The 121,896-nt window shown below is 49.0% G+C and overlaps 1 protein-coding gene across 1 annotated transcript; it reads right to left on the bottom strand.

Moving 5' to 3' along the window:
- Positions 1-15,697: 15,697 nt before the first annotated feature.
- On the bottom strand, positions 15,698-67,378 carry KCNK12 (potassium two pore domain channel subfamily K member 12). Its single transcript, XM_029231550.1, has 2 exons — positions 66,966-67,378; positions 15,698-16,738 (listed from the first exon to the last, which is right to left on the bottom strand). Exons 1-2 carry the CDS (start codon positions 67,354-67,356, stop codon positions 15,837-15,839), a joined length of 1,293 nt encoding a protein of 430 aa, XP_029087383.1. The 5' UTR covers positions 67,357-67,378; the 3' UTR covers positions 15,698-15,836.
- Between the last annotated feature and the right edge of the window lie 54,518 nt (positions 67,379-121,896).

The following is a 121,896-nucleotide window of genomic DNA, read 5'->3' as shown; positions in this document are numbered from 1 at the left end:
AATGCACAGGCCTCAGAGGAGGACTGACTGAGATGAGGTCTCATTGCGGGAGCCGGGGGCTGCCCAGGAACGATGTTTGCCAGGCCTGGTATCACTCTCAGGAGGTGGGGCCGGCTGGGAGCCAGTGGGCAGAGCGGTTTGGGAGCCCAGCCTGTGGATTCGGTTCTGGAGACTGAATCCTTGGTGTGACAGCCCAGCATGATTGTGGTTTGACCCCGAAGCCTACTGCCACCCTGGCTGTGGGCCCGTCCCTCCCAGAAGCCCAGTCTAGGTGACTCGTGGGGTGAGGCTCCATCAGCAGGCCCACCCTTGATGGAACCGTCGCCATGACTGTCCTGTCTCTTTGAGGCTGGGCTTCGCTGCTTCTGACAAACCAACCACAAAGCTGCTGGACCTTTGTGCCCTCCCACCCTCTCCCCACCCCCAGCCCCTCGTGGTACCAGCGAGGCCTGCTGTTTCTGCCTTTAGCTCTGCCATAAACAGCCCCACGCAAGGGCTCTATTGTCAGTCATCTATTTGTGTGGTAGTATAAGTGGAGATCACAGTATCTCCTTTCTCCCTGGTTATTTACACTTCAAGTCATATTGTGGAGAAAAAGTTTCTGTCAGCAAAAGAATAGTAATCCTCCTCATTTCTATTCATAAGGCCTCCAACGGTAGACATAATTTTTCTCATATGTCATCTTTTGGGCATGGGGTATTATAACCCTGTTTTACTTGCATCCCTGTGGAGGGCTCATTTGCTTATGTGGCATATTGGCATATCTTTGTACAGGGATTGGGGGTCCCTGTGGCCTTTGGAGTTGGCAGGGGGGAAAACAGCCCCAAGATGGAGGAAAGAGATCGCCCCCTCCATCCACCAGGATGTTGACAAGGTAGAGAAGAAACTCCTCGTGAGGTTGCAAAGACTTAAGGCACTTGCACTGGACCTTGGAATTCTGTGGGGAGAGGTACTTTGGGGTATGACACTGTGTAGTGCCATGTGAGTACCCTTTGATATGGATTGTCCATGGTTCCTTGAGCGAGAGAGCTATAGGAAAAAGAGACAGCCGGGCCTGCTCTTGGGGACATTACTAGGGGCTGTAACACTGGTAGAGAACTTCTACCTTCCAGAAGAGCTGAAAACGGGACGTGTGTGAAAGTGATACAGCGGAGTGATGTCACCAGTGGGCGTGCGAGAGGAGCATGTCAGGGTCCTTCCCACTCACGTGGAGAGTCAGGAGGTAGAAGGGATAAGGGTCACCTCTGATGGCCGCAGCAGGACAATTTTAATGGCCACCAAAGAGAACACATCAGCCCCTCAGGTCCCTGTTTGGGGAAGAGAGGGTCTTTGGGGCTGGGATCTGGTGCTGATTCTGCTGGGAGGGGCCGTGGAGCCGAGCCCAGCTGTGCTTCCAGTGCTCTTTTTGCCCATTTTGGCCACTGGCCTCTGCTGGCATGACCCAGGGAGGCAGAGTCCACCTTCCAACGATGAAGAACTGGGCCCCGGTGCAGGTGTGTGCAGGAAAGGGTCTACTCTGCAGGTTGGGGGTGCTCACACCTGCAGGTTCTCAAGGCCTGGCCCTTAGCTGCTCTGGGGAGGTAACCTCTGAGCCCTTGGAAGATTCTGCCTGATAGCAGTGTCTTTGCACACCTGGAAACTCGAGCCACACTACATAGTTTACACTAACAGTGTGATTCATGGTGATCACCTGGGCCCTGGACAGTGCTGTGTTGGTTTGCTTTCTGGAGGGGCTGAAGGCTGAGTAGCTAAGGTCAGTCCGCGGGTGCTCCCTGCCTGCGTGACTGACCCTCATGAAAACCCTGGACCCCAAGTCTCAGGTGAGCAGCCCTTGTTGGCAAATACTTCGTACATGTTGTCACACATCGTTACTGGGAGAATTAAGTGCTGTTCATGTGGTTCTGCTGGGAGAGGATGCCTGACTACTTGCACGTGGTTTCTCCTGGATTCTTGCTGATTTTAATCTGTATCCTTTTACTGTAATAACCCACAGCTGTGAGTAGAGTAGCTTGTCTGAGTTCTGTGAGTCCTTCTAGTGAATCATTGGACCTGAGGGTGGTCTTGGGGACCACTGACCAAAGGAGCCGGGGTCTGAGCCTCATGTTTGTTTCCAAAGTCCTACAGCAGGTGGTCTTGCCAATTTTCAGCACCAAGATGCTGGTGGGGGAGCATTGTTTTTTCTTCAAATGGTACCGTTGGTGAAACTGGGGAAGAGATGCCTGAAATCTCAACCCAGAGGCAGCTGCTGGCTTGCCTGGGGGTTGCACCTTTTCTTGAATGTCTCAGTTGGTGTGCTGGTCACTTTATTTTCAGTGAGCAGCAAGTAAGCACTGGTGGGGACTGGGCCCTGACATGGGCACTGGGGCAGATGGGGTCGGGGGTTGATGATGGAGAAATGGGGAGTAAAGAGATTTTATACTTAACAGTTGTGCTGTTTCCAAGCTATGTCTCTTTTTATTTTCACAAAATCCCTAAGAGATGTGGGCTAACATTTTAAACTCTACTTTATGGTTGAGAAAAGCAATCCCCAACAAGGCTGTGACTTGTCCAAGTAAACAGTAAAAGGGGGGACAATTTGGCCTTGTTCTTGGGGGAGATCATGAGCTCCTGGAGCAGGTGGGGACATACACTCAACCATGATGAGAACAACTATAGATGAACAAGTGTGTACCGGTTAGGATAAGCAATGGGAAGCTGCAGTAACAAACAATCCCCACATTTCAGTGGCTTGACATTTCAGAGGTGTATTTCTTGTTCATACAGAGTCTTCTGTGGATCTGGATGACTCTCCGGGCAACTGTCTGGGGGACTCTCCAGGTGGGCTGGGGTCACCTGGGGTTAGACCTTGAAGGCCTTGAAGTGAGAAATGTTAGAAGAGAGGGAACCTGTAAGCAGAGGAGAGCATCTCCTTGGGGGTATGGGTCAAGGCCATGTTCTCCCATGTTCTCCCTGGCTATGGCTTGACATCATGGAAAAAGCAGAGGCTCTGTGCCAGAGGTGCCAACAGATGTGCTTCTGGTCCAGGCTTTTCCCACATACAACCAAGAGACTCTGGCCAAGTCACTTCTCTCCACCTAGGCTCCTCATCTGTAACACAGGAGGGTCAGACTAAAGCATGGTGGGCTATGCAGGCATCCGTAGTTTGGGAGGATTTCTTGGATCTCCCTTCCAGAAGAGAGGTGGCCAGCCCAGGCTGGAATCTGGCCTCGTCCACAACCTGTGTGGCTCTGAGCAGTTTCCCCAGTGTGCAGTGGGTGAGCTGGAGTGGCAATAAGATGGCAGTGATGCTTGTCTTGCTTGTTCTGTGGTCAGATGGCTGATTTCACCACTGCCTCTAAGGGGGCACTAAAATTGGTGGCAAATCTCTCTGGAGTTTCTGCAGCAGGAGTGAAGCTCCTCCATTGTATCAATGATGGAGCAGTGGGTGTAAGACCAGCCTGGAGTCCACGTGCGGTCCCCCCAGTCACGGTGCAGAGAGGATGGGGCACTCACTGCGTGAGGCTGTGGGAGGAGGGAGGGGGTCTTGCTGCCTTCAGGAAAAGGGGTTGAGGGGGACTGTAACATCCAGGAGAAGGCCGCACCCTAGGACATCTCCGGGCCAGAAAGCTTGACTCTGCCTCCAGCATTTTGCATCATTTTCATTAACTTGTTTAGGATGAATAAAATTGCAATAGTAATAATTTTTCCCCTTTCTATTATTTCAATTTTTAACCAATGAAAAAGAAAATTCCTTGTTAGGGAGAGTGGGGTGAGAATTGGAGGGCTGGGGAGAGGCAGACCTTCCAAGTTTCTGGAACAGAGATGCTCCTGACTGTCTAGCCAGAAGGAATCTCCCTCCTGCCGCCCTCTTGCCCCAAGCTCTGGATGCTCAGAAGAGAATCTGGGGAAGTTGGAACATGGAAGAGAGAGACAGATTGAGAGATTCCTGCAAATGTTGGGGTGTTTGGTTAATAGAATTAGAAGCCGGGCTGGCAGAGACCCTGTCACATAAACATTAAGTCAACACAGGAGACTGAGCATTTGTTAGAAATGTAACAGGATGGCTGGAAATTTTTTGTGTGTGTGTGGTGTGCGGGCCTCTCACTGTTGTGGCCTCTCCCGTTGCGGAGCACAGGCTCCGGACGCGCAGGCTCAGCGGCCATGGCTCACGGGCCCAGCCGGTCCACGGCATGTGGGATCTTCCCGGACCGGGGCACAAACCTGTGTCCCCTGCATCGGCAGGCAGACTCGTAACCACCGCGCCACCAGGGAAGCCCTGGCAATTTGTTTTTTAAGGGAAGGAGTGTTAGGGCTTCTATTCAGTTTCAGTTCTCTGAAGCCTGAGTCAGCAAGGTTGATCCATGATGCCTTCAAATGGCCTTTTCTGTGGCCTTTATTGGATCAGTAGAGCTCCCATCTCCATATGCCAGGAGCCAGGGCTTTTCCCTCCCTCTGCTCCATCAGAACCTGGTCTCAGGAGAGGCTCCGCTGTCAGTCATTTACACTTCAGTGTGAAGTGTTATTGTACTCACTCTCCCAGAGCGAGTCTGCATTCCAAGACTAAACTTTCCTATGAAAGTGGCTATCTCTGTAAAAGGCATTTCAGCCCTCAGAACACAGGGAAGGAGTTAATCCGGGGTAAAGAGACAGTGTTAGCCCAAATTTTTTTGGTTGCAGGGTAACCTAACTCAGCCCACAGGCAAAGGGGGAAGTTACAGGTTTACACTGGTAAAGAAAGTTTGAGGAGGCTCCCAGATTTGAAGGAAGAACTGCAGGCACTAGGCCTCAGGGAGTACAGCTGGGCTCAGGCAGGCGGCTAGGCCAGCCTCTGCTTCCTCTGCACGGTGGCTTCCCTCTCCTCCTGTAGGCAGACCCTCCATGGGGCAGAGGAGGGGGTTGAGCGCTGGCTGACAGCTCCTGCAGGCAGGATGTGGCAGACAGGCATTCAGAATCTATTCCACCCTCCTCGAAGCAGGCTGCCCTGTACTGCAGAGGCTAGAAGGCTGAACACTACACTTCCCAGACTCTCTTGCAGCTACCATTCTGGATGAGATTCCAAATGTTAGATGGACTTGCACAAGATTGGAGGTAGAGCCCATGCTTCTGCTGTTTTCTGTTGGCAAGCGGGTGTATCTGGTTTTTGGGGAGTGGCTTCTTGTTCATGGTGGGCTTCATGAAAAGGGCTGCTTCCTGGTCATAAGAGAGATAGCACCACCCTGTGGGTGTGTCTCTCCTGAGAGTTGGTCCTGAGAGCTAGAGTCTTTTCAGCTTTCCCAGTGATGGGCCATTTAACAACCCAGGTTAAATTGAAAAATGAAGCCCATCAGAGACCAAAAGTAGAGTGCTGAGTGAAAAAGTTGTCTGCCAAGCAGGAAACCTGACCCAGGACAGGGTCTAGGAAGGCCGTTAAGGCCGTTTCGATGAGGATCTTTTTTTTTTTTTTTCCTGGCCGCACCCTGCGGCTTGTGGGATCTTAGTTCCCCAACCAGGGATTGAACCTGGTCCCACAGCAGTGAAAGCACCGAGTCTTAACCACTGGACCACCGGGGAATTCCCTGGATGAGGTTCTTGAGGAGGAGAATTGGTGTAGGTCTTTTAAAACCAGAAGACTGCTGTAATGCACAGCATGGTGACTACAGTTAATAATACTATATTTCATAGTGGAAAGTTGCTAAGAGAGTAGATCTTAAAAGTTCTCATCACAAGAAAAAAAATCTTGTAACTTTGTATGGTGACAGCTGGTAACGAGAATTGTGATCATTTTGCAGTGTATACACATATCAAATTATTATGTTATACATCTGAAATTAATATAATGTTATATGTCAATTATACCTCAGTTTAAAAACAAAGGCTGCAAATTCCCTCACTGTCCCATAGTAGGAAAGCAACATCTCTGAGTGATATTGGCTAGATTTGTTGGCTCTGTAAGCATTTGGGGAATGGTGGTGGCCTGTTGTGTACGAGTGGTGCCTGTCTCATGATTATGGTGTCCAGATGTCTCTCCTAAGCACATAAGAACCTGCTCTGTGACGTGCCTGAGTCGTAGTATGTAACCCTGTCAGGCTGTCAGTGTCAGGGGGCTGAGTGGCCAGGTCAGAGTTTATCACCTACAATAACTTTTTTCTGTTTAAACCAGCTGAACGGAATTCTGTTGTATTAACTTTACCCTGACAGGTGTACTAGGCCTAACTTGTATTCCAAGAGAAGAAAGGGCAACTCTATCACCTCCAGTCCTTGTAAGGCCAGGGAGCTGCTTGCCTGGCCGGGGGCATGTGCCCTTCCTTAGACCAATGATTGTGTCTTTAAGGCTGTGGGACCATGATTGATCCAGCCTAGAGGGGAGGGTGGCAGGGACCGTAGGTGGTCTTACTCCACACCATCCCAGTCCCCTTGCCCTTGCTGTCCTCCTGTATAGAGGATTGAAAGCAAAATGCACCATCTCCTGGCCTCCCCTGTAGGTAGTGGTGACCATGGGACATTCTTCTGATTAATAAGATGCCAGCAGAAAGTCCCTAGGGAAGCCTGGGAAAAGGCTCGCTAGGAATTCTCCCTTCCTACTTCTTGCTGCTGGTAACATGGATGTGAGACTTGGAGGTGTAGCTACTGAAGTCACAAGCATGAGGACCAAAGCCAGCATGCTAAGGCCCCCAGGGCAGAAGAGAGGAGGAGCTAGCTGTACGGCGGGCATCACCGAGACACACATCACCCCACACCACCCGCCTCCAGACTTCTGGTTATCGTCATCAAATAAACCGCTGTTGGGCTTCCCTGGTGGCACAGTGGTTAAGAATCTGCCTGCCAATGCAGGGGACACGGGTTCGAGCCCTGGTCCGGGAAGATCCCACATGCCGTGGAGCAACTAAGCCCGTGGGCCACGACCACTGAGCCTGTGCTCTAGAGCCCTCGTGCCACAACTACTGCAGCCCATGTGCCTAGAGCCCGTGCTCCACAACAAGAGAAGCCACTGCAATGAGAAGCCCGCGCACCGCAACAAAGAGTAGCCCCCGCTCGCCGCAACTAGAGAAAGCCCGCACACAGCAATGAAGACCCAACACAGCCAAAAAAAAAAAAAGCCCTGTTTCTGCTTCTTTTATCTACTCTCCGTTGGGCTGTCTGTTAATTGCAGCTGAATACATTGGTAACTAACACAGGAGGGCACCCTGTGATCCACAGGCCCGCTAGACCACAGGGAGATGGGCTGGAGTTTTTCGCAAATGATAGAGCAACAGGGATACTGTTCCCATAAGAAGGAAACAGGAGAGCATCCTGGGCAGACAAAGACAAAGGCTGTAGGATCTACTTTGACAGGCCTTCTCAACACACCTGAAGTCTTACCTGCAGACAGCTATGATTCCAACTACGAACATGCCCCACAATCATGGTTTGTGCCTACTGAGTGCAACTCAGTAGTACTGCGACCTGGGTGTGAGAGGGTCTTTAAGAACCTGGAGCAATTTTAGGTGGAGGAGCAAAAAGGATGGGGTGTGGGTAGAAGAGGTCTCTAAACTCTGGTGTTAACTGGCTGCTGAAATTTTGATAAATAAAGAATGTATCTTATTCTTTGCCAGGTGGAAAGTAGATGAGGAATGGGGAGCCACAGGACTAGAGCTGGGGTGAAGTACAGAGCCACCCAGTGCTGGGCGTGGGGCTCAACCCCAAGCCCTGGCTGTACCTCCTTCTGTGGTCACCCACCACCATGTCATAGCTCCTCGACCACAGTGGGCGGGATTCATGTCTTATTGACTATAACTGCTCTAGGGCTTAGCACAAAGCATACACGCAATAGGTGCTCATGTGTGTTTGTTGAATGAATGAACACAAGACCAGGCAAATGGGCTGGACAGAGCTGTGGGCCAAGCAGAAAGGCCGTCTGGCTTCTGCTGGAGATTGGCTAGTGAATTGCTATGTGAGCTTCTCCTTGCTGGGCCTCGTTTTCCTCCATCTGCAGAATCAAGCAAGTACTCCTTTTTTGTTCCCTCTCTGCCAGAACATTCCTCAGTGAATGTTCAGATCAAAGGGAACAGCTCTATGAAGTTTTGCTTCATGTCTTGCAGCAATTCCTGGAACTAGGCTTTTAATAGAAATGTTTGTGTGCCCGTGCATACACATATGTATTTGGACCAAGGGCTCTCATGTGTGAGGACATGCATCCCGAAGAAATCTACCCATAGCCCCAACATCTGTGGGGGCTGTGATGGGAGAGGCTCCCATTTTACCAATGTGGATGTCACCCACAGTGGTATAAAGTCCTAAAGGAGGCCTCAAGGGGTAACCAAGGGGTGGGGGAGGGGTGGGCGCCCCACGGTGAACAGCAGCAGGAGGGCTTTCCCTAGGGACAACGGAGAAGAGGCCACTTGGAGGTGGAGGAGACCACAGTGGGGCCTGGTGGTTGGGGAAGAGCTTCCACTTCAACTTCCGCCAGCCCCGGCCGCAGAGCCCCCATGGGGTTCAAGCTTTCTGATTGCAGAGCTCCTCTAGAGCAGCACTGCAGCACAGACCTCGCTGCGGTGAAAGCACTATTCTGCGTCTGTGCTGTGGCCAGTATGGTAGCCATGAGCCACATGTGGTTCCTGAGCACTTGAAGTGTGGTTGATGCAGCTGCAGAGCTGAATTTTTAATTCCACTTAATTTAAATTCATTTAAAATTAAAGAACTGTGCGTGGCTGGCAGCCACTGCATCGGACAGCACAGCTGTAGAGAATGGTACAAATGAGAACCAGGACCCGGCGCTGGCGGAGGTTCTTGCAGGGTTGTGGGTGTGCTGGAGCCGCAGCTTTCAGCGGGAAGCTGGCCAGCCCTCAGGGGGCACAGTTCCTTCCCTCCTGCATCCAGAGGGCCGGTCCTGCTCAGCCCAGTCCATGGGCAAAGAAGAACAGGGACAAATTGTTGAAGCTGGGTTGGGCACATGGCTGAGGTTAGCTAACGGTGGTTCTTGATGAGAATCCCTGTGGCACTGTCACATGTCTCCTCCCAGACCTCAGAGTTACAGAGCTGAGAGGCCAGCCCCTCAGGTTGCTGACATGGAAAAGGAACCCTAGGGAGGGGAGGAGATCTGCTCACAATTGGCCAGATAGGCAGAAGCCAGAGAGGCAGAGGTGAGCTCTCATCACCGGGCGTTCGTTGCCTTATGGTTAAACCTTTCTTCAGCGATTCCACCAACATCCCTTCTGTGAACATTTCTCTCAGAATGGAGTAGGAAGGGGCCTTGAAAGTAGTTTTCTTTGCCGGGACTCCACTTCTTCCAGTCAAGGAAGCACTGGGCAGGCTCCAGGCCCACAGGAGTGCACACAGTTCCCCTCTCTGTCTTCTCACATAGGGCTCCTTCTGCCTGGGACACCTGTGCCCCGCTGCAGCTGGCTCACCGTGGCCCGTCTCGGGCTCAGCTTGGACAGCCTGCCTCTGAGAGCCTCCCCTGACTGCCGGGCGGGCTGGCTGCCTCTCTGTGGGTGCCCCTGGCGGCCCAGACTGCCCACGGATGTGGAGTACTCATCCTGCAGAACTGAGGGGCCCTGTCCGCTGTCAGCTTCCCACAAGCCTGGAGTAAGGGCCGTACTGTCCTTCTCACTTTGTCTCTCCAGCCCCTAACATGGCAGGGGCGTCCTGGCCCCAAACTAAACAAATTACTTATCCCCTCTGACCCAGGACAAAATGAAGGGGAAGTACCAAATTCCCAAGGTTGGTAGGAGATTAAGTGAGAAAAAATATGCAAATCTCTTGTCCAAGTAAATGTAAGGTTTTTTTTTCTTATCTTCTCATCAGGAGAACAGAAAGGTAACTGAGCAACTGACCATAAAAGGGAGAGGGTTGGCAATCCATCCAGGATGGCTGGCTGGGGATCTAAAATGTCATAGGAATCATAGGCCTTAGAGCTTGAAAGGAAGGTAAGGACCACTTCATGCAGCTAAAACACCCACCTGAATTGATTACACAGCTGGGGCATGAGACCCAAAGAGAGAGGAAGACTGATGGGTGAGCAGAGCCCAGGCCTGTCCACTGGCACGGCTAGCTTGTGGGTCTCAGCTGGAAGCAGGGTAAGAGAAAGGCCTCTTTCCAGAAACACCACAGCTAGAGTTTTTCAAACTGCTGGGTATAATTCCTAGGCAGATCAGGAAATCAATTTGATAGCTTTGACCAGCACTGAAACAAAACCAAACCAAAAGACCAGAATGGAAAATAGTACACTGTGTATCACTGCAGCTGTATGAAATCTTTGGGGCTGGGGGGAGCCAGAGGGTGATTTTGCAGATTGAGGCGGGCAGGGCCTGCACTTGAGTGACCTGTCAATTACTTCTCATCTCTAGGGCAAACTGAAGGAAAAAGATGACCTGGGGAGGGGGCTGTGGAGGAGAGAGGAAGTCTCAGGGGAGTTTGGCGATAGTGATTAAAGAGGTGCCGAAAAGGAGAGGGTTGCAAAGGCATCGTGGGCAGAAGCGATCATCTGGCTGCAGCCTTCTCCCGCAGCTGGCACCACAGAAAGGACCCCCTGCAGAAGCAATAGGGGCTGCCTGGTCTCTTATCATGAAACGCCTCTATAACAGTGATACTGTATTTGTGGAGCATTTACGCTTTTTGGAGTTCCCAGCCTCCTGCGAGGTGATGGTGAGGTAGGGGGGGCGTGCGGGGGGTGGGGATGAGATCATTCTCCCATTTTAGAGGTGGGGAAACTGAGGATCTGATGAAGCCGACTGCCAGATGCGGAGCTAGAATCCAGACCTCCTAGCTTCTGGATGCGTGCCCTTTCCATACCACAGTGTGAGTGCTCTGTGTTTAGAGTGCACGTTTCAGAACCTGGTTGCCCTTTAATTAATTAATTTATTATTATTTTGGCTGTGCCGCAAGGCATGCGGGATCTTAGTTCCCCCACCAGGGATCAAACCCATGTCCCCTGCAGTGGAAATGCAGAGTCTTAGCCACTGGACCGCCAGGGAAGTCCCCCTGGTTGCCCTTTAGAATCACCTGGGCAGCTGCCAAAAAATTCCATTGCCTGCCTGCTCCCCTCATTGAAATTGAAATCAGAACTGGGGAGTGGGAGCGGGGCCAGGCCATCAATATCTTTCAAAGCTCCCTTCGGAGAACCTAGTTCACAGCCAGGCTTGGAAACCACGGCCACAGTTGGGGTCATTTCCCCCAGTGCCCCTACCTTCTTTCCAGCCCTGGCCATCAGAATCTGCTTTGGTCCAGTCTGGCCAGGCTGCCTGCAAGGTCCATTGGTGCCCTTAGCTCAGATGGATTTCACTGTTGTTTTGTAAAGTAACTCCCCTGGGACGCTGCCACCCTGGCCCCATCCTCATCTTCTGAGCTGGCGTCTCTTGGGCCCGCCCCCCACCCCCAGAGGAGGTGTGATTAGGGAGATGGAGAGGCAGGCGGCTTTGACAGACGAAAAGCAAACAGCTCAAAGGGGTGGCAGGCTGCATTTTATTCATCGTTAATTTAAACACCCCTCAAGCCCTCTCTCGGAGTGCTGCTCGGAAAAATAAATGTATTGTCTAAGAAACCTTGCAGGCTTGCCCCCGCATGCTCTAACCCCCTCCTGAGAGAATGGGTAGCATAGAAAATGATTTATAAAGCAAGGGGGGAAGTTTCCCTAGGGAGGAGGTGGGGGGAGGCTGACAGAAAGGGGAAGGGGGTCTTGGGCCAGGTTGGTGCAGAAACCTCACCGCTTCAGCGATGAGACTGGCTGGGTTTGGTACCTGCAGGTGTCAGAGCTGCTCCAGGGACGAGAGTCCGGGCCCTGAGTCCATGCCGATGAGCCCGTCCTGGGGGTCAGGGGTGGTGTCAGCAGCCATCCCCCGCCCCAGAGTGGAGCCTTCGGTGGCACCAACCAGCACATTTTATAACAACTGTTCCAACAAAAAAATGGGCCCCAGCCAGCGCGTCTTCTGGACTCAGAAGTGCCTCAAGCCGTCTGTCTGAATGTGCTTTCCAGACAGTGTGCGTGTGGAATTGTGCTTTTTGTTTGTGAAGAATGTAAAAAGTTACAGTAAGGTGGAGCCACCTGGCCCACGGCTCCTGTGGTCTCCACCTCTGTGGGCTGCCGTGGCCAGGAGGGCTCAGGCGCCCCTCACCCAGGGTGCAGGAAGAGGGGTCTGCTAGGAGGCCTGTCCGAGAGGCGGAGGAGCCTGTGTACATTCAGCAGCTGTTTTCCAGGGTTTGGCTTGGGTTTGGTCGCTGGCGTCTGTGTAAAACACAGATACATGCAAAGTGTCCATGAAACTCCCCCAAGACAGGGAGGAATTTTCCAGGCCCCTGCAGATCTCCAGGGAGTTAAAAATGCAAAATCCTTCTCCTTAAAGTGGCCCAGACCAGGACTTCTTTTCCGTGGGGAAAGGGGCTAGTAGCTCTTTGTAAGGCTGACGTGTGTGTGTGTACACGCATGTGTGTGCATGATGCTGTGATGTGTGACACTCCTGGCAAAGCCCAGGACTTCGTGGCATTTTCCACAAGCTGAAGGCCTGCGGCTGCCTGAGCCTTCCGACTCCTTCGCCAGGCCCGGAGGTGCTGGCTTCAGTCAGAGGACACAGGGCCCTGACCACCTGGCCTTCTTAGAGAGCAAGGGCACCAAGGGCGGCTCCTTCCCTGCCTGCTCAGCTCTGAGAAGGCCTGGCTGCAGTCTAAGATCCTGGCCTCTGTGTGGCCACAGCCGAGTGACAAGAGCCCATGCTGCCTTTACGGGAGCCCCAGAGCCCCAGCACAAGAGGGGTGAGTGTGGGCCTCAGGTTAGGAAGCAACTCGTGGAGCCTGGGGACGTTGTGATTACAGCGAGCTACCAGCTGTGAGTCAGACTGGAGACCCCTGCGCGGTGGGAGAGGCCACAGCATCTAAGAGGAAGGAGCCCTTTCTTAGCCTGAGGTTCAGAAGAATCTGCACCAGAGAAAGGGGTCCGTATCATTGTCTATAATCCTGAAACGATGGGAGGACCCCATCCCAGCTTGTCAAGCAGGTCTGGTTCTCTATGCTCGCCCACAAGCAGGATGTCAAACAAGCCCTTTAGGCATGGGTCTAGGCTCCAACAAACCCCCTGACCTTGGGAGCCCGGCTTTTCCCAGCAGCCCCTGGCATCTGGGGGACTGAGCCCTTTGGCCTGAGGTAAAGGACAATGATGATTGAAAAGGGCGGCAGTAGTGGGTAACCAGGGGAACGTGGACAAAAATACGTGCATACCACTGAGTCCTGGGCCACCATTGTACACTAGAGGACTGGCGTTTCTCTGGGAGGTTGCTGAGCAGGAAGGGTCCCTTTCCTAGCTCCCCTGAACCACGCTTTCGATTCCTTCAGCAGCGTGCTCAAGCTGCCTGCGGTTGCCTCCTTCCAAAGCCAAAGCATAGGAAAAGAAGTGAAAACAGCTAAGGCTGCAGCATGAGCAGCTCAGAATAGACTTTAGGAAGCAGTGGTGACAGAGAAGACTGCCAGAGAAGGTTATGAGCTTGCCTTCTCCGGAGGCAGGTCCTGTTCCCGCCTGTGGGGATGGGATTCTTTGCAGTCCTGCGTGCTGGTCAGCAGATTGCCCGGATGCCTTTTTGGCCTGTCTAGCTCAAGGAGCCATGGTGACTGTGTCTTAAGCCTCCCGTTCTCTTCCTGGGGCTCACTTTCTCTGAGTTGCCTGCTGTTTTGCCTGCTATTAAGTCCTCATGGTCTAGACGTCTCTGTCATGGGGATGTCTCCTTTCCCCTCTGGATAGCTCAGATCCCCAAATTATTTCCTGTTGCCTAGGTGACACCTCTAACTGGATGCCTTTTCATCTTTCCTTCTTTTAAAGGGATAAACCTGATACTTTATTTCTAGGTCCTGTTAGAGGACTCTGCCCTAAACAATGCGTGCCTTCTCTGAGCACAGCGTGACCGCAGCCATTGCTCAGATGGGGGAAGGGTGGCAGTGTTGGGGAGGCTCATGGAGCTGGCCTGGCTGACGTCACAGTGCATCCTGGAAGCGTGGCTCTCTGGAAGCCTATCCTTCAGGAACTGGCAAGACTGACTTCTGTCCTGGCCAGCTCCTCTTCACTGGCTTCACCCCCAGCTTACAGTCTGTGTTTAAAAACCAATCCCAATCCAAATGAGAAATTATCCCTCACCCCCCCAAAAAAGAAATTACCCAAAGTAGCTGGAGAGTTACTCAGATCTTAACTTGTTTTTTCCTTCCTGCCATGAACTGGAAGGGGCGAGGGGAGGCTGACATTCAAGTGTGACTCTTAATGCTGTGTGTGTGCGTGTGTGTGTGTGTGTGTGTGTGTTTGAGTGTTCTAGGCACATATGCTTCCTTCACTGCCAGGGAGGGAGATTTTATGGCTTTTTGATGCCTCTCAGGCAGACAGTGTGAGATGTCCTGGTGCTTTCCTAAGACTTCCTGTCAGAAGCTGTATATATATTGGTGGGTCACACTGTGTCTGACTAGACTCTGGTATTTGTCCTTGGGATCGTCGTCTTTTTGGATGAGAAAAAATGGGCCAAAAGAGTACTGTTCCTTTACGGTCCAAGACCCCCATCTCTTCAATGAAGGCTGGGTATCTGGCCTTCCTCCAGGTCAGTGACCTCCTAGGAGGTAGAGGGTGAGTCTGGGAGAAACTGTCCTTCGCCTTGAGGATCATCCAGGGCAAAACTTTAATCCTAAAATTGCTTCCATCCACCAGCTCTCTCCCTCCTGCCTTCCTCCACCGCCAGTACAGACTGTGTGTGTGAAAAAACACATTCACTTGAATATTAGTGGGGGCCAACCAGGGTGTAGAATGGGATGTGTCCCAAACACATGGCTCTGGAGTCAAATTCTCTGACACTTGCAGGATGACTGCTTTGGTTCCTGGTGCTGCAGGCCCTGATGCCCACCAGTGTGGCTGGCAGAGCCCTGATACAGAGGAGGGGCAGCTGGAGGGGGTGCTGCGCTCTGCACCCTCGGGCTCTCTAAAAGGGAAAAAAAGATAAGAAGAAATCCACACCAACAAAGAAAAATCTTGTCTGAGAAGACTCAGACATTCCCGGTTAATAACGAAAAGCATTCCCGTGGATGATGCTGGTGAAAGGAAGGAGCGTTGAGGGGATTCAGAGATGTGCCCTGAGCCTCAGAGATCAGCCAGCTGAAGCAGAGCTAGGCTCCTGCAGCCTGAGTGCTCCCGGCCCTGCAGGCCACTCCAGGCTTTCCCTCTTTAAAAGGAGTTGCCCTGTGCGCTGTGCTAAGTGGACTAACTCCAGGCTGAGAAAGGCCTGCCAAGCCCCTTACCACTGCAATTCCCACATCTCTGGGAAATGCCACAGTCCGCAAGTTGGTGCTATGTTTCATCGCATTGCATAATGCTACGCCATTCTCTGTGTGTAGCGGCTGTACTATATATATACATCAGGAGGCAACATATGGCTCTCCCCATCCCCACCTGTCATAACTGTGACTATATCACTTCTGACGACCAGAAGGAAGCTGCTGGGCTGGGCCAGGATTCTAAATGCTGCGGAGGTAATTCAGAGCCATGAAAAGTTGCACCATATGCTTTGGGGTTGCCAGCTGCTTACGTGCATCGAGACGGGGTTTAGTGCCAGTCTGCAAAACCCAGGGGTGGCACTCTTCTCACTGCCGTGTGCACCGGGCGAGGGTCTGGGGTGCCACTTTTTCTCTCCCTGGAGGAGAATCTGCTGGGGACCACAGTTCTCCAAGAGGGAGCCCATAAGGAAAACAGGCTCCCCCAAAACCTGCCCTTGATAACATCAGGCCTGGCCAAATAGTATTCCTTTAAAAAAAAATTTTTTTTTTTTTTTTGGTTTCATTTTATTGGATAAAGGTTAAGAAAGCGCCAGCGTCTGAGAGAAGGAAAGCAAACGCCGCTCGGCTGCACCCCGGCCTGCTGAGGGTCCGTGGCGCGGCGAGGCACGCGTCTACCTGGAGGCGCTGGTCTCGGCCAGGCGGTTGTTCATGATGCCCAGCGCGCCCACGCCGCCCGAGAAGCCGTTCTGGCGCGTGTTGACGCACACGCTGCGCGGGTAGCCGTTGGCCGTCTCGGACAGCTGCTTCTGCAGCAGCGCCAGCGACACCTTGTTGGAGGCCGTGAGGTCGCGCATGGAGATGAGCTCGCCCGACAGGCGGCGGCCCTCTGCGTCGCTGTCGCGGGCCGCGGGGTCGGCGCCGAGCGCGGCCAGGCGGCGGCGCAGCCGGGAGCCCGGGGTGATGGCGTTGCGCCGGGCCAGGGGCGCACCGGGCGCCGGGCAGCAGCGCGTGCAGCAGCGGCAGCTCAGCTTGCGCAGCATCCAGTTGAGCACCTGCTTGATGAGGATGGAGATGACGTTGAAGAGCGAGTAGATGCAGCACACGCCGAGCAGGATGAAGAGGAAGTTGCCCAGGCGGTAGAGCCCCTGGTTCCGGTAGGCGGCGTGCTGGCTGCTCACCAGGTCCCCGAAGCCGATGGTGCTGAAGGTGACGAAGCAGAAGTAGAGCGAGTCCACGTAGTCCCAGCCCTCCACACTGGTGTACATGGCCGAGGCGCAGCAAGACAGCAGCACGGCGAACAGACCCAGGATCAGCAGCACGTGGTACACCGAGGGCTTCCAGCCCGCCAGGCAGTCGGCTTCCGAGAGCGCCGAGCCGCGGCGGAAGGTGGCGGGCAGCAGGCCGCTGCGGCGCAGCTGGCGCTCCCGGCAGGCGCGCATGATGAAGGCCAGCAGCGAGATGATGCGCTCCAGGAAGAGGTTGAAGAACAGGATGGTGCCGGCACAGCCGAACAGCCCGTAGGCGATGAGGAAGGCCTTCCCGCCCACCGTTGCGGGGGTGGTCATGCCGAAACCTGTGGAGACCAGAGCGGGGATCAGCGAGGTCCTGGCTGAGCGGCTGGTCCCCACCCTGTGCGGGGCAGGCACGTGCAGGTGCTGACACGGCTCCTATGCTGAGTGGCATCGCTCAAGTGGTATTTAGACATTTCTCTGCCTTGGTGGCACTAGATATGGTTCCTAATCTGGGCAACCCCTAAACTGATGGAGGAGACATGGCCCCTCGTCTGGGGTGGGGGATCTATAAATCAATACGGGTGAGGCAAGATGGTCACTAGGAGGGACCCATCAGGAAACACAAAACAGAAACCACTGCACAGATGCAAACTACTGTGATGCCCACAAACTGAACAAGTGTCACCTGGTCTCCCATCCCTCAAATTGTTTTTTGAATGTACCAGTGGCACACCTGGGCCTTGTTAGGACAGACTTCCATAAAGGCTTCATTTTATGGGATTGCTGGGGACCGGGTAGGGTGTGTTCAGTCCAGGTAGCTATATTTGATGGCCTCTGAAAAGGGGTTTATGAAACTGACAAATGGATTGTTTGAGAATGAGTCCACAACCTTCAGAGAGTAAGCGTGGCTCTGCCATTGGACGTCAGCTCCTTCTCACCCAAGGACCACCATCACCCTTGCTCACCCTTGTAGCCAAGGGAAAGGTTTTGGCCCCGCTGGGTCCTGTGCTGCTGGGTGTCTGGAGTGGCTTTTATCCTGAGAGGTCTGCTCTGTGCCAGGGCAGCTGCTCAGTGCTCTGACTCTTGTAATTAAGTCTTAATTTACCCATTCGTTCAAAGCACAGTCTTTAAGGGAGCTTCTTTATCAACTGATCTCTGTAGAAGGCTTGGCTTCCCGCCAGGATGCTCGGGCCCCTGTCATCCAGGGCAGTGCAGAGTGGCAGCTCTGCTCCTCCAGCCTGAGCTCTCAGCCAGCTGCCGGTTGTGATGTCCTTGTGGGACCCATGCTGCCTGCCTCTGGTTATGGGAAGGGATGTAATCCCTTAGCATGAAGATCCACTGCTGCCTGGAGCCTGAGCAGAAAATGCATCGTCTGTCTGAGTGGCACAATAGCTCCTGTCAACACCTCTGTAGCAGAAGTTCAGGGGCATCCCTGTTTAATGCATGCCCGACGTCAGGAGGTCTACCTGTGCACTGTTAAGTGGGGTGGCGCCAGCTCTGGGAAAGGTGTGGCTTACCATTTCCCTAAAAAGGCCAGAGAAAGTTTTTTTCAGAATGATCCCTTAAACTTGTATGCTAATCATTTTCTAGATTCCTTGGAGGAAATGCCCAATTGCCTGACATTGTCTTCATCTTATGCTTAATGACTCAAGTGAGGAGAAAACCTTATCATGATACCTCTGTTGAGGAAGATGGATTATGTCCTTAGATTCAGAATTTGGCCGTAAGAGTGTGAAAAAAGCCAAACTAGCAGTGTAACCAGGGACTCAATAGAGGCATTTTGCTGCACTTTAAAGCCAAACTCAAGTTCTTGAATTCATGAAGAAATCAGCTCTGAATCGATATGACTATACGTGGAGTGGGAGTGTTTGTGTGTGTGTATTTACAAAAAGTCCTAGGTTGATGACCCAAGTGTCCAACAGCCTAATTCATGGTCTGTTCATACAAGGAAATACTATACAGCAAGGAAAAAGCACAAACCACTGCTACTTGCAACAACATGAATGAATCTCACAAAAAGAATGTTAAACAAAAGAAACTGGACACAAAAGAAGTATTCCATTTGCATAAAATTCAAAACCAGGCAAAACCAAGCTACAGTGTCTTTTTAGGGATGCATACTTGGCTGGCAAAATTATAAGGGAAATCGAGGAAGTAATTTTGATAAAAGTCAGAATTGGGGTTTCCTCTGGGGATGGCAGGGTGTGGTGACTGGAAGGGGACCCAGGGGGACTCTGGGGTGCTGGAAATCTTCTGTTGATCTGGGTGGTGGTTACATGGGTGTTTGTTGTATAATAACTTTCAAATTGTATGTTTTATGATTTTTTTGTACTGTCATGATAAAACCTTCAAGATGCCTAGACTGTTAGAACTGTGAACTTAATTCTGGTCTGCCCCTTGCTGCATAGGTGAGGGAGAAGGGGCAGAGGGGACATGACCTACAGCTTGTGGGGGACAGATGCCATACATGTGTCCTGGCTTCTAGCTTGGTGCTTAGACCATCATACACAGCACTGCTGCTACTCATGAAGGGAAAACAACACCTCTCGTAGGGGGATCACTTGGCTAAATTCCTAAAGAAATGAAAAATCCTGAGCCTGGAATATTAATACTATGCCTAAGAGGATACTGAATGGGATTTTCCTATTTTTGAGAATTTTCAGCTAAAGTCTTAAAGCTAAGAGTGATGTGTAATATGTTAGCCCTCATTCTAAAGAGAAGTTTTAGATACATCTATGTCATATCGATTAAAATAGCAAAATGGGTCTGGTGACTACGAACCCCTACTACCCAATTCCAGGCTGTACAGAAAGGTTAGAAATTATCCAGGGATAATGGGAGACGGTCCTGAAGTAGGAGGGGTGCTGTGGCACCCGCAGGTCTAGAGATGGTGGTGGTGGTGATGGTGAAGAGAACGTCAGGCTGCAGCAAGGGCAGCCTGGCAGCTCATTTCCCAGTGGATGTTGGCTGAGCTGCAGACACTTGAAAGCTTACCCAGGAGCACTGGAGTGGAGCATGGTGAGGGTTTCGGGAGAGCCAGAGGTGTCTCCTGGAGTCTGACGCTGTGCTGGATAGTTCTCTGGGTCAGAGGCTGACCGGAGCAGCCCACACAGGCAGGGACAGGAAGAGGGCATCAGTGGGAGCAGTCTGTACTCCCAGGGCACCTTGCACCAAGGATGGGGGAGAGTGACATGGGTCAAGCAGACCCTGCAGACGGCAGCCACATCTGAAGAGACGCTGCCTGGGAGGGCTGCCTGCTGGATCAAGGGTGCCTGAGGGGCGGAGGGCAGGGGACAGCATGTGATGTAGTCACAGGAAGCACCACCCACTCAGGGAAAGGTGCAGGGCAGTGGTCCCTGTACTGGGGGGGAGTCTCCAAAGACCCATATGGGCCCCACGGAAGGGTATGTCTGTCCTAGCCGTGGGCACTGTGATGCCCCCAGCAACAGCTAAGAAAGGATGATAGTGGTACCAGTGATGTAAGACCAAGAGGACACAAACAGATGACCCCTCCCACACTGCAGGTCCCTGAGCCGGGGGCCAGGCCAGAGCTGGAGGGAGAGGCTGAGCTTTGATTAGAAGTGAATTTGAAGATGGGATTTAGATGGGGTTGGACATCTGAGAATGGGTCTCAATTTTAAAACTGGTAATACTTAAAAAAATATTATTTGGAAAACTCTAACATCTATCCAAGACATTGTTAAGGACTCCAAAGGAGAATTCTTCAGAACCATAGATGAAGACAAAGCCATTTCCCGTGCCAGCCCATTTAATAAACTGGTTCCAAAGGCCCACCACTCACAGTGCCAGCCCCGCAGGTCTCGTTTCGCTCCCTCTCTACAACCTGTGAGGGAGGCACACCCCCGTTTAACAGATGAGGAGACCTCGGGTCAAGGGGCGAAGTAGCTGCCATGGCCGCACAGCCCAGAAATGGTGGGGCTGAGCCTGAAACCCAGGTTGGCTGGTGTCTAACATCCACCTTCTCTCTGCCACCCTAGACTGTCTTCTGAGGGCACCGCAGGGCCTCCATGCCTCTTAGAAAAACAAGAGGGCTGGCAGCTGGGAGAGCACTTTCATGTGGGCAGGGTGGCTGACCCTCAGTCACAACTCCTGTCCCCAAGAGTCCACCCTCCTCTTGTGGCTCTCCCTCCACTGACTGTTGCTGGGGAGGGGGGCCACTGCTCCCCCCTTAATGTCTTCACCAAGGTGGACTCATCCCCCTTCCCGTGGCACAGTTAAGACAGCGGGGCAATTCAAACCAGACTCAACCCAGGGCTTGGGGACAGCAGGAGGACTGAGGCACAGAAGGGACCGCTGCTTCTGGCCCACAGTCCAGCCGGTTGCCCCCAGGCAGGGCACTCATCTGCCCGCTGGGCTCCTGACAGGACTGCCCCTGCCTGACCTACCCCCGAGTCAAAAGCCATCTCCACTCTCGAGGAGCATCTTCAGATTCCTCCAAACTCCTCCATGATTAGACTCCTGGCTTCTGCCCCAGCACCCCCTTTAGAGTCTGGGTTTCTTGCTGAGGATCTGCCTCTCCCCTGGATGACAGAACCCAGAATGAGACTTATTTTTCCACCCACGCTTCTCCTTCCCCACAGGGCTGTGGCCTTTGCCAGGGCCTCTACACAACAGCACCACCAGATATGCACCTGGCGCACTGTCATCCACCCGCTCATTCCTTTTTCCAGCAAACACTTACTGAAGACCTGGTTTGGCAGGCCTCGGGCTGCGCTCAGGGCTGTGGTGGAAAACCAGGCAGACACCCGCACAGAGGATCCGGGCTGCCTTCTTAGAGGTTTTGCACAGCTCCCCACCCCTCTGCTGCCAGTGGCTCAGCCCTGGGCCAGGGCACAGCTTTACCCTGCTGCCCCCATGCAGGGGCTGGGCCAGACCTGTCCTGAGGTGTCCTCATGGCTGTGACTCCAGGCCCAAAATGATGCCAAGTGCTTGGCTGGCTGTGGCACTCTCTGCCCAGAATGAAGGGGAGAGGCAGGTCAGGAGGTTCTCTGTCCAGCACAGAGGGCACCCAACACAAGTGTCCCTCTCACTGCCCAGATTCCTGAGGTCTGGCTCCTGTGCCCACTTCACTTCCCTTTGCTTTCCTACAGACCCATGTCGGCTCAGCTCCAGAGGCAGGGCGGAGGGGGCACAGTCTACCCTCCTGCCCCATCAACGCTGAGAGGCTCAGAGCTCTGGGCTGCTGAGACCCCTGGGCCGGACCTCTTGCTGGGGACAGTAGGGTCCGTGCCCGGTGCTGCTGCCTAGCCAGATGCTTCCCAGGGCGGAAGAACGGTCCCCTAAGCTCTGGGGAGCCAGGCTGGCTCTGGAGAGGGGCCTTGAAGCTTCAGCCAGAGAAAAGGCAAACCCTGCCACCCCGAAAATCCCCCTTTCCCCCACTCACACCCTGCGGAGGCGGGCGTAATCTGTCCCCGGGTTCGCACCAAGCCTCAATTTTGTTTATGCCACAATTGATCTGCCATCCCAGTTTGCAAAGAGCAGACACTTGGGGGCTTTATTATGCCGCTTTGACAAAAGCTGTGAAGCTCATTCCCACAGCCTGTCTGGTGCCGCCTTCGCAAATGGGGCCCTGGTGACAGGGCCTCCGGAGTTCAGCTCCGAGAGCCTGGAAGTGAGATGGAGAGACCAGCACTGGTCTGAATCGGGCCCTGGGTGGCAGCCTCTGTGCTGGACACTGGACGCATGTCCCCTCATCCAGTCCCTCCAACCACCCTGAGAGGGACGCATCATCAACCCCAACAATGCAGGCAAGGACGTGGGCCAAAGGAACTGAAGATACTCGGCTGAGTTACCGTTTGTGAGTGGCTGAGCTGACCCTGAAGCCCTTTCCACTGCGCCAGATGGGAAGCCTGAGCTCATCACCTTGGGGACTTTTTCCCACTGGCTCTGCAGTATCAACTTGGTGGAGGGGAAATATAATTTATAATCCAATCTGGGATACTTTTGAGAGCAAATAATTACCCCAGGACAGCAGGTGTAAACCAGAGTTGATCCAAGCAACTGGGATGCATGATTAAAATGCAGATTCCAAGGCAGGTCCCACTACAGAGGCTTATTTAGAGGGACCCAGGAATCTACACTTTAACAAATGTCCCCTGATGATTCTAATGTGAATGGGCTAAAGCCCTTCCTTTAGGAAACAATATTATGCTGTATCCCTGATGACACTACTGGTTGGAATCTGCCCAATTTCAAATATTTTGATTTAAATTTCTTTAAAAAAATTTTTTCAGCTTTATTGAGTTACAGTTGACATATAAAACTGTAAGATATTTAAAATATACACCACGATGATTTGTTGGTTTAAATTTCAAGTGACCTAACACCCTTGTTGTGGACATTGCAGCTGTCTCCTTAACAACCATCACCCCACCCCACAACCTAAAGTGTAGCGGCCAGGCCCCTTGGAGAACTGACCCAACTGCCAGGGGTGGGCTCCATTAGTCTAGGCCAATCAGGAAAATCCAGTCCCTTACCACGACTGGCTCAAGGATGGATAGGCCTAAGCCAATCAGTGCAGGCCATTTTCACGGCTACAGAGACTTGCTCAGGAATGGCCATGTGACCCCATTCAGGCCAATCAGATGAGAGGAGAGTTTCTCTGATAGTTTCTGGGTAAAATGCATCTCACTTAAAAAAAAAAAAACTTATTTATTTTATTTATTCATTTTATTTATTTTTGGCTGCATTGGGTCTTAGTTGCAGCGCGTGGGATGTTGATTGAGGCACGAGGGATCTTTCGTTGCAGCGCGTGGGCTTCTCTCTCTCTAGTTGTGGCATGCAGGGTTTTTTCTCTCTGTCTCTCTAGTTCAGGCCCACGGGCTTAGTTGCCCTGTGGTGTGTGGGATCTTAGTTCCCCGACCAGGGATCGAACCCATGTCCCCTGCATTGGAAGGCAGATTCTTTACCACTGGACCACCAGGGAAGTCCCTAAATGCTTCTCACCTTTAAGAGCTGCCCTGGGTGTGGAGGGAGCAGGAGGTGGCCCCAGGAGTGGTTGGCGGCCACCTGTGGCCATGAGGAGCGAGCCTTAGACGAAGCTGACACTGCAGAAGGCTGTCCGAGTATCCTGAAAACCCTAATGAGCTGTCCAAACTGCAGGCTGCCTGACCTACCCTTGGACTTCCAGTTACATGAGCCCATAAATTTCTTTTCCTGCCTAAGCCTTCTGTGACAGGCGACCAAACACACTCCAGCTGGTGCCGATGGTTAAGGGCCTGGTTAAACATCCCAGGGTCAAGGAAATGGTATCAAACTTGAACTCAAAGCTTTGCCTGCTGTTGTAGCCTCTATGAGCCAAGTGATCGAAGCAAGTCACTCTGACTCCTCTGAGCCTCTATTTCTTCATCTGTAGAACGTCGACCTCCTGATGCGAGCCCTCTCTGTGAACTGTAATACAACCTGCCAGTGGGTGTTCCTCAAGATGAGACAGTAGACTTAATGCGAGGTGGAGAGAATGCCCATGATTAAGAAAAAGAAATTTTAAGTAAAGTGAAACACGTTTATTTACTGCGGGACTTCTTAGAGCACTCACCGTGTTAATGTGATTTATGAAACCACCAGGGCTATGCTAACACTATCCAGTGTTCCCCAAACTAATTTGACCATCGAATGTATTTAGTCACCTCAGGTGACTCGAGTATTTCAAAGAGTAATATTTGGGAAATGCCATACTCTATCCTCATGAAGAATTAAGGATGAGGCATTTAAAAATATTCTCGAGGATTTCCCACATTTGAAAAAGTCACTGCAACACTGCAATGCCTTTTCAGTGCCTGGCATGTAGAAGGTGTTTGGCCACGTCAGCTGAGTGAATGAACAGACTGTCACTCTACTTGTTTGGAGCAGTGATTCTCAAACTCGATTATCTGGGACCCAGCTGGGGATCTTGTTAGCTTCTGGGGTGGGGCTCACAATTCAAAATTTCTAACCTGGTCCCACGTGAGGCCCCGGCAGCTGGTCAGTGCACCTTATTTTGAGTACCAAGCACAGATGACTTATAGTATTAATTACCTTCAGGGGCCTGTCTCCTGAAGAGAGACTGGGAACCCCTTGGGAGTAGGGACCAAATTATATTGGCTGTTTGGAACTATAGGTTATATGGGCTGCTCAGGTTTGAATCTTAGCTCCACTACTCCCTAGCTGCGTGTCTTTGAGCAAATTACTTGACCTTTCTGTGCCTCATTTTTCTTATCTGTAAAGTGGAGATGATAATATTTGTATTTTTGTACTCAACTGGGTCAATATGTGCAAAACACTTAGAATAGTGCCTAGCACATTAATAAGCCCTTAATAAAGTCTTCTTTCTGTTCTCCACAGTGAGCAAGGGAATCATGTATAAATTAGGCACTGATAGTTATTTGTTGACTGAAAATAAAAGTTTCAAGAACATCTCAAGGGTGAGAGTTAAATGTCAGGGAGAGTGAGAAAGCTGAGGTGTGGGGTTGGTGGGCAGAGGAGGGGAAAGGACCCATTAGGACTCATCAAATAAAATACAGGACTCCCAAATAAATACGAATTTCAGATAAATCACTTTTTAATGTAAGTACATCCCAAACATTGCACGGGCCATATTTACACTAAAAAATGCTTCGTTGTTTTTCTGGAATTCATATTTGACTGGGAGTCCTGTATTTTTATCTGCTAAATCTGGCAGCCCTACCCATGGCCCTACTTGTCTGCTGGGCACACTACTTTGGGGAGCGTCTCCTAACATCCCCCTCTCCCGGCATCCTTCCTGACTGGCTGGAGGAGGGATAACAGGCTCACTTTAACAGTCGAGGAGCCTAAAGGTCACACAGAACTGGGCCTTGCCCACCCGAGGCCAGGCCAGCAGCCTGGTCTTCCAGCGCCTCTCCCTCTCCAAACAGGGAACAGTGGGAGATGTGGAGTGGGCTGTGGTCAGAGGGTGGGGCTGCCATCAGGCTGCTCTGTTGTTGGAGCTGAGACACGGACTCTTGGGGAGAAGGAGGGAAGCTCCTGGCCACGTTCCGTGGAGGAGGGCTGGACGCTTGAGAGGAGACACTTCCCTGGGACTGGAGCCCCAGGCCTGGAACCTCAAGGCTGCCCGTGTCATCCTTCTCCAAGTCCCTCCCCTGAGGAGGACAACTGAGTAGCCTGGCCAAACCTTTTGGGAGGGCTGGGAATGAAAGGAAGACTGGAAGAACTTTAGTGACGAATGGAAACGCGGAGGGGATAATAATAGCTGAAACGTGTTGAGCCCTCACTATTTCCGGGCACTGTGCCAAAGCTTCATGTGTATCGATGCGTATTCCGTCCTCACAGCTCTGTGAGGCACTGGGTAGCATTCATTCTAAGTCATGGCCTTTTCCCTGAAATTTTAACAGCCCTGAAATCAGGATGCATCTTACGGTCAATGACTTGACATAGTTTATCTGGCAGCATCCTAAATTCTCAATGGTACACGTTATCGGTACATTTATAATTGATGGTGTCTTAGATTTGATGAACTACAATGGGAACGATTATCATTCCCATTTGTGAGATTAGTAAACTGAGTCACACTTAATAAAGACACTTAGGTTAAATAACTTGCCCAGATCACAGAGCAAGCAAGTGGCAGAGCCCAGGTGTGAAACTAGAGGAGGGAGCTTGCGACGTGATAAGGGAGAAAGTTAAATGCACAAGAGTTCGGAGGAAAGAGACATAGGTTGCTTTTGGTTGGAGCAGCAGTTCTTAACTCTGGCTCCATAATGGAATCGCCTGGGAAATTTAAATTAGTCCCCAGACCAGCTTAGGTCAGAAGCAGGGCTGATGCTCTCCTGGTGCAGTGGCTGGGAGAGTCTTATGGAGGAAGAGGTATCTGTGTTCAGTCTTGTAGGGTGGATGGGATTTCGAGAGGGAGGAAGTAGAGGCCTGGGCTTGAGAAAGGTGTGCCCTGCTGGGAGAGCGCCGTGCACAGGGCCAGGGTAAGGGGCTGGGTTCAGCCTGGCTGATTCCCACGTGCAGCTTGGCGTCTAGCCCACAGACGTTTAGTAACTCTTGCCGATGGAGTGGACGAACCTGTGGCAGGAGAAGGACAAGGCTGGGAGACCCTCCTATCCACGTTGTACTCAGGCTGAACTTGCAGGAGCACTGTGGCTGTGAGAGTGTCACCTGACACCGCAAGAAGCTTCTCCATCATCTGGGCCTGGCATCCAGCAACATGTCTGGCCTTGCAGAGACTTACAAACCCTGGAAACATCAAGCTGCAGAAGATAAACTCAGGGAGTCTCCCCTCCTGCAGGCTTGGGAAGGGCCAGCATCAGCTTTCTTGGAGAGTTGAGAGCAGAGGCTGTGGCGTCAGGCTCTGGCGCCTCCACTTGCTGATGGGCCAATGGGGACACGTTATTTCTCCCCCTAAAAGTGGCCTGATGACCGCCTACTTCGTAAGGTTGCTGTGAGGAGTAAACGAGGAGGTGGCTCCCTGGTGCGCTCAAGCAGCAAGTGTAGCTGGGAAACGCCCCAGCGAGGCCCCAGCCCTCACAGTGCAGCTGAAGAGCCGAAGGTGGAGCAAGGAACGGGCGAACCACGGACTAGGAGTTTCGGCGGAAAGGACAACCCCCCTGTACACACACCTAAGACGACTCTACCGCTAACTTGCTGTCCCTGCGTCTCGCCGGGCCTCTGTATCCTCGGCGGTCCCCGGTGAGTGGCAGCGTCCCCTCTGGGATTGGCTTCAGGCTCTGGTCCCTGCACCGAGGGGGTGGGGAGGGGAGGCCCCACCTTTTCCAATCCTGAAATCAAGGGTGGCAATGGGGGAGGGGGACGCCGGAGAGGGGGCCTGTGGTGGGAAAGCTGAGACTGTGGACAGCGACGTTTGCTGCCGCTGGAGGGTTTGTCTAAATTGTAACCGAGATGGGCAGCTCCCTGAGGGCGCAGCGCTGGGTTCCTTCCCACCACAGCCAGGTGGGGGCTGGGCTCGTGCTGGATGCTCCCTGACTCAGGACAAAGAGGCAACAGGAAAACACACGTCACGTGGAGGAAGCGGACCCTTCCATTCTCCTGTTCAATTTTGCTTGTTCTCTGGGGGCCTTTGGGATGATCTTTGTTTGCTGAGAGCAGGGTGTGTGTGGGGATGGCTGAGAGGGCAGAGGGGCTAGGAAAAGAAGGCCGAACCCCGCAGGCTGCAGGTCGGGGATTTTTAACATTAGGAAAGTTTTGGTAATTTAGGAGTGATGGGCAAGTGACCCCAAGAATCATCTTCGAACCTCGGCACTGTTTTCCTCGCCAGTGGGGCTGATTGAACCTGCCCCGCCGTGTGCTTCATCTGTGGGATTAAGGTTTTCTCTCCTCACCAGAAATCATTCAGCAAAATGAGTTATTAAAAGCCAGCTAACTACTCCTGCCTCCAGGAAGCTCCCGCTTACCAATCTCTCCCGGGGCCCGAGCTGGAGCAGCTGTCAAGCTCGGGCCCTCGGAGCTGGAGGGAAGATGACTCATTTACATAGAGCCCGTCCTCCGTCCTGCCCCCCAGATCTGTCCCTGTCTCTCTGATGACTAATCCTTTCCAGGGATGAGCTCACCGCCCCTCCTGCCCACCACGAAAGGAGCAGAGCCTTAACCTCAGCCCAGAATTTGGGGAGAAGACTGGCTCCAAGGCCAGGGGTTGCAGGGACGGTCCCTGATGGGACAAAAGTCTGGCCATCGAGAGCCCGCACTGGGGCAGTGAGATGAGGAAAGCCCTGAAGCCCGCCCAGCCCTGGCCTTTGCTCCCTCCACCTTAGGGTCCCACACGCACACAGGGCTGTGGTGAGGCACAGGCCACCTCTCAGAAGGGCAGACACACCTGCTGTGGGGAGAAAGCAGGTCCACCAACCCGGAAGTGTCAATACGATGTCAACTGAATCACATTTCATCTCAAATCCTAGATCAGAGAGGAGCAGATTTTGAAGAGGGAATCTGCGGTGGTTCCCGTCAAGCAAAGGCCCCTGCTCTCACGTGCTCAGTTCCAATTCCTCTCAGTTAATTCAGTTTTTATCCACCTGGCGAAGCACGGGCGCATCGCTGCCCACGCAGCTGTGAACCACATTTGAAGGAGGGCCTCTGCGCCCAGGCTGAGGGGAGACGCGACGAAAGGGGCCAGTGCCCTGGAGGCTCGTGCCTCGGGGCCGCTCCTCAGGGCTCCGAGTCCCTCCCGCTGACTCGGCCTTGGCGCCCGGCCGCCTCGCCATATCTCTTCTCACAGAGGCGGTCTGGCTGGCTGCTCAGAGGGGCAAGCAAGCCGAGAAGGCACGATGGAAACAAACCGCGCTTTAAGCTGCAGCCAGGGGAGTGCTGTGGGGGGTCCCGGGGAACCCTGGGCGTGGCCTGCTGACGGGGTCCCTAGCCCGAGAGGCTGGTAAGCCAGCACGAAGGGCTCCGTTAGGGCCTGGCTGGGTCAGGACGGCCTAGACTTGTGCCCCTGGACTGAGGCTAAGGGCTGAGGGCGCCTCCTTCTGCAAAGGGGGCGGCGGCTCTTCCTACCACACGGTCTGCTCCCAGCCCCCCTGTGGGGAAGGGAGGTTGGTCACTGGCTTACAGGGAGGGAGGGGCGGAGGGGCTGGACGGCTAGAGCCTTAGGCTATGCGCCGCACTCTGCTGGTGTGTTCACAGAGGGATCCCCAGAGCTGCTCCCGGAGGCTGCGGCAGTGTGTGGCTTCTGGTCACTATTGAGGAATGGAAACCGAGGCTCAGAGAAGTAAAATGACCAGTGAGAGAACACCACCAGCATTCAGGTCCCAAGCCCCACATTCACGGCTCTTTCCATTCCACGTCTTAAGGCCTGACTCAGCCTGTGGTTCAGAGATCGTGGCTGTGATTTTCTGGGTTTTGTTGTTTTTCTAAATTAATTAATTAATTTATTTATGGCGGCGTTGGGTCTTTGTTGCTGCGCGCGGGCTTTCTCTAGTTGTGGCCAGCGGGGGCTACGCTTTTTTGCGGTGTGCGGGCTTCTCATTGCAGTGGCTTCTCTTGTTGCGGAGCACAGGCTCTAGGCACGTGGGCTTCAGTAGTTGTGGCACACAGGCTCAGTAGTTGTGGCTCGCGGGCTCTAGAGCACAGGCTCAGTAGTTGTGGTGCACGGGCTTAGTTGCTCCACAGCATGTGGGATCTTCCCAGACTAGGGCTTGAAGCCGTGTCCCCTGCATTGGCAGGTGGATTCTCAACCACTGCACCACCAGGGAAGACCCTGTGATTTTGTTTTGAAACATGCAAACAACTGTACCCTGCAGGAGGACTTGCTGTGGCCAAAATGCCTGCCCTGGGCCTATGGCATGAGTCCGTACCAGATCCCAAGCAACAGGAGATGGAGGCTAGGGCTCAGAGGTGTTAAGGACCTTGTCCAAGGTCCCAGAAATTCCAACTCAGGTCTGCCGACTCCAAATCCCACATTCCTTCCACCTCATTGTGATGACTTTGCCTTTAATCCCCTCCCCACATTTGCACAGAGGCCCTGATGACTTGGGACCCAGATGCCTGGTTTTCTGAAAACATTTTCTCCTGCTGGTCCATTCTGCACATTGTCCCAGATCGATTGCACTGAAGCACGGCTCTGCCCAGATCTCTCTCCTGCTCCCTCCACAATGAGCTCCCAAGTGACAGGAAGATCCAGAATTTCTTAGACTGGGATTCAAGGCCCCAACTTTTCTAGCATCATCTCCTCTCTTTGAACCTTCTTCAGGGCCACGAGTCCCCTCACTGATCCATACACACACATATTCATCCACCGGGTAGTTACTGAAAGCCTGCTCTGTGTCAGGCACTGTGGGGATATGAGGTGAGCAGGACGGGCAGAATCCCAGCCTGAATGAACCTAGTGCCCTGCGAGCACACCATGAATATTCCCTCCTCCGTGCCTTTGCACCCGCCATTCCCCATCTCTCAAAGTCTGCGACAACTTCTTTCCTTTTCTGTTCACCTACCTGAATTGCATTTGTCACCTGACAGCACTTAGAGTTCATCAGGCGTTTAATTATGTGCTGCTCACAGTGGCCCCTGTACTACTGACTGTGGTCCCACAGGATTATTTAACCTTGTGTGTTTCTGTGTGCCTTGCCAATGAGGACATGACTCGTGTCTTAGGTTTCCTGTCACACTTTATAATGCAGGAGTTCAAGGAACAGCTGCTAACTTCCTGGCAGAACCAGCGGTTTGTCTAGTGACCACCAGCACGTTCCGTACCAGAAATGTGGTTTCCATCTTAGTTTTAGTTAATTTATCTAACATGTTTTTGAGAACTGCTGTGTGCCAGGCATGGGAGGGGGGGGGTGAATACTCAGATGTACAATGCTGTCCATACCCTGCTGCCAGAGGCCACCAGGTACACACCTGCAGGTGAACAAAATTGAGTCTACTGACTCACTTTAACAAGGGAGACTGTCCACCATGGGGGGCATTGCCGTCAGCAGGTATCAGAAAGGACTCATTCAGGATTTGGGCTTGAGTTAGGTGACTTGGGGGAGGGCTCAAGAAAGCAGGGCTTTGCTCTGGATTGGATGCTACCAAAGCAGGGAGCAGGGGTAATTCTAGGATTGGGTGTTTTAATAACTCTTACCTAGGAGGGGGAATGATGGGGCAAGGCCAAAGCTGGGATTGGTAAAGAAGCAGCAGTCGCTCATGTTAACCACATGGGGGTGTTTGGTCATTTTTGTGGCTTGGATGATGTTATTATTTGGTCTCCGTTCAGACATGATTACCAGTGAGTGGTTTGGTTTTTACTCTCACTCCACCCTGGTCCCAAGGTAGCCTCATGTGATGTAGATGTCCTGGGAAATTGCTTATGTTCAAGGTCAGAACCCCACCCCCACACTTCCTGTTGCCTAGCTGTGAGTGCTGGGCCAGCTCCTGGCTCTCAGAGGCTGCTTTTGTCTTTCTGAAGACAGTTCTGCACTTAGCGTTCCATAAGATGCTATTCACTATTTCTTTTTAAAGAAATTCCCTCCAAGTCTTCCAGTTTATTTGGCTATATATATGGGAGATATCATGGAATGCCAGGAAACAGAGAAGAGGTCTGGGTGGGCTTCCTAGAGGAGGTGCCGCTGGCTGAATAGTCAAGATGCCTTGCCCAAGCAGCTGGAGGCAGTGGGAGAGAGTCTTGGAGGTCTGGGCTGGAACTTGGGTTCAAGGGTCATGTGGATAAGACATCCCAGGAAGCATGTACAGTATGAGAATGGGGGCCCCTGGGGAACCCCAGCATTTAAAGAGCAGAAGAGGAGCCTGTGAAGGAGGCTTTCATTCACTCAACAAATAGTTACTGAGGGCCCACTATCTACCAGGCCCTTGGGAGTCATGAGTGATCAAGACAAAGTTCTCTCACGAGGCTTACATTTCAGCATGGGAGATGGATAATAAACTACAAACATAATGTGCAAGTAAACTACATGGCATATTGGAAAGTGGCAAGTGTTATGGAAGAAGAAGAAGGAAAGAAGGGGAAGAAAGAGAGGAAGAGGAAGGAGAAGGAGAATAAGAAGAGGAAGAGGAAGAAGGAGAAGGAAGAGGAAGGAGGGGGAGGGGGGGAGGAGGAGGAGGAGGAGGCTTCCCTGGTGGCGCAGTGGTTAAGAATCCGCCTGCCAATGCAGGGGACACGGGTTTGAGCCCTGGTCCAGGAAGATCCCACATGCCGTGGAGCAGCTAAGCCCTTGTGCCACAACTACTGAGCTTGCACTCTAGAACCCACGAGCCACAACTTCTGAAGCCCAGGCGCCTAGAGCCCATGCTTCGCAACAAGAGAAGCCACTGCAATGAGAAGCCTGTGCACAGCAACAAAGAGTAGCCCCTGCTCACCGCAACTAGAGAAAGCCCGCACACAACAAAAAAGACCCAATGCAGTCAAAAATAAATAAACAAATAAAAATTTTTAAAGAAGAAGAAGAAGTAAAAAGAGTTGGCTGAGGGGGTGGGGAGAGCCTGGGGAAGGGAGGGGGCAAGTTGCAGTATTAAGTGGGTGGGTCAGGGCAGGCCTTGTTGAGGAAGTAACATCTGATGAAGGACTAGAAGGAGGTGACATCTAGGGGAAGGGTATTCCAGGCCAATCAACAGCCAGAGCAAAGGCCCTGAGGCAGGGAGATGGAGGTGTGGGAGAAGAGAACAGGGAAATATAAAGGAAACACTGGACAAAGAGTTGGTCAGCAGATCTCTTATGGACACTCTCAGGGCAAAGTTTAAGTTACACAAATGCCCCAGAATATGAATAAAACCGAGGAAACTTCCACAGGCCTCTTAGATAGCCTCACCACGAGAGGGCAGACAGCAGAAGCAAGAAGAACTACAGTCCTGCAGCCTGTGGAACAAAAACCACATTCACAGAAAGATAGACAAGATGAAAAGGCAGAGGGCTATGTACCAGATGAAGGAACAAGATAAAACCCCAGAAAAACAACTAAATGAAATGGAGATAGGCAATTTTCCAGAAAAAGAATTCAGAATAACGATAGTGAACATGATCCAGGACCTCGGAAAAAGAATGGAGGCAAAGATCAAGAAGATGCAAGAAATGTTTAACAAAGATCTAGAAGAATTAAAGAACAAACAGAGATGAACAATACAATAACTGAAATGACAAATACACTAGAAGGAATCAATAGCAGAATAACTGAGGCAGAAGAACGGATAAGTGACCTGGAAGACAGAATGGTGGAATTCACTGCTGCAGAACAGAATAAAGAAAAAAGAATGAAAAGAAATGAAGACAGCCTAAGAGACCTCTGGGACAACATTAAACGCAACAACATTCGCATTAGAGGGGTCCCAGAAGGGGAAGAGAGAGAGAAAGGACCCAAGAAAATATTTGAAGAGATTATAGTCAAAAACTTCCCTAACATGGGCAAGGAAATAGCCACCCAAGTCCAGGAAGGCAGAGAGTCCCATACAGGATAAACCCAAGGAGAAACACGCCAAGACACATAGTAATCAAGTTGGCAAAAATTAAAGACAAAGAAAAATTATTGAAAGTAGCAAGAAAAACAACAAATAACATACAAGGGAACTCCCATAAGGTTAACAGCTGATTTCTCAGCAGAAACTCTACAAGCCAGAAGGGGGTGGCATGATATACTTAAAGTGATGAAAGGGAAGAAGCTACAACCAAGATAACTCTACCTGGCAAGAATCTCATTCAGATTCTATGGAGAAATCAAAAGCTTTACAGACAAGCAAAAGCGAAGAGAATTCAGCACCACCAAACCAGCTCTACAACAAATGCTAAAGGAACTTCTCTAAGTGGGAAACACAAGAGAAGAAAAGGACCTACAAAAACAAACCCATAACAATTAAGGAAATTGTAATAGGAACACCCATATAGATAATTACCTTAAACGTGAATGGATTAAATGCTCCAACCAAAAGACACAGGCTTGCTGAATGGATACAAAAACAAGACCCATATATATGCTGTCTACAAGAGGCCTCAGACCTAGGGACACATACAGACCGAAAGTGAGGGGATGGAAAAAGATATTCCATGCAAACGGAAATCAAAAGAAAGCTGGAGTAGCAATACTCATATCAGATAAACTAGACTTTAAAATAAAGAATGTTACAAGAGACAAGGAAGGACACTACATAATGATCAAGGGATCAATTCAAGAAGAAGATATAACAATTATAAATATATATGGACCCAACATAGGAGCACCTCAATACATAAGGCAACTGCTAACAGCTCTAAAAGAGGAAATCGACAATAACACAATAATAGTGGGGGACTTTAACACCTCACTTACACCAATGGACAGATCATCCAAACAGAAAATTAATAAGGAAACACAAGCTTTAAATGAAACAATAGACCAGATAGATTTAATTGACATTTATAGGACATTCCATCCAAAAACAGCAGATTACAGTTTCTTCTCAAGTGCGCATGGGACATTCTCCAGGATAGATCACATCTTGGGTCACAAATCAAGCCTCAGTAAATTTAAGAAAATTGAAATCATATCAAGCATCTTTTCTGACCACAATGCTATGAGATTAGAAATCAATTACAGGGAAAAAAACGTAAAAAATACAAACACATGGAGGCTAAACAATACGTTACTAAATAACCAAGAGATCACTGAAGAAATCAAAGAGGAAATCAAAAAATACCTAGAGACAAGACAATGAAAACATGATGATCCAAAACCTATGGGATGCAGCAAAAGCAGATCTCAGAGGCAAGTTTATAGCCATACAAGCCTACCTCAAGAAACAAGAAAAATCTCACATAAACAATCTAATGTTACACCTAAAGGAACTAGAGAAAGAAGAACAAACAAAACCCAAAATTAGCAGAAGGAAAGAAATCGTGAAGATCAGAGCAGAAAGAAATGAACCAGAAACAAAGAAAACAATAGCAAAGATCAATAAAACTAAAAGCAGGTTCTTTGAGAGGATAAACAAAATTGATAAACCATTAGCCAGACTCAACAAGAAAAAGAGGGCTAGGACTCAAATCAATAAAATTAGAAATGAAAAAGGAGAAGTTACAACAGACGCCACAGAAATACAAAGCATCCTAAGAGACTATGACAAGCAACTCTATGCCAATAAAATGGACAACCTGGAAGAAATGGACAAATTCTTAGAAAGGTATAACCTTCCAAGACTGAACCAGGAAGAAGTAGAAAGTATGAACTCATCAATCGCAAGTAAAGAAATTGAAACTGTGATTAAAAATCTTCCAACAAACAAAAGTCCAGGACCAGATGGCTTCACAGGTGAATTCTATCAAACATTTAGAGAAGAGCTAACACCCATCCTTCTCAAACTCTTCCAAAAAATTGCAGAGGAAGGAACACTCCCAAACTCATTCTATGAGGCCACCATCACCCTAATACCAAAACCAGACAAAGATACTACAAAAAAAGAAAATTACAGACCAATATTACTGATGAATATAGATGCAAAAATCCTCAACAAAATACTAGCAAACAGAATCCAACAGCACATTAAAAGGATCATACCCCATGATCAAGTGGGATTTATCCCAGATGCAAGGATTCTTCAATATATACAAATCAACCAATGTGATACACCATATTAACAAATTGAAGAATAAAAACCATATGATCATCTCAATAGATGCAGAAAAAGCTTTTGACAAAATTCAACACCCATTTATGATAAACACTCTCCAGAAAGTGGGCATAGAGGGAAACTACCTGAACCTAATAAAGGCCATATATGACAAACCCACAGCAAACATCATTCTCAATGGTGAAAAACTGAAATCATTTCCTCTAAGATCAGGAACAAGACAAGGGTGTCCGCTCTGGCCACTATTATTCAACATAGTGTTGGAAGTCCTAGCCATGGCAATCAGAGAAGAAAAAGAAATAAAAGGAATACAAATTGGAAAAGAAGGAGTAAAACTGTCACTGTTTGCAGATGACATGATACTATACATAGAGAATCTTAAAGATGCCACCAGAAAACTACTAGACCTAATCAATGAATTTGGTAAAGTTGCAGGATACAAAATTAATTCACAGAAATCTTTTGCATTCGTATACACTAGTGATGAAAAATCTGAAAGAGAAATTAAGGAAACATTCCATTTACCACTGCAACAAAAAGAATAAAATACCTAGGAATAAACCTACCTAGGGAGACAAAAGACCTGTATGCAGAAAACTATAAGACACTGATGAAAGAAATTAAAGATGATACCAACAGATGGAGAGCCATACCATGTTCTTGGATTGGAAGAATCAATACTGTGAAAATGACTATACTACCCAAAGCAATCTACAGATTCAATACAATCCCTATCAAATTACCAACGGCATTTTTTTACAGAACTAGAACAAAAAATCTTAAAATTTGTATGGAGACAAAAAAGACCCTGAATAGCCAAAGCAGTCTTGAGGGGAAAAAAACGGAGCTGGAGGAATCAGACTCCCTGACTTCAGACTATACTACAAAGGTACAGTAATCAAGACAATATGGTACTGGCACAAAAACAGAAATATAGATCAATGGAACAGGATAGAAAACCCAGAGATAAACCCACACACCTATGGTCAACTAATCTATGACAAAGGAGGCAAGGATATACAATGGAGAAAAGACAGTCTCTTCAATAAGTGGTGCTGGGAAAACTGGACAGCTACATGTAAAAGAATGAAATTAGAACAGTCCCTAACACCGTACACAAAAATAAACTCAAAATGTATTAGAGACCTAAACTCAAATGTAAGACCAGACACTACAAAACTCTTAGAGGAAAACATAGGAAGAACACTCTTTGACATAAATCACAGCAAGATCTTTTTTGATCCACCTCCTAGAGTAATGGAAATAAAAACAAAAATAAACAAATGGACCTAATGAAACTTAAAAGCTTTTGCACAGCAAAGGAAACCATGAACAAGATGAAAAGACAACCCTCAGAATGAGAGAAAACATTTGCAAATGAATCATCAGACAAAGGATTAATCTCCAAAATATATAAACAGCTCATGCAGCTCAATATTAAAAAAACAAACAACCCAATCCAAAAATGGGCAGAAGACCTAAATAGACATTTCTCCACAGAAGTCATACAGATGGCTAAGAAGCACATGAAAAGCTTCTCAACATCACTAATCATTAGAGAAATGCAAATCAAAACTGCAATGAGGTATCACCTCACACCAGTTAGAATGGGCATCATCAGAAAATCTACAAACAACCAGTGCTGGAGAGGGTGTGGAGAAAAGGGAACCCTCTTGCACTGTTGGCAGGAATGTAAATTGCTACAGCCACTATGGAGAACAGTATGGAGGTTCCTTAAAGAACTAAAAGTAGAATTACCATATGAGCCAGCAATCCCACTACTGGGCATATACCCAGAGGAAACTGTAATTCAAAAAGACACATGCACCCCAATGTTCACTGCAGCACTATTTACAATAGCCAGGTCATGGACGCAACCTAAATGCCCATCAGCCGACGAATGGGTAAAGATGTGGTGCATATATACAATGGAATATTACTCAGCCATAAAAAGGAACGAAATTGGGTCATTTGTAGAGATGTGGATGCGTCTAGAGACTGCCATATAGAGTGAAGTCAGAAAGAGAAAAACAAATATTGTATATTAACGCATACATGTGGAACCTAGAAAATGGTACAGATGAACCGGTTTGCAGAGCAGAAATTGAGACACAGAAGTAGAGAAAAAAAGTATGAACACCAAGGGGGGAAGTGGCGGGGGGTGGTGGTGGTGGTGGGATGAATTGGGAGATTGGGATTGATATGTGTACACTGATGTGTATAAAATGGATGACTAATAAGAAAAAAATAATAATAATAATTAAAAAAAAAGAAAACCTAACACTCTCTTTTGATTTTAACATGAGGGACAAACAGATAAACAAGTGGTTTTATAAAAAGAGGGAGAAATATAATAAATATTCAAGTGGATTTCAAAGGACAGCTGAGATGCTGAATATAACTGTTTTTTTCCTCTATGAGCAGAATCTCCTGCCAGTTTAGAAGGTATTAAGATGATAAGAATAACCATCAACAGTTTTTAATATCTCTGGACAATGAATACAGCAAACTTTTACGTCTTATCTCATTTGATCATCACCATATCCCAGGAAAAAGAATGTCATCATTGTCCCATTTTATAGATGAAAATATTGAATCCATGGGAGATAATGTGACATAAGTGGCATCTGACTTCCTCGAGTCTGAGCCCCTCTCTTCTCTCTCAACCTCATCTCTCAAGCCTATAATCTTTTTTTTTTTTTTTTGCGGTACGTGAGCCTCTCACCGTTGTGGCCTCTCCCGTTGTGGAGCACAGGCTCAGGACGCGCAGGCTCAGCGGCCATGGCTCACGGGCCCAGCCGCTCCGCGGCATGTGGGATCTTCCCGGACCGGGGCACAAACCCGTGTCCCCTGCATCGGCAGGCGGACTCTCAACCACTGCGCCACCAGGGAAGCCCAAGCCTGTAATATTTCAGTGATAACAAGGGAAATGTTTGAGGGCATATCAGTTTGTATTTTGTATACAGTGTTAATATACACTCAATCAATGTGTATCTACTAAAAATTTTACATGACAGTAATAAAAAAAAAAAAAAGGCCAGTCTCTCTGGTTGCTGTGCTGAGGACACCTGAAGGGGTGGGTCAGGGAGTCTAATTCAGAGGCTGCGGCATCGAAGAGGTGGGGTTGCCCAGAGCAGGGCGTTAGCTGGAAGGGGACTGAGGAAGGGACACCAAAGGGAGGGCACAGACACAGGAGAGAATGAAGTCACTGACGCTAGAGGAGGAAGCAGGAACGAGGGGGGGGGGATCAGAAACTTCTAGAAGGGTCTAGTAAGTTGGGACCCTAACTGTTCCCCTGGGATTTGGGGAGGAAGCTGGCTGTAGACGTAAGGGGAGGGAGCACAGCCTCATGGATGCCAGACTGCAGGGGGCTGCAGAGGTGCCGAAAGGGGAAGAAATGAATGGGTGTGGGGGACTGCCTTTGAAGCAGCTTATGGGGAAAGCTGGGACACCCCCACCTGGGAAGGCCAGAGCCAAGACAGGCACTTCACTTACTTTACCTCAGGGAGTATTATGGACTGAATGTGTCCCCCCAAAATTCAGAGCTCAAAATTCTAACCTCCAATGTGATGGTACTAGGAGGTACTAGTGAGAGGTGATTAGATGAGGGTGGAGCCCTCATGCATGGGATTAGTGCCCTCGTAAAAGCGGCCCAGAGAGCTCCCTTTCTCTCTTTCCACTATGTGAGGACACAGCGAGAAGGTGGCCATCTGGAAACCAGGAAGCGGGCCCTTACCAGACACCAGATCTGCTAGCACCTTTATCTTGGACTTTCCAGCTTCCAGAACTGTGAGAAAGAAATAATGTTTAAACCACTTAGTCTGTGGCATATTTGTCATGGCAGCCTGAACAGACTAACACAGGAAGGTTGAGTCAATTGCTGGAGTATCAGAGTACAGTGGTTAAAATCCCTGGCCCTGGAGTCAGAGATTTGGGTTGCATTCAGCCCCCAGCACTCACTCAGAGCTACTGGCCAAGGCTTCATGTCCTCATCTATCATATGGAGACAGTATTACCTCCCAGGATGGCTGCAAGGGTTACATGGGGCGGCTCCTGTGCTCGGCACAGAGTGGACACTCAGTAAACATGCTCCTCACTCAGGTTACACACCTTGCAGAGGTCAGAGAAGGGAGAATGCCTAGCTGGGCAGACCTCTGTCTTGGAGAAAATACCTAACGTTTCATAACTGCATGTCAAGTGTCAGATCTTGCTTTGAAGGCATTCACTTCCTGTCTTAGTCCATTTGGGCTGCTATAACACAATTCCACAGACTAGATAGCGTATAAACACAGAAATTTATATCTGACAGTTCTGGAGGCTGAATCCTGGAGGAAGGGGTAAGGGAGCTCTCTCAGGTTTCTCTTTTTTTAAATTTTTTTATTTGAATTGTATTTTATTTATTTTTTATACAGCAGGTTCTTATTAGTTATCTATTTTATACATATTGGTGTATATATGTCAATCCCAATCTCCCAATTCATCCCACCACCACCTCCACCCACCGCCACTTTCCCCCTTGGTGTCCATATGTTTGTTCTCTACATCTGTGTCTCTATTTCTGCCCTGCAAACTGGTTCATCTGTACCATTTTTCTAGGTTCCACATATATGCGTTAATATACAATATTTGTTTTTCTCTTTCTGACTTACTTCACTCTGTATGACAGTCTCTAGGTCCATCCACGTCTCTAAAAATGACCCAATTTCGTTCCTTTTTATGGCTGAGTAATATTCCATTGTATATATGTACCAACTTGGGTTTCTTTTATAAAGGCACTAATCCGAGTCATAAGAGCCCTGCCCTCGTGACCTACTCACTTACCAAAGTCCCCACCTCCTAATAACAACACTGTGGGGGTTAGGTTTCAACATATGAATTTTGGGGGGACACAAATATTTAGACCATAGCATTCCCTCACATGTGCACTCACCTGTTCACTCACTTCTGTAGCATCATGAAGTGCCTACCGTGTGCCAGCCATGAGGTGTGTCTGCTGTACCAAGGGGCTTAGTGTCTGGCCTGGGAAGTGGGAGGGCACAGGCTCACCCCATAAGGGGCTTGAACGAGCCCACAGACCCTAAGCAGTAAGTCCCCTCTTGTGGGAACTCCAAATGCCATCTCTGCATTAGGTCAGGTCATCAGAAAATAGCAACCGTGGACCATATTACCTGCTCCCCACAGAAATGCCTTCACTCTGATTTAATGTTTTACCTCATGTCTTTAGGAAGGAGTGGTAGAAACATCCATCTGAGGGCCACGTCTGTATCTTTTGCAAAACCAAAGAAAAAAATATCATTGCCCAGGCCCCTTGTTTAAGACTTGTGAGATGTGTTTCTCCTTGAATTCAGGATCCAAAGTGCTGGTCTCCTAGGGGCACTCGTTCACTAGCTCCCTTTTAGTGAACGCTGAGCACCCATCTGCCGGCTCAGTAGAAGCTCAGAGCCAGTGCAGTGAGCAGTTGCTGTAGGATGGTGTCTAGCACGTGGCACATCTCTCATCAATTCTTAATTATTTTCAGCTCCCTTCCTCCCTCCCTCGTCCTCTTCCTCCTGTCCACAGGATCTGTTGAGCGCCTGCTAGGGGCAAGCACCGTGCTAGGATACAGTCCTGCCCTCTTAGAACGTACAGTTCAGCTTATTTTTGTTATCACCTCAATTTGTTCATATCCTTTGTGGAAGTAAGCTGGCTTTTAGTCGTGTATAATAAGCAACAGAAATCTCCAAGTCATAGTGGTCCCACCAAATACATGGACCCTCTAAGGTGGTCTTTAAAATGCAGACCGACTCTCTGTCACCCAGGGGAGTCCTGACATGTTTCAGTTTGAAGGCAGGGGAATGGCCTCGATGACCTCTTGTCTCCCCAAAATTCATATATTGAAGCCTCTAGTATCTCGGGATGTGACTGTATTTGTAGATAGGGTCTTCAGAGAGGTAATTAAGGTAAAATGAGGTCATATAAGTAGGCCCTAATCCAATATGCCTGATGTCCTTATAAGAGATTAGGACCCAGACACACACCAAGGGAAGACCATGTGAGGACACAGTGAAAAGGCAGCCATCTACATGCCAAGGAGAGAGGTCTCAAAAGAAACCAACCCTTCTGATGACCTTGATCTTGGACCTCTGGCCTCCAGAATTGTGAGAAAAGTAATTTCTGCTGGTTAAGACACCCAGCCTGTGATACTTTGTTTCCGCACCCCAAGCCTCTGTTTGCTGGGCTGCAGAAGCCCTGCATTGCTGCACCCTTGCTCGTTCTGTTTCTGCAGCAGCCGAGGCTGCAGGGAGCTCAGATGCAAAGCTCAGTTTCTAAGCCCAGATCGGGAAGGAGGCTGTGTTTATATTTATCCTGCTAACTGCAGGGGACTGTTTCTACCCAGAGCAATAACCTCCCCGGGGAGATGGGGGCATCCAAGGAGACAGCTGCCTCTGTCGACCGGCTGGGTTCCTCTAGCAGGGCCCACACTCTCAGGCCCCACGCTTCCCAGCTTCCTCCTCCCTTCAAGCTCTCTTTGATGCCTGGCTCTCCTAACCCCTACATGGGGCTCGGGGTCCCAGGCCAGAGTCTAGTCTACCTGGCACACACGGATTGTGAGGAGGATGACTGCTCTCACAGCCTCTCCAGAACGTGCCCAGACCGAGGACTGGTGCTTTTGCAAACAAGTCCTGATGCTAATCTCACTTAACCCATTTGACTACAGATCAGAAGGTTCTATCCGTTGCACCACTGGCCCCTCCGAAGATGCTAATCTCACTTAGATTCAGCACAATACCAGGTACTTAGTAGGTGCTCAAAAACCAGAATAGAAAGTGGGGTTTTGTTTTGTTTAAAAAATTTAGTCTAGATTCATACCTTCATAAACTGTAAAGCGCTTCTGCCACCTGTCCTCCTGGGAGCTCTGAGGGGATGGTCTCCTGGGAGTGGGTCCCAGCAACCCTGGGCTGTTTTGGGCTCCTGCGGCCAGCCAGGAGCCTACGGGAGGTTTCAGCTGGACCTTGGCCACATTGCATAGGTTCTTGTTTTATCAGAGAAATCGCTGCTGCACTGGGACCCTTGAGGTCCTCAGGGATGGCGTGAGGTGAGAGTACCAAAGCCAGGGGGAGGCGCCCAGACTGCTGCTGCTGTGGAGAGCCCGAGCCTTCAGGAAGCCAGGACGCCGCAGGGACAGGCAAGAAAAGGCAGGGAGAAGCTTATGGGTTTTCAGTGCTGGCTATGGAAACACTTTCTACTCCTGGTGGATAAATACATGGGTCAGTCTATGTGCCGACATGTGAATGCGTGCCCTTTAAAGGAATTATTTGAGGTGGGAACTTTAATTTACTTGAGCAGGGGTGTCCATGGAACTACGAAAGAAAGATCCGCCAGGGCCTTACGCAGCAGACCCCGTCACCACCACAAATAGCTACAACCCCACTACAACAGCATGCATGACAACCGCTTTTTTTTTTTAGCTCTTATCACTGCACTGCATCACTTTCCTTACGAGGCTTCTGCGGAGTTTATGGTTTTAGAGGTCATTTTCCCACAGTTTATGCACCTTTCCCTCAAGCATCTATGATGTGGCATATACATCTACACATGGCATATACAAGCATCTGTAACTCTTCTGTTTTCAGACACACAATCTGAGGCTCAGAAAGGCATGGTCTAAGGCAAGGAAGTGGTGGAGGTGGTGTCACAAATCGGGTCAGTGACCCCACGGTGGCTGGCCCTCCCCTTGCGGGTCTGTGACAACACTGTCTGGGGCTTTCAGAGCAGAAACCCGTGGGAAGCTCAGCTGTTCTGCTGGGTATTCCTGCCCCCTGGCTGGACAGACACCCCAGAAGGCAATAGGGTGCATTCCCCCAGGCATGTGCCCTGTTGGCTCTTTGGCAGAAAGGATGGTCAGGAGGTCCTGGACGCTGCTCCCGGACTGGTCTTCTGGGAGCTGGGCCAGCAAGCTGGGGTGGGGAATGGCTCATCCCTCCTCTCCCCTTGCCGCTGTGATTCTGTTGATCTAGAAAAGGATGCTCCACATTTTTAAAGTCTCTATTTCCCATCCCTCTGCCAAGGAGTGAGGCATGGTACACCGGCTTCAGTTCTCATAGCTGTTCTGCCACTGATGGGAGGAGGGCAGAGATTCTTTCCACCAGGGAGCCAGGAGGATGCCCCATCACTGCTCCTGGGAGCAGGCTCCCCCAGATGTGGTGCTGAGTCCCCATGGCCTGCCCTCCCTCAGCTCTTGGTGGCAGCAAAAGGCCAAGTAACATTCTTGAAACCCCCAATTTCACCTCTTCTTTTCAGACTGACTCCACTATCTCAGAGGAAACCGACCTTGACCCTGACGCTGGAGGCACAGACATGCCCGAACCCCCGCTTTGCTGCCCCATCCCCTGCCTCCCCCTTGACATACACATGGTGTCTCAGGGATAAAACAGACCAAAGGAGTTCTCATCGTATCAGTTCTTAGTGCAATCTCAGCCTGTCTCTCAAGGCCTCATAGCTCAGGGGAGCCCCGCATCTCTCAGTGTGGAGTGCTCGCCACGTCCGCTCCAAAGGACAGGGCTTGCTTACGGACAGCAGCACCTAGGAAAGCCTCTCTCTTTCAAACCCTACCTTCCCAGGCCTTCAGGATGGCTAGCACCATTGTTCTCCATGTTCTTACTAAAATGCATCACCCCTGTGTGCTTTCCTGTCTGAGTAACTCATAGGTTGCAAAAACTGTAATTTCCTGGGATCTGTTTTAAATGCCCTTTGCTGGCAGATGTGGGCTCAGCAGGAGTTCTGTGTAATTTTGCAGCCTCCTAAATGGCCCCCCTGTAGCTAACATGTACCACGCACCGAACATAACTCACCCGCTTTCCACCCCGCCCCAGACGACCCAATTACTCACTCACCGAGTCTTCAGCAGGGCCCTCCTGGGGGTCCCTGGCTAGGTCCTGGGCGGGGGTGGGTGGATGCAGTCGTGCTTCTGACAAACTACAGCACACCCTCTCCAAGCAACACTACGTATCCAACAACAGCGATGCTTGAAAAGTTTATTTCTACATCCTATATCAGTATATAAAAAGCAGGACCCCAAATTTTTGTCTAGAAAAAGGCTTGTAGTGATTCTATTTTAGTGGTGGAAATGTGGGGATTTTTTTTCCCCTTTCACTTCTTTTTCAAGAATTCTAATGAACATGTATTATCTTAATGAATTACAGACAGCTCATTTTGGGGTGTGTGTGTGTGTGTGTGTGTGTGTGTGTGTGTGTACATGCAGAGGTGGCTTTTATTTCCTTCAATGAGTTGTTCATTGTTTTCAAAAATTTGTTCAATGAACATATATATATATATATTTTACATCTTTATTGGAGTATAATTGCTTTACGTGTCATTATTTTTTAAAGTCAGGGTTGGACAGCATGGTGGGGCGGGAAGTCACACACCTGTGAGAGGATAAGGCAGTGAGGGGTCGGGCAGGTGGTCAGATGATCATAGGCAGAAGTGAAGTGAAGAAAGAGGGTTGGTGAAGCCTGCATTACCAGGGTGGGCTCTGCAGAGGAGGTGGCCCTCGGATAGCATGTGGACTTGGGGGAAGTGCAGGGGGATGGATGGGAGAGGGTATTCTGGGCAGAGGTAACGTTGTAATGAGGACCCGGAGGTATGCGGTACTTGGTCTAGCTTGGCTACAGCTAGTGCAGCAAGGGGAACATTAACTCCCTTGGGCTTGGAGGGGTTGGGCCAGTTTGTAGAACCCTGAACTGTCAAGGAGGTTTCCCTGGAGGAAACCAGGGAGGCTGCTGCCAGAGGATGGACCCTTTGGGAGGTCTGGATACAGGCCAATGTCTTTCCCCAATTCAGTCCTTAGTTCCCCCACCAGGGATTGAACCCGGGTTCCGGTAGTGAAAGTGCCAAGTCCTAACCACTGGACCATCAGGGAAGTCCCTCAGTCATTTATCAAGTACCTTTCATGTCTCTTAATTCCTCATCATTCAAGCAGCACCAACTTTGCCGCGCAGGGCAGGGTGGGATGGCAGAGGCGGTAGGGCCACCTGGGTTAGGATCTCAGTTTGGTCACTTGCTAGCTCTTTGATCTGAGAAAGCCATTTGACTTCTCTTGGCCTCGGTTTCTTCTGTAAAGTGTGGGCATGAATGGTACCTACTTCCACAGGAGGTGATGAGGATTGCAGGAGATAAAGTGTGAAAAGCACTTAGCATGGGCCTTAGAAATGTTGACCATTTGCGCTGTTAGAGAACAAGGAACAGAGTTTCTAAAGACAGGGTGTCAGGAAGAATAGAGAAGAGGAAGGTGGGGAAATGAGTACAACCCCAGACTGAATTTCACTAAGCTCCTTTTGTTCTCTTTGGGGAATTAATTTGTTCAGGAGGCCAGCTGGCATTACCTATGTGCTCTTTTGGGGAAGAATCCACCCCCACGTTAATCTCCCAGAGAAAGAGACAACTACAGACCAGACCAGATGGGGAAAAGCTGTAAAGCAAGTAGCACTTAAGGGCCCCCGGAACAGCCCCTCCCCGATTCAAAAACTTCCAGTGGCTTCCCAGGGCCTAGAGCCATGGGTCCCAGCCATCTGACTTGGATGCCTGTGACTCTGCAATTATGGCAAAGGCGTCTGGATTGATTTGTTCAAGTGAGTCTTGTTCTCAGCTGTCATAACTTTCTACATCCTTGTGCTGTCCAAACATATGTAAATGGTTTTACGATGACGAAAAGATGCATTTAAAAGTGGTATTGAATTAGTTCAGAGGAACTTGTGTGTCAATATATATTTTCCCTATTAATGAATGGATACTGGAAGTATATGTGACTCCTGTCAGACAGGTTCTGTAAAAATATCTCTAGCTTTCAAAGTGATCCTCACACTTCAAAAGGCTGGGAGACTTCGGATTTAAAATGATCATCTAATCACCTGATCGTATCTACTCTCCCTCCCAAGAATCTATGAAAATGATGGTAAAGGGATGTAAAGGCTCAAACACTGCGAAGGGGGCGGGAGATTTCCAGTGGATGAGGAATTTAAACAGACTTTGTTCGGGAAGGTGCACTGCAGGTGAGAGTGGTGACTGGTGAAGGTGACTGCAGCTCAGAGAAGAGGATAGCCAAGGAGGGGAGGGAGATGAAGTGTCCCAAAGAGCCCTGGGGAGACTTGGGTCTAGGCAACACCACACAGATAATGGCTGGCTGCTCACCCTCTGACCTATAGAGAGGCTGGAGTCCACAAGCCCCACCTGTGCACACTGAGTTTCCGGTCAGAGTTTCGATTCTAATTCTTAAATGTGGGTGGACAGCCACAGTTCCGACATCTGAGGAAAGCCTGGGACCTCTCCCTCTAGCTCAGTCCTTCCTTCACCTTCAAGACCAGTAAGCCTCCATCTTCTCTTCTGGGTCCCACGAGCATGCCCTAGGACTCCGTGGTGCCAACCCTGGCTGTATATTGGAGTTACCTGAGGAGCTTAACAAACTATGAGTCCTAAGCCCCGCCCCTGGAGAGTAGGATGCAGTTGAATCGGTGGGGTGTGTGTGGCGCGTGATCAAGCCCTTTAAAAGCTCCCCGGGTAATTTTAATATGCAGCCAGGGTTGCGGACACTGTCCTAGTTGATATTTGGTAGGGCTTTAAATAACACTTAGAAGAGTGGTTCTCATCCCCGCCTGTACATTAGAATCACTTGAAGGACTTCTAAAAATATCAATTCCCAGGCCTGACCCCAGAGATTCTGATTGAATTGGCCTAAGGTCAGGTCTGAACATTGATTTTTTTTTTTTAAAGTTTCTTAAGTGACTTTAATATTGCTGCAGCCAGCGTTAAGAACCGGTGGTCCATAGACTCACAAATCCTAAATCTGCATCTCAGTCCCAACTGCCTAACTGACATCCAATTTGAAGTCTGAGACACATCTCAAAATAAATATTTTTAAAACTGAGCTCTTCTCATCTCCCTCCCAACCACCCCCTCCTTAGTTCTATTAAAGCTTCCCTTACCTCAGTAAATGACAAGTCCATCCTTCCAGTTGTTAAGGTCAAAAATCTTAGAGTCCTTTTTGATTCTTTTTTTTATCTCATACTCTACATCTGATCCATTAGCAAATCCTACTGCTTTACCTTAAAAATATATCCAGAATCTAATCACTGGTTTTTGCTTCAGGCCATGAGGGAATAACTGAATCCAGATTTCTTTCGCGACATAAACAACTAGGAAACTGGACAAAATTTATGACATAATTATTTTCAGACACTGGAAAAGAGGTAGTACAAGGTTATGGTTCCTGAGAGAGGGAAACAAACAAGGTGAGACCTTTGATTGCCCTGGTTTTCTGCCTGGAGGCAATTTTCAGACAACAGTAGAGGGAGGGGAGATCCAGAGCCCAGCAGTCTCAGGCAATAGAGGAAACAGAGATTTGAGTTCAAGGAGGACAAGGCAGCTTCAAAAAAAAGGCAGACTTGCAGGGTAGCATGCGGGAGCAGAAGAAACTACCAAGAGAAAGAGCTCCAGAAATCTGTGCAGGGGTTCCCCTGAGTATTTGGCTGAATAACAGTCTGTGCACATATAGGGTGAAACCAAGGGAGAAAAAAAAAAAAAAAAAAAACAACTTCCAGGAAAGAACAATTGCCAAATAGCTGTTAAGCCAAATAATTCCCAGAATTCCCATAGAGCCAAGAATCACCTGAGTTCCCATCAGCCAGGGTGGAGAGGTTTCAGTGAATACACAAAGCATTCCAGAGAGCCCCAGAAAGGTCATGCTGTGGCTACATTAGTCCCAGAGAAAAGGCTCTTTTAGACCTGACTTTAAAAAGCTTAAAAACAGGTCTGGAAAAGATCATACTTATCTATAAGAAGCTTAACTGTCTGCCATAACAGAGTCCAGTCCTGTTTAAAGGAAGACAACATAATCAAGCATCAGAAACTCACAATGTTCTGGTCTCTAATAAAAAAGTATCAGACATGCAAAGAAGAAGGAACATGTAATCCACAAACGAGAAAAATCTGTCAACAGAACCAGGAATGGCAGAGATTAGGGAACGAGCAAAGATATTTAAACAGTTGTCATAAATATATTAACTATGTTCAAGGATTTGAAGAAAAAGATGAACGTAGCGAGGAGAGAAATGGAAAAAAAGTTTAAAAGAACTAAGTGCAACTTCTAGAGATAAAGAATATAATATGTGAAATAAAAATTTCACTGGATAGGATTTACAGTAGATTAGACATTGCAGAAAAAAAAGATTGAACTTGAAGACCTAGCAATAAAAACTATTCAAAATGAAGCACAGTGAGGGGAAAAAAGACTGAAAAACAAAAAAGAAATCAAAGATAAGAGCCTCAGTTACCTGTGAAACAATATCGGTGGTCTAACATATGTGTAACTGGAGTCCGAACAAGAGATGGTGAGGGGTAAAAAAAAAAAAAAGACTATTTGAAGAAATAATGGTCAAAATTTTTTCAAAGTTAATAAAATTTATAAACACACAGCTCCAAGAAGTTCAATAAGCCCCAAGTAGGATAAACACATGCAGTACAAAAACTGTACTGAGGCACATCAAAATCAAATTGCCAAGGGAACTACCTGGAGGTCCAGTGGTTAGGACTCCACTCTTCTACCGCAAGGGGGTGCAGGTTTGATCCCTGGTTGGGGAACTAAGATCCCACAAGCCATGCTGCATGGCTAAATAAATAAATAAATATTTTAAAAAGAAAAAACAAACAAAACAAAACCAAATTGCTGAAAATCAGGGAATGAAGAGAAAATCTTAAAAGCAGCCATAGGAAGAAAGACATGTTACTTAACGTAAACAAAGATAAAAATCACAGACTTTTTGTCAGAAACTGTGCAAGCCAGGAAACAACCTTCTAAATGCTGAAATTAAAACAAAAAAACAAGGGACATCCCTGGCAGTCCAGTGGTTAAGACTCCGTGCTTTCACTGCAGGGGGCATGGTTTGATCCCTGGTCGGGGAACTAAGATCCTGCATGCCATGCAGCATGGCCAAAAAAAAACCCCAGAACAAAACAGCCATTCAACCTAGATTTCTATACCCAGTGAACATACGTTTTCTGAAAGATATTCTGAAAGATCTAATCACTTTTCTCTGACACTGCTCATCACACTCTTGTCCAAGTCACCATGATGTCTCACCTAAAATATTTCAAAAACCTCCTAACTTGTTTGCATGCTTCTACACTTGCTCCCCTACACATATAAGGTCATCTCACTCCTCTTCTCACAACCTTCTAATGGCTCCCATTTTACTCAGAGTAAAATCTGAAGGCCTGGCCATGGACCACAGACCCTACGTGATGTAGTCCTTGACTATTGTTCTGACTTCACATTCTAACACTCTCCCACTTGACCTTCCTTCAAACACTACTCCAGCCACACTGGACTCCTTGCTGCTCCTCCAGTAAACCATGCAAGCTCCTACTTAAGGACCTTGCACTTGCTGGAATACTCTTCCTCCAAGTAGCCACATGGCTTGCTCCCTTGCTTCACTCCATGTCTTTGCTCAAGAGTCATGTCATCAGAGACCCTTTTAGATTACCCTATCAAGAAAAGCACCCCGTCTTCCATCACTCTTCATTCTGTTACCTTTTTCTTTCAGTAGCATTTATCACTGTCTGACACTTATTTGTTGACTGACTGCCTTCCCCAACTAGAATGTCAGCTCCATATAGCAGGGACTTTGTCTACTTATTCACTTCTGTACACAAAATGTGAAATCAGTGACACACACATATACACACACGCACTGCATCCATACCTCAAGTTTGTTCTAGACTCCGTGATGCATAAAAACATTTTGGTGCCAGTTCAGGGGAAGGCAAGCCATGGGTTGAAAGTTCAACTCTAACCACAGGCTGCTCTGCACATAGCTCAAAGGGGCTGGGAGGAGCTCTAAATGACCTGTGTGTCACTTCAGTAGCACCACTCTGTGGCTGGAAACCCTGGAAAAATTACAAGGGAGAACAGCCAGGGCCTTGCAGATGCTGGCTCATTCATTCACACAGAGAATTGGGCCTCTCTCTGCTGGGTCTGCATCAGCTCTTTCCTCTCTGCCCAGCCCTGGGGAGAGGGGAGGGTCAGGAGCTGGGATAGATTTAATCAGAGTACTCAGCACCAAGTTGAAGCTAGAGTGCCCTTCAGCCATAAACAGCTATAAAAGAAGAAAAAATTTTATGGAAAACATTAAAAAAGATATAAACCAGGGATTTAGAAGAAGGTGAAGGTGATTTCTAGGGACAAAGACGACATGAATTAAGGTCATTGCTACACCCCAACCTCCATTGCATTCAGGCCATCCTCCCCCAGTGTCTTTCTCACCTGCGGAGCACAGGGGGCTGCCCTCAGCAACCTCTGAGCAGGGAGGGGAGGGCTTCCCTGCTGAACCCAGCTTTGGAGGAGGGGCTTTCTCCTCAGCCTCAGCCTGACTTCACTTCCCACCTCCTGTACACCTGCAGCATCCTCATGCCCCTTCCTCCCATTATTAGACGTGCACACAAATCTCTGGATGCGTCGTAGAGATGCCCAGGCCCATGGTCAGCCCCTTTCCCTGGATCTTCGTGTGTGATCTTGATGTCAAGAAATGGGGGAGGAACAGAGAGTGAGAACCAAGATTAGTGGGGGCCATATTGAGTCATGTTGAGTGCTGGTCACTAGATCCTGCCGTTTGGCTCCTGAGAACATCTCTCGCACCTTCTCTTCTCCTTTCCAAAGGCCACAGGATCCCCGGCCCCTATCCCTAGCCCTCTCCACCCAAATCACTCTGCACACACATATTCAGCATAAACACACATAAACAAAACAACAAACGTTTACTGACCCTTGGCCTATTACGTGGGGTCCTCCCCACAGCCCCATGAGGCAGACATCATTGCGAGAAAGATTTGTACACGGCTGCTAAGTCAAATGTGCCAAATTCTGCTCTTTGTTCAAAGTGTGTACACCACTGGCTATAAAATTAGAGCTATGAAATATCATGAGCCACTCACAGCTCATGAAGAAACAGTATGCATTGGCAATCTTTTGAATGAGTTTGGAATCACACAGCAGTTCAGAGATGCTATTACAAACTCAAGGATTTGCCACCTATAGAGATACATAAGCTCCCCATAAAATGAAGGGGGACAGCTCATAGTGGGCTGATTTAAATGTTCAAAGTGAACAGCCAACACAGGGGACTTCAAATTAGCTGGTTGTTTCCAGGCAGTCTAGAGGCCGGCAATTTACACTAACTAGATTGCCTGGTTTAATGGCATGACTATATAGTGACCAATCAGCCAGAATCCTCTTCTCAGACACTTAGCATCATCAAGAACATGTAATGGCTCCTTATTGCTCCCCATGCCAAGTCTAAGACGTTTCTGCCCAGCTATCAAGACCCTCTGATATGACCTGAACCTATTAAAGCAGTTTTACCTGTTGTTGGTCCTAAGGCAGGCTGGTCCTGACCTCACTCACACTGCTCCCCCAGGCCTACCCTGCAACCTGAGAGGTGGCCTCAGACACGCTGGAATGAGCAAAGGATTTGGGGTCCAGCGTTACCACTCACTGTGTGACCTCAGCCAAATTATTAATAAAAACACTAGCTTACATTAGAGTGCTTATTAAATGCCATGGCCAGATGAAGCACCTACATTCATGGTCTCATACAATTCTCCCAACAACCGTGTGAGATAGGCACTGTTTTATTCCCATTTTATAGATGTTAAAACAGAAGCTTTGGAAGTTTGTTCATTTGTTCAACAAACACCAAGTGCTGTGCTGTGCGCTGGGAACATAACAGTGGGTGAGGAGACAAGACCCCTGTTCTCATGGAGCAGGGAGTGGCTAGAGGTCAGGCAACAAACAAGTAAATACAGGAACTGGATGATTTAGGAATGTGGTACATGCTCTAATACCGTAGCGTGATGGACAGCGGCTGGGGGTGAGTGGGGGACACAATTATAGTCAGGTAGTTAAAGAAGGCTCCTCAAGGGGTGACATTTTAGTTTTAGATATTGAGGCTTGAATGTGGTTGAGAAGTCAGCCATGCCAAGACCCAGGGAGCTGGACTCCCAGGAGCAGGAACAGCAAATGCAAATGCCCTGAGGTCTAATAAGTCCAGTCTGGACACCAAAATGAGTTGAGCAAAGGGGAGAGCAGTACCAGTGAGGCTGAGAAGAGGCAGGGCCAGGTCACACAGGGCCTTGCATGTCATGGTGAGGAGTCAGATTTCCTGCAGTGGGGAATCACTGGTGGGTTTCAAATAAGGGAAGAGCTTGACTGATGTATACTTTTTTTTTTTTTGATGTATACTTTTAAAGACCTCTTTGGCTGCTGTGTGGGGAAGAGGTTGTCAAGAAGCAGAAAGGAAGCTGGAGGATTGGTTAGGAGACTGATTTAGTTGCCCCAGCAACATACAGTGGTTGTGATCAAAGTAGACCAGCAGTGATGGGCACAGAGACAGGGGATGAAATTGGAATGTATTTTACAGATTGAGCTGACAGGATTTGATGATGAATATGGAAAATTAGAGAGAAAGAGGCATCAGGACAGCTCTTCATGATGGTGCCATTTATTGAGATGAGGAAGACTGGAACAAAGCAGAAATCAACAGTTCTATTTTGGTCTTTTTAAGTTTTAATACATATTAGACTTCCACGTGGAAATGTCAGGCTGGCCCTTGGACCTATGGTCTTGAAGCATAGTGTGGAAGATTGGGGTTATTCTTCTGGAAGTCATCAGCAGATAGGTGGGTTTTAAAGCCACGGGGTGTGAAGGGGATCAGAGGATGTGACCCCAAAATATGCAACTTTGGCATAAGGATTATTTTGAGCTGGAGGCAATAGAGAAACAGCAGACTCAGGAAAAGCTCTCTAACCTTCCCCTATATGCCCAAAGGTAGGGTATAAATTTTCCTTTGTGAAGGTGTCCCCCGCCCCCTCTCCTCAACTATACCAGGAAAGAAGAACAACTCTTAATAACCAGAGACACTTCTCACCCCGAGACTGCGCAAATTGGAGTCTGCACAACAAACCTTACTAAAATAACCCTTACCTTCCTTTCCCCCATATATTTACCTTCTCACAAGTTACCACTCCTAGAAGCCCAGACCGTTTTGCCTTTGCCTTATCACTTCTCCACAATTTACTGCTCTTTGTTAAAATGGTATATAAGCCTCAGGCTTAACTGCTTCTTTGGATGTCAGTTCTTTTCTAGGAAGCCCTCCATATGCATACATAATAAGACTTTTCTCATGCTAATCTGTCTTTTGTCAGTTTAATTTGCAGTACTCCAGGTATAAAACCTAAGGGCATAGAGGAAAAAAGGTTTCTTCCCCTACAGGTTAAGTGACATTGTCTGGAGAGAGAATCCAGGGAGAAAGGTCTAAGGACTGAATGTGGGGTCCTCTAACAATGAGAGATCACACAAAGGAGGGGATTCAGTGAAGGAGACAGGATAGCAGCCAGTGAGGGTCAAGGAGAGCACCATGTCTCAGAAGCCGAGAGAAAAGAGGATTTCAAGGAGGAATGGCCAGTGGTGTCAAATATTGCTGAGTAAGGCGAAGACAGGGAAGTCATCACCAGATTAGCAGAAAGGCCATGGGGGATCTTATAAGAGCAGACTCAGTGGAAATATGGGGGTAGATTCTGGATCGATGTGGATCCAGGGGAGGAAGGGAGATGTTGACTACTCTTTGGAGAAGTTTTCCCATAAAGAGGAGCAGAGAAATGGGGAGGTAGCTGGAAGGTGATGCAGGGGTCAAGGGAGGGGTCTATTAAGAAGGAAGAAAAGACAGCATTTTTGCATGCCAATGGAGGACACACTGACAATGTTTGGGGCGGGTCATGGCAGAAACAAGTCTTTGAGAAAGTTGGAGGGGATGAGACCCAGTGAAGCAGGCATTTGAAAGTGGACAATCTGTCTGCTATCATAAGGAAGAAGCAGCTCCACATGATGAATGGATTAGCGGTTGTAAAGATGAGAGTCCCTGTCTGATGACTTGTATTTTCTCAGGGAAATGTGAGCAGAGAGTGAGGGCTATGGGAAGCTGGAGGTGGGAAGAAGAGGGATAAGCGGTGAACTGACACAATAGGAAGGTAGTAGGAGGGTCTGCCAGCATGGAGTGTCCGGCTGGTCCCCAGGGTCACTAATTTAAAGTTGGACCAGTCAGCATGTTTGCATGGTTTTCTCCAGCCGTGTGTAGCGGCTTAGGTACAGCGGCTTAGGTATAGGTGGAAAGCTGGCATTTTGATGGTACCAAGTTGGGGACAGGGACACAATGCAGGGAGAGAGAGAGAGGCAAGGAAGTTAAGGGTGCTTGCAGAGGGAAGCACCTCTGAATCTAAGTTGGATTAGAAAAGAAATGAGGGCCCAGAAAAGATGATGGAAACATAGTAGGGGACTGCCCGTTTGGGGTCCAAGGAATACTATATTGGGGCAACAGTGGATGAGAGCTGGAAGGATGGGAGGTGGTGATCAGAAGGTGAGCTTTGAAGGCAGTGCAGTTCACTGGTCATAGCAAGGACATGGGTAGAACAGAGTACCTGTCAGAGTGGGACAGAGAAAAACATTGCTGTAGGTGAGATGGTCAAGGAATGCGAGGCCCAGGTCTTGGATGGATCATGCCTGGGAGACTGGAGAGGAAGGCAGTGAGCCAGACTTGTTCAGTGAATGAGCAGGAGATGTTCCCTGGCAACCCCACCAGTGAATGACGGAGCTGAAATTCTAACCCAGGCCAGGGCCCTCAGCACCTGCGCCTAGCCGCTACACTGCACTGCAAACTGTCTCTTGGTGTTGCAGATTTCTTCATTCTTAAAATGGAGACACATACAATGCCCACCTGCCTGACTGAACAATGCACATCGAGGAGCTTTATAAGGCACTTTGCGTACGTTGGGCATATGCTCCGTCGGCTGGACGGCTCCAGTGGACCTGGGCAGCTCGTCAGTACAAGACACACCACCCGCATTAGCTCTTGAAACACACACTTCTCAATTGCCCACTGGGTCACGTGTATTGCTCGCTAATTCGACCAGAAGCCCTTGACTTCAGGCACTGGGCTGCCTCAGGGATTTGGGGTTTGTGTGAAGGTGGCAATGGCAGTAAAGGGGACTTGGTGTGGCTCTGGGTTCCTGACATACTGGCTGCACGTTGCATCTCACTGTAAATGCACTGGTGTGCCTGGAGAAGCCCCGGAGTGAAGACCTTTGCAAATTGAAGCTTTCTTTTACAAAGTGAATCATCGTCTGATTTGTAAGTGGAGATTTTCGTATTTTACTTTTCCTTAAACTGGTGCCTAGGTAGAGTTGAGAATCTTGGAAACGGCCAATTATTCAAATTTATGTTCTTTCCACAAATATTCGTGGAGCCCCTCGCATGTGCCAAGCCTGGTGCCCGGCACTGGGTGATGGAGCAGAGAACAGGAGAGACAGGCTCCTGGGTGCTGGGGGGATCAGGCCCCGCAGTTTCACTCAACGTGGGCAGAGTTTTGTGTTTTCCTTTCCCTCTCCGGCCCGGGCTGTCCCTGAAGCTTTTCTGGCAGGTCCTGGTGTGAGCAGCTCACCACGAGGTGCTCAGAATTCCGAACACTTGGCAGCAAGGGAATGAGGTCGTGGCCATTTGGAAAGCATTAGGGAAAAGTCACGCGGAGTGCGATTTGGGGCTTGTGTTTATCTCAGCTGTAACTTTCCAGAAAGCTGGGACACCCCATTCCAATAAAAGCTTCCCCAAGTATTTTTAGAGGCATTGTGATGGTGCTGGGCTGTGTGGATAGGGGTGGTTTTCTGGATTTGTGGAATTGCATTTAGTTACTGATAAAACTTCTGTCCAATTTGTGAGCCAACATCTGGTTTCTAAGGGGTGTGCCATGGGCTGGTGATGGAAAAGGTAGAACTATTGAGCCGAGAGGCAGAACTCAGCAGGGCTTCCTTGTGGCTGGAAGCTGCGGCCAAGGCCAGGGCCAGATGGGGCATCTGGGTTGGTGGGAGAGCTGGGGCCAAGAAGCCTGGCCTCATTGTTCAGAATTGAACTTTTCCCACCACTCCTGGGGCTCTGGGGGCTGAGGCTCAGAATTGTCTGGTTTGGTATCAATCCAGTGATTCTGCCGGGCCCCAGGCAGGGTAGGACAAGGACCCAGCTGACTCAGAAAGCCACGGAGACAGCACTGTCCGCCAGGGGAGCCCCGGCCAGAATGAGCTAGCTGTCTCCTGCACACCTGCCAGGCGGGGAGGGAGACGGGGGTGCTGGGAGGTTCCTGGAGCCCAGCCTGGGCCCAGGTTTTTCTACTCTCTTTTTATTATTTCCAGCAGTCCAATGTTTTCAGTTACTCACACTCATTTATCCGTTCCATCCATTCAACATTGATTAATCACCTACTTTGTGCCAAGCACTCTGCTCCATGATTTGCAGAAACTACCTCTTTGCCTTTCAATTATCCCCATCTCCAGACACGGTGCCCACTTTACAGTAGTCATTCAATGCATGGCTGCTGCCATATGGCTATTACTGTCATTAACTGTAGCAGTGACAAGCACTACTAAGACAGAGCTCCTGACCTGGAGGAAGGAGAAAGGATACCTACGATATTCTGGGTCCGGTGCCAGCCTTTACCATACCTTACCCCACCGAACAGAGGCTGGTATTATTGCCAGGGAAACTGGCATAGAAACAGGTAATGACCACGTGTCTGGGGGCAGTAAGAGGGGCTCCAAGAAGGTATCGCTCTAGTGGCCTCGTTTGAGCTGCGCCTTGAAGTCCAAGTTCACTTGGTGGAAAATGGAGAGAAAGGGAAAAATATTCCAGGTGGAGAAAACAGCCTGAGCGATGGCCTGGAGGCTGAATGTGCCTGGGGTTCAGGGGTGGGGTGCAGGAGGGATGGCCAGAAGTTAAGAGTGGCTAGAGCTGGGGGTGCACCAGCAGGTGCTTGGTTTCATGCCTTCCCTCAGTGTCTGGGTGGGTTTGCCTCCAGGACATGACCTTGGACAGTCCTGAGCTGGCCGTGTGCCCAGACGTTCCTGGCTGATGTGCTCAAGTGCGGACCTTCTGGTTATTTGCTTTTCTGGTCCCGCTGCTCTGTGGCCACTGCTGCTATCCCAGGTGCAAGGCTGAGGGCCCTCAGCTCATGAGGTCCTTTCTCTGGGCAAGAGCTTGGCGCAGTTGGCCCCCAAAGTTCCCATCAACGGCTCCCAGAGTTGTAGTGAGCTCTGCGTGAAGCACCATGCTTTGCCTGCCCGCAGCCTCCCTCAAAAAGGGCGCAGGGTTGTGTAGATGGAAAGCTCAGTATAGCCATTGGGGCTACAAGGAGCACAGCACAGCCAAATGCAAACCCCTAAACTGTGCTTGAGCCCTTGCTGACACCACCTCATATTCACCTCTTCTGCCCCCACCCGCCAGCAGACCCCAGACTGGGCTGTGACTCTTCTCCCTCTGTGGTCATGCATGGCTCAGGGGCAACAGAAAGGATGCTATACAGTCAGGAGCCCTGAATCCTCTATCCTGCCATTGACTCCCTGCTGTGTGAACCCAGGCAGATCGCTTAACCTCTCTGAGCCTGTCTCTTCGTCTGTGAAATGGGATAACAGCATCCTCTTTGCTGTCCTAGGCTTTGGGGGAGGTTCCTGAATAAACATGGGTAAAAACACAGTAAACGGGCAAGCACGACGTGTGTGTGTGTGTGTGTGTGTGTGTGTGTGTGTGTGTGTGCGCGCGTGTGTGTGAGTGTGTGCGCGTCTGTGTGTGTGGGGGGTGACAATCAGTGAGACCAGCGATGTTGCGGTTACCCTCTTTCTCCCCGGAACAAAGGCCCTGGCTGCTGGCATGGTGGAGTCTGGAGAGGGAAAATGCTGGCAGGCCCTGCAGCCTCCCCTGTCCTGCCCTAGGACAGGGAATGCTTTCTCTACCCAGCAGGGGAGCTGAGTCACCCCAGGGTGAAGGGTACAGAGTAAGGTTTGGGCCGGGGGACCTGAAGCAGCACCCTGGCTCCCACCCAAAGTGGGGCTGTTCACCTCAGTGCCGTCCTGCAGCCTCCTCCACCCGCAGTCCCAACACCAGAGTCGCCTCAGAGAAGCGTAGCGAGGCCTGGCCTCAGCCCCATCTGGCCTCTCTGCTGGTCTCAGCTCCACGACCTCCCCCTAAGCCCAAGCACCGCCAAGAGGCCTCAGCCCACTAAACCAGGATGGTGGGCAGGGGTGTGGCTCCCCAGGGCTCTGCTCTGGGGGTGAGAAGCAGAGACGTACCAGGGGGACAATGGTCTAAACCACCGCTCAGTCACTTGTTCAGTTATTCACCAAACAGCTTCTTTAAAAAGACCAAAGAGCACACACATGAGGAATTATTAAGACATTCTTCTAGTTGAGGAACCAAAGAAAATGCATTTTTAAAAGCACCCTCCCAGGCCAGTTATGTAACAGTGCAGGACAGCAACATGCCCCAGAGACAGCGGCCGATGAGACGGTGGCAGATGCCACAGTGCAGGGGCGGCTGAGACCCAGAGGGCTGTACGCAGAGTGGTGGGTCGGCGATGAACTGGGCCTCGGTTTCCCCCCGTGCAGGGTGGCAGCCCAGGGCTCACCCAGGAGGCTTGCCCAGTTCTGAGGAGCTGATGCTTTCCAAGGGTTTGCCAGGCACTGCACACGTGGATTAGCTCATTCAACCCTTGTAGGTGCCCGTGGGGTAGGGAGCATTGTTATCCTCACTTTACAGAGGAGGGAACTGAGGTAAGAAGAGGCACATCCTCTCACTGGGAGCACATGGCTTGTCAGTGGCAGAACTGGGACTGGGACCCAGTCTGCAGAGTTGGTGCATTTAGTCTGCACTAAACTGCACCAGAGGATGTGAGCGAATAGCCTTCCCAGATATGAGAACATCAGAGCTGGAAGGGACCCACATGACCCCGGCACCCCCTGCTTTTAGGAATGAAGCCACTGAGGCCCTGCGTGGTGTCGTGTCCTGCCCACAGCCGTGCAGCCAGTGAGGGGCAGAGTGGGTCCAAGCTGCCCATTCCTGACTCACTGCTGCTTCTCTCTTCCCATGCTATGCCCAGTGCAGTCTGGGAACCGAGAATATGGGCGTCACTGGGAGCTAATGAGGAATGCAGTCTGAGGTCCCACCCAGACCTACTGAACAGAAAGTGCTCTTGCACTTTGACGAGAGCCTGGTGATTTGCGTGCACTTTACTGATTGAGAGGCACTGCTCTACCTTGCCTTCCTGGTCGGCAATATCTGTTACTGTGAGAGTAATGACATTGTATCCAGACACTGTAAAACTTCAAATTGCAAGATACCGGAAGCTCCATCCTGGAGTCACCTGGGATCTGGGGGAAGTGACAGAGTGGGTCCCCCAGAGCTTAATCCTTCACAGGGCCCTGCACACCCATCCTGCTAGTGAGCTTGGGAGCTTAGTCCTGAGCTGGGCTTGCCCAAGCCCAGGGAGGAGGTGACACTCACAGATGGTCCAGAGCATCCTCACCAGAGCCACTGGTTGCTACGGTCCCCCAAGAATTAGAGCTGGCGGTTGGCTAGGGAATGGCCTGGTTTAGGACAGAACTTCCTGGGGCCAGAGCCTGACAGCCGTGGTAGCAGCTGCCAAGAGCTGGCTTGCGGTGAGCCAGGGGGCTTCGGTTCTCTCTCACTCTCTACCAGCACCTCTCCTGTACCGTCTCAGTCCCATGGAAAGTCCTTTGTCCTCAGAGCCTCAAGACCCTATGCCTCCCCAAACTTCACCTCGTAGAAACCCTGCCACTGACCCCAGGTGAGATCAGAGCCTGAGACTGCCCAGTGCGCCCACCTCAGCCCCACATTCTGGTTGGCTGGCTGGCAGCCCCTGGCCAAGCCCTGGATCCTGGGAAGGTCAGTGGAGCTGGGCAGAAGCAAGGGGAGGGCTAGGAGACTAGGGAAGACCCTGGGCTGGGGCTGTGCACAGGAACACAGTGGCTTTTTGCTCCGTCTCGCCTCCTCCGAATCTGAGGCCACCACGCAAGGGCACGGAGAGTCCCACTGTAGCTGACGGGGGTGGGAGCCCTGAGCTCCACCTTCGAACACAGACCTGAGGCTCCCCCACAGCCTTCAGATGCAGCAGGAGCTTCTCCCTGGAGGACCCTCCAGGCACTCGACTTACTTTGCTGCTCCTCAGATGCCCTACCCACCTCCCTCCAAGCTCTTCCCCTTTGTCTTTGATGTACTGTTTAACTTTCACCCCTTCTGGGAAGACTGGTATCTGCTCAGAAGAGCCATGGCGGGATCTGGTTCTGTACTTGTCCCATCATTTGCAGGGTGTGTGTGGGGTGTGTGTGTGTGTGTGTGTGTGTGTGTGTGTGTGTGAGAGAGAGAGAGAGAGAGAGAGAGAGAGAGAGAGAGAGAGAGGGAGAGGGAGAGAGACAGACAGACAGACAGACAGAGAGATCTTCAGCAGTATTCAGGAAACTTTTCCAAAGCGGCATGAGAGCTCAAGGACCTCAGAGTCCACATAGGCAGGTCCTGGGTCAGCACCAGCTCTCAGCAAATGCCCCTCTGACTTGCTGTGCAACCTTGAACAACCTCTCTCCTTCTCTGAACCTATGTAAAATGAGGAACAAGGCTAACTTAACCCTCTTCAGGTTGGTCTTGGAGGAGCACCAGGGCTCCTCAGAGAAGCTTTCGGGGAGTACATGGCATCTAAGGGGAGGCCTGATGGGTGGGGCTCCAGCTCCCCTGTTTTCTGTAATAGGCTGCTTGTTGGCTTTTGTTGACAAAACGGTATAAATGCCTGGGGAAAGTTCTGGAGGATTTCTATGGTGCTTTCCAGCTGGAATACTCTAGAGGTAGGTGTCTGCTCATGTGGCACAATTCTGGGCCAGTCCAGGCTGGGGTCCTTGGGCACAGTCAGGACCAAAGGGAAGAACCCTCTCCCTCAACTGGCTTGGCCCAGGAGTGGTGGCAGACATCCGGGGAGTGCAGGGGACAGGAAGGAAGAAGGTCCAGGTACCCCGTCTCTGTCTTTGATGGCCGGGCAGCTGCTCCTGTTCTCCTTCCTGCCCTTCTCCACCCACCCAGAATTTCCCAGAGGAAGTGGCTCTCATTAAAGCAAGGGAGGCTGAAGATGCTTTAGTCACTGACTTGTTCAGGGGTCAGCTCAGCCCCTGGGAGTGAGTGCAATCCTGGAGAAAACCAAGTGAATCTGTGGCCTGTTTCCATGGGGCAATTTGCTGGGTAACTGTCCAGTCTCGTCTAGGCTTTGTAGAGGTTGTAGGCTCAGCTCAGGAGAGATGAGACAGTCCTTCACTCCAGAGGGACTGGCCCCGAGAACCATGAAGATGGTAGTGTGCCCTGACTGTCAATTTCACTGCTGGGAATTCAACTGAAGGAGATACTGTGTAAAGAAAAGGCCATCTTCATAAAGATGATCACTGTGGCATTACTCACAACAGCCCCCAAATTGGGAACGACACCCAGCTACACAGCAGTAGGGGTAGTAAATTACAGAACATCAGTTACATAGAATATTACGCACCCATTAAAATTAGTATGTAGAAACATGGAAACAACACTGATAAACAAAATGTTACCAAAGGCAGCTCAGCACTTGTCAAGTAGTCCCCTTTCTTTTTCCTACAAAAGGTGACAAAGAACTGCAGGGGAACTTGCAAAAATGAAAACAGTTATGTTAGGGAGAGTATTATGAGTTATTATAATTATTGACTATTTACAATGTGCTGGGTTCAGTGCTGGGTGCTGAGGACGGAGCAGTGAATTAGAGTGTATTTCCTTGCTCTCCATCTACAGCTTCAAATCTAATGATGGATTTTTTTCCCCTAAATGTCCTTCAGAGTTGTCATAGCATCATCTTCCAATAAAACATAGATGATGAGAGAAATAAGCGAGGAAAGGTACTCCTCTCCTTCTGGGTAATGTATTTCATTCCCGGCATCAGAGCCGCCTCCAGCTGGATTACATACATGTCAGAAGAAAACCAAATGTAAATGTGGTAGTGACATTTCGGACTCATAATGTCTTAGTTTCCTTTGAAGCAAAAACATTTTAAAAACTCCATGTTAAAAAAGAAGTAAAAAGTTAGGACTTGTTACTAATCTTGCAGTTGAATAATTAAGTATGCCTAATTCTGAAAGTAGCAAGCTAAATTATGCAGTGACAAAAGTGACATCTCTTATACCTACACCATCCCGGCTACAGCGGCATGGTTTTAGCTTTATAGCTAAAATATGCTGCCAGGAAACCTAATAAAAGGAAGCAAAAATATTTCTGTTTATATCAAGCTGCCATTTGAGAGAGACTTTTAAATATGTTCTTCTCTATGTGTAAATCTGACAGCAGTTGCATAATTAAAACCCCAGTGGAGAGTTTCCTTTTAATCTTTTCAAAGTAAACCAATAAAACATCCTGTAGGATGTGAAATGATGGATTAATACTCTTTGGATTGCTTGAATATCTTTGAGCTAGGGCCTGACTCCAAGAATACTATTTAGTACTAAAAGAACACCAGCCAGTGTCTTTCTCTTTAGGAGTTCATGTAATCACGGGAGATGCAGATGACATGCCAAAGGCAACACATGCATGGTTATGAGTTCTGCTTGTCTTGGATTTTGTTAAGTGGAGGGATGAATAAATGGATGTATTTACATTAAAACAAACTTGATTTCAATCCCCTGGGAATATGTCATATAGCATAAATGGCAGAAATAATAATTGCCCAGGATTTCAGTTCAGTGTAAGCAATCAATATGAATAATTTAGACCACAAAGTGGATTTTCATTTTGCTTAAGCTATTCAGACTGACTTTCTATTCAGCCTCAACTACCACTGAACAGCCACTGGCAAATCTTCCCACTGGGTCTATGTTGTATGGACAGTTGCAGATTACCTAGCTCCGGATATGGGCCTTGTTCAAGCCAAATGTCAGGACAAGTATTCTACCTCATCATGGTGTTTCATCTAACATGAGTACACACAACCACACCAGAATTTTTCTTCTGTCTCCCTCTAGCTGAAGGCCCATTCCTGCCCCTTCTTCCCCTCCCCTACACACACACACACACACACACACACACACACACACACACACACACACACACACACACACACACACACACATGTGCAAAAGAAGGTAGAGAGAAAGTGGCTGCTGTCCTTGGACCAGAATTTACCCGAATGTCTCCTACTTGCTAGCATTTCTGTCTCTAACCTTCTTGGTACTGGCTCTTGCCTTCCCAGCTGTCTAAGACTTACCAGATGCTTCTAGTCTATCTGACCTCTAAGATGTGTCTGATCCTTCAAGTTTTCTCTGGACTTAATCAACTGTTGGCCTGACCAACAGACCAGTCCTTTTTTTCAGCCCTGCTGTAGTGTCTGTCAGACACACACACAGATACACACACACACACACACACCCGTTATTAAATACTTCAGCCTCAAACAGGAATGTGCCCACCAATTATATCAATGAAACTGGTAGAATAAACACTGCACAACTTGGATTCTGGACCCAGCTGAATACATAATTAACTGTGATCGGAGACACGTCCCTTAACACTCTGAGCCACATGGGATTGGAGCAAAGGACACCTCCTTGTTCCAATCATCATTAGTGAGGCTAGCCAAGATGTGGCGCCCATGAACACTGCAGTCCAACTGCCCATGTTGGAATATGCTTCAACCTTTGTCTTGTAGAATAAGCTTTAACCTTTCAACATATTGGCACTTGGGGCCTGATATACACAATATATCATATTTATGGGATGAATGAAGAAAGGGTTTTCTACACTAAAGTCTAGATGAATCATTTAGTTGGGTCTATACAAGAAAATGTCCACACTGCTGCATGGACCATACACACTGTGATATTCAAATAAAACCGAGTGCATGCTAATTTTCCTCTTCGCTGGATGAGGTGGCAGATAGAGAATACTGACTGCCCATTTTGGATTCAGCTTTGGCTCCCTGAGCTGCAGAATCCATAAAAGCACCAGTAATAATAATTGTCTCTGAAGACTCAGGGCATTTAAGGGAAAGGAACTACATAAACAGAAGTGAAACTGACTTATGTAGGTCTTTACTTAAATCTCATCCAAGTACATTTTGCAAGAGAAGCCTGAAATAAAAATCATGCTACTTCAGGATTCAGCAGAACTTATGTGACAGAAGTGACCACTTTGAACCACTGCCCCAGACCACGTCAGCAGGTGGATAACTGACAGAGACCCTGCTACTTGTGTGGCTCTCTTGGCACCTCTGCAAAGGGGCTAGTTCAATGCCGAGCTGTCCACTGGCTGGTTCTGGTCCTGAGTGCAGCTCTTCTCAGAGATAAATATCTCCCTGAAGCAGATTTTGGAAACAATGTGCTGGGTCATTTGTAACATAGCCACCAGCTTCAGCATAGCCTCCTACAATGCTTGCCTACATCCCAAAACACAAATCAAGAAAGAGAACATAGTTTCTTTCTGCTTGACTAAAGAACAGCCAATCCTGCTCGTAGATTAAGGGCTCGGGCTTGGAACAATTTACCAACGCGCTGACTTGATTTTGTGCAAAGAACTGACAGAAGCTGTAGAAGCCATGGCTGGGCGGTGAATGAAGGCATTGATGGGAGCTCATCAGAAAGGCACAGAGACCACAGGTCACTGGAATGAGGCCCCATTTGGATAGACTCATGGCCTGTAGGGGAAGGGGACACTGCTCCCACCTTTCCCTTAACCTGTGGGCTCCATTAGGAAGCCAAGGTCAGAGCACACCGCTGGGAAAGAAAGGCTGTGGCTGCCCAACTTGTGCACAGGTTGCCTCTAGGTGAAAGCAAAAGGGTGTGTTTACAAGAGGAAGAGCATAAATCAATAATGAGCTATGAACACATGATGTCATCTTCCAGGGCTAAGCATCTTTAGTACTTTTAAAGCACTTAAAAAAAAAAAAAAGAAAAAAAAAACTCTAGTTGCTATAGCAACTTGATGCAGCTCTTAAAAGGGGATTTTTTTTAAGGGGGTCATTTTATATCTTCAATCACCATAACAACATGATATAGCTTTTAACTGGTATTTTTATCCAATTTGTGTGTACTTTGGACTTGGGCCACATTTGCCTTTTCTATTTAAAGTCATCAGATCAAACATGACACATGAAAATTCATTGAAAGGAAGCCCTTTCGTAGACTATACATATACACTCAGAGAGCCATCTCTAGCTGCTCATATCCTGCACATGGATGCAGTCTTTCTCTCTGCCTCCCAGCAGCCACCTACAATGGCTTACACTGGTCAGTTAGTCCATTCCCCCGTCTCTAAACTGGCATACCAATCCAGCCCAGAACCCACCCACAGAAGGCGGGCCGGTGCAATCCCTCACCTCTCAGCCCAATGAATCCCGTCCCCTCCTCCAAAACTACCACCGGGGGATAGTGCTTTGGGGTGACTAGAGGCATGACCAGCCAAGGGCCTTCTTCCACCCTGGGACTGGAAGCAGGAGGAGATGAGACACAAAGTCTTGCCAAAGTGAAAATCTTGTATTTATTCTGCACTCTATACAGTAACGGGAAGAGGTCTGTTTCACGTGACACCCAGGGCCCAGGGAAAGGGGGGGGATGGGGAAAGTGGGTGAGAGGAGAATAAAGAGAGGGACAGGGTGGAGTGGGGAGCAGTGATGGCTCCACAATCTCTACAAGAGAGGCTCAGAGGAGGGGCGAAAGAAATAGGGGGGCTTCGAGGAATAGTTACACAGCATTTTTTGTACAGTTGCAAAATCATGAACTATTTTACCAAAAATAAGAGGAAGGGATGATGGAAAGTATAGAGAAACTACCCCCTGCACCCAAGCTACCCCCTTGGTGTCACTATTGGTTGGAAAAGATAGCAAGGTAACAAAGAAGAGAGGTCAAGAAATTGGAGGGGAAGCTGGAAGAGGGGAGGGGGGAAGTAAGAGGAGAAAACCAGAACCAGAGCGGCTGCAGTCCTATTCTCCAAGTCTAATGGGGTGGTGTAGACTGTAAAAAAAAAAAAAAAAAAAGCGAAGGAGATCTAGGGATTCGTCTGGGGAAATGGTCGCCTTCCCCAGGGTAAAAGGGCTGGAGGACTCTGAGGGAAAACTCGTGTAAAAGAGGAAAGGAGAAGAGAAGGGAGGTAACAACGCTGTGAGTGGAGAGAGGAAGGGTTTTCCAAATCACCTGGATGAGGAAACCGAGGACTAGGGGGCGTGAGAAATAAGAAGGAAGCAGCAGGCCCCTGATACATGTTCTCCCAAGTCCTTTTTTAGAAGCCAAAACTGAGGCACAAGCGGTTAGGTCACGCAGTTGGCAAGTGCTGGAGCGCGGGCGGCCCCCCGTCTGCCCAGCGCCCGGGTGAGGGTTCTCCCCATTTGGCCTCTTTGCCAGGCAGTCACCGCTGGGTGCGCGCCAGAGATGGGCCTCTCAGGCCACCTCCCGCGCCGAAAGCCAGTAAAGAGGGAGATCGAGCAGGAGGAGGGGGACGGCTGGGGAGGAGAGGGCGAAATGAAAGTAGGCAGCGGGGCCTCAGAAGGGAAGAGGGAGCCGAGGGACGCGGCTCGAGCCCCGAGCAGTGGAAAGGGCGGCAGGTGAAAGACGCGGAGAGGAAAGTCGCCCGCTGGGCGCGCCGCTCACCTATGGTCGACACCACGGTGCCCACGAAGTAGAAGGCGCCGGGGAAGTCCCAGCGCGGGCGCAGCGCGTCGGCTCGGACGCCGGCTGCCAGCGCGGCCTCGTAGTGCCGGAGGAAGGCGCGCAGCTCCGGCTCGGCCACTCCGTGCGCCGCGCTGAAGTTGCGCAGCGTGGCGCCCCAGCGCGCCCGCGCCTCCGCCTCGCCCGGGCTCTCGAGCGCCGAGAAGACTGTGGCGCCAGCCACCAGGTAGAGGCCGATGAGCGCCGCCAGCAGCACGAAGCGGCCCGTGTCCTCGTTTAGGTGCGAGCGGCGGCAGCAGCAGCAGCAGCAGGAGGGGCGCGGCAGGCGGCGGCGGCAGCGGCGGGGCGGGGGCCGGGGGCTGCGGGAGGACATGGTCCGGAGCTCAGCCCCGGGGCCGGGGCGGCGCTCGGGGCCCGGGCCGCGACATCCCCCCCGCGGGAGCAGAAACGTGAGGATGGTGACCAGGGGTCGGGGGCCGCCGCGGAGCCCCTCGCCGCCTCCTCCAGAGCCCGGACGGCGGGGCGCCTCCGCCTCCTCCTCGGCGCTCAGGCCGCACACGGGTCCCGCGGCCCTTCGGGCGCCGGAGCTGGGGCGCTCCTCTCTGCGCCCCGACGCCTGGCCGGCTGCCGCGGCTCCTCACCCACCGCCCTCGGGCGCGGGGGTCTCAAGGTAGGCCCCTGCCGCCTTGTGGCCGGCGTCCACGGGGCCCCGGGCCTCATACTCCTCTCCAGACAGGCCGCGGGCTGCGGGCGGGGCGGGCTGTAGAGCCCGGGCGCCTAGGACAGGGACGGGAGAGCAGGGCACGAAGAGAGACCCCGGGCGCGTCCCATGAGACGTTCCCGGCTCAGCGGCTCCCCAGCGCAGGCTCCGTGGGCAGTCCAGCTCCCGCCCCCGGGCTTGAGCTGGCGGCGTCGGCTTCGGAGCCTCGGAACCGAGCTGAGTCCGGGGAAGCGCTCCCTTTCCAGCTCCAGCCGGAGAGCCGCCCGGCACGGAGAGGCGGAGTCACCGGCGCCCGGGGCGGGGTGTTGGGGGGTGGGGAGTAAGGAAGGGAGAGAAGGGGTGGGGAGTTGGGCTGCTGCGACGCCTCCCTGTCGTTCTGGCTGCACTAATGCGGGGCACCGAAGCAGGTGTCCGGACTGCGGTGCTGGCTACCACGCCGCCAGGGAATACCGTCCAGCCCCTCCCTGCGCTTCGGCTCCGGAATCCCTCCCTTCTGTCCAAGCTGCCGTCAAACTTTGCTCAACTTGATGTTGTCCTGCGGTCTCAGGTGCTGGAGGCCGAAAGACGCTAATGCCCTGACACCGGGCTCTCCAGCTGCAGTCCGAAGTTTAAGTTCCCTGTCGCTCGCGTCTTCTTCCTGCATCCATCCACAGCGCCAGGTCTCGGAGGGTTCCTTTGGGGAAATGATTCCGCTTAGGAGCGGGGAAAGGGCCACTCGACTCGGGGCGACCGGAGAATGAGGGCGTCTCCTCCCCCTCCCGACCGAGCGGGCGGCCGGCGTCAGCACCGCGGACAGCGCATCGGTGCCGCAGCCGCCGGGCGGGCGGCTCTGGGGCTGTGGGGACCCGCGGCGCGGGACGAGCCGGTCACCCTGCTGCGCTGTGCTTCCCCAAACCCCCGGTTTCCCTTTCTACCTCCCTTGTGTCCCCTCAACCCCTAAGGCAGGTGCGGTCGCGGAAGCGGAGAGCTGACAGGGAGGGGACGCTGCGGAATAGAGACGGGGGAGGAGTCAAGAGCGAGTAGAGGACCAAGGTGCCACGGGAGGAGGAGGCCTTCGGGCCCACCGGCTGCTGGATCTCCCTTCGTCACCCCCACCCTCTGACCCTCCGGTCCAGGGCGGGGAACGCTGGATAAGAACCTGGCTGCGGCAGGGTGGGTAGAGGAGGTGCAGGGAGAGCCCACTAGCCGGCTCCCCCGAGGCCGGCGGCGGGAAGGCTGGGTTCTTGAGCGCTGAGGAGGGTGTGTGTGGGGGGATACATCGTCGCCCCCTCCGCCGCGTGGCAACAGGGAAACACGGCGTGGGGCTCGGCCCCAGCGCGGGAGCTTCTCCGCCCTCCGCGGGCCGCCTTTGCCGGGATCTCTAAGTTCTGTGTCGAGGAACGTCCTTGGTACAGATAGAAGACCGTCCTCTTCTGGCAGCCAGGCCCCTTCTCCGTCCGTCCCGCTTCCACAGGAGAGGGGGACCCTGATGATGATGAGACGATACAGATAACAGAAAATGAAGGTAATTATGGAGGCTGTGCTTAGCTACCCTAGGTGGGTGAACCGTGACTAAATACAGAACTAACCCCCCACCCCAAGTCTCGGGCGGTCTGGTCTCCACAGCAGAAAACACTCAAGCTAAGGCCGACGCAAAGTAGTGGCATTGTCAGTCCCCTAAGCGTCAAGGGACTCAAAGTCGTCCACAGGCAGGGGGTAGAGGTGGGGTTTGGGCAAGAGAGCTGTCCAGAAGCTGAAAGGCATCTGACTTCAGATGTTGCTTTACCCAAACCAGGGCACATCGGAGGCTTGGATCTTCCTAGAAGTTCTCCTCCAGTTTATGGACGGAGCCAACTATACTCTCCTTTGTGTTAGGGGAGGGGCCAATGGGAGAGGATCCACCACTAGCATAGTCAGAACCAGCCTTACTGGTACTGGATGGCATGTGGTTATCTTCGCAGTGGTCTTCTGAGAAAGGGGCAAGGGGAACCTTTGTGTGAGGGGGAGAACATCTCATCCACTGAGAATATAGAGCCCTCTCCTCCTTTTTCTGGAGCACAGTGGGAGCCTTATGTAAACACACATTTTTGCCATTGCAGACTATTGTTACTATTGGCAACTACTCTCTTCAAGCCTTGGCCTCCCCTGGGCTCACCACTGGTGTCACCCCAGCCTGTTCCCCCATCCCTACCATACCCCCATCTCTACAAGCTTCTGCAGGCAGGGAGGACAGCCTAGCTGTGGGCCTCCAGGGCTGGATTCCACTTGACTGGTCAGTTCTGACAGAAGTGTCCCTCCTGGAGTTGGCCCTGGAGTCTCCAGATGCAGCTGAAGGGCATTGCCAGATCTCTCAGTGGTTTCCTTTGCCCAGACTCCCAGGTCAGGGACAGAGTGCTTTGCTGCAGTGTTTTGTGCCTCTGGACCTGCTCCTTGCCCAGCTGGCAAAGGACCTGCCTTGTCCTCCAGCTTGTTATTCTAGCTTGATCAGTAGCAAACCCCTGGCATCAATCTCAACTGTGAATGACCTAATCAATTTATATAATAGGGAAATGATCAGTTCCCTGAACATAGGCTCGGGTCCTTTGGGGAACCAGTGCCATGATGAATGCTGTTTTTTTGCCCACTGAATCCATATAAGTCACTGGCTTCCAGCTGGCTACCCTCAAAGCTTTTACCTCAGCCCTGAATTGCTGCAACAGCCTCCAAAGAATGGGGGCTTGCTATCACAGATGCGTCCGTGCTTCGGTCTATCCTGCCTGCACCTGCCCATCATTGCCCTGATCATGTCCATTTGACCTGATCGTGTGACTGATGTCCCTAGACGACAGTCTCCAATGGTTCCTTCAAAACTATAAAAATTTAGTCTCAAACACTTGTGGCTGCTATTCAAAGTCCTTGATGATGTGACTCCCAACAAATCATTCTAACCTCACCTTCTACTACTTGCTACTTATCCCCCAAGTACTCCGTACTCAGCCCAATCACCAGCACTTTGCTTATGCTATGACCCTGCTGCAGTGTCTTCTTCCTTCTCTTCTTCTCCAGCTCTTCGTACATGCAGCTCAACTCAGGTTAGACCTTTTTTCTTCCAGAAAACTTTTTCTTTGTAGGATATTTTGACCCAATCACTTTGACTGTCATCATTTCAGCTGTAGATCGTTTGATTCTGAATGTCCTCAAGAACTTCAGACAAGACACCAGAGCAGGTACAGCCTCTCTGTGTCTCTGCCTGTCTCTGTCTCTCTCTCTCTGTCTTTCTGTATTTTGTAAAAGAAAACACAATGGCAGGAGTGTTAATGAGGAAAATTAGGTAAGGTCAAGTGCGATCAATTGACGATTCCACTCCTAGGTATATGTCCAAGATAAATGAAAACATACATTCATGCAAAGGCTTGTGTGTGTACGTTCATAGCAGCATTAATCATAAAAGCCAAAAAGTGGAAACAACCCCTATGTCCATCAACTGATGAACAGTTCCGTACAATGTGGTATAACCGTACAATGAAATATTCAGCAATAAAAAGGAATGAAGTACTGATTCATGCTACAACATGAATGAATCTTGAAAGCATTATCCGAAGTGAAAGAGGCCAGTCACAAAAGATGACGTAGTGTATGACTTCATTTGTATGAAATGTCCAGCATAGGAAAATCCATAAAGACATAGTAACTTAGTGGTTGCTTAGGGCTGGGGGATTAAGGAGGAATGGGAGTGACTGCTAATGAGTATGAGATTTCTTTTGAGAGTGATAAAAAATATTCTAAAATTGATTGTGATGGTCGCACAGCTCTGTGAATATAGTAAGAAGCTTCAAGTTGTACATTTTAAATGTGTGAATTGTAAAAAAACAAATACAAACGCAACTAATCAAGCAAATCTTTATTGAAAAAAAATGGAAACAGAACTTATCCCAAGAAAAATAATTTCTTTAAAATAACAAAATAGGAAAAATGGGAAACAGTTTAGCAATATGTAATGTCTTTTTTTTTTTTGTCTCTTGTACCAACTTCTTATTTAAAGTCTATTTTATCTGATATTAGAATAGCCACTCCATCTTTCGTTTGGTTACTGTTTGCATGGAATATCTTTTCCCATCCCTTCACTTTCAATGTATTTGTGTCTTTGGATGTTAAGTGAGTCTTTGGTAGACAAAACATAGTTGGATCATGAGACTCTCTGTCTTGCAACTGAATGCCTATGATTGTACGTCTGCCTCTTGATATATCTCCAAATAATCAATGAATAGATGTATTTATTGAGGACCTACCAGCTACAAAACAGTGTGCTATGAACTCTGTGTGTGTGTGTGTGTGTGTGTGTGTGTGTGTGTGTGTGTGTGTGTGATGAGCTCTGCTGTTCCTGCAAGAGCTTAAAGCCTGGCTGGGAGGACAAGATATGCATATGGGAAGCAGTAAGGACTATGCTACTGCAGATAGAGTTAGGAGCTGACTGTGTGGTACTGATCATGGGAGGTCAGAGAAAGGGGTCTGTGATGAGGGCTGCAAGAGTCCAAAGTTTTGGGTAGCAGACAGTATGTGGGCAGGTTCTGAGGATGGGTAAGGTTCACATGTACTGGAAGAAAGGGAACATCCCAGCCAGGAGAACTGAGCTGGGTGCAAGAAAGTGAAGCAGGAAAGAGCATATTTTGTTCAAGGAACTGTGGCAAGCAGAGAGTAGATGTGGGTGAGAAGAAAGGGAAGAGTCTCTGTCTTTTATATTCCATGACCTCATTCTCTGGCCTCTCAGCCTCCCAATATGACGTTAATGCATGTAATAACTGATACTGTGAAACTCAAAGATGAATGCTTTCCTTCCAGAGTGAGAATCAGGTATCTAATATAGATGGACTTGGGCTTAATGAAGACAATTTTATGGCAAACTTTTAGTTTCCCCATATATACCACCACATGGGGTTAGCTGTGGCTGCAGAGGAAAAGAGGTACAGATGTGGAACATATTGGGTATACAGTCAAGGGCTCTAGTGTTAAAACCTCCCTGGGCTCCAGTTTCCACAAATGTCTTTGCAAAGAATGCACTGTGTCATCTTTATATCAACATGATTCTTGAGGATTAATGAAGTCGCTGACGCCTGTCTGTTTATAAGGAGCTTGGAAATGAAGCCCAGAATCCTAGGGTGAGGAGTTGTTATGAGGCCACTGGAGACCACTCCTTGCCTCCTAATTTTCTTGTCCAGAAAGCTGTGGGTTTCTTGTCTAAATGTCTCCATGAGTTCTCTCTCACAATGCCAAATCACTTTTTATTAAGAAGTGATTTTTAAATGTCTATTTCATTTCTTTCTTATTTTAACATCTGATTTTTTTGTTCTGTAGGTAAGGCCATACATGTATTGATTTTGTCCCAAATAGACTTTGATATAGTTTTTTAAAGACTATGTAAGTAATGTATAAATAACTTAGAATAATTGGAAGATTCAAAAAAGGAAAAAACAAAAATTACTCCAAATTCCATTCCATTATCCAGAGAGAATTACTATTATCAGTCATTTTAATGACTCTCCTGCCTGCTTTTAATGACTCTCCCGTCTCCTGGCTGGCTCTATCTATCTATCTACACATACATATTTAATTTTATTAAAATTATGGGATATGTTACATACCACTTTAAACTTACTCTTTAATTTAACATTATAGGTCATTCAAAAAATATTTCAAATATTTCGATTCAAACATATCTGTGGAGCACCTACTATTACAGGTACCTGGATTGATTAATGATCATGGAGCTTACATTACTTTCATGTTTTTTAAAAATGTGTATATATATATATATATATATATATAGAGAGAGAGAGAGAGAGAGAGAGAGAGAGAGAGATTCAATTGTTGGCATAGTGCCCTTCCAAATGAAGATGTAGCTAAATTTCACATTGGCAGGTATTCCTGGATTTTTAAGGTTCCCCCCTCATCCCTTTCCCCTATCTTTTTGCATCATTCTTTAGTTTCCTCTTAAAATATCAAAAGATGTTTGGGTTTGGCTTCTCAGTGAGACTGCTAGTTCCCACTCAAGTCCATTCTCCACCTCTTTTTCTGCAACAGAACACCCATTTTATTTGTGGTGTCAATGTGCCCACTTAAAAGACTATATTTTCAAGCCTCCTCTGTAGTTAGGGGAGACTGTGTTTCTAAGTTCTAGCAAAATATTATATGGGACTTTCAGGAAGGCTGAATAAATGAAGATAATGCCATAGGAAAGGGTGCCCTTTTATCCTCCCACTATTTCTCCTTCCTCAGTCATGCGTCCTACAATGTGGATGTGATAGCTGGGACTCCAGCTGCCATCTTGTATCACGAGGTGACCTTGAGGAAGGAAGATACATTGTTGTAGAGCAAGATGATGAAATGAGCTTGCATAACAGAGAAATGCCTATCTCTAGTCTTACATGGGAGAGAATTAGCCTTTATGTATTTAACCCACTTCACTAATCAAATATTCTGAATATTCAAAAGTTCCTGACTCAAATCAGTCTGAGATGAGACTTTAGACCTTCAAATACCGTGAGACAATCAACAGTCCTGACTCCTTCTGCTTCACATTTTCCCTCTCATCCCCCAATTTCCCCTCTCGGGTATCTTATACCTTATGGTCTCATGATGGTTGACTTACCTCTATGTGTGTGTGCGTGTGTGTGTGTTTCCACTTTATTCCTACATATTCTTGCAATTGGGGGAGCTGAAATATCAGCAACTTTTCTAATTCAAAAACTCTAGGTTACCAAACCCAAAAGCAAAGACAAAGCAGAGGAAGAGGGAACAAGGAGAAAGATGCTTTGGAGTTACCATAGCTAATATCCCATTGTTTGAATGAGTCATAGGTCTAAGAATATTGAACTGATCTTTAGAGATTCGAGCATTTGTTTTAGCTGGGCAACTCTTAAAAAAGAGTGTCGAGCCCAAGAAGAGAGAGGAATGGAAGGCAGCGTTGGAGAGTGGGCAGTTTTTGGAAGCAGTTGTTCTTGTAACAAAACCATTGTTCAGATTGTCAACTGGGCTGTGGTTGTGAAACATGTCCAAAGACGAGATTTGTTCATTAGACATCAGTTAAAACTCTTGTGCTGAAGATGGATCAAAGCACAGAGCATCATGCTCACCTTAAACAATTGAGAGGGAAATATGCTGTTTCCCTTGCTAATAGCTCAGTAATGAGCCTTGGTGGGTAGAGATATTGGAGGACGGTGTGGGAGTGGGGGTGATGTCTGGAGGATTGATGGAGGTAGCTGTGTGGATGGGGTGGGAAGAAGAATCTTGGGGACCCCTTTCCAGTATTACACAAGTCAATAGGGCTTCTAGGGGCAGCAGTGCTCCTTGTGGATAGAAGATCTTCTCTACAGATAAACATATGAATGTGATCAGCCTGCCTTCATTCCTCCCTACCCCCTCTTTCCCTCCCTTCTTTCCTTCATTCCTTCCGCCTATACAACAAATATTTCTGAACCTCTACTGTGTGCCAGGCACTGTGCTACTAAGGATTCTGACTCATTGCAGATGATTTTAGGGTGGAGTAGGACGGAGGGTGGAGCGCCACTGAGGGTAGTTGGAATCATAGATAAGAAAGCTAAGGCCCAGAGGGACAGTCAGAGGCACTCACATCCCACAGTGCGTCTGCAATCTCTGTCCACCCAAAACCCCACTGGACTGGCTGGGTGTGAAGTGGAGTGTATTCTATCTCTGTGTGGTCTTGGAGCCTCCAGCATCGAAGTTCCCTTGAGCTCTTACTGTATATGCAGTGCCCAGGGTCCAACCCAGACCTGCAGAATCCCAATATCTAGGGATTGGGCCTGGGAACTTGTGTGGGCCACAGACTTCCCAGGTGAGCCTCCTGGACCTTCGAGTTTGTGGAAGTTGGGCTTAGGCCATTGGATCAACTGAAATGGGCCTTACAGGGTCAGAGTCTGGAAATATACTTGGCCATAATTCCTGTGTCATGAGGAAAGGTAAAAGAAATGCAAAGCCTACTCTAGGGCCAGCTTTGCCACTCACTGGCTAGGTGACCTTGGCTAGTCGCCCTCAGCCTACGGGTAATTATTTGAGCCAGACCCAGCAACAAACATCCCATTCCTTGACGCAGAATCATGACTGTGTCCAGGTATCCTGGATGCTCAGCTCAGGCACAAAGAGGTGATGTCATTAAAAACCTTTCTTATGAGCAATTCTTGAGAGATACCTCTTCAGAGTTGGAAGACATTCCATTTCTATCCCAGACTTTCCTGCCTTGTTGTCAGGGAGGTTTCTGGAAGCCTAGGAACCCAGAGTCAGTCTTTCCCAGGAGCAGGGTCATGAAAATGTGTCTGTATCATCTCCAGGGCCCCCGAGGATGTCGGCCTGAAGCCCCAGGTTTGCAGACCCTTCTGTTGAGCCTATTCAGCAGCTCACGCCCTTGTAGTAGCACAGTTGAGAATTGTCAGGAAGAGAGATGAGGGAGAATGAAAAGGGAGACCAAAGGGACCAGCTCCGGAAAAGTTTGCCAGAAAAGTTCCAGTCTCCCCAGTTTGCTGAGCAGGGAGCAGAGCGCTGAGTAAAAGCACTGTTGTAGATGGATTACAGTCTGGGAGGTGCTTTCTCATTATACGAGCCCTCATCATGTGACATGTAAAAAGCATAATATACTGTAACCTGGGGTAAAAAGCCAGCGAAGCACTGGCTGGATTCACTCTGGGAGCTATGGCTGCCCTCAGCATTCCTCATAAGCAGATTTTATGAGGAGAAAAGCCCAGGTTGGGGTGTGGGAAGGCCTACGTGAAAATGCTGGGATTCCAGTGACTCCCTCCTCTCTTCCCAATTCCCCAAAGCAAAACTACATCTCAAAGGGCCTCAGGTTCATGGGAAGGATCCCAGGCTCATTTGCTCGTTTCTTTTCCATTTTCCAATAAGTATTATGGGGCATCAACTACACGTCAGGTGTGCTGCCAAGTGCCAGCTACAAGAGCCAAAACTGACGTTGTTCCGGCCTTCGCACAGCTTCAGGCCACCGGGGAGTCACAAATCACAGAAGTAAATGGGAAATGAACAACGTAACAATACTGTGAGTAAAAGCTGCGTGGTTCTGCGAAAATGCGCACAGGGAGATTTGACCAAACACGGCAGAGATGTGCAGGCCTTGACCAAGAGGAGGGCGTGCGAGTGCCAGGGAGCAGCCACTCAGAGGGAACAGCATGTGCAGAGGCCTCTGGGCAGCTGGGAGGAACTGAGGAAGGGTGCTGCGGGGGGGGGGGGGGGGGGGTGGGGGGCCGGCAGGGGCCCCGCCCCTGCAGGGCTCTGGAAGCCCTAGGAGAATGCCTCAGAGGAAGGGGAAGCCGATGTCCCGTTCTAAGCAGAGGGTGCTGGATTCTTAGTTGGCCTCTGATTCTCCCAGGGTCTCATTGTGGGTCAGGGGAGCCTGGTCTGGAGCCCTTCCTCCCTCCCTCTCACCTGCCACATCTAGGCAGACACCCAACTCCTGTCCATTCCACCTTAGAAATTGCTCCCAAGTGGACCATCCTTCCTGAGTCCACTGCCACTGCTGTGGTGGGAGTTCTAGCGTTCCTTCACATGAACGGTTGCTGTCCTCCCAAGTCCTCCACTTGAGAGTCGTCCCTCTGCAATCCACTCTCCCCAGCGGCTTCCTTCCTAAAACACACACTCAGCCTCTCCCTGGCTTGTGTGATTCCCAGAGCCTAGAGGAGCAATCCCAGTCTCTTCAGAGCAGCCCTCAAGTCTCTGCTCTTTCTGACCTTACCGACCTGCTTACCTTGTCTCCTTACTCTCCGGCGTCCCCCTCCCCTCCCTGTACCCCTGATGCTACAGCTGCAGTTCAAGGAACTTCTCAGCCTTCCGCAAGCACCCACGTACCATCTCTACACTGTTGCCTCTTCCCGGAATGCCCTTCCTTCTTCTTTACTGGAAACTCCATTTCCTTTGTCAACACAGCAGTAGACATGTCACCTCCTCTGCCAGGACACCATCAACCACCACCCCCAACCCCAGCAGGAAAATTCTACTGCTACAGGTCTTCCTCCCTGGCTAGGGAGGGCAAACACTCATACAGTACTGGCCCAAAATGGATGTTCAAGAAATGATGAAAGGAAAGACCATATATTATATGATTCCATTTATATGAAATGTCCAGAACAGACAAACCATAGGAGATAGAGAATAGATTACTGATTGCCAGCGGATGGGGGGAGGAGGGAATTGGGAGATATGAGGTTTCTTTTTGGGGTAATGGAAATGTTCTGGAATTAGATAATGGTGATGGTTGTACAATATTGTGAATATACTAAAAAAAAAAACCACTGAATTATGCACTTTAAAATGGTTTAAATGGTGAATTTTATGGTCTCTGAATTTTCTCTCAACAAAAAAGTTTGGAAAGGAAGTGAAAAGATAAATGAGTAATGAAACACTTTTTCTTATTTTCTAATTTCCTTTTATCTCGTATCCTTTCCCTATTCCCTATTCACTTCCCCAATGGCCAATATTTTAATTGACATGAAGAATTTATCCAATCACCAATCATATCTGAATTATAATAAAATACCAATTGGCAGTGTTGGATCAATGGGGCTTGACTCTTTTGCTATGTGTCTTTTTCTTGTTCATGTAGAAACTTTAAAGGGGGAGAAGCTACCTGGTCTGTGTCATCTTCAATACATCCATTGCCCACTTTGCTAAAGACCAAACTTGGACTGGTATCAGTGAAACAAGTTATCATTAGGACTGTTTGTAGTTAGACTGTAACCAAAGTAACTTTTCAAAGCCCTTCATGCCCATGAGCTCATTGGTTCATCATGAAAATCTTCTGGGGAGGAGTGTCCTTTTGATGGAGAGAGAAATCATGTATCCTTCCTAGCTCGGGAGTGGCCAGAGGTGCTGAGCTGAGCTCTTCTGACCTGTTGGTCATTTCTGCTGCTGAGAGAGTGAGAATGTGCTGAACATTTTTCTATGTGTGGGTTGTACTTGTTACTCTCGTACTTGTTATTTAAATTGTACTTGTTACTGTTGAGTAATAGCAGCCTCCCTGGGAACATCAGAAAACACTAGAAGGTATAAGATCAAAGACATCACTGCAGTCACTCCAGCTGAGAAAGACAGCAACAAACCCCAGTTAACGAAGTTGCTTATGTTGACTCCACTGCAAACAATTGAGTCAAATTCCCATCTCCAGCCCCAAGAGACCTGAGACACACCATTAAGTGGAAATTACAGCAAACCTCCTTCACCCCAAGATGTCCCAAACACTCTTGTGATTACAGAATTCTCAGCTGAGAAACTTAAGACCTTACTTAAGATTTACAAAAATGGATTGGGGACCAAGTTAATCTATGAAAACCTTTGTAAATATTTTCCCATGGATTAATAAGGAAATCCTCACTTATATTACAAAAGAGAATTTCAACCGTATTGCAGACAAAATATGTGAGTAATTTGTTACAAGCTAACATTTCCTTGGCACATACTATATGCCAAGCACTATTCTAAATGGTTTAGATGTGTTAATGCATTTAGTCCTCACAACGGCCCTGTAAGATAGGTGTTCCTGTTGTCCCTGTTTTATAGATGGGGAAATTGAGGCGCAGAGAAGTCAGGTAATTTGCCCACGGTTACACAACTAGCAGATGGCGGAGCTGGAATTTGAACCCAGGCAGCCTGGCTCCAAAGTCTGTCCAACAAGGGGAGTCCACAGGGCTGTGTGGTTAGTGGGACGGGCAATAAAAAAACATTTTGGCTGAAACATTCTCAGTGGAGGACACAACACACAGGAGTAAATCTGCATTTAATAGGATCTCACTGGAGATTAATTTGTGATCATAAATGCTTTCTGTTGTGCAGTTTGCTTTTTTCCACAAAGAGGGAACAATCCGCCTAGACTATTTTCATGTTTATGAACTGACAGGTGGGCCAGGTTAAGGGCTTAGGAGCTGATGGGGAACAGAGTGAAGCTAAGTGGGCTGGGCAGTGAACGTGGTGAGTTCAGCCTCCTTATCCAGCTCCTAGCCCCTCCATCCTACTGGGCACTCTCCTTACTATATTCTTCATGTGCCTCCTGTCCTTGCCTCCAGGACACTGGATTCCCTCCCATTTCAGAAAGACTGAAAATCACCTCCCTTGTCCTCTAGAGAGAAGTGCCCTGTTTCTTAGGCAGAGATGGTTAATTAAATTTTCAAGTAAGTAGACAGTCGCTTCCTTAGTTCCCTGACGTGGGGTCAGCACTAATTTTTTAAAAAGAACACTGTAGAAACTCAGCAAATTCTGAATATAAGTTGGATGCTTGCCTGACTTGGGCCCAGACAAAGGGCCTCGTACCCACCTTCTCCTCGCCCCCTCCTTACTTCCTGAGAAGCTCAGCAGCTACAGCGTTCCTTCATCCAAGCACAGGACCTGAGGGCAGATGGGAAGTGGGGTCCCTGAGGTGGGTTATTCCCTGCTCCAGAGGATGGAAGCTTTCTAGAGTGAATGCCTGCGGCTGGGTATATTCCTTGGTCAATCGTCACCAAGTCTACAATGGGAGGTTCTAACAGTGTTTGCTAAACGAGTGCTGGAAAGGAAGATCCTGGCACGGGCCACAGTGGTTGCGGAAGCAGGTCCGTGAAAGGAGGACTTGGATCCTGTGTGAGAGAAATGGCAGCCCCCAGGGAGGGAAGGGGCAGGAAGAAGATAGAGAACTCCTATTAGCTTGTTCTGGTGTAGCTAAGATTGTTAGGTGGTTGAAGAGATGATTCTGGAAAGGTCCACAGGGTCAGTGTGGCTGGGAGAGATACCGGCCATGTTTTCTAATCTGGAATCAGGACACATGGTCTGATCTAAATGTGGCATCGGGACAGATGACTGAAAATCAGGGCTGTGCCAGGGCACCTGAGGCCCGTAGTCAGGTCCACTTACACAGGAATTATTCCTCTTGTGCCGTGTCCTCCAAAAATGTCTCAGCAAGAGGAGAGAGGGATCAGGAATGAGAGAGACAGGAGAAGCCATGCTCTCTGTGGTCCTAGAGTAGACATCAGTGGTTTCACCACCCAGACTGCCTTTGGAGAACACCTCCTCCCGCTTCACAGTTCTCTGGTCTGGGGGGTGGTGCGTAGGCAGGTCCTGTGAAGCTCACCCCCACCCCTGCCACAGGGACGGGCTGAGACCCAGCCTGGCCAAGCAGCGCACTCCATCTACCTGCTACAGCAAATGAACAGGCAGATGAGACTTAGACCTGGGACTTTTGGTGGATCCTTCGGGGAAAGCAAAGCTCGCATTCAGTGGGGAACCTTAGCTCTATGGATCACGTCTGAGTGGAGGGTCCGGAAGCCAACACGTGGCCAAGCCTGCCAAGGGGGAAGCCGACTGAGAGATGGAGAGAAAGAGAGACTAAGTCCTGATGAGGTTCTATGAGTGCCTGCCTGGATTTTCTGATTACTCAAGCCCACAAATTGCTTTTTTAAACTTTTTTATGTAACCACTTTAAAATGAACAAATCGGTGGTGTTGAGGATGCTCACAATGTTGTTGTGTGACCACCACCTCTGTCTAGTTTCACTTCCAACACCCCAAAATAAAACCCCATACTCATTAAGCAGTTACGCCTCATTCCTCCTCCCCTCAGCCCTAGCAAACACCAATCTACTTTCTGTTTCTGTGGATTTACCTACTCATCTAAATGGAATCGTACTGGGAGTTCCCTGGCAGTCCAGTGGTTAGGACACGGCGCTTTCACTGCCATGGCCCTGGGTTCAGTCCCTGGTCAGGGAACTAAGATCCCACGAGCCGCAATCTGTGCAGCATGGCAAAAAAAAAAAAAAAAAAAAAAAGGAATCACACTATGTGTGGCCTTCTGTGACTGGCTTCTTTCATTTGCAATAGTGTGTTTGAGGTTCATCCACATTATAGCTTGATTCAGTGCTTCATTCCTTTGTAAGGCTGAACAGTGTTCTGTGGTTTGGATGGACCACGTTTTGTTTATCCATTCACCTGTTGAGGGACAGTTGGGTTGTTTCCACCTTTTGGCTGCTGTGAGTAGCTCCACTACAAACATTCAGGTACAAGTGTTTGTTTGAACACCTGTTTTTAATTCTTTTGGGTATATGCCTAGGAGTGGAATTGCTGGGTCATATGGTATTCTATGTCTGACTTTTTGAGGAACGGCCAGACTCTGTCTCCATAGCAGCTGAACACAAATTCCTTTTTTATTGTCCTGCGTGACTCAAGGAGACCAGCTGGATGCCAAGGCTGTGCCCTCACTGTCCCCAGGGCCTGCAGCAGGATGGTCCTCACTGGTTTAGAATTGTTCCTGGGCTGGTGACTGCAATGGTGCAATCCAAAACCCAGGAATGATCACAGCTAAGGAGCCCCATCCCATTGCCCCTAAGGCCCCTAAGGAGCCGTGTCTCAGAACAGCCTTCCTCTTCCGCTGCTGGGAGAAGCACATCTGGGCAATGTCCCTCAGTCCATCTGTCCATGCTTTCTGCCTGGGCAGCCTCCCCCAGAGCAGTGCTGAGAGGTGGCAAGCTGGTTTGGGCTGAATTTCAGGTTGGGTCAAGGCTATAGGATGGTCTGTCTCTTCACAGACCCAGACCTTTGGGGCTGAGTTGGGCGAGGTAACAGCTGCCCACCCATCATCATGGTGGGAATGCTGGCCTAGGTGACCGTGGAGAGAGCTGAACCCAGGGTGTCAGAGGAGGTCATTGAGAGGACATGACTGCTAGCTGGACCTGGGCAGTCAGAGTCTCCTCACTCCCTCCTCTGTCCTTGGAATGTACATTCTGCCCACCGTTCCCACAGTGGGAACTTTTCCAAGGATGCAGCCTTGAGAGAACAATGTGCTATTGAGACTAACTGAACCCAGTTAAAGCCTCTATATAAACTTTTAAGATTTTGGTGGGCAAGTGCAGAGATCTACTCGTCTTGTGTCTATTGTAAGACAAGCGTCGTGTGTAAGTTCCCTTGCTTATTAAACCTGCCACCCACCAATCTGGAGTGGTCCGCCTTTTTCTTTGGTTTCTCCTTGCCCCCAGTTTCGATTTCACCCAGGAAGCTCCCAAGATCGTGAACCAACACAGAGCCTGGACACTGAGCTTTATCTGCTACCCGCCCACTATGTGACCTTAACCAAGTCCTTTTCTCTCTCTGGGTCTCACCCTCTCAAGTGTCAAATGCGCGGGGTCAATTGAATGATCACACTGACTGTCTTGGGTCTGGGTGAATCCCACCCCACCTTGCTCCCAAGTTTTCTCTTTCTCTCTGAATCTTCATAGAAGTCTAGGATTATTGCTAGGCAGCTGGCCGAAGTCACAGCAATAATCCAGACCTGCTGTTCTGGTGCCTTGTCCCTGCCCTCCATGTGTGCGTATTGGTTTCCTGGAGGACATTTGTTCTTAGCGCTGGTGTTTTCCTGCGGCTGTTACTCTGCAAGCAGCAGTCCCCCTGCAAGCAGCAGTCCCCCTGCAGATGGTCGGAACTCCCTGGGGCTGCGTGAGAAGGCAGCTCCCTTCTTAAATGCTGAGCCCAGAGTAGCCAAGTCCAGCCTCATCAACAGTGGCTTCTTAAGTGCCCCTTCCCATTCTCTGAGCAGTGTCTAGGGTGTCTCTCTGTCTGTCTCACTTTCACACATAGACAAACAGCTGTCACGGACCCTGCCCTGCACATACCAAGTCTCCACTTGAGAATGCCTCTCTCTAATATTATTCTAGTTAAATGTTCACTCTGTTTTACAACATGGATAAGTGTACTTGGCACACCAAAAAAACCCAAAAAGCTATAATAGACTTAACTGTTTGTTTCTATTGCTATCATAATAGTAATATTATTATTATTGCCTAAATCTTATAAATCCAATAGATACGAATGACAGCTTCCTAATTGCAGTTGCAAGACTATTTTCAATGCCTAAATATTTTTGAGTTTCCATATAGGAAATCTAATGCTCTTAAACTGGTCTTTTAAATACGATAAGATAGACGCCAATGCTTGGGCACCCTCTCTCTCTATGGGACGGAGGCCAGAGTGTGGTCTGAGGAATGTTCTGTTCATATCATGAACCCCTGATTTTTCAAGAGCCAATAAGTTGTTTTCTTGAAGGATGGGTTTCGTGTGATTCCCGAGGCTTCATTGCCCCATCCTTTGATGTCCTCTCAAGGAGTAGAGGTTACAGAGGCTGTAGATGGGATGAGGGTCCTTGACCACAGACAGCAGCAAGGGGCCTTGGTAATGAAGGGAGGGGGAAGGTGGGCAAGGCCTTGGTAGAGGTGGCCTTCTGCTCAGGGCTACTGATGCTGGCAATGGGATGCAGGTGATGGGTGAGGGCTGGGGTTGGCCGGGGGTGGGGGGGGGGGTGACTGAGTGACCCTTAGGCTGTTCCCCACCCTGAGATCCCAGGCTCTGTGAGAAAAGCTCTCTAGAACTGCAGCCCTTGAGGATTTGGTGCCACGTGGCTTCCTCCTGCTCTGGGAGGTGCTCTCAGGCTCCTGTCTCTCAAGCCATCTGCATCTCCCCAAGCAGGGCAGGCGATGTACTCTTCCCCACAGCAGGCAGCCCAGGACAGGCACACTGTTTAAAAATGGACTCGCTCTTGATTGATTCATTGATTGTGGGTAGCAGTGCCAGGAGTGGACACGTGAGCTGGAGACCCCTTATCCTTTTCCCTCTGGTCCATGGCCCTCTGCCACACATCAGAGCAGGATAGAGGCACAGAGAGGGTGAGGCTGTGTGTGTGTGGTGATGGTGGGGGGATGTTTGGGGACATCGGTCCATCCATCAATCCAATCAGATCAGTGCAGGCTCCTCCCTGGGCCCCTCCCTGCTCTCTGTCCCTCAGGCCATGTATAATACGGACTGGCAGGGCCAGTTGGATCTGTACTAAGGCGAAAGGGCTGGCAGAGCCCATCAGCCCCTTTCTTCTCATTTCTCCAGCGAGCCAGGGGTCTCTGCCCAGTGGAGAGCCCTCCGATCATGCCAACCAGGGGTCTGTGTCGCCATTTTGCCTGGGTGATATAGACAGCTTCCTGTGTGGTATGAATTAAGACATGGAAAAGCCTCCAGTGCCACCTGAAATACATTTCTCTTTTGTGCCTGATCTCCTATCATTAGCAGTTCTCACCTTTGAGTTTTAATGGTTTAACTATTTATGGAAAGGGGAGAATGTTACACTTGAAGACCCCTCTCTTCTGCATTGTATTTCTCCTCTGAGAGAAGGGCCCTGGGGTGACACAAATCCCACTCCCCCACCAGGTCTGGAGCAGGCTGGGGGTGGAGGACCCTCAAGTCGGGTGGGTGTGTAGAAGACCAATGGTCTTAACTTCCCTATTTTACTGTGAGCGTCACAGCAGTGTCCGAAGGAGCGGACAGGCAGGGGCAAGGGGGAGGTTGATATGAGTGGCTGCTGTGAATTTCAGTTCAACTCAGTCTGGCTGGCTTACTGAATCAATGTTGGGAAAACACAGCGCTCTCCTGGGAGGAGAGGTGTTTGGTATAAATAGAAGGTATTATCATTGTGAGGCAACTGGGGGATGTCATGTCGCTCAGTGCAGCTCAAGGCAGCTGTGAGAACCCCAGCTGTGGGCTGCAGGGCTGCCAGCCATCTGCTCTCATTTGCTTGTCCATAGAGAGAGGGCCCTTCCTCCATTCGGAGCTCACCCTCAGGGTGACCTCAGCAAATCCAGAGTCCTCTCTGAGCCCTTTGCCCCTTCTCTGCTGGGCACATTGAGCCACCTCCATTCTCAGGGGGCATTTGATGGGGTCCTAACCATGCCCATGAACGGACTATAACGAGGGATTACCACTCTCCACTCAAACTCTGAGCAAGCATCGTGCCCTTCCCCACACACCACCGTGCTCTTTATTTTTCTTAATCCTCAGGATTCTCTTTAATTTATTTAATTTTAAAATTTTTATATTTTTGGCCGCACCGCGCGGCACGTGGGATCTTATTTCCCCAACCAGTGCCCACTGCAGCGGAAGCGTGGAGTCCTAACCATTGGACAGCTAGGGAATTCCCGTGCTCTTTTTTTTTTTTTTTAATTAATTTTATTTTTGGCTGCGTTGGGTCTTCATTGCTGCACGTGGGCTTTCTCTAGCTGCGGCGAGCGGGGGCTACTGTTCATTGCGGAGCACAGGTTCTAGGTGCACAGGCTTCAGTAGTTGTGGCTTGAGGGTTCTAGAGCACAGGCTCAGTAGTTGTGGCGCACGGGCTTAGTTGCTCCGCGGCATGTGGGGTGTTCCTGGGCCAAGGCTTGAACCCGTGTCCCCTGCTTTGGCAGGCGGATTCTTAACCACTGCTCTACCACGGAAGCCCCCATGCTCTTTATTTTTAAGCAGTTTTATTGAGATATAATCTACACACCATACAACTCACCCATTTAAGTGTATAATTCAGTGATTTTAGTTTATTCACAGATATATACAGCCATCACCACAATTTTAGAACATTTTCATCACCCCAAAAAGAAACCCTGTATCCCTTAACTATTGCCCCCCCATCACCCTGTCAACACCGCAAGCAGCAACTCTCCTTCCTATCTCTATAGATTTGCCTAATCTGGACATGTCATATAAATGGAGTCATATAATATGTGGTCTTTTGTGACTGGCTTCTTTTACCTAGCATAATGTTTTCAGGGTTCATCCATGTTGTGGTATGTGGTTCCTTTTTATGGCCAAATAATATTTCATTGTATGGATATATTATCTTTTGTTTATTAATTCATCAGTTGTTGGACATTTGGGTTGTTTCTACCTTTTGGTTACTAAGTACATTTTTTGTGTGTGGACATATGTTTTCATTTCTCTTGAGAATATACCTAGAAGTGGAATCGTTAGATCATGTGGTACCTCTGTGTTTAATCGTTTGAGGAAACCCACCTTGTTCTTAACAACAATTGTAAAGCAATTAATTGATTAGTTGCGGCCCTAGGCAATCATTCAACAAATACTTATTTAGCTCTTTCCGTATCCCAAGCACTCTTCTGAAAGTTGGGGAAACAGCAGTATGAATAGAGGTCAGTCAGCTATGTAGCTTTACTGCTGTAAGGACTTTGGCTTTTATTTTAAATAGAATGCAAAGAACTTAAAGGTTTGTTTTTCTCCCCAAAAAGTTTATTGAAGTATAATTTACAAACACTAAACTGCACACATATGAAGTGTACAATTTCATGTCTAACATGTGTATATGTCCATGAAACTATCAACACAAGACTGAACATTATCCCCCAAAGTTTCCTTGTGCCTCTTTATAATTTCTCCCTCCTGCCCCTCTCTCCCCACCTACTCCCAGGCTACCACTGATCAAACTACAAATTAGCTGCATTTTCTGGAATGAAACAGCTTGTGCTTTTTTAGTGTGGCTTCTTTCACTTGGCATCATTATTTTGAGATTTATCTATATCATTGCTTCTATTAGTAGTTCACTCATTTTTATTGCTGAGTCCATTATATGAGTACAAAACAATTTGTTTCTCCATTCCCCAGTTAATGGACATTTGGGGTGTTTCCAGTTTGGAGCTATTACAAGTAAGCTGCTATGAACATTTGTGTACAAATCTTTGAATGGGCATATGCTTTGGTTTCTCCAGAGTAAATACCTACGAGTGGAATATTTAACTTATAAGAAACTGACAAACCATTTTCTAAGTTGATTATAGCATTTTACATTCCCACCAGCAGTGTATGAGAGCTCCAGTTGCTCCACATCCTTTCAAACATTTGGTAGGGTCAGTCTTTTTTTTTTTTTTTGCGGTACGCGAGCCTCTCACTGCTGTGGCCTCTCCCGTTGCGGAGCACAGGCTCCGGACGCGCAGGCTTAGCGGCCATGGCCCACGGGCCCAGCTGCTCCACGGCATGTGGAATCTTCCCGGACTGGGGCACGAACCCCTGTCCCCTGCATCGGCAGGCGGACTCTCAACCACTGCGCCACCAGGGAAGCCCGGGTCAGTCTTTTTAATTTTAGCCATTCCAATAGGTGTGTACTGGTATCTCATTGTGATTTTGACTTGCATTTCAAAATGACTAGTGTTGTTTGGGCATCTTTTCATGTATTTGCCATCTGTATCCTCTTTGGAGAAGTGTCTGTTCAAATTTTTTGCCAAATTTTAAAAAATGGGTTGCTTATACTCTTATTATTGAATTTTGAGAGTTCATTATAGATACTGGATACAAGTCCTTTATCAGATACACGATTTGCAAATATTTTCTCCCAACCTGTAGCTTATCTTTTCATTCTCTTAACAGTATCTTTCAAATAGCAGAAATTCTTAATTTATTTTTTTAAATAAATTTATTTATTTATTTATTTTTGGCTGCTTTGGGTCTTCATTGCTGCGTGTAGGCTTTCTCTAGTTGTGGCGAGCGGGGGCTACTCTTTGTTGTGGTGCGCAGGCTTCTCATTATGGTAGCTTCTCTTGTTGCAGAGCACGGGCTCTAGGCCCATGGGCTTCAGTAGTTGTGGCACATGGGCTCAGTAGTTGTGGCTCGCGGGGTATAGAGCACAGGCTCAGTGTTGTGGCACACGGGCTTAGTTGCTCCGTGGCACGTGGGATCTTCCCGGACCAGGGCTCGAGCCCGTGTCCCCTGCATTGGCAGGCAGATTTTTAACCACTGCGCCACCAGGGAAGCCCAGAAATTCTTAATTTTGATGCATCAGTTTCTTTCTTTTTTGGTTCATACTTTTAGTGTTACATCAAGAAAACTTTGCCTAACCCAAGGCCACAAAGATTTTCTCCTATTTTCTTTTACAAGTTTTATAATTGGAGGCTTTACCTTTAAGTCTATGATTCACTTTGAATTAGTTTTTGTATATGGTGAGAGGTATGAAGTTCATTCCTTTGCATTTGGCTCTCCAGTTGTTCCAGCACCGTTTGTTGAAAAGACTTTTCTTTCTCCTCTGTATTACCTTTGCACCTTTGCTGAAAAAACACTTGTCCTTTATACCTGGGTCTATTTCTGGAAATTTCTATTCTGTGCCATGGATCTATTTGTCTATCTTTATGTTCCTCCAGCTCTATTCTTCTTTTTCAAAGTGGTTTTGGTTATTCCATGTAAATTTTAGAATCAGGTTGTTGATTCTACAAAAGAGCCTTTTAGGATTTTGATTGGGATTTCATTGACTTTAGGGAACAATTTGGGGAGAATTGACATCTTAACAGTACTAAGTCATATGAGCTGTGACCACATTTGTTCATATCTTTGCTTTCAACAATGTTTTGTAGTATTCAGTGTCCAGGTTTCTGCAGGGTAACTGTTTAACTGTGTTCCCACATATCTTAACATGGATTGGTCACCTACTAGGTGAGCTCCAGGTCTGTAGCAATAGACCTGGGGCCACTTGCTGGGAATATGGAGGTGGTTATGAACATATGGTATCAGCAACTGCCCACTTTCCCTGCCAAGGAGTGCCATATGGCTGCTACTTGGGGATTGACAAGCCTTTCTGGCTACCATCCTGCAGACCTGCAAGACCAACCCAAGTGCCTTGGAGCTTCATGCCCAACCCAAGCCTGGCACTCAAACCCACAGAAGCAGGCTTGAGCCTCTCTTGAAGAAAGCCAGCTCCTTCCTCACCCTCAGCTTTGTGCATATCCTTCCTGACCTGGGCTCATCATCTCGGATCTGCATATGTCCCTTGAATCATTTTCTTGGACACTACTACTTTCTAAGTTTTTCAAGGAAAACACCCACAGATGAGAAATAGGCAGGTTGGTGCTATTGATGCCAGAAGCCAAGAAGTAGTGGTGTCAGGTGAGTCTGGAACCCAGAAGAACTTCTGTGGCTTCTTCCACTGGGCGTTTCCAAGATTGGTCAGTTCCCTCACTCATGCCCCATCCATTTAACCTCGTACTGAGTTAAAGCTGGGCTGGTCTCCTTGCTCATCTCCAAGTTATTTCTGCATGGGGTGGGATAGATGTATCCTCTTATGTCACTGTAGTCATCATACTGCTTGAGCATCATACTGCTCAGATGTTCTAGAACTATCCATGACTCCTCAGTGCCTTCAGAATAAGGTCCAAACTTCCTGGCCTAGTATTTAAGGAAGCCCAACATCTGGTCTTTCTCCACATGCCCCAAATACTCTGTTCCAGTCACACCAGTCTTCTCACTGGCCTCAGATGCCCCCATCTATGTCTTTGCTTATTTATGCCCTGTCCTTCCCCTCCCCACTTACCTGTCCAAATCTCACCTCTCACATCTTAAGTGGATTGATTCAAATCCCATTTTTCTATGAAATGCTACTAACAATTCCAGGTTTAATTAGGGGTTTCATTTTACAACTTGCTTTCACTTTGAGTAGTTTTATTTAAAATACTTAATTATTAACTAATAATAATTAATAAGAGCTTCCATTTAATGAGAGCCCTGGTATCTATGCCAGATACACACACACGTCACACACACTTTTTGACATTTTTTGCTTGGTTTATAAATGTTTGTTTTCTTATAAAAAATTTTTCTGGCTTCCCTGGTGGCACAGTGGTTAAGAATCCGCCTGCTAATGCAGGGGACACAGGTTCGAGCCCTGGTCTGGCAAGATCCCACATGCTGCAGAGCAACTAAGCTCGTGCGCCACAACTACTGAGCCTGTGCTCTAGAGCCCGTGTGCCACAACTACTAAAGCCCCCGCGCCTAGAGCCCATGCCCTGCAACAAGAGAAGCCACCGCATTGAGAAGCCTGCGCACCACAACGAAGAGTAGCCCCCGCTCGCTGCAGCTAGAGAAAGCCCGAGCATAGCAGCGAAGACCCAACGCAGCCAAAAATAAATAAATAGATTAAAAAAAAAATTTTATTTTTTCAAACTCACACATCAGAAGTCTGGACTCCCAACAACTCTAGTTACAGATGGTGACATGGAGATTGAGAGAGCCTAAGTAATTTGCCCAAGTTCCATAGCAAGTGAGGGTTGTGGGAGAGATTAGAGCCCTGGCCTGTGTCCTTTCCACTCTTGCGCACAGACTCCTATAGCCCTGGAGGACAGGCAGGCCTGAGAGCCTCATGTTACAGAGGAATGGGATTGAAGGCCAAGAGTTTTTTCCCCTCAAGCCATGCAGGAAATCAGTGGGGCCTTCCATATTTAAAAAAATTGTGATGAAGTACACATAACATAAAATTTACTATTTTAACCATTTGACAGTGGGCAATTCAGTGGCATTGAGTACACTTCCAAAGTTGTGCAGCCCACATCACCCCTTAGTTCCAACACATTTCATCACCCCGAAGGGAATCCCGTACCTGTTGAGCAGTCACTCTCTCTTACCTCCTGCCCCCAGCCCCTCGTAACTGCTAATTTGCTTTCTGTCTATTTGCTTATTCCGAACATTATATAAAAGTGGAATCATATGATTTGCAGCCTTTCACATCTAGTTTCCTGTTGCTGGGCCCTTTCCTTTAAATGCTGCCATTTGAGACATATTATCTGTGTTGTAGTTTAAAATCATGTGTCGAACGGTTGTATCAAAATGGTATGAGCCCTGACTGGTGGTACACAGCCTGGAGCCCAGGTTTTCTGATCCCGAGTGGCCAGGAAGATGCACACCCCTGCCTGCCCTAGTGCTTTGAGTCTGGCCCACAACCTTTCACTTCCTCTAATTCAGGAAGCCCCGCCTTCTTGCTTTTCTCCCAGACCCCACTCCCACCCCAAACACACAGCACCTGCCACAGAACTGGGCTGCCTGAGCACACCCAGTGCTAGCTGGGCTGCCTGCAGCTGGCAGAGCGTCTGACCTCCTCTGGCACGAAGGGCCCAGCAGGTGCGGCCAGGGACTACCTCCACGACCCCAGTCGTGGTCTCTGCTCAGTCTTCTGAGGTCAAGCCATCAGCATTAAGCGTGAGTACCTTTCCCCATGCCCTGTCCTTGTACCCTCTCCGAGGTTGTCAGCCATGGACTGGGGTGTGCCCTGTGTGTGCAGCTGAAAGCAGCCCTCGCCAGCAGCTTGGATTTTCCTCCTCCTCGCTTGTGATTCCTCAACATGCACACGACAGGCACCGACAACAGAGGCGAAGACTGATTAATTCCAAGTCTGGGGCTGGCGCTGGTACAGGCATGGCTAGATACCCAAGTAAATGACCGCCGAGGTCTTCTGCTGACTCAGCCCTTGGAGGAGCAGGTGATAAACCCTGGGGCCTTCTGGAGAGCTCTGCCTGCCCAGGCGTGATCTTCTCTTTCAGCTTTCCTACCTGGAAAGCAACTCCCAGCCACTCTTACCAATCTGTCTGCTCACTAAGCCAGATGACATTTTGTTACAAGGGATTTTCTGCTCTCAAGGGACCTCCCTCATCAAGTCCAATTTCCTGTCCCTACCTCTGGCGCCTGAATCCCACAGTAGAGGGTCTTTGGGATGGAGTAAAGTCTCTAACAGAGACTTGGTCTTTACTGCTGCTGGTCTCTGATAGAGGCGGTGCCTGCCAAGGGCTGGCTGCGACAGTGGTGAGATGTAATCTCCATTTACAAATAAAAACATCGTACTTAATAGGCTGACACAGCTTCCACCCAAGTTTGCCAGCTTCCTCTTCAACCAGATTGCCCTCCCTAAACCCTTCCTACATAGACATTCCAGAGCCACCTCCAACCCTTGGTATGAATGAGTTTATTCGGCCTTTCCCTGGGAGGGAGACAGAGATTGCAGTCCTCTTCTAGTTGCTGGGTTTCTGCATCTCAGGCTCTGGGTGCGGGTATGAGGTAAGTTCTTCTCCTGTGTCCCACGTGCCTCCGTGTACCTGGAAGCAGGTATGCAGTGAACAGACACACTGCTTTTCCCCTCTCTTGGGGAGCTGTAAGACTTTGCTTCACGCAGTCAGCACTGGTTTTGGTTTAAGGTGGTGCGTGGGTTATGGATCCCAAGTGCTGTATGTGGCTGAGGTCTCCCGTGCCCCAGTCTGTTCTAAAGGTTTTCCTAGGCCTGGATGGATGGGCTGCTAGTGTATCTCCCCTCTTGCTGTCTTACCCCGAGTGTGACCTAACTGAGATTCAACAGTTTCTTTACCGGGCATTGCATTTGTTTCCAATCGTTAGGCTGTCATAAATGATGCTCCAGGGATCATCTTTGTGTCTGTTGTTGAAATGGCCTCAAAGGGAGCCCGACAAAGACAGGAGGGATGCTCAGAATCCAACTGGACTTAAATACATTCAAGAGGCGTGGCCCTGCCAGACTGGAAGAGCATGAAAAGAATTCAGAATAGCGTTAGGCAGTCATGTTCCAATGGAGTTGCAGAAGGAATGGGGGTGGGAGGGAGGCGAGGTGAGGTTTGCAAACTCAGACCAACCTTGATAATTAGGGAAGGCATCATCCAGGGTGCGGGCTGTGAGACCACCCCATTTGGAGGGAGTGGACTGGGAATCGCAAAGTTTAAGCAAAGCTACAATATAATTGGGCTCAAGTTATCCCTGTGGTCATGAGAAAAATGTCCTTATGTGTCTATTGCTCCAGATCTCATGCCCCAAGCAAAAATGTGGTGCATGGGTAACTCTGGCCTAGCAATAAAGTCACCCCAGTTTGCTTAGAATGGTAACCCTGATTCCCTTGAAATGATAAAATTATTGTTCCCTTAGTAAGTTAGAGTTTTTCACCCAGAGAAGGCTTAGAATTAAGTATGAACATGAAAAAGTAAATAAAAATCCTGGTATTGCTAGTTTTTTTATTATTAAATTTAGGAATAATCTATGTATATTTGGTTTTTAAAGTGTTTGTCTAGAGTAACTGATAGATTAGCCCCTTGAGTCCATCTTTCCCTGCCCCTCCCACACAGTGGATTAAAACAATGACAGTCATAATTTTGCTCTCTTCAGTCAGGCAGAATTGGGGACTGCCCAATTTCAAAGGGAAGAGAGATAAAGCGCCACTTCTTCGTGGGGAGTGGTGTGATTCGGGAAGGGCCTGTGGGACCGGAAATATTGCTGTGGACCTCCACAGCTACCCAGCTTGTCCGGACAGTCCCTTTGAAGCCCTTTAGGTTTACAATGATCGTTTCCTCAAGGTCCCTTTAGCCTCCACCTGGCACCCAGTCCCAATGGCCCATTTGGGGACTTTATTATGGTAGCATCCTACTTCCAGGTCCTTCAGTCTGTATCAGGTATCTATTGCTGCACAGGAAACCATCCCCAAATGTGGTGCCTTAAAATAACGACAACACTCATTTTTCTCATGACTCTTCAATTTAGGGCAGGACTTGGTGGGAATAGCTCATCTCTTTTTCATTCCGTTCAGCTGAAGCAGCTGGAAGGCTGGGGCCTGGCATCTTCTGGAGGCTTACTCACCCAAATGTCTGGCGATTCTTTCCCAGCTGCAGTTAGGCTGAGACCAACAAATCCATCCATACCTTCCCCACGTGGCCTGGGCTCCTCACAACATGGTGGCTGAGTTCCAAGGCCACGTGTCTAGAGAGGGAGAGGCAGATGGAAGCAATATTGCCTTTCATAGCCTAGCCTCATGAATCATACAGCGTCACTTTCACCACATTCTGTGTTGAGGTAGTCACAAAGGCCCACCCGATTTCAAAGGGAGGGGGAGTAGACTGCAGCTCTTGGTGGGGCAGCAATAAGGTTCTGGAAGAACATGTAGGACCAGAGATGTTGCTGTGGCCGTTTTCGGAAACTACAATCCGCCCTATTTCTACAGAAGTCTGTCCTTGGCTACGGGCTATCCCAGGGCATACAAGCTCCCAGGTGCTTTCAGCTGGGAATAGTAGTGACCAAGGGGCTGTCTTCTAAGGTAGCCACTGGTGTAGGCCCATGGAAGTTGGGGAGGAGGTGCACAGAAATGGTCAAGGGGAGGTCTAGGAGCTCTGAGAAGCATATCAACAGTGTCTGTTCCAGGAAAATAAAATACTGATAACTCAGAAGTCAAGGTGAATTATATTCCTATTCCTTGTCTCATGCGGTCACAGGCATCTCAGTTTTTCAGGAAACATTAAGTAACAAAAAAAAAAAAAAAAGTGAAGCCAAGGTCAGCTAGAGGCTCATTTACAACCAAGAGTTGGCCTGACCTGGCATGTCCATGTCTCAAATCCTTTTGATCTCTGACCACTCAAGGAATGGACCAGTGGCCCTTCCTTAAATCACACTTATTCATCCATGACTTGTTTCGATCCAACGGAGACTGGAAATTAACCGTTTTGCTTTTACACGTGGTCCTGTGTGTATGCAAAATGAAGAAGCCCTTATCCACTGAACATGTTCTTAAATAAGGTTTTGATAATAGCTACCAAAATATATTTATGTTTGTTTGTTTTTTATTTTATTGAAGTATAGTTGTTTTACAATGTTGTGTTAGTGTCTGGTGTACAGCAGAGTGATTCAGTTTTATATATATATGTACATATTCTTTTTCATATTCTTTTCCATTATGGTTTATTACAGGATATTGAATATAGTTCCCTATGCTATACAGCAGGACCTTGTTTTATCTATTTTATACATAGTAATTTGTATTTGCTAATCTCAATCTCCTAATTTATCCCGGCCCCACCCCCTTTCCCATTTGGTAACCATAAGTTTGTTTTCTATGTCTGTCTGTTTCTTTTCATAAATAAGTTCATCTGTGTCATATTTTAGATTCCACATACAAGTGATATCATATGGTATTTGTCTTTCTCTTTCTGACTTACTTCACTTGGTATGATAATCCCTAGGTCCATCCATGTTGCTGCAAATGGCATTATTTCAATCTTTTTGATGGCTGAGTAATATTCCATTGTGTATGTATACCACATCTTCTTTATCCATTCATCTGTCAATGGACGTTTAGGTTGTTTCAATGTCTTGGCTATTGTGAATAGTGCTGCTGTGGACATAGGGGTGCATGTGTCTTTTCGAATTATAGTTTTGTCCGGATATATGCCCAGGAGTGGGATTGCTGGATCATATGGTAGTTTCTATTTGTAGATTTTTAGGGAACCTCCATACTGTTCTCCATAGTGGCTGCACCAATTTACATTCCCACCAACAGTGTAGGAGGGCTCCCTTTTCTCCACACCCTCTCTAGCGTTTGTTATTTGTGGACTTTTTGGTGATGGCCATTCTGACCAGAGTGAGGTGGTACCTCACTGTAGTTTTGATTTGCGTTTCTCTAATGGTTAGCGATGTTGAGCATCTTTTCATTACCAAAATATATTTAAAGATCTTTATCAGGCTGCTAAGACTGTAGTGTTTTGGGTATGGTGAATTAGCTTCTCTGAGGAAACAACAAGAAAGACCTTTGCTCTAAGGATGAGCAAACATGTTCATGGAAAGTGGGCATGAAATAGCTACAGAACATACTTGTCATCTGCTAATGCCAGGAAAACCGTTTAATGTATTTGTTAGGACGGTGTCATGGAGTAGCCTTTTCCTCTCTAACATAAGGAGGGTTTTTTTGTGTGTTACATCAAACCTAGAAGTTTTTCTCTTACTGTCAAAACATCACAGGCACTTAGACCCCTCTCACCACCACAGTGTAGCTCTGAGAATGCTCAGAGTAAAGGAGGAAGGTTCACTGAGGGTCCCAGGGGTCCCAGGGAAGCATGGGGCATGTGAGATGCCATTTCCAGACAGAGCAGACATCCTTTGCTCCGTAAAGCAGTCTCTGAAGGAGTCAGCCTGGCTCCAGTTCTGACATTGCGGGGAGAAGAGCCTGCCAAGCTACCTCAGTTGCCTCAAGGCGACTGACTAGACTGGTCTGAAGAGACACCAATTTTGGCAGGAACATTTAGGGATCAGCTGCACCGCTTGCGCTGGGCAGTCCACCAGGCGAGCCATGCCAGCACTCCCTTCCAGAAGGACTGTAGCAGGACAGTGGCACTCACATGACCTCATGTAAACATTCAGTCGTATCTCTAGAGACCGTGAATTCCCAGCTCTCTAAGGCCCCAGGCCTGTGGCTGTGACCTCCGAGGCTAGATTCCGTCTACTTTGCTCTTCTAAATCAAGACTCTCTCATTCTGATCCATCTTGGAGTCTTTAATGGAGAAAAGTGGTTTTTTTTGTTTTGTTTTGCGGTACACGGGCCACTCACTGTTGTGGCCTCTCCCGTTGCGGAGCGCAGGCTCCGGACGCGCAGGCTCAGCGGCCGTGGCTCACGGGCCCAGCCGCTCCGCGGCATGTGGGATCTTCCCGGACCGGGGCACGATCCCGTGTCCCCTGCATCGGCAGGTGGACTCTCAACCACTGCGCCACCAGGGAAGCCCCCGAGAAAAGTGTCTTCACTCATCTAATCCCAGGCCTCTGTCTCCTTGGAAAAGTAAGGTGCTATCCCCAACCACAAGAGAAAGCCATTGTAAGATCTCAAAACACATGTCTGGGCAGCACTGAAGGAGAAGGATAATTATCAACTCCGGGGAAATAAATACAGCAGGCTCTTCCCACGGATTCCGGGGTGGTGTTCTGCCCAGACCTCCCTCTTTCTTCTTGCTCTTTGGTGGATGGCATGGGAATGAGCAGAGCTGCTCTAGGCTTTGCTGCTGGGACTTTTCCTTCAGCAATGGGAAATGCGCCAGATTTGGAGATGGGAGACTTGGAAACTAGCCCCAACTCACCCTTCACTAGCTGTGTACCTGGGGCAAATCCCTTAGCCTCTCTGAGCCTGCTTCCTGCCTAAGCCTGCCTTCCCTTCCTCACAGGGGTGAGGTGGAGGACAGGTGAGATGTGTGGGGAAGAGCTTGGGGAGTTCCAGAACTCTCTGTCCTAATATCAACGGTCATAACTGGTACTGACTCAGCACAAGGTTCCCTGTTTCGGGACGTGGCACAAGATCTCTGCAGGACCTGGAAGACACAACAGAGTTGAGTGATCCCTCCTGACCACTGGGGTGCCCCGGAGACAGACATTGCAAGGCCTGACTCCCCCGATGCATCCTTTGAACCTCTCAAACATGCAGCCTCTCAGAGCAGGGCTGTGGAAGGGGACGGATGGTGGATACAGTGACAGGAATGGATTCCTCCTGTAACTGGCCACTGACACAGAACGCAGAAAGTTAGCTTGCAGAATTAATGAAGACCTCAGGGAAAAGCAAGAGTTGGGATGAAATGCCAGCCTCATGCTGAGTTGAGTGTGATCAGTGAACTGGAGTCTGTGGCTGGTTTGAACTGACCACACTCCCTCTTCAGCTGCCCAGAGCTTCCACCTACCCTGACGAGCTCTCAGGAGAGGTTTGCTGTCAGTCGCTTCCTCTTTGATGCAAATGGCAGCTGCTTGGCCCTTCTTCAGGTGTCTGCTCTCCTACTGCAGAGCGGGCAGTTTTGGCCCCGGGTTAAGGGCTATCAGCTCCTGACTCGCAGGTTGGAGAGGGTTTTTTAGGGGCAGGAGATCTCCCTGGTGTCCCTGAAATTCCTTACTTTCTCCATCTTGGGGTCAGGCTGACCTTGGAGAACCCTGAGATCTGGACCACGAGATGTCCTGGGGATGATTTTCAACTTTCAAATGAAAGAAGCAGGTCTGGAGAGGATTTGCAGTCTGATCCAGATGGGACGCTTGGGGCTCCTTTGACAACTCCAAGCATCACCGCCCAGCTGGTTTGCTCAGCTGTAAAAACAGGCACTTTTATTAGAATGGAGCCTCCTCAAGGTCAAAGGCCTTTGGGGAAGGGATACCAGGAGTCCAGACATACCAGGGATGAGTCCAGGGATACCAGGAGAGCCACGAGGGAGCGTGATTTCAGGAGCTGGGAAGGAAGTCTCTCCTCCTCACCACCCATTATTAAAAAAAAAAAAAAAGCTGTAATTTGATCCTTGGACTGCAGCTAAAATGCAAAATCCCCTGGGAGGGTCACCGTACTTTAGTTACTGGTAATTTATCTTCCCCTGTGAATGAGCTCTAGCCCTACTCTTGGAAATCTTTATTGGAGCAAAGCAGGTGGGCCCTGGAGGATACTGAAGGCCCGGAGCTAACAGCTATGGAATGAGTGCCAGAAGCCAGGCACTGTTAGACACTGAGGTTGTTCTCTCTTGTTTGTCTCACAATAATTAGGCAGGATGGATCTAATCCCCATTGTATAGATGAGGAAATTGAGGCCCAGCAAGCCATTTGTCTAAGGTCAGTCAGCTGGGACTGGTAACCAGATCAGTCTGGCCCCGAAGCTGTGAGGGTCTCTTTGCCCCCCACTCCTTCCCCAGCTCAGAGCGGAAGGGTGGGGACCCAGACACCTTAATGCACAACCCCAGGACTTCAAGGAATTGAAGTCCTATTCCAGGCCACCGTGTGCTCTACATGGTGGTTAGTGCTCTGAGTCTAAAGGAAGAAATCCTAGAGCAGTGGTTCTCAAATCTGCACTGTGCGTTAGAGAGCTTGTTGAAACACAGATGGCTGGGCCCCATCCCCAGAGTTCCTGACTCAGTAGGTCTGGAATGAAATCTGAGACCGGCAGCTAAAACAATTTCTGGATGCTGGTGATGATGCTGGTCTGGGAACCACGCCTTGCAAACCACTGATCTAGTGTGTGTCTCAGGGAGTTCCTCTCTGGCTGAGGGCAGGATGTGCACTTGTAAACAAGCACAGAGCTTTATTAGATGGGGGTGAGGAGAGACTGCTGTAATAGAGACCCAACAATAAAGCTATGGCTTAAAGAACATAGAAGTTTCTCCCTTAGTGACAATCTGCAGTGGATATTGTAGGGCAGCACCCAGATCCCGCCTTCAAGACTGAGGTACCACCTCCCCAGTGCTTGGGGTCTGGGGTGCGGAGTTGTTGAGGGCTTATAGCTGAGTCCATCTCTGAGAATTGCCCTTGGCGAAAGGAGCTGCCTCACCCAAGTTACGGCCCTTGTGCAGGCAGCCTGCATCCCAAAAAGACTGGTAGATATGGAGAACGAAGGTCCCACCCTTTTGTCTCCATCTGCGACAACTCTGAAGGGCCATCCTAGATCCAGAGCTCCCCGCTGGATCAGCTGAGGACCCTCGTCCAACTTCACTGCAATTCATCTTCTGCTCTTGCACCTGGCTGGTGCCGTTCCTGAGTGGTGTAGCCTAGTACACCTCTGGGACCGTCTGTTCCAAGTGAGCTGACCTAAGACACAGTCTGAAGAGAGCTTTCCTGGTTGGTGGGTAGCTTGGCCGTGCTCAGAGGCCCAGGTTCTCTTCATCTCATTTCTTTGCCATCCCTTTGGCTTTGCCCTTGGCTGAAGCCAGGCTGCAGGTTCCTCTGTGCTCCAATTTGTGGAAATTGGAAACAGAATGTAGAGGAGGCCCAGTTTGCCAATGACACTGGCATGGATGTGGCACACATCACGCACACGAGTTTCTCAAACTCAGTCACATGGCTGTGCACTCCCGCAGAGAGGCTGGCAAGCAGTGTGAGCTGGCCAACCACTCCAGGTTATAACTCCTACTCTGGAAGAAGAGGAAAAGAGATGATGGTGGACGTCCAGGGGTCTCCATGGCAACCTCTGAATATGAATTTGTGTGGCCCCAACTCCATGTGCCACAAAGGTCTGCAGCTGGAATAGCAAACGTGAGCCATTTACTGGGCACAGAGATCCGTAAAGCATTGCCATTCACAAGGAGGAAAGCCCCCGTGGCTACCTGAGATGCTGCTCACCACGGGTCAGCATGAAAAGCTACACTGTTGATTTTGCCGACTATCTACAGTGCAGGTGTAATTCTAGGCATTTCTCTGAAAAAGTCTAGCGGGTGTAAGTGAGGTAAAGTGACCTGATAGAGGTAACCTTCAATAGGCTCGATGAAAAGACAATCATTCCCAAGCTTCACTTTGTCATTATCAGCCACAGATAACTTGTAAAATACCTTCCTTTTGATCCTGACACACGTGATTGCCTGCTTTTACCTGTCCCCTCCTCGTCCCAGGGTGGGGGACACGGAGGACGGGCTTGACTGTGCTCAGATGAGGAACTGGTTTATTGCACCTGGATGGGGCACGCTGTCCTCAGTGGTCCCAAGAAGTCTTGTCAATAGACCTGGAGCCCAGGGTGGCATCATGCTGACCCTGCCATTCCCCCCACCCTCCCTTACCCACCTTAGAGTCCCTGGTCCATCTTATCAAGCCTTTGTTGCAATTACCCTTAACTTCCTTGCCTCCCCCCTCCCCCGCCCTCTGTTAAACCCCAGTTCCTCCCCGCTGTGCTGGAGAAGCTGAGAGCTGCTGTAGAAGAGCTTGTATCTGGGCTGCGTGGCCTCTTTCTCTTTATGACCCCAAACCTCACGTGTGCACTGGACACCAGCAGGCCATCGTCACACGGCTTCCTAGGGGAGCCCTGTCCTGCCTGCCCTCACACCCATGTTCCCTCTCTACCTCATCCTTCATGGAGAAAACAAACCATTAGGGGGAAACTCCTTCACTGACCTGTCCCCAGTTCCCCCACTGCCCACCTGCCCCTCCCTCCTGTCACAACGGAAGACCCGTCCCTGTTCCTATCTGAGGCCAAACCTTAGATAGGAACTTCTTGGTCTGTAAATCCTACCCCCCCAAACTCTGGTGTTTCTATCTTCAGCCCTGCCTTCTCCCCGAGCTTCAGGGTCCATGTCAAGCGTCTCCACTTGGTGTCCAGTGGGCAGACCAGGGTCTGAAGCGGGAGACACAAAGCCAGACCAGTCTGACTGCTGCTGGGGTCAGCCACAGAGGACGGTGCCCTCAGAGAAAGAAGACTCACCCTCCCCGCAAGCCTGTTAGAGAAGACATTGCTGAGTTGGGAAGATCAGTGAGGGGAAGAAGCCTTGAGAGGTCGCTGCCACCAGGAGGGAGATTCCGACCTGACCCTCCGGTGTCATTTGCCACAGGGTAGACTGTAGCCTGGAGAGGTTTGGCAAGGGCCTCCTCCAGCTCTGCTCCCAACAGGCTGTGCCAGCAGCTGCCCTGTGGCCTCTGAGATGAGCCACCTCACTGGGGGGATTTCAGCGCCGGCCTCTTCCTGGGCAGGTGAGGTGGGAGGCCAGGCTTGAGTCCTTGTACTGCTCCGTCTCAGGGGGTGTCGGGGGGATTTGCCGATAGCCTTTGTCCCGGTGCTGCTTCTGGAGACGGGGACCAGAGTGGTGAGGTGGGAGGCCCCCCGCTACCTGCCTGGGGGATCTGGGAGCTCTGGGTTCCCAGACTGTCCGCAGACGCACCTCATTAGGAAGCTGCCTGACGTTGGGTGCGGGGACAGGCTGTTTGTTTACCCTGTTCACTGACCCAGCCCCTCTCCAACTCCCCACTCTTTCCAAGCAGCCTGTTCCTTGGCCAGCATCTGGGAGCCAATTTATTCAGACCCTGAGGTTTGTTTTGTTAAGGATTTTTCAACGTATTAAGAAATGTGCAAAGAGCTTTGTCATCACTTTCCCCTTTCAAATTTGTGTGAGCGACTGGATCGGGAAGTCCCTGCCTGCCTCTTGCCCTAGCAGGCCCCCAGGGGTAGCTGGGTGTCCCAGGGGCAGGAAGTGGGGTCTTAGACCCCTTCAAGCCATTCCTGTGGCCACGTATCCTGCCTGGGCTGTAGTGAGCTGAGCCAGCAGAAGGGGACGGGGGGCGGGGGGACACTTCTCTCTGTTCTGTTTCATCACTCCCTGTTCTACAGGGGCTGTTAAGTGTCCAGAAAGCAGAGCCCGGGATTTTGCGGCACCCTGGCACCCTGGGTGCACTACAGGACACAAGGAGGACTTGAGTCATGACGATCACTGAGAAGGGAAGGCGACGCGTCCGTCTACACCATCTCAGTGGGTCTGTTTTCCACCCCCCGCCTCCGATGTCCCTCTGACAAAGGTGCAGGGCACGAGCCAGAGTTCACTAGGGCCTGTCCTGAGCACTCTTCTCCTGGCTGTGGACAGGATGTTTGACGTTGCTCTGAGCTGGGCTCAGGCACTGAAGAGAGACGCTCATCTCAAGATGGGTTTACAGGTTATGATGGGTTCACTTGTGTCCCCCCAAAATGATACGTTGAAGGCCTAACTCCCAGTACCTCAGAACGTGACCTTATTTGGAAACAGGGTTGTTGCTGATGTGATGAGTTCAGATGAGGTCAGACTGGAGTAGGGTGGACCCCTGACCCAATATGACCTGTGTCCTTATAAGAAGAGGACAGAGCCACTCGGGCAGAAGACCCTCACGTGACAATGGAGGCAGAGACTGGAGTGATGCATCTGCAAGCCAAGGAATGCCGAGGGCTGCCCGCAAACCCCAGGAACTAGAAGAGGAAGGAAGGATTCTCCCCGACAGGTTTCCGAGAGAGCAGGACCCAGTCAAGACCTTGGTTTCAGACTTCCGGCCTCCACAGCTGTGAGACAGTGCATCTTGGTTGTTTTCTGCCACCCAGTTTGTGGTGCTTTGTTACAGCAGCCCTAGGAAACAAAGACAGAGGAGGTGAAAGCCACCTCAGTCCAGAGCACACATTTAAAGAGCAGTGACATCGTCTGTGCCCTGCCAGTCTATCGTGCCAGTACGACCCATCCATCAGTCATCCTCCCCAAATCTGTCCCACTCATTGCTCCACTCCCAGAGGCCCTAGATGTGGTGCGATCACAATCAGGGTGAGTGGGTCCTGCGTGACAAGCCCCACTGGGATCTCGGGTAGAGGTCAGGGCTGGGGTCAGGGGCTGGGGTCATGTCTGCTGCAAAGCCTCCTGAGGGGCCACTCCTGGGAAATCTACAAGACACGTTTGCTCCCTGAGTCCAATGTGGTCCAAATGAATGCCTCAGCCAAACAGAAATTATCACAGGTCACGAATCTTCGGAATCAACTGGGGGATACTCGATGTCCTGAATGTTAAATTTGTGAGTGCTGTAGGTGTGGCAAAGAGTGAGGGGTCCCCGTGCCATTCCAGCATGCGTCCAGCCTGCTTAAAGTGTGCCCAGTGGCCCTGGGTGTCCAGCCCTGTCTCCCGGGCCATGTATCATGCGTGGGGACTCTGCTGCGCTTCTCTCACGCTCACCACCAACTCTGAGAAAACTCAGCTCTCCTAAAATGGCACCTGGCCAATCTGAGAAAAAATTAAGTCTTCAGTAATAACAATAAGCTGCATTTGTTTGCCTCCTAAACTCTGTTCCAGGTACCATCCCATTCTACCTTCACAACGGGCAGATGTGGCCTTTTATCCCCTTGTTGTAGATGAGGACACAGAGACTCAGAGAGGTTGAGGACTTGACCCAAGGTCACACAGCTGGTGATGGGCCAAACTGGAACTTGAGCCCCACTCTGTTTGACTCCAAAGCCCTGACTTTCTCCACTGGGTCCTGATGGGGACTCACTCCACGCTCCTCACAGAACAGCTGCCTACTTTCCAACAGGAGCCTTTAGAAAACCATAACCCTTAGGAATTTCAGGCACCATGACACGCAGCAGTTGGAAAATGTTGGTGCAGCAAGTCCTTCTGGGGCAGCCTTTATGCCTATGAATTCAGAAAAGTCTCGACGCTTAGTTCTGGGTCTATTTTTAGCTCCTTTCACCCTTGCCAGGCATGGCCTGAAGTTCTATTGGCCGCCCTGAGCAGAGCTGCCAGGAAGATTGAACTCTACTTATTAAAATGTTCGTGGCATTTGAGACGAGGAGCTTTTCCCAGTTAATTCTAATCTGTCAGTATTCATTTTTTCCTTTGAAGCCCAAATAGCAACGTATCACCTCCCTAAACAAAGGGCCAGCATTGACTTTGAGCCCTTCTTTGGGTTAGAGTCATGAGAGGTGTCAGAATCAGGAAGCTGGGGCTTGTGCTCATGTGTGTAGGGGAAAGATCATGGGGTTACATAAATTCTGTGGCACCTATTCCGTGGAAAGCAGTGCAGCTATTAAAATGCCAATGTATTTATCAATATGAAAAGTCATTTGTAATATATTGCAGAGTAAAAAGAAGGAGTTACAAAACTGTATGTAGCATAACCCATTTTGTATCTAAAAATATATCTACACCCAAAAATTACCAGGAAGGCATATTCTGAAATAGTTATAATTGTTATTTCTGGGTGCTGAGATTATGGATAATTTTCTTTTCTTTTGTCCACTTATCTGTTTTTTCTTCTAATCTCCCCCCACCCCAGTTAAACATGTATATATTTAAATGTAAACACAACAAATGTACTGATATATGTGGAACTTTAACAGCAAACCTTGTGCCTGAATTTCAGTGGATAATGGTCCCTCTCAAATCAGGTCACGGTAAACTTAGGTTTGAATGAATTTCTATTCAGGCCCATATTCCATTCATTTTTTAACCTAGTTTTCTATTTTGAAAAACTTAAAGCCCACAGAAAAGTTGCAAGAATGGTACAGTCAGCACCCCAAGTCCTTCACCTAGATGGATTGATTGATTGCATTTTCGCCACATTTGCTTTATCTCTGTATGTTGTTATATGCATTTCTAATGCCCCAACATCTGACACTGTTTTCTGTGAATGAATGAATGGCTGCAGTAGCAGGAAGGTCAGTCCTCAATGAGCAAGGTGGCTTGTGCAGTAGGTGCTACCTGAAGTGCAGCTGGTGGCAGAGGAGAACCAGAAGCAGAGTGGCCCCCCAGGCAGAGAGCAGCATGAACAAAGGCTTGGAGGGCGGCAGCGTGGAGCTTCTACAGAGCTGACCGACAGGGAGTGGGATGGCAAGTGGAGGTGAAGCTGAACACATGAGCACTGGTGGGGGAGGACCCAAAAGGTCTCAGCTACCACCCAAAAGTATCAAAGTGTAAGAGGAGGGCTTCCCTGGTGGCGCAGTGGTTGAGAGTCCGCCTGCCGATGCAGGGGCCGCGGGTTCGTGCCCCGGTCCGGGAGGATCCCACATGCCGCGGAGCAGCTGGGCCCGTGAGCCATGGCCGCTGAGCCTGCGCATCTGGAGCCTGTGCTCCGCAACGGGAGAGGCCCCAACAGTGAAAGGCCCGCGTACCGCAAAAAAAAAAAAAAAAAAGTGTAAGGGGAGCCACTGAGGTTTTGTGTATTTTAAAGATCTCTCTGGGAACTTCTCTGGTGGTCCAGTGGTTAAGACTCTGTGCTTCCACCGCAGGTGCACAGGTTCAATCCCTGGTCAGGAAATTAAGATCCCTCATGCTGTGCAGTGTGGCCAAATATTAAAAAAAAAAAGAAAGGAAAGATCTCTCTGCTGCCGTGATGAATGTGGACTTGAGAGGTACAGGCAGAGGGAGAACCAATAGCTCTTGAGGTGACTGCCTGGGTTTGGTGAGGCAGGGAGCAATCCAGGACAACTCCACGGTCTGGTTTGGAACATGTGAGTAGAGACCAGTACTGTCTCTCTAGGTGGGGAGCGCAGAAGGGGGAAAAGCCAGTGGTAAGGGGTAGGGGAGGAGGGGAACTGCTGACTTCAGTTTGGATACACTGTGGTTGAGTAGCCTGTGGGATATCCAGCTGGAATTGCCCAGCAGGCAACTGACTATAGGTCTTGAGCTCAGGACCAAGGACAGGTCTGGAGATGGAAATTTTGGAATCCTAAGAATCAAATGGGTAGGATGACCACCGTCATGGTTGGCCTGGGATGGTCCCTGCTCATGTCTATGTTGTAGCATATTTATTAATAGCTCCCCCTTTTCCTTGCCTGGTCTGGACAGTAATTTATATGGTCTCCCTGAAATGTTGAGACTGGTTGCTTCCTGTCTTCACCTGATACTCACCACTCCCTGGCTTGGCCTGACTCTGTGGGTGCTCTCTCCTGTATGTGATTAATTACTAGAGGTCTGTGTCCTCTATCCTTGGTTATTTCCCACCGTGTTTCACATGCTACGTTTCGAGTAGACGGTGCCTAAGAAATATCTTAGCTCCACGCTGCCGCCCTCCAAGCCTTTGTTCATGCTGCACTCTGCCTGGGGGGCCATTCTGCCTCTGGGTCTCCTCTGCTACCAGCTGTGTCTTGTGGTTGAGAGATCCACAGGTCCCCATCTACTGAGGAGAGAGAGGGTGGGAGAGGTTCTGTGGGTTACCTTGCTGGAGGCTGGTGGATTGAGATGCCCCTTTGGTCCAAGCTCCTACTGGGTATGGAATTTAGGAAACATTGGAGAGGTGAGGAAACTCTTAAAACATTCCCACCTTGCTCCTTTCCCTCGCCCCCTGCTTGGGCTACGACAGCTGGAGTGCTGATAATACCTGTCCCCCAGATGCCTCCTCAGAAGCCCCGAGGGCAGCCAGCACTGAATGAGTCCTTCTGGAGCCCACATGATGGGCTGATGAGAGCCATGCCCTGGACAAGCCCTGTTCCCTCCATGTGGCCTTTGCTTTAGCCAGACAGCCCCCGAATGTATCCTGAATACTTTTGCCTTTGGGACAAGGAATGCCCTTTTCCCAGGCCCTCATGCCCCCCAGCCCATGTCTAACTGTTAAACTCTACCTACCCGGGACTTCCCTGGTTGTCCAGTGGGTAAGACTTCGTGCTCCCAATGCAGGGGGCCCGGGTTTGATCCCTGGTCAGGGAACTAGATCCTGCATGCATACCGCAACTAAGAGTCTGCATGCCGCAACTAAGAGTCTGCATGCCGCAGCTAAGACCCGGTGTGACAAAAATAAATAAATATTTTAAAAATAAAATCAAATCTACCTACCCTTTGGGGCCGACTCACATGTGTCCTGATGCCTCAGGAGACCGTCTTTGATCCGTCTCTGCTGGATGCAATGCTCACTTCGTCTGGAATGTCCCAGTGGCATCCACTGCCTTCCTCATTGTTTCATCTGGGCTCTTGTCTTACTCCTTGGAAGTCAGGGTGGAGACACTTTTGCATTTTTGTATTTCTCTACAATGCCAAACATGGGAGTAATTACTTCATGATGTGTATGGAAAGTGTGTGAGTTCAATCGCTAGGAATTTAGTCTCCAGATAAGAGGGCACCGTTGAAGGTCATGAAGCAGGGAATAGAAGGATGAAAGCAGAATTTACATTTGTTCATTCATTCAACAAGTATTTCTTGACAACCTCTATGTACTAGACATTGTGGTACATAGTGGATTTAAAGAAATAACCCCTAGCTTCAAGGACCTCATTATTTAGATGTGAGAGGGAACAAGACAGATGTAAATAGTTACCAAACAATGCAATAAGTACCATAATAGTGACAAGACGGTGCATAGTGGAGTCGGGAAGTGCTTCACCAAAGAAGTAACATTTAAGCTGGGTCTTGAGGCATGCATAGGAGTTTGCCAGACATCAGGGGAAAGGGTACTGCTGATAGAGGGAATAATAAGGACAAAGTCACTGAGCCCCAGAAATGATTGTATAGGGGACTGAAAGAAATTCAGTGCAAGGGGTGAGGGGGAAACAAGCATGTCAGGGGAGGCAGGGAGATGGAGCAGGGGAGAAGGAGAGGGGCCTGCACTGAGGCAAAGGGCAGGGTTTTAAAGAGAGGTAAGTTGTGCTGACTGTAGCAGTGAGGAGAGTGGAAGACAGGTAGTTGTGAACACGCAGCTGCTCCCCATTGTTCACCTGGGGCTGCCCTGAACTCCTGGTCATGGCTGCTTTACTTTGGATTGTAGGTCCCTGCAGGGAGCTGCCTGTCCCATACCCCTGAGTTGCCAGCAGCTGCTACAGATCCCGGTCACCTACTCTCCTGGTGGGAGAGACCTCGGCAGGACTGGTGGGCTGAACCCTCCACCAGCAAGGAGGTACGTGTGCCCCTAGGGAGTGGGCAGATGGCAAGGACTGCCTTCCCAGCTGGGCAGCCTCGCTGGGCTGGCAGTGCCCCTTCTAGTGTGCAGGAGATGGCAGGGGCCGGCAGGCCAATGTCCGCCCTCCCGGTGTCCATACTTGGCAACCCCACCTGTCTCCAGCCAACCGTGTCCTTACAGATGAAACTGGCAGAAGGAAGAAGCTGGGCTCCGAACTGGATCCCTGAGTTATTTTTTAAATCACAACTTTGATGTTTCCTGTTCTGTTGGCTGACACCAGTAGTCCTTTTTTACTACCTCTTATATGCTTCCTACATACTCTTGGTCATCCCGGGTGCAGGACGGTCCCCTCCCCTGACCCCCAGCACTTACCCAGTCCCTGTTCCTCTCTGGTCTGTTTGGAGAGCAGGCTGGCCTTTCTGTCTTGTTGTGAATGTTTACACAAATGGAAAATGTCAGTTTAATCTGTACAGAAGCTCAGGTGGGAAAGTTCCCAAAGCAAACATCCGAAGGTGCAGTGTGTTTCCCCTGAGGGTGGTCCACGGGGAGAAGCTGTTGCAGTGTCAACTCACAGCCTCACATTTATTCAGCACCCTCCGTGGGCAAGAGCCCCTGCCCTCCTGGAGATTCCAAAATAAATAGACAAATCACAGCCTGTTAAATCCCGAAGTCAATGTCACAGTGCTGTGCGAGCTCTCGGGCAGGCGCGACCGGCCCTGGGCGCAGGCAGAGAACGTTTTGTGGAGGAAGGGCTCACTGTAAACTAGGCTGGGAACCGGGGTGGGAAATGGAGATGCTTCCAAGAGGAGGAGACATGAGGAGTGGTGAGGGCATGTCAGGCTGGAGTAATGGTCTGACCAAAAAGCTGAAAGGAGAGCTCAGGGACATAGGTGGCAGGTCTGGAGGGTGTTGGACAGACTCAGAGAGCCTTGAATGTCTGTCCAGAGAGTTAGGCCCTTCTGTGTGCAGGAGAGGAAGTGAGGCATGTGAGTGGGCACTTACATCTAGTACTAGTCTTCCTGGTGGATATCTCTGCAGCCTGGACCCGTCTGAGTTTTAAAAGATGTTGATGCTTCTTCCGTGTATCACTGGATGAACTCATTTCTAAAATCCCATTAGCTGTAAAATAACCATGTTTCTGAGGTAGGAGAGGATGTTGATGTAGTGAAGGAAAAACTTTTCCTCTACCCTTATAGGTTCAGTTTCCAGAGCCCGTTAATTAAAATGACAACAGACATTAACAGGAAGAAAATGTTTTATTTATGTGCATGTTGCATACATGTGGAAGTGCTCAGTGTTGAGTAACTCAAAAGGGTGGTTAGAATTGGGGGTTTATATACCTAGTTTAGTAGAAGAATGGAAGGGAGAGAAAAGGCTCTCGTGGGGAGAACAAATGGGTTTCTTTAGGAAAGACAAATGGCCTTTTTAGGAGAATAAATGGGAGATGAGAAAATCTGTGATAATGTTTGTCTGTACAGGTACGAGTGGACTTTGCCTCTTCTTCAGGGCCAGAACTCCCCCAGAGAGAGTTAATAGATTGGCAAATTATGGTATATTTGCTCTTGGTCTCTCTCTTAGAAGCAGACCCATCCCAAAGAGGGAATTCATGGCGGTCCTGATTTCTCAAAATTTCTGCTTTTAGTCAGATAGGGGAAGCTCTGAGAAGGCTTCTTTCTGCATCTGTTGAATCTCAACTGTCTACAGCTGAAAATAATCGTTATACCAATTCTGGGGTCCTGAGTTACTCCCCATGGTGAAATGGGTAACTTGCAGGAATTCCTGGCCAGTCGGAGCTAACTTTCACAACCAGAGGAAACCAGTGACTGAAGATTCATTCTCACTGTGTAGACCACTCATCTGAATCACTGGGGTTCAAAACAATCACAGTTTCAAAACAAAACTGATGCTGGGGAGTGGGGAGGCTTTTTTGGGATTGAATGATCCAGATAATTGCAGCGGTGGTGATGCCCTCCCAGCATGCCCTGGGGCGGTGGGAGCACATTAGTCACGGGTTGGGGTGAGGAGAGGCGGTTGAGGAACGGGGAATAAATAAAAGCAGTGAGCAGTCTTGTCTCCAACAGGCCTGCAAGGGCGGGCTGTCGGTTGAGGGTGGCTGCCAGCCTCCCACGCAGGGAGATATGAGTCACACCCTGAGACACTGACCTGCCAGCACCCGGCCTCTCTAGGATGAGGAGGGGGGAGGCAGGTGCTGGTGATTCCAGATGCCAGGCTTGGCCTCTTGCCGTAGCCTTGGGCTTGAGATCTTTGTCATCCCTCAGCAGCAGCCTTTGCAAAGCTACGTGACTGACTGGCCTCTGTTCACAGTTCTTCTGCCGCTTTTTATCCTTAAACCATCAGAAGCTCTACTTCTGACCGTAAGAGCTAGAGCCACCCAGTCATTGTTCTGGTCATAAACAGAGCATTCGTACCTTTGGAGCTGCCCCTTGGGACTATTCTCTCTTTGCGACAGTGGGGGCTGGTTGTGAAGATGGGAGGGAGGAATGACTTGTGTTACTGTCTTCACAGCAGCCTGCTTTTCCCCAAGGTTTCAGTCTGCTCTCATTCCCTTCCCCTGTGTGACCCTTAGCCCATACAGGAGGTCTTCTGGCCAGAGAGGTGGTCTTTTCTAATGTTCTGAGAAGAACATCCAGACCCTCACCCTGGAAAGGTAGCACCTGAAAAGCTGCTCGTTGCTGGCTGGCATTTCCAGACACCATGTCCTGCAAGAAGGGCCAGGACCGCTCCAGCTGAGGACAGACACTTCCCTCTGGGACCCACTGTCAAGGAGCCGGAGGCCAGAATCAGAGTCTCCTCCTGCCCTTCCCCATCTTCCTGGTACTGAGTACTAGAGTTAGTGCCCCTGTTTATCTCCACTCTGTGTTCTGCGGCCTCCTAGGTCACAACCTCACCCCCTCCCAGCCCAGCCCCCTCTCCCTCACTTAGGTCTGTGCCTACCCCCTGCTCTATGCCTGGCCTCAGGTGGGTCTAGAGCTTAGGGCCAGTGTCACAGGCTTTAGCCTTGCTGGGGGCAGCCTGGGTGGGAGCTGAAGTTGGGAGTCTTTTGGCAACCTCGGCAGAGAAGGGCTGAATCTGAAGTAGCTGAAGGCCAATATTCTGCCCGTGTGAGGGACTTTTATTCGCAGGGATCCTGCTGGACCACTAGGGCGGCCTTGTTAGGCGAGCTGAAAGTTCATCTTTTTTTTCACAACTGGATGTTTACAGTGTCTATGTACTTGCCTTTTAAAAATGTCATCATCTAGATGAGTTTTATTTTATTTTATGTCCGGTCTTCCTTTTTATCTTTTAAGTGGGAAATGGAGAGCATGTGAGGGAGCAATTGAGAGGCTTGCTCCAAACAAGGGACGCAAGATCCCTTCCCCCAGTTTGCCCCTGCACGTTCCTTCCACAGCTCCAGAGCAGAGCTCGTATTCCAGCCACAGATGGACCCCTTGACCTTGAACCAGGCAAGGCTGACAGCCCTGTGACAGGTGCGGCTACTGTGAACTAACACGGAGACATCTCAGAGCAGAGACCACCCTCCTTCTCAGAGCAGAGGAGAGCTGGAGGGAGACAGGATGCTTCACATCCACAGCTTCTGGTGTACTGAACACCCAGATCTCCCCTGGGATAGGAAAAGGCCACCGTTTCACTGAGGGTGGACCCCTTGGTGAGCTGCCTCCATCCCAGCCTTGAGATGATAATTGATAATTTGAGAGTTTCGCTAGGGTTGACTGGAGATTCTCGCTATGCAATATGGCAGTCATAGCCACGTGAAGTTATTTAAACCTACATTTACATAAATCAAAGTTTAAAAATAAGTTCCTGTTGCACTAGCCACATTTCAAGTTCTCCATAGCCACATGTAGCTAGTGGCTACCTCATTGCACGGCACAGATACAGAACATTTCCGTCATCACGGAACGCTCTCTTGGAGAGCACTGCAGGCGTCTGGGAGAGATGCTTGACAAAATTGATCAAATCCCCTTTACATGGACCTGTCCATTCCATCGATGTTGCATACATGCTTCTTTGACCTTTTGGTGGACCTTCAGAGGTTTCATTGCCACTGTTGACTCCCCCAAGCTTCTTTCTCACCCCAGAGACCTGGCTGCCCTGGCCTTGTGAGGCCTCCGTTCTAGAAAGAGCAGGTAGCATGCCTCTGATACAGGCTGGCAAGGCAACCCCCAGGCATTCCCAGGATCAACTAACGACCTGACATGTACTGCCCAAATGAACACCACTCTGTGTCTGGCGGTGACAGTTCTCACTAGGCTGTCCTTCTGTCTCACTGCTAGTTAGTAACTGAGTGGATGACGAAACCCGTCAGACACGCCCACGTCCGAGGATATTATTCCTGGTTCCTCAATGTCACCCCTCCCTTCCCCTAAGCATTACCATCTCCCCCAGTAAAAATGTCTGTTACTATCCTAGGTACAGCCTGCCAAACTCCCGTATTAGAATTACTTGGTGGGAGGGGCTTGTTTAAAATGCAGATTTCTTGGCCCTGCACCAAGCCAATGGAATCAGGATCTCTGCAGGGAGGGGGCGTGGGTACTGAATCTGGGAACCACTGCCAGTGAGGAAGTAGCTCAGGAACCATCCTTGGAGTCCCTGGAAACTAGAAATCAACCCCCTTTGTATTCTGGGGTCTCTGGTACATTGCAGACCACACCACTCCAGGGGCTGAAAGCTGGATGGTGGGAGCTGCTGGTGGTAGTGGGATGACCGATGTTTCCCGCGCCCTCTTGTTTCTCCCCCTGCCTGTCCCCCATGCACACACACAGGTGCACACACACAGGTGAGTATGCACACGCATACTACTCGCCCATAAGGTCTGCTGGGTAACTAACAGACCTTAAGAAAATCCTGTTCCAGGCCCTGCCTGTGAGGCAGGAAGGAGTTCTGGGCCTTCTCTCACAGGCCCTACTGCGTTGGACCCCCAGGAACTGAGCCTTCAGGGCCTGCCTTGGAGAGACCTTCTTTCTTTTCTCTAAATTAGGGTTTCATGACCTTAGCCCTGCCCCACTTTGGTGAACATAAAACTACCTCTGGGATTCTAATGTGCCATTGTGTCCCCTCTTCTTGTCCCTCCAAAATATCCTGTAGTTTGTGTTATAAAAATAAGGTTTCCCCCTTGCTTCCCAAACATAAAATTATATGTACATAACACCTAACAGAGCATGAAGATATAGCTCATTACTGGTAAGAAAGTCACACCGCTAGAGCAGTTTCTCTAGCATGAGTATGCTCCAGAATCCCAGTGGGGCTTGTTAAACCCATCGCCAGGCCCCGCCCCCAGAGGCTCGGATTCAGGAGGTCTGGGGTGGTGCCCAAGAATTTGCATTGCTAACAAGCTTCCAGGTGATCTGGCTGCTGGGTGGTGGAACCACACTTTGAGAAGCGCCGCTCTAGAAACACTGTCCTCATACTCCCTCCCTTGAGACCAAGGAAAGGCCAAGCCTTTCTTTAAAACACTAGGATCATCATATGGTCTGGTCTTTCTCTGGTCTCCCTCCGTCTTCAGATTGGAGTGTCTAAAAGACAGATCAACCCTGGTCTCAATAACACTGATGGCCTTTCCGGGGGAGTCTTTGCAGTGTTATTAGACCAAGTCTCTGTCCCTGCAAAGACTCCATCCGCATGGGGTAGCTGTGAAGAAAGGAAAGGAAGTGAGGAATGAAGAACACTTTCTTGCCAAAGTTATGCTGAGCACAGGTTTCCAAACACCACATCCAGGAGTCTGGAGTGTGTGTGGTATGGTGTGTGTTTGTGTGTGTGTGTGCGTGCGTGCACGCGTGCGTGTGTGTACACACGTGTGCACACGCATGTTTATTGTTCCTTATCTATAAGTTGTCATAACCACAGCAGAAAACTCACATGGTGAATCTGAGCGGCACTGGTGGAGAATACAGGCCCCCTGTTCGAGCCAGGACTTGGAACAATTGCTCTGCTTGTGTATTTACTTGGGCCTTGGCATCTCAGCAGTGAAAAAGTTTGTGGAGTAAATGAGGAAAAGATGGAGAACTTTTCTGCTCTGTGTTTATAGGTTTTGGCTTTTCCCAAACAATGCATCTTGAGGTCTCGCTATCAAGCAGGCAAGCAGCCCGCTGATGGTCTTGTTAGAAGTTTTCCACTATTTATTTTTTGCCCAGGGAAACAAGCTAGTTCTCTGCCACTGAGGCTGTCAGGCAGTAACAGAGTGCCTGAGCTCACTCCGTTGTTTACGGGGCTTTCTCTGAATCTCCAGCCCTTTCCCACAGATGGGAAAATCAATGGAAAATCCCTCAGCAACAGCCCTGAGTGACCCATCTGTCCTCAGCTGTCCCCTAGTCCCTCTTTGTTTAGTGTCTCTCACATTGATCGGCTAGTCTCTTTCCCCTCTGGGCTGCTCAGTCTCACCTGGACATTTACACCCAGTTGAAGGAACTTTGAGAGGAGGACTTACATGCATGCCTTCCCAGGAAGGACACAGGGAACTTGGAGGATGTCATCTAGAGGAGGGTCCTCGGGGACACCACCTTGTCTTCAAATATCCAAGCAGCTACAAGGCAGAAACATCTTGATCTTGCTTCCTGCACTCCAAAGGGAAGTCCCAAGTTGTCAGTCAGGCTCTTTGCTGGGGTTTCCTGTCCCTTGGAGCTTTTCTCTCTCTCCCCCTCCCTCTCTAGGAAATCTCACTTCTTCTTAGAGCTTTAAATGTCATCCGTAGGCTGATGACTCCCCAAAGTATATCCCTGGCCCAGATCACTTTTCGAAAATGTAAACTTATATATTCAACAGCTGACACACATCTCCACTTGATATCTCCCTGACATTTCCAACGTAAAGTGTGCAAAAGCGAACTCTTGATCGGCACCCCTAACCCAAATCTCGTCCTCCCACAGTTTTCCCCATCTCGGTAAATGGCACCAGCCTCCGCCTAGTTGTCAAGTCAGGGATCTGGGAGTCATTTTTGGCACTTCCTTCTCATTCATACGCCACATCCAATCCATCACCGAGTTCTGTTTATTCTCCCTCCAAAATGTGCACTGAGCTCCTCTACTTCTCCCACCTTCATTCCTACCACCCTCAGTCAGGCCTCCACTGCCTCTCATAGGGACTGCTACAGGCGTTCCAACTGGTCTTTCCTGCTTTCCCATCGCCTGCCTCTAATCAATCCACCCTCCCACACAACACCCAGGGAGACATCTGAAAACTCCACATCAGATCATGTCGTCCCCCAGCTTAAAACACTTCTGTGGCATCCGAGGCAGTTAGAATAAAGCCCAGGCTCCTTCTAAGACCTGCAGGGCCCTGCATGATCAGGCCCCACCTCCCCGTTCACCTCATCTGGTACTACCCTCTCCATCACCAGGCACTTGAACCACGCGGACCTCTTATAGCTCCTCAAATGCACCAGGCTCTTTCCTGATCCCTCTGCTTTGGCTGGCCTTCCCCCAGGGTCTCCCGCTCCACTCCCCTCAATCTTTCAGTTCTCATCTTACACACCACCTTTCCAAAGAAGCCATCTATTTTAGTTATCCATCGCTGCGTAACAAATCATCCTCAAACCTAGTAGCTTGAAATAACCGTCTTCTTATTTCTCACTGTGTGGTGAGGTGTCTCAGGCTTAGTGGGGTGATCCCTGTGCTGGTCTTGCTTGGGGCTCTCTCTCTCTTTCTCTCTCTCTCTCTCTTTTTTTTTTTTTGCATGATGCAATCTCGTCTTTTTTTGTTTGTTTTTTTGGTAAAGTCATAACACATTTATGTGCCAATGTGTATGCATATATACATATATATGCATTTATATATGCTTGTATATGATTACGTGTAAGTGGAGAAAAATACAGATGACACACTCTAGGTTGTTCACATATGTTAATTCAGAATAAGACTAAGTGGGAAAAGACTGTTTTTTTGTTTTAAAGAGGCCACGGTCACACAGCAGCTGGGGCTGAAACATTCAACATGGTTTCATTCACATGTCTGGCGCCTTGGCAGGAACATCTCAGCGGGCACACTGGGATGTCTGGGCCTCTCTATATCATCCCAGGGGTTTGCGCTCTCCATATGGTCTTTCCAGGGGAATGGCCAGCGTAATTTAGGCCTGGAATGATCCCCCTAAAAGCCTTTGTAGAATAGAGAGTGGTGGATATGTATATTTGTTAGTGTGACTAAATGGTTCCCAGGAATCATGGTGTCATATTGTAGAAAAGAGCAGGACTTTGGAGGCTAAAATTCAAATCCCACCTCTGATTCTTGCTTATTAATTAAGGCTCTTTTTGTTGCAGCAATAGAAATGGATTGTGGCTAGCTTAAGCCAAAAGGGGAATTTGTTGGAAGGATCACATGGCAGGGCTGACAACCACAACTCAGCTGTGTAGAAGTCAGTGGCCTATCTCCAGAGTGCAGCTACTAACCTGTCTCGACCTCAGTGATTCCTTATCTTTGTGTCTCTCATTCTTTAATTTCAAGTCTCATGTCTCTCAAGATTCTGTTTGACCCACTTTGGTTTCAGTATCACATTCCTGGTCAATCAATCATCTAGGGCCAGAGGACAGTCACATGGTACAGACAAGGCTGCTGGGGCCCTCTGAGAATGGGGTGCATGGCCAGAAGAGGAAATCAGTGGGAGGCAGTTGGGGACCCTAAGAGGGGTCAATGATGCTCGGTCAAGTTTCTGGTAAGCCTCGGTTTTCCTCACAAACAAGGTAGGATAATCTACTTCTCAAAACAATGTCCAGGAACTTCCTTGGCAGTCCAGTTTATTAAGACTCTGTGCTCCCAATGCAGGGGTTGCGGGTTCAACCTCTGGTCAGGGAACTATGATCCCACATGCTGGGGATCATAAAAAAAAAAAAAAAAAGGAAAAGAAAAAGAAAAAAATTAAAACAAAACAGGGACTTCCCTGGTGGTCCAGTGGTTAAGAATCCCCCTTCCAATGCAGGGGACGCAGGTTCAATCCCTGGTTGGGGAACTAAGATCCCACATACCGCGGGACAACTAAGCCCACACCACAAGTACTGAGCCCGTGCACTCGAAAGCCAGTGCGCCACAACTGGAGAGAAGTCGGCACGCCATAACGAAGAGTACCACCGTGAAAGATCCTGCATGCCGCAATGAAGATCCCACGTGCCACAACTAAGACCCTATGCAGCCAAAAAAAATAAATAAAGAAAGAAAATAAATAATAAAATAAAATAAAGTAAATATTTTTTTAAAAAGAGCCTATGCGTTCCTAATTGTAATGAATATCGCCTGTATCCTGCTCCACGTTGGCCTTACCGATTAGAGACACTCCCACCACAGGGAATGGTGTCCCTAAGTCAGTGTTTTATCAAACTTTGTTGTTTTTTTTTTAATAATTCATTTGATGAAAACTGTTCTCTTATGTAGTTTTTTTTTTTTTTTAATACATTTATTTATTTATTTTTGGCTACACTGGGTCCTCATTGCTGCGAACAGGCTTTCTCTAGTTGCAGCGAACAGGGGCTACTCTTCATTGCGGTGCGTGGGCTTCTCATTGGGGTGGCTTCTCTTGTTGCGGAGCATGGGCTCTAGGCGTGCAGGCTTCAGTTGTTGTGGCATGTGGGCTCAGTAGTTGTGGCTCGTGAGCTCTAGAGCGCAGGCTCAGTAGTTGTGGCACACAGGCTTAGTTGCTCCACGGCATGTGGGATCTTTCCAGACCAGGGCTCTACCCTGTGTCCCCTGCATCGGTAGGCAGATTCTTAACCATTGCGCCACCAGGGAAGTCCCTCTTATGTAGTTTTTTTTTGTTTTTTTTGTTTGTTTGTTTTGCGGTACGCGGGCCTCTCACTGCTGTGGCCTCTCCCGTTGCGGAGCACAGGCTCCAGACGCGCAGGCTTAGCGGCCATGGCTCACGGGCCCAGCCGCTCTACGGCATGTGGGATCCTCCCGGACTGGGGCACAAACCCGTGTCCCCTGCATGGGCAGGCAGACTTCCAACCACTGCGCCACCAGGGAAACCCCCTCTTATGTAGTTTTAATTTGCATTTCTGTTATCGTGAGTGAGTCTGAACATCTTTCAGAGAGACTCAGAAGCCAGCTGTATTGTCCTTTCCTTGGGTGGTTGGTGCACAATCTTTACGCATGTTTTTATTGGTTACTGTTCTTTTATTATTGTTATTAATTTTTATTTAGGACCTCTACAATGATGGAAATTAGCCCTAAATGAGTAGTAAATATTTTTTCCAACTTGTCACTTGACTTTTTAAAGATGGTTTTCGTATAGTTTTTATTATTATGTAGGCACATTTATGAGTCGTTTTTAGAGCTTTTTTGGTTTTGTCTTACACCAACAAAGGATTATTCAAAAATCTTTCCCTGTGGTTTCTTCTAGTATGTTTTTAACTTTTAGTTATTTGTACATTTCTATATTAGACACATTTGAAACTTATCCTGATCCAACTTCATTTTTTTCCCCAACTTCATTTATTGAATAATTCCTTTTCCCCCACTGGTTTGAAATGCTGCCTTTCCTGTACACTGAATTTCTCCAAGTACTGGTGTCTATGTGTGGTGTTTCTGTTCTGGCCCATGGGTCTGCTGCAAGCACTCTCTGGAGACACAGCTGGAGAGAGCCCTCTCTTGTTTCTCACCTGTGTCTCTGGCCCCTCCTCTGCCTGCTTTTCTGGCTCTTCCTTCTCTCCCCTCCTCTGTTTCATGGCACCCATCCTGTGCTATCCTAGTACATTTTCCCTTCTCTCTGCCAAACAGATCTCATCTAGCTTCACAGCTTTAAGTATCAGCTGTGCATTGATGGTATATGGCGTTATTTCTCTGGCCCAGATCTCTCCTCTAAACTCCAGACCCATGTAGCCAGCTGTCTCCTCAGTCTCCACTTGGAGGCTTCATCTGAATTTCAAACTTAACATTTCTGAATTCAAGGTCCTTATCTTTCCCAGAACCTTCTTCTCCCACGTTTCCCACTCAAGAAACAGCAGCTCCATTTTTTCTATAACTCAAGTCAAAAATCTTCAAGTCTTGACTTTTCTCTTCTCTACATCCACTCTATCAAGACTTGTCAGCTCCAGAATCCAATCAGCTCCCACCACCTCCAGCACTGCCCATCATCCCTCACCTGAGTTATGGCAATGGCTTCCTCACCAGTCTTTCTATGACAGCCCTGATTCCACCCTGCTCTCCAAGACTATTCTCCCTTCAGCAGCCAGAGTGATCCTTTTAAAATGTAGTCATATCCTGTTCTCTGCTCATAACTTTCCAGTGGCTCCCAAAGTCCCACAGAAGTCTCCGAGATCCACCTAATCTGGCCCCCAGCTACCTCTCAGAACTTTATTCTCTTCTGTGCACCCACCTGCTTGCTGAACTCCAGCCACACTGGTCCCCCTTCTGTTCCTTGACTAAACCAAGAGGACTCCTGCCTCAGGGCCTTACCACATGCTGTTTCCTCTACTTACAATGCTCTTTCTCCAGCTACACCTGAGGGTCTCTCCTTCACCTCCTCCATGTCTGTACTCAAATGCCACCTTCTTGGAAGGTCTTCCCTGACATCTTTATATAAAACAGAAATCCTACCCTGTACCCTGACTTTCTATTCTCTTACCCTGTACTTACCAACCTTGAAATATTATATACTTGTTTGTGCGTCCATTTATTGTCTATCTACTCTTGCCAACACGAAAGCCCCCGCGAGGGCAGAAACTTATTATTTTCTTTTCTGACACTCTTTTGCATCTAGAAGGGGCATATACTAAGTACTCCATAGATACTTGTTGACTAAAAGAATGAATGAATGAATCTGTTATGCTCTAGTAGCACATTTTATTTATTGTTGCTTTATAATACCTATTTTTCATTTAATCCAAGATGCCATTGATTGTAAAGTCCACCACTAATTTACGTACTGCTGTCAAACCATAACACAATGCTTTCTTACCACTTAAAACTTTAATTTATACTTATGGAAAGAGCACTTTTAGACTTACGTGGACACAGAAGTTTATCATATATCACACTTGGACATATATAAGAAAGAAAATTTGTATGAGCGAAATAAACTGACTAAAGTGGTTCTAAAAGGTCTTCACATTCATATTTTGATTCTGACCATTGATGTCCTTGTTTTTCCAACCAGTATTGTCCTCTGTGCCTCCAAGAGTCCCACTTTGATGATGCAGCGTTTCTTAAAAGAATACCCCACTACTGTCTCCAGGATTTTCTTCCAAGTCGCTGACAATCTTGGCCAGTGTTTTTGTGTATGGACAGGTGATGACAGTTACCTCCTGACTGTACCTCAATGAGACACCTCAATTTCAGAGATGTTAAATTGTAAAAACAACAACAAACAGAGAGCAGAATCAATGAATTATGGTACTTATCTAGTAGGACTAATTCCCCCACTTCCTCTTCTTGTCCAACTTTTTTTCTAAGTATTCTCATTTTTTCTTTATGAGTAAAGTTAGGAAATCTTATTTATACAAATATATGACAAATAAATGATAATAGCACAAACAGAACCAGATCTAATAACTTGGTTAATTATTTTATGCATTGGTTGTAAGGACCGTTTGTATTAGAGTGGAATCAACACATACTGGGTAGTCACTCCCACCCCATGTTCTTGGCAGACACTGCCAATTCATCAAGGTTCTATTTTTCATGGATCCCAGAGGAGGCCTTAAAGTCCTTTTCAACAAAGCATTCCAGGCAGCCGTTAGCAGTTGACTAGAGTCTGTACATAGATTAAGTTCCTGTCAAGCCAACAGTCACCCAGGGCATGTGGAGGTGAAAGGGCAAAAAAGTCTAAATCTGTTATCATTTCTTCAACAAGACAAGATATGCATTCTAAATACCACTACCTCTCCTTTGGGAAAAATTGTGTCCCTGGATGAGTTGAAGGCTATTTAAAGACTTCCGCATTGCACCTCCAGGCTAGCTGAGTTCAGAGCCCCAGATCGGACCACCCATGAATGGAGTTTTATAAGACTGCCTTGGGCAAATCTGACAGGCCGGCAGCTACGTTTAGTTTTGAAGGGTTCTCTTTTCCCACCCTAAGGTATTGGGCAGTTTCCACCTAGGATCCCTAATTCATACTCAGGAGTAAATCACTGCTAGCCCCGGGGGACCAACACCTTGGTCTAAGTTGTGTTTTTGAATCACCTGGGCATCCTGCTACAATACAGGCTCTGGCTGGGTGGGCCTGGGGTTGGGCTGGGAGGTGCTGGTTAGCTCAGGCTGCCGTAACAGGACACCACAGACTGAGTGGCTCAAACAACAGAAATTTATTTCTTACGGTTCTGGGGGCTGAGGAGTCCAAGTTCAAGGTGCCAGCAAGGTAGGTTTCATTCTGAGGCCCCTTCTCTGTGCTTGTATGCTGCCACCATCTCGCCGTGGTGTGCTCACATGACCCCTTCCTGTGAGCGCAGAGAGGGAGCGCTCTGGTGTCCCTTCTGATAAGGACAATAATCCTACTGAATCAGGCTCCACCCTTATGTCCTCATTTAACCTTTTTTTTTTGGCCTCACTGCGCTTGGTATGCTAGATCTTAGTTCCCCGACCAGGGTTCGAACCCACGCCCCCTGCAGTGGAAATGCTGAGTCTTAACCACTGGACCACCAGGGAAGTCCCTGTCCTCATTAACCTTAAGCACTTCCTTAGAGGTCCCACCTTCAAAGAAAGCCTGAGGATTAGGGCTTCAGCATATGAATTTTAGGGGGACACACTCACTGGGTCCATAGCACTAAGGATCAGAACACTCAGGGGGGAACGTCCTACTTTGTCGGGTCACCACGGAAAGCAAGTATGCCCCTGACACCTACACAGGC

The sequence above is a fragment of the Monodon monoceros genome, unplaced genomic scaffold (assembly GCF_005190385.1).
Source record: "Monodon monoceros isolate NGI ecotype Baffin Bay Population unplaced genomic scaffold, NGI_Narwhal_1 Super_Scaffold_19, whole genome shotgun sequence".
NCBI classification, from domain to species: Eukaryota; Metazoa; Chordata; class Mammalia; order Artiodactyla; family Monodontidae; genus Monodon; species Monodon monoceros.
This window is presented reverse-complemented; position numbering and strand designations above follow the sequence as displayed.

Coding starts and splice junctions, on each gene's coding strand:
- KCNK12 (XM_029231550.1), bottom strand. CDS start 67,356: ATGTCCTCCCGCAGCCCCCGGCCCCCGCCCCGCCGCTGCCGCCGCCGC. Junction 16,739..66,965: donor CACCGTGGTGTCGACCATAG/GTGAGCGGCGCG, acceptor TGGTCTCCACAG/GTTTCGGCATGACCACCCCC.